Genomic DNA, 112,624 nt, shown 5'->3' on the forward strand with positions numbered 1-112,624 from the left:
GGATTAAGCCTTATAATGATGTCCTATTAAAAGGCCCTAATATACAGCAAGAATTAGTTTGCATACTAGCTAGATTTCGTATTCATAATTACGCATTATCAGCTGACATAACAAAAATGTATATGTAGACAAATATGGATCGAGCCGAAGCATAGGCGTTATCAAATGATAATCTGGCGTGAAGAAGTTAACCAGCCAATTAAGATTTATCAGCTTAAGACTGTTACCTATAGTACGACCCCAGCGTCATACTTATCAACTGCATGTTTAACAAAATTAGCAGACCAAGAAATACACACGTATTCAGTAGCGTGCAATGCTATCAATACAGATTTTTGCGTAGATGATTATCTTGGTGGTGCGACAACTTTATCGGATGCCATATTATTACGCGACCAATTAATAAATGTATTAAAACGTGCGGGTTTTGAATTAAGGAAGTGGGCGTCAAATGAACCTAAACTATTATCTAATATACCCAATACCGATAATGTACATATCAAGGCTGGGCATTAACGCGTTAATAAGTTAAAGTTAAGTTAAAAAGTTAACTTTTTAACTTAATAAGTAAATTTTTTATGGTTATTAACTTAATTATTAACTTTATGAGCTTTTGAATTAACTTTGAATGAACTTGAGTTAATTTTACGTTTAAACAAGTTAAGTTAATTTTTATTATTATGTAATATGTTTTCAAATTCGTAAAAATATAAATACTTATATGATAAAATTACAAATATTATCAATGCCCGTTATTTTTCGCCATCGTCGCCAGTTTGCGGGTATATTAACAAATATCCTTTATAGTTTATACTATATATTCCTATATTCCTATTTAATATTTATACATTATTATTATATAATACTTATTAAGAATTAATATCTGTATAGTAGATAACGCTGAGTGGACTAAACTGTTCTTGGTAATACCTAGTTTATTTTTGTATAATTTATTATTAATTCGATGTTTTCAGCGTTTTTGCCGACCGCGGTGTTACGATGAAAAAATTAAAAATAGTTTAATCCCGGTTCGTGTTATTGGTCTGTGGTCAGTCTTAATGATAATCTAACAATGCATACAGCATACAGGCCTACCGCTATAACTATCGCCTATCAGTAATTCAGTAATCAGTAATCACTGTACAAACTACAAGTATAAAAATAAATACGCTATACTAATATTCAGTAGAATCAGTACTCGCCTACTTCGATTTCGATTATAATAGCAAAATGTTAAAACGTGGTTAAATGTAGTTTCTACAATCAGTACAATCTAGTATCTGTCCACATTTTCCGTCTACAGTTTACCTACGAGCTACGAATAGTAAATTTTCTAAGTTGCACTTGACTTCGACTAACCAGTCCATTTTCGATTACGACTTCAACCAGTCTAGTGATGTTTATATATTTTGTCATTTTCTGTCAACACTCGAATATTTCCTTTCCTACACTCGAATTTTGTTGATCAAGTAAGTGGTTACATTTCTAAATTACTAAAATATGTTTAATATTATATTTAATTAGAATAATTGATTTCTTTTTTCAGGTTTAACATCATGAATGAGAATATTTTGCTGAAATGGCCCAGCATCAATAAATACTTTGAACAGCTTGAGAATGACTGTCAAAATAATTTATTATTTAAATGTTTGTTGTGTACGCCAAAAATAAAAAAAAATATCAACGTCAAAATCTTCAAATTCCAATCTAAGAACACATATTAAAGTAAACTCAACAAATTTGTTTTTATTAGAACCAATCTTAACTTACTAGCTTAAGTAGGTATAGTAATTAGAGTAGGTAACAGTGTAACACTAGTACCTATAGATTAAATAGTAGGTCAACCTATTATCAAACTCTAAATTAAGAACATTATTTCTGTACTTTTAATTTATCTGATATTTTGTAACTGGTAAGTCGTAGGTACCTACCTATTATTTATTTTTTATTATAATGATGTATACAATATAAAATAACCTTCTTGTTGTTAATGAAGTCTTATAATTTGTAAATTACATTAAAATGGTTGAATGGTTGAATAATAGTGGCCGAAGTTGTAGGTACTAAAAATGTAAACCGTAATTTACAGAAATGTATGCAGGATTAGAATGATTGATATTAATGAATCGCTTTAAATTTTAAATATTGTAAAAAGGCCATCATACTAATACAGATAATATTCTTAGCTTTATGTCTGATTTTAATAGATAAATTTACCTTAATACTAGAACTAACAACATAAGGTGCGTTTTAGTAAATGCAAACCTGCTATGTTGCGAATGGGTCAAAGAAAGAGAAAACAAATAGCAAACATTACACTGACATCCTCCAAATATTTAATGTTTTTACTTTTTATATAGCTTGTTCATCCAAATGACTTGGATAATTTTAATAACAGTGCAAAGAAGAGGTCAAACATAAATTTAAATCAATGCAGTAAACAATTAAAGATAGAAGAAGTTGGAAAAATATCTGTGAAAAAGTTAACTCAAGCTGAATTTGATGCTGCAAATTTGCAGCTTATAGTTAGTACCGTGTCTCCTTTTTCTTTTATAGAACACCCTGCATTTTTAAGATACTGTAAAATGACCAGTAATAAAGTTCCTGTTTCAAGAAGAACATTAATGCGCAATGTGTAATGCATTTATGAACAAATGATTTCTCAACTAAAAAATGACTTGGAAAAAATAAAATATGTGTGCTTAACAGCTGATTGTTGGAGTATATTTCACAGGTTAGTCTATTAAAAATAATAGTTTTTTTTTCATATATTACATTGACTAATTATTTTTGTTATTGTAGATCATACATAGGCTTCACTGTACATTGGATTGATCCTGAAACATTGCAACGAAATTCTAAAGGACTTGCTTGTAGAAGAATGATTGGTAGACATACATATGATAATATTGCAGAAGCTATTGATAAAATCCTTAGTGAATTTAAAATTCATAAAAAAACTACTCTCATAGTTACGGACAATGCTGCGAACTTTGTTAAAGCTTTAAGGTATTATTTAATTATATAGTATTTGTTAGAACTTAATAGTGAATAGGACGCTACATCCGCATGTGTTGTCTCTGCCTTACTAATGTAAAACATGGCAAATGTGTGTTCAGCATAAACTGTGTAATGTAGTTAGTTTTCAATGTTTTCATATATCATATTACAGTAAATTGACCTAAGCGAGTAATGACCATTTTTAAAAGCTTATAATTAAAATATAAAAAAACCGACGAGAAGTAATAAATAACTACTAATTACTATATTATGGTATATTTTAATAAATATTATCCTTTTTAGAGTGTTCAATAATGATAATGGTGATAGTGATAGTATACAGGAAGATTGTGAATCTGATGAACTAGAAACCCCAAGATCAATCGAAATTTCTGATGTACTAAATAATGTAAATATAGAGAAAACATTTAATTTCTCATTACCTCCACATCAGCGCTGTGCAGCCCACACATTAAACTTAATAGCAACAGGAGATATTCTAGAAGCTGAGAAGGATGCCGCATACAAGACGATTAGTAGACGGGTTTTTAGCAAATGTCAATCAATATTTAATAAACAAAACCAATCAACATTAAGTGCAGACAAAATTAAAGAAATACTTGGTCGTTATCTTATAACACCTAATGCCACAAGGTAAATGATATTTAATAATTATTATACCTAAATATTTTTTAAAATTATTGAAACAACTTATTTATTTTGATTACTTATACATCTAGATGGAATTCTTATTATGATGCAATCAATTGTTTAGTAGAAAATATTGATAAAATTGATGATATTTGTATAAAATTAGAATTGGTTTCCTTTTCAAGATCTCGGGAAGTTGGTTTTTTAAAAGAGTATTGCAAAGTAGTTATTATTTGTATATATAAAATATAGGTATACATTTCTGTAGACTAGTTAACTTTATAACTTACAAATTTTACTATTTTAGGTTATGAAACCTTTATCTAAAGCATTAGACGTTTTACAAGGAGATAAGTCTGTATGCTTGCGATTTCGTCTCCCAACAATTAATGCTGTTCACAAATCTTTAAACGGATTAAACAATAATATTGTCTTCTGCAAACCTCTTATTCTTGCATTGAAACGAGGGTTAAATAAAAGGTAAAACATTGTATGCATATTTAATATTAATTCATATCATGAATATACAAATATTGAAATATTTTAATTTTTTTTTATTATGATTAATGATTTATTTAAATTTTAAATAATTTCCTTATGTCATAAAACTGAAAAAAGTATAGGAGTTAATTTTAATTTTTTATTAAATAACATTTTTAACATTGTAATTAATGTCATTATAATTGTCAGTGTGTACTGCTTGTGATGTAATTCAACTCTTCCTTTATTTGCTCAATAAATTATTCTAGTTTATACCCTAAATTATAGGTACTACTGTACTATTTTCTAGTGGTTAGTGTTAAAGCTAACCAAGATAAAGAGAAAATATCAGCCCTACTAAAAGCATATTAATTTTTTTAAATAAAATAAAGTATTTTTTTTTATTTTATAGGTTTAATAATTATTTCATGTCAAAATCATGTCAGGTAGCTGCTACTTTAGTTCCTAAATTTAAACTCAATTGGACAGCTAATGAAAATAGAGATGAAATAAAACAACATCTACATCTTATAGAAATTGTAACTGACAATACTACCTACTACAAATATATCGAGTTCTCAAGAATCAAATCAATCATCCATATCTGCTACTGAACAGTTTGAAAATAGTGATTCAGAAGATGAATTTCTCAGCTTTAGAGAAAATGAAATTATCAGTGAAAACAGTAGCACAGAATTACTTATTAATAATTATTTGTCAAATTCAAATTTAATACAGCCTTGCGATTTACCATTAGCATTAAAAGAAGCATATATTAAATACAATACAGCAGTTCCATCATCGGCACATGTTGAACGCCTATTTAGTGCTAGAGGGCAACTATATATATGATAAAAGAAGGGGATCTATGTGTGATAAAAATGTTGAGATGTCTCTTCTACTGAAGTTCAATAAGTATTTTGATGATTAATTATGTATCTATATCTATCTATTTTAATTTCTATTTACTATTAAGTGTTAATACATGATATATAATTATTATAATATACACCTCTTATGCAGATTGTATATTTACCATTATATATACAATTATTAACAAGCAGATCATATAAATATATCATCATCATAATTTTATTTTCTGTGAAACTTTTAAATAATATATTTTTATTTGATTTGTTACTATCTTTTTTTTTTCTTTTAAATATTTAATACCTATCTATATTTTGTCTACAAGATAGTTTTAGACTTTAGCTATGTAAAATATATTTTATTATATGTATACAGTTTAAATGTATAATTTAAAATAAAGTTTGTAATATTACCTATTTTGTTATTATAATTATTAATTTTAAAAATAATGAACAATTAATACTTATTAATTTATTATACTATACTATACTAATATTATGACGTGAACTATTGTAGGAATATAAATTGCTGGTACAGATTTTATTTTATACGTTATAACTTATTAGTATGCTAACAAACTTTGTGATGTTACCTTTTGGAACACATATAACAATAAAAGTTCTTTGTTCAATAAAAGTTCAATAGTGACATGAACAATTTTAGGTACCAATTTTAATTTTACCTTTATGAAAACAAGAAATATTTTTTAACTAACTTAACTTGAGTTAAAAAGTTAATATTAAATGTTGGTTAACTCTTAACTTAATTCAATTGATAGAACATTTTGGATTAACTTTTAACTATTAACTTGATTTAGATTTTAATTTAACTTAACTTAACTGAGTTAAAAAATATCGTTAACTTGCCCAGCCTTGGTACATATGCAGGTACTCGATAATGAATACGATTCCGTATTAAAAATATTGGGTTTATATTGGAACACCTCATTAGATATCTTTCAATATAAGGTCAATGAACTTCCGGACGATAATACACTTATTACCAAACGAAGTGTATTATCAACAATAGCAACTATATTTGACCCACTAGGTCTTATCGGTCCGGTAGTTATACATGCAAAATTAATTATGCAATCATTATGGCAATTACACTTAGATTGGGATGAATTATTACCGGAAATGTATGCGAATGATTGGATTAATTTCAAATCAAATTTGCAACACGTAAATCAATTAAAAATACCTCGTAAGATAATTAAGTACAAAGACGTTGTTAGTATCCAAGTACATGGTTTTGCTGATGCGTCAATTGAAGCTTACGGAGCATGTATTTATATAAGATCAGTTTCGAAAAATCACGACATTACCGTCAGTAACACATTACGATCATTTTATAATAAATTGATTTTCGTCGCTATCGAAATTAATCAGGGTCGTTGCACTCATCTATCGATTTATCCATAACGTAAAAGTACATATATATGATAAAAACACGTCTATTAAAAGAAAACTATAACTGGCGTAATATCAGAAGAAGAATATGCAAAGGCTCGCATTGTCTTAATTAAAATAGTGCAATTATAATGCTGGTCACACGAAATACAATGTATACGAGATAAAACACCGATACCGCGTAAAAGTAATCTTTGTCAGTTACGGCCATATATAGATGAAACCGGTATTCTACCGGTAGGCGGTCGATTATGAAATGCTATCGCATTAAATATATTTCAACATAATCCTATATTATTACCACATCGTAGTGTATTTACCAAATTAATATTTGAAAATGAACATCGTAAGATTATGCATGGCGGACCTCAAGCTCTATTAGTTCATTCAACATATTGGCCTATAAACGGCAGACATATCGCTCGGAGCATTGTACACAAATGCATAACATGTTTTAAGTTAAACCCCGTCGTATTTCAGCCTATTATGAGTGATATTATGTGGTATAGATTAAAACTAGTCTACGACGTAATTCTCCGCTTGTTAAAGGCTACATATGTGTTTTTGTTTGTTTTGCAACAAAGGCTATACACATTGAATTAGCCGGCGATCTTACAACAGAGTCATTTTTAAACGCATTGCGTAGATTCAGGGGCGTCATTTGGGGGGGGGGCAGGGTGTGCGGTTGCACCCCTTACTTTTAGAATGTTACAATTGGCCTGCGTCTTGCTGAAGCCTAAAATAATGCACGAGCCACGAATGCACAATTATTTATATGATTAAAATTAAATTGTAATAACCGGTCTATAATGTATGGAAATAATTAAATGCAGGATAATATACATATACGTATGTATATCTATTTTTATTTGGCCTGGTGAAATTTCAAAATGGCCTGCTTGAAACTTCGCACACCCGAAAAAAAACCTGAAATGACGCCCCTGCGTAGATTTGTAAGTCGTTGCGGAATTGTCTCCGATATTTATTCCGATAATGCTACGAATTTTGTTGGCGCTAATCGTCGTTTACGTGAAATTTATGATCTACTTTATTCTGAGAAAAACCTATCAATATTCAATAGTGCCACAGCTGACATCGGAATAATACCGCATTTGGTGCACATGGTGGCATTTTATACCACCGCATTCCCCTAATTTCGGTGGTTTATGGGAGGCTGCCATTAAATCAATCAAACATCATCTTTATCGAACGTTAGGCAATGCATCGTTAACTTACGAAGAATTAAACACAATCTTTTTACGAAATAAAGCTTGCTTAAATTCTAGGCCAATAACACCTCTTTCAACAGATCCGTCAGATTTATCATATCTTACACCGAGACATTTTTTAATCGGTGAATCGCTTATCGCTATTCCTGAGCCTGACTTAAATAGTACACCTACAAACCGCTTAAATAGATGGCAACGCATGTCGCGTTTGACACAACAAATATGGTCACATTGGTCAAAACAAAACTTGAATCAACTGCAGGAGGCGAAGAAATGGAAGCAGAACAAAGGCAAGTCAATCAAGTTGGGCACAGTAGTTATGATACGTGAAGACAACTTACCCCCACTTCAATGGCGTATGGCTAAAGTCAAAGAAGTACACCAAGGAAGTGATGGTGAAGTTAGAGTAGCTACAGTAGCAGGTCAAGGTTGGGAATGTAAAAGAAGTATCCGCAAACTATGTCCTTTACCCTTTGACGATAACTAATAAAATATGTTATAAAATCAATTTATTTGTAAAATATTATATCTATATGTATTTATTTACTAAATTATTTGAACTATATTTTTATTTCATTTTTTTGTTGATGACTCAATGTTTAATTTTTTTTTTCTTTTTTATAATGTTTATATTTTATTCCATTCATATTTATTGTATATCATTTATATCAGTTGTATTATTTACAATTTATTTGAAACTTAGCGTTCCAAGGCGGCCGGTATGTTAAGGCTCCAATCGCAATGATATTATTTTCTTTGGTGTCATATCATTTATATTATTGTAAAATTATTGTGCGCTCAACTATGAGCTTATCGCCTATCGGACACCTTTGTAATTCGTTTTTAGTCGCGATTGTAACTCCGTATAAAGTACACCGCGCCAATGCGAGCGACTCCGAAATACTACATTTATAATACAAACAGTTATTATACTTAAAAGTGCGTTAACTCATTTATTTAAAATACAGTCCACATCAATTCGAAACAGATCCATTTTTATTTACACTAACTCTTCCTTTTTACTTTTCTTATTTTGCGATCCTGATATTTATTACAATGTTTAACTTAAATACTTAATACAAAATTTTATTTTATTTTTTTCATTTTTACAAGAAATAAACAATCTGTATCATTAATTATACTTGAAACTTGACACAATAAGAATATTAGATAAAAGTTGACAGGTCATGAGATTTTGATGAAAGAAACCCCTTGATGACACTTTCTGTTAGCTTAATAATAAATAAATACATTTAATAAATTTAATTTAATTTAATTTAAGAGATCATCGTCTCGGAGGATTCCCAGGTATTGTGGGAGTGGCCAATTTTTTTATAAGTTGATTTGGGAGGTTATTTGGGCAGCAATGGAATATTTTATAAAAGATTTTTGCTTCGTCATTTATTGTTTTGAGTTTTATGTCAGTGTGTGGTGTATGATTTGAGACGTAGGGTGGAGCATTCATCAGTTTTCTAAGAGCAATATTTTGAAAGTTTTGGACTTTTTAGATATTTCTCTTTTTCACATTGCCTTAAAGTTGAAGGCCATAGGTCCATAGTGGTTTTAATAGCGTTTTGTATAACTATAAGAAGCTTAGATTTGGTGGAGGTGCATTTATTATTGCATAGTAAAGGTTTAAGCAAGCGGAGACAATGATTCAATGCTAATCTTTTAGTTCTGATGAGCCCATGTTAATCTTTGATCAAAAGATGGCCGAGGTATTTGATTCCTGGAGATTAGGGAATCGGAAGGTCGTATAGAGCTACACCAAGACAAGATGGCGCCAAGTCTGAGGGTAAAGGTTATGTGAACTGATTTATTCTGGTTAGGTTTTTTTTTACTACAAAATAAAAAATAAAAAAAATAATGCATATTATATATTGTCATATTATATTTATAATGATTTATTATAAATGCATTTAGATAATTCTTTAAAATTAGGTGTGTAACAATAAAATTTACCAACTTATTTATATGACGTATTTATATAAACACAATTGAATTAAAACAAAATTCAGATGAGGTTAAAGTTTATCCGAAAATCAAATGAAATAACAATTTGAAATAATTTACTTTTTTTTAATGTATTGTAGTACAAATTAATAGTTTAATTGCGTATAATATACTATATTATGTAAGAGTTGTAGGGTGAGAATTTTTAATTATATATACATATTTTTTTAGAATTTTAGAAATTTAGTAACTTTATTTAATTTTTTATTTTATTAGATATTCTATTAATTGGTCTAAGCCTTACAATTCTGATTTTTTTACACAATATGACAATAAATATTACCTTGAGATATACATTTTACATATATGTTGTGTAATAATGTAGTATTATTATGATTTACGTAGGTATATAGTATGTATCCTATGCCTTGTACTGGTGTTTTTATCTATTATGATCAATGGTATCCATCTAATACAAAAATACAGAATTAACAATTGTGATAAATGAATAAATGGTAGTTTTATAATATAACTTACTCGGCAAAGAAGTCCCATGCCTATATTCCTCACAAAAATTCTGTACAGATTTATAACGATACACACCTAAAAAATAAAACAAATTACAGTTTAATCGAATCAAATATATTTATTTTAAGAAGAATAATTTAATTTTTGTACATATTTATAATTTTAGAGCATAGATTGTAATTAGGGCTCGGATGTTGTTTATGCACTTAAAACTACTGTAATATGCATGTATTTATACACTTAAAAAATTACAAACAATGCGCTAAAAATTTTAAAATATGTATTCTTAGCCAATTTATTATTTTGTTTTAATACAATCCAAAATACATTTTTTAAATATACATATAATACACGTTTCAACCGACACGACAATAATTTAAGTCGTACTAATACTTTGTACAGTCGTTGCCGTATATACAATTCTATTATTACTACCTATAATACATTAGATATGTAATAAAGTACCGAACCTAGTCCCGAACAAACACGAAAATGAAACATTTATATTTTACGTCAATGCGTAGTAGATTGTAGTCACCACCTATCAAGCTTATATATAGATATACAAATTTCGGAATAAATTGTATTGCTTGTTAACTTAAATTGTTTTTTTTTAATGAATTGAAATATGCATTTTTTTCTTAAAATCTCTAAGTAGACAATTAAAATACAAAACCATTAAATATGCAAAAATATGCAAAATAAAAATAGTATTATTTGATTCAGTTGAACATGAATTAAATTTGTACCTAGGTTAACATTAAATTGGATAAGTAGAAAAAATATGCAATTTCATTAACAACCGATCACTAATATTATAATATACTAAAAAAATAATTAGAACGAGAGAAATTTAGGCAACATTATTTTGTATCCTGTTAGTTATTTTTACATACGTGATTGTGAGTTATAGTATTCGACAAAGTTTCTTAATGGTTCTGAAATTTTTTTAATTATTAGTTCCAAATAGGCTTAAAAAGTGTTTATTGGTGATTTTTAAATGATACATTTTATATTTACACAGTAATAAATAACAAACATGAATAGTAAAGGATTTGCAATTTAAGCATGTAATTATGATCATAAAAATAACTTACCAGTTAATCTCTGCTTGTTTTGAGGTAATTCTAATATAACGTATACATAAGATATTATTCATTGCTGCATTACCTTATAAATATCACCGACAAATAATATTATGAATGGTTATGTATATTATGATGAGACAAAAGGAAGGAAGATGAATGAATTGTGGCGCTTGTAATATTATTACGATTAAGTATAATCTTTTAATAGCAATAGAGAACGATGTACAATGTACATGATATATATATTCTGTATTTTACAATGCATATTACGTAGAAACTATGCATTAACATTTACTAGGCAGTAAGCACAGCCTACTATTTTTACAACTACCTTCGAACTACATAATTTCCCCTTTCAAGATCGATAGATTGTCTGATCGTTATATTTATAGCAGAATAGCTCAATTTAACGATAGAATAAATTATTATTATTAGGTACTTAGAAAAAAATACAACTACAGGTATGAATTTAAATTTTTAATCTGAGTTGTTATCTATTAAACAATATTTATTGTTATCTTTTAAACAATATGTGCATCGAAAACCTATTGTTAATTTTTTCAAATTTAGTATGGAAAAATGATTCAGCTATACTAGCAAGATATGAAACTATTCCGTTAGAACTAAAACAATACTTTTATACTTTGGACCCATGTCAACCAATGCCAGAAGATTTTTAGCAGTTAAATCATTCCCTCGTGATTCGGTCTTCGATTTACTAATTTGTGGTAAAGTGCAACTGTCCAGGATGGAAGTAAAGTTCATCATGATTGGTAGACTTATTCTCCTAGTATGAATAGAGCAAACTGTTTACATTATATGATGTATAGTAAAAAGTTAACTGTATTCTTTGTTTAATGTTATTTAATGTTATTCCCAATAACATAAGGCATTTGGTAAATACTAAATGGACTTAATTTTTAAATAAAACTATGTAAATGAATACCTAAGTGATGGACAACTATATTAGTACTAAAATCACTATTTTTAGTTTGTTTGTGTTTTAAAATAATATAATATATATGAAAAATCAAGTCAAACATTATAAGTATTATTTTGTAATTGTGACAGCTATAAATAGGCGTGTGGGTATATCATCGCCCCCACGGGTCTATTTGGGATAAAATGGTGGTGGTTCCTACCAATCACAGATTTTATCGTTATGCATTACCATCAATTTGAAATTGACATCGGCGCCACTGAGAATAATTAAATTTATCATATGTGCTTGATGTAAGTAGAATTATTTCTCTCTTCTCCGATGCAGAAATAAATTTAATGTTGAATTCAAATATTCAAATATAATAATATATACCCAAGTTATAGCCAATTGCTATGAATTTACATTGTAATAATCTATATATCGCTCAACGTGTTGTTGTTGTCACTAATTCCTACGCCATATTTGATTTCATGATGAATATGTACGTATTTGTATTTGGAAGACTTATTGACTTATTGTAATAAATGTATAAGCAACGGTATACCAAACAAATTATTTAAATTTAACAATATGAATAACTTGTTAAGTATACTTACTTAAGTTATCCATTACGTCTTCAAAATTATCCACTGGCTGAAAACTAAGAACTGCAAAAAAAGTTTCGTGTATTATTCGTAAATCACAACACTATCAACTACACGTAATTTTTGTACCGAGTACTTAATTACAACACAAGAATAGAAAATAATATTTCATTTATTAATTTAGCCTGGTGCAATGAAGTATGATGCTCAATTTTCAGTGATGAACTTAAACAATTCACTTTATAAGTAGTACGTGCAAAAATAAAAAATACATCATTGAGATTTTCTATAATCATATACCTTATACTAATAGACGGGCAATAGTAGCAGTTCGAACGATTGGACGAGAGGACGCTGCTGGCGGTACACCGTGCACTGCGCACATGCACATTAATTAGTACAATATTTTTGAAACCGTACCAGACCCAGACGAAAAGTACGATAAAGTACTATTTACTATGTATTCTATATTTATATGTATAATATTTGTAAGATAAAATATTATAAATAATAATTAACAATTCATTTGTACCTACTACTTTGTACTTTGTATTTTAACTTAAAATCTATTGTCTATGCATATACCACATTAGTACATACTTCAGTCACAAAATATACGAAAATATAAGAAAATGTTGTGTTTAATTGTTTTATAATGCCCAGGAAATGTGTAGTAAGTTTGGTTGAATTTGATGAAACGAATGAAAAAAAATTCTTTAAGTTAGTATATAGTATCATTTTAATGTTTAGTAATACCTAAATATTTTTAAAATTTGTTGGTTTTTCTAATGATAAATGCAAAAAGAATAAATGGATGGCTGCATATGTACCTAATAAAGTAATAAATAACTATTAGGAACACGGAAAGTATTCTGCCGGTTGTATGGGAATGTGCGCGGCGCGGTGGGTCACATGTTTGATAACATTATGGTGTTAAATAATTCCCAATTTTTCTTGAAACTATAAAAATACTAAACATCAGGAAATTAATGAAAACACAATTTTGAAATGTCAATATTTTCAGAAAAATAAACTCTATAAAATGGCTTTATATAAAATCTTTAACTTTTAGATTCTGAATGTTTCAATTAGTGATGAATGTATTGATTTTACAATGATGATGTGTGTTTTTTTTTGTGTCTGTGTACAGCATAACTAGTCGAAATAATGCTTCGATTTCAAACTTTGGGGATGGTTTCCGATATAAAATTGAAGATCCTTGGTGCATTATAGAGGTCAAAAGTAAACATTTTCAAAAAAATCGAGAAAAACAAAAAAAAAATGACAGAAAAACGGGAATTTTTACGCAAAATCAGTTTTCGACCAAATCGATTTTTTTATATGGTTGTAATTCAAAAAATAATCACTTTAAATACTTGAAATTTTCACCAAATGTTTATGTTAGTGTTCTCTATATACAGTTTAATTTTCAAAAATTTTTGACTTTTTTTGAGTTATTTATAGACCACTGAAATTTACACTTTTTTTGAGAATTTTTTTTTGAAGTGTCGGTAAAAAAATGTTGGACGACCAAAAAAACTTGAAAATTTAATACAAGGTTCCTTATGAGTTTTTCTTATTGTAGCTAAAAAAAATTAAAAATCGTAAGTCACAATTTTTTTTAATAAGCTTTTATAGTTCAAAATTTTACGAAAACGCGAAAATTTGCAAGTAATTTTGAAGTTGAAAAATCATAAAATTTTTTGCGTTTATAACTAAGGATTAAAAATACAACACTAAGTTCTCTATAAGTTTTCCTTCAAGTAGCTATAGAGAAAACTCGAAGTATCTTTATAGAAAAAATTTTAAGTGCGTTTGAATTTTAAATTTTTACGAAATAGCGTAACGATAACGATTTATCCTGAAACGATTTTAAATATTTGTTATTATTCAAAAAGTATAAGTCCTAGATACTTGAAAATTTTACCAGTTATTAGGATTGGTATTTTCTTTACATGATTAAATTTTCAAAATATTTTGACTTTTTTTGAGATATTTATAGACGACTGAAATTTTCAATTTGTCTGAAAAATTTTTTTTGAAGTGTCGATAAAATTTTTTTGGCCCTATCAAAATACTTGAAAATTTAATACAAAGTTCCTCATAAGTTATTCTTAAAGTGATTAAAAAATTATAAGAATACATAGGCACTATTTTTTTTTATAAGCGTTTATAGTTCAAATTTTTACGAAATCTGTCGAAAATGTGAAAATTTGCAAGTAATTTTGAAGCTGAAAAATCATAAAATTTTTTGTGTTTATAACTAAAGATTAAGAATACATCACTAAGTTTTCCATAAGTTTTACTTCAAGTAGCTATAGAGAAAACTCGAAGCGTCATTAAAGGAAAAATTTTAATTGCGTTTGAATTTTAAATTTTTACGAAATAGCGTAACGATAACGATTTATCCTGAAACGATTTTAAATATTTGTTATTATTCAAAAAGTATGAGTCCTAGATACTTGAAAATTTTACCAGTTATTAAGATTGGCATTTTCTTTACATGATTTAATTTTCAAAATATTTTGACTTTTTTTTGAGATATTTATAGACAACTGAAATTTTCAATATTTCTGAAAATTTTTTTTTGAAGGGTTGATAAAATTTTTTTGGCCCTATCAAAATACTTGAAAATTGAATACAAAGTTCCTCATAAGTTATTCTTATAGTAATCAAAAAATTATAAAAATACATAGGCACAATTTTTTTTATTAGCAGTTGAAGTTCAAATATTGACTTAATACGTAAAAATTACGGCAATGTTCAAATTATCTTAGATAGAAATTCATAAAAATTTTTCTTTTTTGATCTAAGATTTGAAAATTTAATACAAGGATCCTATCATATTTTTACAATAGCAGTTGAATAATAAAAGAAATGCGTAGTCACAAATTTTTTTTATAAGCATTTAAAATTCAAATTTTGACTAAATACGTAAAAATTACGGCAATGTTCAAATTATCTTAGATAGAAATTCATAAAAGTTTTCCTTTTTAATTCTAAGATTTGAAAATTTAATACAAAGCTCCTAACATATTTTTACAATAGAAGTTGAAAAATAAAAGAAATATATAGCAACATTTTTTTTTTACATGCATTCAAATTTTAATTTTGACAACTTACATAAAAATCACTAAAATTCGTAAATTATTTTATTTTAGAAATTCATAAAAAATTTCCCCTTTAAACCTAAGATTTGAAAATTGAATACAAAGCTCCCAAAAATATTTTTACCATAGCAGTTGAAAAATCAAGAAATGTATAGTCACATTTTTTTTTTTATAAGCATTTAAAGTTCAAATTTTGTGTAAATACGTAAAAATTACGAAAATTCGCAAATTATTATAAGCTAGAAATTCATAAAAAATTTTCTTTTTAAATCTAAGATTTCAAAATTTAATACAAGATTCTTTACAAGTTTTTCAATCTTTATCACAAAAAAAATGTCCACTGGAAATTCAAATTAAATTTTCATTAGCATTTGAATTTCAAATATTGACAAAAATTCGTCAAAACCATGACTATTTGCAAATTATTTTGTAGTTCAAAATTCATAATATTGTTTGTATTTATATCTAAGGTTATAAAATTTAACACCAAGTTTTCCATAAGTTTTGCTTCAAATAGCTATAGAGAAAATTTGAAGCGTCATTATAGGAAAAATGTTTTGAGCGTTTGAGTTTTAAATTTTTATGAAATCGCGTAATGATAACGATTTATCCTCAAACCAGATATTCGTATATCTATGATAATATAAGGTATTATGAATTATGATAACTACATGCAATGTTTTTGGAAAAAATTATTAACCATGCCTTATGCAAAATGCGTAGGTACTAATTGAAAAATAAAATATTTGTTTCAAAATAGAATATAATATTATAACAATATTTAAATATAATATATCCTAGACTGACAAATCATCTCCGTTCAGAATCGTTTTTCGTATACAATGATACCTATCATTGCATTCAAATTTAACCCCATCCATTACAGTAGCCTACTGTACAGCAGAGCGACATCCACGACTTACCCGCTTTTTTAACTTTTTTACCAAAACAATAAAATAAATAAAAATATGAAATAATTGTAGTTCTTATACCTGTGAGTCTTATTACAAAACCAGAATTTCGATATTACAATTATTTCGGGAGATATCGCAATTGGTAAATCCTCACGGGACACCTGTATATATAATAATATAGTATGGTGTAATCAGTATTCTAATGATATGAATTCATGTAGACATTGCTTGCTTTGTAAAATTGTAAATGGCGGCTGAATTCAATATTGACTACAATTATTATTGTAGTATAAATTCGGCTAGGTATCTAGTTGTTGCACATATCTATAGCATGATCTTATCGTTCCATCCACTCCTTTTCAAACTTCTGCCTCCCGTCACTGTGTATTACTATTGTTATTATTGCACAGATTTCTATATTAACTAAATAAGTAACTCTGGGCATTAGTTGAAGCCGGGTTCCACCATTTTCTTATTTTTCTTGTGTGGCAAATAGTATGTTATATGATATAATATGTATTTATGGTAAATATTAATTTATGTTGTATTGTATTTTACTATTTCTAGAATTGTTGTTTGTAACAAAACAAAAATATTTTTTATAGATCATGTTGTCATCATTATTTTACCTTAAAAAAAATATTTCATTTCATTTATTCTTTATACATTTCATGTATGCTTACCAATGTTTTGCCAACCAACAAAATGGCGGTCATCCCCGTACGAGCTTCACTGATAACTATGTAAATAATATAAGAGTACCTTATCTAGTTAGTATAGAAGTCTGTGTATTATTGTTGTATACACAGTACACACTATCAGAGGCGTATTTAGGCACAGGCCCTATAGGCCCGGGCCTAGAGCGGCAACATTGGAGGGCGGCAAATTTCAACAATTTTTTTTTACAAAATTAGAAAAATTATTTTTCATTTGATGAAATCAAACTCAACTAATTTTTGTTCGCTCAAAATTAATCATACATCTACATATATCTCAATGTATCTTTTTAATATAATAAATTGTATATTTAAATACGTTTTAGAAATAATTGTAGGAATGATGAAGGGGGAGGAAGGCGGCGAATTGGAAAGTGCCTAGAGGCGGAAAAACCTTAAATGCGCCACTGCACACTATACAGTAATACAGTATACACCCATATTTATTGTCTTTGGTTTTTTGTAAACAATATTTAATAATATCATATGTGTGTTATCATTGCGACAAGAACCATCATTGTAACAAAATCTCGGCATTAATGTAACGGAATAAATATTACTATTCAAATAATTACTAGTTATTGCCAACAGTTACACGTGACTTTTTATATTATATAATTCGGCTTCATTAAAAAACACTGAAATATATCCTAAATATATGACTAGAACTATTAGATTCGATATCAGCCCATACAAAAATAAATAAAAACCTAAAATGAATATAAACCGTGGCTTATGAGGACCCTACACTTGCATGACGTGTTTTTTCCGTCTTACTAATGTAAAACATTGCAAAAACTGTTTTGCGCGGTAAAGAACGCTCGAGCTGTAATCCAAGCTAAGCAGCCAAATTTTCACACAATAAAAAAGAAAATTTACAATATTTTTTCGATATCGGAACAAAAAAAAAATAGTTATTTAAAATTGAAAAACTCAAAAATCATGCCTTCTTAATAATAAGAACTTTTTTCTTATTTGTGATATCGAAAAATTAAAAACAACGTTGCACAGTAAATATTCTCTTTATTGTGTGAAAATTTGTTTGTTTAACTTGTATTACAGCTTGAGTGGTTCTTTACCGCGCAAAACTATTTTCACAATGTTTTACATTTGTAAGACGGAGACAACACATGCAGGTGTAGCGTCCTCTTATAGCCAAAATAACACATAATATTATAACAGGGTAGGTTATAATATATAATATATATATAAATAACATATATATATATATATATATATATATATATATACCTACAACTAGTAATGTATACTTACCAAAATCCAACACACAATCCACTCCAGGATGATTTAGTAATAATGTATCTATAAAATGTTATTAATTTTACTTTTCATTTATCTCAGATTATTACTGTTTTTATGTTGCATTCTAATCAGCTACACATACAGTGGAACCTCTATTATCCGAACGTTATTTCATTGCAGTTCAAGTATCCAAACGTCATTACTCAAAATGTCCGATTGCAGTTTATTATTAGTCAGACTTGGGTAGTATTGCGAATACATTTTTCGGAATACTTTTTAAATAGGTACTTATTTCTAAGTATTCAATACAGAATTTTGTATTAACAATATTTGTCATACGTTTAATTAGTATTGTTGTCGCCAACATAGTTTTTGAATCGTATTCGTTTGGCGGGTTTTTTCGTTTTGTGAATTTCGTGTTGAGGTGTCGGTTCGTATCGTGCGTCACCGCGGTGCGGTTGACAACAGCTGTTGTGTGATAACTGCCCGGTGCGTGCGTGCAGCCGTTATCTAATTTTTTGGTTTTAAACACAGATATATAAAAATACTAGATAGCCAACTTCGATATTATTATTGTCGCCAGTAAAATGGCCGCCATCCTTATCTAAGAGGTGAATGTTTATGTTTTATATTATTGATGATAAGTAATTGAAGAACAGTGTTATAAAATATACTGTTATAGGTACTTATAATTATAATATTATAATGTTTAAACTTAACAATCTTTAAAAATAATGATTATTTTATACAGATTTTGAGTGGAGTTAAGTTTTTATATATGGTTTATGCAAGAAAAATTGTTAGTTTATTAATAATTTATTCTAATACAAATACCAGTATACCGAGGGATATAATTTATTTGAACAGCCCCAAGCACAGCAATAATAAACCATAGTAATAAGTAGGTTTATACTTAAAAAATATTAATAACAACTGTACTTACTGTAAGTTATAAAATAAAAAACAGTATGCTTAATATGTAATATTAAATATTACATATTAAGCATACTGTTTTTGCAAATTTTGCTCGTATATAATTACAAAATAATAACATAATACAAGTATTTTATTATTATTATTATTAAGATTCATCAAGTTGTTTATGCATTTGAGATTCTAAATAGTTATAAATAGCTCGCGATTAACATATTGTTCTATGTAATTACATGCAAATGCAATACCTAAAAAAATATAATATTAAAATATAAAATTATTTTTACAAATAATAAAATGTTCCAAATTTTAGCTCCAACCAAATAGTTCCAGATAAATATAATTCGGAAAAAAATTTTCTTAAGACCCAACAAAATTTAAAATATTATATAGCCCTCCAAAATAGTATCTTATCACTTATCATATCAGTTAAATTTGTAAACAGTCACCTCTTAGATAACGATTGGCGGCCATTTTGTTGGAGACATTATTTTATACGTATTTACTATAGAAGTCGGCTATCTAGTATTTTTATATATCTGTGGTTTTAAATGTTTTCGTTATTTCGTATCGTGTGTGTGCGTTCGAAATAAATTCGGTTATGTTTCAATGTTTCATGTATTCTTTAAAGTCATTCTCCTCAGTGTTTCCGACAATTCCATAAGTTCGCGTGTTTTCATTTGTGTAGGTGGCACTGAGCTTTCGTTTCGTACTTCATGTTGTCTTCGGGACCGGTTCGTTAAAACCGTTTGACGGAGCGGCTCGCTCTCTTGTTTTTTTTTTTGTCGTGCTGGTGAGGTGTAGAGCTCCGTGTCATCAATTTTTTGGTCCACCATTGTCTGCTGTCGAAAACCACGTTGATTGTGACTTCGTGAATTGATTGTTGGTAAATATCGTTCGAACAATTTATATTGTCAACATATTCATATTTATTTCCCCAGTCTAGGGTGGTCTTATTGTTACCAGCAATCATTGTGAGTCGTGGTTTGCATGTTCGCCCATTCCTGCTGTGTGCACATCTGTGATTTTGTGTGATTGAATTCTTCGTTGGTGGCTGTGGCCAGCTAATCGCGCACGCGGCTGCCATTTTTTTATTGTATTAAGTTAATTATTACGTTACCGGTGCGCGCATTACTTGACATAGCCACATTGTGAGTATTGGTCGACCATAATTGTGTTTTCTAATATATACTATATAGTTATAATTTTTGGTATAGCCGACGGACTTCTACTTAGTTATATTATTTTAATTGAAAAATATTATTATTGTATTATTTACTTGAGCCATTGTGAGGCCTAATATTATTGTATTATTTACCTGAGCCATTGTGAGGCCTAATATTGTTATTATACTATTTGCATTTATTTAATTACACACTACCGTTTTGAAAACTCAATTATTAATGTTATACATACTATATTAGTTATATTATTTTTTACTATTTCTTATCATTTTTCTGGTTGGTAGTGCAACATTTTGGGTGGCCTGCCTTCCTGCCGTAAAGGTGTTTTAATATACACAAGTATTATTTATTTATTTTTTGTCACGTCTTTCTGTTATACCCTGTATACATATTTATTTTTATTTTTATTATCCGAACTAGGTGTGGTCCCAATTAGTTCGGATAATCGAGGTTCAACTGTACTTGTATTCGTAATTACAATATACATATTTATAGTTACATTTAAATTATTACTTTAGCATGATACAAATAAGTATGAAATTCAATATTTGACAATAGATCGAATATCTAACCAAAATATATGTTTGTTATTTTATTTGTGCATGGAACTCCTTGGAGATCCGTAACAATATTGTCTCATTACTTTATTGGTCATTATTTTGTTTTGTATAACTATATACAATGACTCGGAAAGGATTTTGTGTCATTATTTTGACAGTGTCAAAGTTTTACCATTTATATCATCGTAGTTCCGAGGCTTAGTTAGAAAATACACAACAAGGACAATTTTTCAGAGGCCGGGTTGTTAGACAGACGTTCAATCCTCAAAACCGGAGAAGAAAGTATGAACCAACTAATTAAACTCAGTTCATGGCTTGGAATCCCAGGTTTGCCGTAACAATATAATATAGGTTGTAGCTAACAAAGCTACAAAAATGGGGCAATAATCGGAAGATTGAAAAAAAAGCTGATACTATGATACCAAGTTTTATTTAAATCTATTCAATTTAAGTTTAAACATAAGATATTTAATTTTAACAAAACAAATTGTAATATTACATATCTTACAAAGAGAGTGAGAGCCTTAAAAGTTATTTTGTTATTTTACCTATTGTTGATACATTTTAAAATTTTAAAATAAAACCATAATAATATTATAATATTATAATATTCTGTGTTTTAGGAAACTATTTTTATTTTACTGTATCCTTATCATGGCCTACCTAAAGTATAAATATTACGATATTAAGGCCAATCTCACGAAATTTTAGTAAAAATAAACTGTTGGTAAATATAATTATTCATAAAGATGAAATACACGTTTTAGAGTTAATTTATGTCAAAAGATATACTAACATTCAAAATTCCTAACAACAAAACAGATTTTTGTTCATCCTGAAAAGTTGAGAAAACTAAGATTGGCCGTGATGGTTCTTAGGCGACGATATAGTGATTCTCCAGGAGAAAGAATGACAAACTATTCTGGTTACCATAAGGTATGTAATATATAATTTACTGTTGTCTACCAAAGTAATGTATACTTACCTAAATGTAATATTCCACCATTTATATAACGTCTGTAATCCTGCTCTATAAATTAATAAAAAACATTAATATTTCACATAAATCCTAGTTTGTTATTATTTTAGATTCTTAGCGGAGCGAGGAATGTATATTGATTTTACTATGATGTGTGTGTTTTTTTTTGTGTGTCTGTCATCACGTTTTGGTGCAGTAAAAGTGATTCGATTTTCGACTTCAGTACCTCTTTCGATCAGAAAATGAATCTAAGGTTGGGGAGGGGGGGGGTAAAAAATAACTCAGTATACTCAATATTTTTCTAAATAATCGGGATAAACAAACTAAAAATTAAGGGGAAAACGGGAAATTTTACGCACTATCAGTTTTCGACAAAATCTATTTTAGTTTTTGATGTAATTTAAAAAAAAAAATGACTATAGATACACAAAATTTTCGGTAAATGTTTATATAAGTATATTCTATCCACCATGCAATTTTCAAAAATGTTCGACTTAAGTTGAACTATTTATAGGCATATGCAATTTTCGATCATTATTATTTTTTTTTTAAATTAAGATCGATAAAAATTTATTTGTTGGGTACAAAAGCTTGAAAATTTAATACAAGGTTCCTAACATATTGTTACAATAGCAGTTTTTTTTTTCAAACATTCAAAGTTTGAATTTTGACAACATACGTAAAAATCACGAAAATTCGCAAATTATTAAAGGCTAGAAATTCATAAAAAATTTTATTTTTAAATCTAAGATTTGAAAATTTTGAATAATCTATAATATATCCTAGACAGATAAAAAACCGTCTCCGCTCAGAATCGTTTTTCGCATACAATGATATAATATCATTGAATTCAAATTTAATTCCATTCATTACAGTAACCCACTTGAAACCTACTGTACAGCAGAGTGATATCCACTTTCCCCTTATTTTATTTCAGTCTAGTCGACTTAAAGTACATTTGTGCACGTAATACACAACATACAATGCAAAATGAAATTTAAAATATTAATGATACCTAATGCATTGAAGTATGACACTCAGTTTCCAGTAAAAAATTAAATATCTAATCAGTGCCGTGATATGATATAAACATATGCCAGTGTAACAAAAACCCGATTATTTGAACTTATAACTGATATTAAATGGACTTAATATAATTTAAAGACATGGTTAGAACAATAAGATTCAACAAAATAGATATCGAATAGTAAATGCAGAACTGCACGAACAACTAAAAGTATTTAGCAATTAGGATCTTAATATAACATATCAATACAATAAGTTACATATATCATATATGTATATAACTTAACTGAACAACTGGAACGAGTGTAGAAGACTTGTAGAACTTTAAATATTATTACTATAATGTAGAATCCTTTGATAATAATATGGAATTATCTAATCAATATTTGTATTTTACGTTTTATAATACTACTTAGGAACATAATTACAAATTAATATTAATTAAATAATATAGGAACAGTCGTACATAATAGCAGTCCAAAAATATTTTTATAACTATTTAATAACTACATATTTTCACATTCACAATCATGTGATCGTTAATTAAATACAACACTATAAATAACTGATAAAATATACTTACCAAAATGACTCCTAAAAGCATCAAAAGTTCCTTGATAAACTTGGTTCTCATTGGATCCAGAAACTAAACAATTATAAATTATATTATATATTCAGCATTTATATTATATTATATCACATTTATTTAGTTAAGGAGATAGTTTAGGAGATAGATATAATAAGGAACTCGTCACAAGACAATATTATATTATAAAACGTGAAAATTGTGGCGCTGCCCCGTGTCCCTTTTTCGTCCCTTAGGGATTCGCCAATCAGAAAATCCGGTCGCTTATCACTCACTCGACTAGACGTATCGCGATACGTATATAGATAACAGATGTGCGATTTTTGCCGAAATTTTGGTTTTTCGCACCGCGTTCTCCCCTTTTCGGCCTCTCTTCGGCCCGTTCGCGTTCCCAACGGATTTTTACCGTCGTCAGAGTCCGTCTCTCTTTCGCGCGCCTTCCGCCGTGGCCGAGATGTCGATCGCCAAAAAGTGCAGCCGCCTAGATTTCTAGACGTTTTAGTTTTTTCTCGATCCGTTTCGTCTCTTCAAAGGCCGACCGTCCAACATAAGGTTGACTTTTGATGCCCGACTCTTAAATGAATTGTTAACACGCTCGAATACGATTTTCAAATATTCCCGCCTTCGATGGATTACCACAACACCACTAGGCCTTATCAAAAACCTTTTATCATTAATCTACATACCACCACGTCAATCGTATTACCAACTCATATTATCTACCATTATGGTAGAGCGATATAACATGCGTTATATACATATAATTCTAACCATATAGTCTCTACTCTCCGAAATCGGTATTCACTTGACGTGACTGACTTGCTAGACATTTAAATACGGCTTTCGGCTTTACGCTTTTCGTTTCGACATTCATAACAGCACAAGACTGGACCGTATCGACTATTAATTAGTTAGTTACTAAATTGTTGTGAGTTTTCTCTATCATTTCTCATTAAAATCATCACTTACACAACACTAAGTGTCTAATTGATACACGGCATTCTGTCCAATACTTTGTTAGTTATTGATTTTTAGCTGGTTTTAATAAGTTAAACATTTAATTTTGTGACAAAGTTAGTCACAAAATATTAGCGCGTTTTTAAATGACAAAAAATGAACTTACAATCAATTACTTTTACAAGTCCATTATAATGCATTTGTTCTGTAAAAGAGTATATAATTGAAAACATCGAATATTTATGTTTAATGTATAATATATATATGTTACGCCGAATTTATGAAATTGCCGATTACATGAAATCTGCAACATGAAATTGGCAATTTTTCTACCGATTTCATGTAATCGGCAATTTCATAAATTCGGCGTAACATATTATATATATATACAATTCTTCTGAACGTCTGTTGTTATAATATACACTTCACTTAGATAGCTGGACCGATTTCGATAAAATCTTTTGGGTAGGTTTCAGGATGGATTGGATTCACAATTGGATAAGTTTGAATTTTGTGTTTATTAATGTTTTCTATTGGTAAGATACTATGATAATATTATAACTAGCAGAAAATATTTGAATACTCGAATATAATATAGTAATAGGCATATAAATAATAATCATATTGAGAGTTCTACACTGTGTAGGTAAAATATACTTTCATATTTAATAAAAAGTTAAACAAATCATACATAAAATTAAAAATTAAATAAAACAACGTTCGGTTGGGGGGTAGCTAGGGGGCATACTCCCAGTCCCAGGGCGCATGATTTAAAGGGGCATCAAAAATTTTTTTATAATATTTTAAACTTTACATAAGTAAAATATATGAGAAACATTATTGTTTTACAATTATTTTAGACCATTACACATTTTTATATTGGACCAAATTATATCGTGTAAATAAAATACGAGTATTACAAAGCTCAAATATTTCAATAGATCAGGCTTCAAAAATTATAAATTAATTAAATGTTTTTTTTTCAAGAAATGCGTGATAGATAGTGGAAATGCACAAATTAAAACTAAAGATATTAGTATTTGTGATAAAGTTGGAATAAAATCTAAATTAAATATTAAAAGGAAAATAAAATGTAAAGTTATGAGCAGAGAAAAATCATCGGGTGAAGATATTTCTGCAGATCAATTTTTAACATTGGAATACTACAAAGTTCTTGATAATATGATGGCTCAACTGTAATGTAGGTTTGAACAATAATCAAATAATTTTTATGATTTTCAATTCCTTTATGGTCATTCGCCATCTATAACACTAGTTGAAACATTGAAAAAATGTGTATCTGATTTAGCTATCAAATACAACGAAGATATTGGACCAGGAAATAATTAACGAAATCGAATTTTTTACATATCGAGTAAAAGCAATTCTACCAGAGTGAGAATGAAATAACGAAGAAAATCGATTTTGAAGATGTCTTTGAAGTAGGTTAGGGATTAGCAACATTTTGGCTCGGGAAAATTATTAGGACCCACCCTCTATATTACAATAATATATAATATTATACATAAAAAAAATATTACTCGTGTATTTAAGGCAATATGTGGTTTAACCCCCCTCCCCCCATCCACATTAAATACAATTTTAAAAATTACAAATTTGTATACAGACATTTAAATTTTATTAAAATAAAGTTTGCTCAAAACTTATAACAAATTGTTACAACAATTTAATATGAAGGTTCTTTATTAAGTAATACACTTTTAGATTCCGAGCGGAGCGATGAATGTATTGATTTTACAGTGATGTGTGTGTGTGTGTTTTTTTTTGTGTCTGTGTACACGATAAGTTGTCGAAATAATGCTTCGATTTTCGACTTCAGTAGCTTTCTTGGTTGGAAAGGAAATCTAGTTGGTGAATTGAGGAGGTCAAATTTTGAAATTCTCGGTAGTTTTCAAAAGAACCGAGAAAAATTAAAAAAAAATTAACGGAAAACGGGTATTTTTACGCAAAATCAGTTTTTGAGTAAATCAATTTTAGATATTTGTGTAACTCTAATACAAATTACTATAAACACATCAAATTTTCACTAAATGTTTATACTGACATTTTCTATACTTGATAAAAGTTTAAAATCTATAAAATCTTTTTAAGTTATTTATAGACATTTGAAATTTTCGATTTTTTTTTTTTGATAAAAAAAGCTTCAGAATTTAATACAAGACTCCTAATATATTGTGACAATGAAAGTTGAAAAATATTCAAAATACATAGTCACAATTTTTTTAATAAACATTTAAAGTTCGAATTTTGACAATACGTAAAAAACACGAAAATTTCCTTAAAAAAACTTATACAAATTTGTCTTTTTAAATTTAAGGTTTAAAAATTTAATGCATGATTCTTAATGAGTTTGTCTACTTTATCAAATAAAAAATTTCTACCGGAAAGTCAAATTAAATTTTTATGAGCATTTGAATTACAACATTGGATATTCACTCAGTTTCTATTGTACCGATATTCTTAATGTGTTCAAATTTAATTCAAATGTTTATTTCATCAATAAATTCCTATACTTGCTAAAATTTTCAAAAATTTTAAACTATCTTAAAATTACTTAGACATTTGAAATTTTCCGTTTTTTATTCTATAAATTTCAATAAAATTTTAGCCATTGGGTCAAAATTCTTAAAAAGTTTGATACAAGGTTCTCCATGATGAGTTTATAAAATAACAGTTGGAAAATTTTAAAAATACATAGGCATAAATTTTTTTTTTATAACTATTTAAAAATCAAATTTTGACAAAATGTATTAATTGAAAATTTACAAATTCTTTGGTTGTTAAAAATGTATAAAACGTTTAACTTTTATAGCTAAGGATCGAAAATTAAATACAAAGGTCCGTGTAAGTCGTTAATTCTGTGCCAAAAAAAATTTTAAAACTTTAGTTTTTTTTTTTTTTAGTTATTTTAAGTTCAAATTTGGATGAAATTACCTATTAAATAACCAAAAATAACAATTTTAGGTGTACTATTGTAATTTAAAAATATTATTCGTGGGTTCTTTAAATTATTGTATAAACCTACTATGAATGACTGAGTGAGTCGTGTTCATAATGATTCTGATTGATTAATTTGGAATTTATTTTATAGAAACCTACATTTTTTTTTTTTTTTTTTTTTGAAATTATAGCAATATAATAAATACAATATAAAACTAGAAAATACCATAGAATGACAAACCGTCTCCGCTCAGAATCGTTTTTCGTATATACAATGATATTATATCATTGAATTCAAATTTAACACCGTGCACCATTATACATTAACCCATTTGAAAACTACTTAACAACAGAGCGATATCTACTCACTCGCTTTTTTTTAACTTATCAATGATTTCTTCTGTGTCAATATAATTTAAATTTTTTTTCTCTACAGCCATAAGCATGAAATAGGCAGCCATAGCAGCGCTCAAGGATACCGGTTAGGTTCCCGATGGGCCAATCCAGCCCTGCATTGAAGATTTTGATTCAATTAAGTCCAGGAAAATTAAGTTTTAAACTAATATAGGCTATTTGATACGTTAGTAATTAATGTAATATGTATAATGTAATATAATTTGTGATTTGTATTATTTTTTAATTATTTAATACGGTATAAATTAATAAATTATAATTAACTATTTTGTTTAATAATTACTATTACAATCAGCTTTAGTTTTTTGTCAAATCAATGTTCAAAATATGTTGTAAAAAAAAAAAAAATAATTAAATAGGAATGGAATGCATTATTATTAATGATAATTAATATAGGGGTCGAATATTTTAATTTTGCCCTGGGCGCCAAATCTTAACGACTCGGCTCTGCATGTAATGACCAAAAAGTTCACGGATGTAAGTTAATAAATACGGCTTACTAAGATTATGTACTCGCAAATGTCGTCACAATCTTTCAAATACATAATATAGGTATCAAAATATAAGTCCAATAGTTTCAAACTTTTGTTATTTCTTAAGCGAGATATAAGTGTGTAAAATTTTAATATTTTTAAATGTTAATAAATCACTTAAAAATTGAAAAAAAAATCAACAAGAGAATACAGATAATGTTTTTTCACTTAAATTCCATTATATAAATAGTAATTCACTCATATTTTTAAGCTAAAATCAAAAAATTAACAATTTTTTTGTTATTTAAGTGAAGCTTCTACAGTCATGGTACCGTCGAATTCATGGACTCAGCCATTGCAATAAAAAAATGTATAGATATCACTTACTTGGGCACTAGGGATCGAATCAGGTGATATTCGATTGCCAATAGAACGATTGCGAAGTTTTGACCTGCCTTTTCCGTACAGCATTGTCAGATTCGTTGATAGTAAATTATCTTTATATTATATTAAATGGATTTTATATTACATATTATTTTAGGTCAGTTTTATAACTCCCACCCTCCAACCCACACACAATGTATTCAGTTTTAAAACAAACACAGGCACAAACTTTTACAATAATAAATCCTATTAAAAACAAAGTACATAGTAATCTTATGGTATTATTTATAGTAATATATTATAAATCTAGAATTTAATCAACATTATAAAAATGTAATGATTATACAATCCATTAGAATCTAATTTTATATTTACAAAAAACTGATAATTCAAGGATAACCAAGGAAAATAAAAAAATACAGAAAAAAAATTTTAAAAACTATTTAAATTTTTTTAAATTTATTCGTGTGTTTATTTGTTTGTAACTTATTAAACATTATTGAACAGTATTTTATTAGTATTAAATCAAATTTTTTTTTTAATCAATCAACATTTTAAACATTACCTACCTATTATTTTGTATCATTTTATTTCAGTTTGTAATGTAGGTATAATATCACATTGTATTATTTGTGTATAGTATATATATTTTAAAATATACACTTGGTAACGTAGCCTAAAAAACCGTTCGCAATCGTTCGGTTTTCGGCTAAAAAAACAAATTTATTGATAAACGACATTCGTTCGCAATAGTCTTACACCCACTCTAACAGACTTCCGGCATCTATGATCAATTTTTTTTTTATTATTAAGCTATATGGTGTTAGACAGACAGTTTCATATTATTAATAATTAGGGCAGAGGACTTGTAGCTTTAAAAAGTCACCAAATATGCATTTAAATTTACAAAATATGCACTTTAAAGTGGATATTTTTGAATAAAAATTAAGAATTTTTCTGTTGGTACTTATTATTTTTATGATAAAATGTTATTTACAACTTTATTTAACAACTTACATTAATTATTTGAATTATTTGGGTTAGGAGAAAATTAAAGAAAATTAATAACCCGACAAATTGCGGCATTAGTTCGGCAAATCTCGAGAAATATGGTCGATAATTTTAACGTTATTTTGGATGAATAAATAAATAAATAAAAACGTCGAAGAAAAAATATTGGTAAACCTATAAATTATTTAAAATATGCATCTAAAAGTATAAAATGGAAAAAATTTGCCCTAAAAACCAAAAAAAAAGGAAAATATGCCATAAGAACGATATAAAAAAGGAAAATATGGCCTAAAAACCAAAAAAACGCAAAATTTGCATTTATATGCACAATAAAATTTTAAAACTAGTTTTGTGGTAGCATGAAACGCATTTGTTTCGCACTCAGCTATTTTTGTGACTGTGCAAAAAAAATATGCAAATGCTACAAGTCCTCTGCCCTATTAATAATACTGCAATAAATTAATTTTATTTGAAAATTATATTATTTTTATTTTTAAATTTCATTCTTAATGTTCGACTGAAATGAACACTTTTTCATTTTCACTGTAAAGAAGTTTCACATTATCCATGCGTTCTATGCAACGTGCACGATTTTTAATTTTTTTCTTTTTTTCATGTACTCATGACTCATGACAAATGTAGAACCAATAACGATGTTAAATACTTGATTTTAGGTCTTATAAATTAAAAATATAATTATAAGTTATAATTAACTGCTCAAGAAGCGTAACTGCGTACGGGTGTGCTAGATTCAAAACTGTAAATATTGCTAAATATACTAACAATAATTATAGGTACCAACATTTAAAATCAGCAGTTCTAAAATTGTGTTATTATCTTAAATATAAAAGTGATTTGATCTATTATCGAATATAAATGACTAATGTCATTTTTGCGATAATTGAATGTTTAAGTGAGTTAAGATTCCCATATAAGATATCAATACCTATTAGAAAATTCTCATAATTCACTTAAAACTTGAGATATCGTAAAAAAATTATGATAGATCAAAGATAATACTATTATTTCACTCATCCTTTTATATATTAATCACAAAAATTAGAAACTGGTAGACAGAAATATACACATACGAGTAAGACATCTTCTTAACTAACATAGAATCAATAACCATATTATAATATACAGAATAATTGAGAATGATTTAATTATTTTTTTCGTACATGCCTACGATTTAGTAAATTAGTAACAAAATTTACACAAATTGAATTATTATACAGTAGATAAGCGATTATGTTGAGCAAAACTCAATTTATTTATATGAACAATATAATATTGTAAATTAAAATCAAATTACTTACCACAGCATATGACTGCAAGATTGAACTCTATATAATTGCAGAGTTAGTTAGACATGTGTTTGGTTATTGTTAAACGGTTAAAAAGGTATTTAACAAAAAAAAAAAAAAATGAGAGCATGTAAGAGAACGTCACAACCACTGACAAAGTACCTAAAATTTACATATGTAAAATAAACCTAATACATGTTCAGCAAAAAACTTAATTTATAATTAACATTGTTATTAATTAGATAAATCATAATAGCGTTAAAATACTCTATAAATATAAATAAGAGATTTGTCGTAATGCACAATAAAAATTAAAAATACTAACGTTCTTGTGGATTCAATGCAATTATATTTCCAATCATATAAAACATAAAACATATAACAGACATACTAATATATTTAGCCATGATTTTAGATACCAACGATAAATAATTATAACGGCGTTGAATAAGTGAAAAATATAAAAAATTGAATAGTATTAAAAGGTTTTCTGCAACGGTATTTAAAAGGTCTTTATGCAAATACGAAGCGAATTGCGTGTATCCAGTGCAACTGAGTAAACCATTTGAGGAAGTAGGTTAGGTAAACTAGACAATGTTTTCTTGTATACATAATATGTATAGTCTGTGGAGTAAAAATCTAACAACGATTATTTTCCGAACTAAAACTTATAATTTAATTCACCACCAGCTACATATAAAATTTATTATAATGTGCATTTATAAATTTGAACGGTACTCACAAGTGGTAAATCGCCACCCCGCCCCGTAATCATTTAGTTTTCAGATTTATAGGTAATCAATTGGTTTATTTCTATTTAAAACATATATCACTCAAATATGCGGAACGTAGTATCGTGCATCCGATGACTCGATGACTTTGATCTTCACTTACATTATATGGAATGTTTTTTTTATAATTAGGGGTGGTGTCTGAGAACGGGGTCCTGACGACGTATCATCCCATTTCACCGAATCCTATTTCGCCAAATCCCACTTAGCTAACAAAAAAACCAGTTTTATATGGATTGATAATAAATCCAATTTGGCCGAATCCTATTTTTCCAAATCCTATTTTGCCGAAAATCGCGGGTTTTCACTCATCAGAGCTTTTTTAGGAAATATGCACTACAATCCCTAAAGTGGACAATTTTAGAATAATAGAACTTTATTTTCTTTACATGTGTTATCTAATAATCTAAATAATATCAGCACTCAACAGGACTATTAGTCGACCACATCCAAACATTTTTATTTTGATCAAAGAACTAAAAACCCAGCAGCAAAATTTTTAGCTTGATATTCTTTCCCAAAAAAAAAAATGTAATCAAGCCCCAAAAATTAGGAATAAGTACAAAACGATGGAAGAAAGACTAAAAATTGCAAAAGAGTGGTAAATAATAATAAATTTATTATACAATTATAATATATTAATTGTTACAATTATGTTTTAAATTTTAATTCAGACTTGGGAATGGACAAATAACAATTATGGAATATTATATAGACCACGGTTATCTACAGTGTACAGAGTAAATACAGAGTAGATAACTGTGATCTGTGAACAAAAATTTACTAAATATGTAAAATTATATATATTTTTAGAGTTTTTAGCTTTTATGTCTTATATGACTTTATATGATTTTATTTGACTTTATGTGAATTTTTAACCTGACAATATAAATAAAATAAATATTTTTTTTTTTAACTTACAACGAAACAAAATTGTATTTAATTATGATTTGGAGAGATGGGTTTCGGCGAAATGGGATTCGGCGAAACGGGCCTAAATCCCTGACGAGGGAGTACTAAGATTTGGAAGCCCTAAAAAGTGCTATTTTATAGCTTCCGTGGTCACTGTAAGAACGGGTATAGTCATAAACAGGAAAAATGGGATTGCTTTTTATTATTTATCAAACATTCATTAATTTATATCAAATACAAATTACAGTAGTCGCCGCTTATTGGACTCACTTGGGGACCCGACAATTTGAGTCAATTAACCGAATGAGTCAATAAGGCGAATGACTCAAAAAAATGTTAAGAATGCCTAAATTTAAAAAATTAAAAATTAAAAAAATATGTATTGAAATTCAAGGTATAAAAAATGTAAAAATCTAGCTATATAAAATAAAATAAAATAAATGAAATACATGCATACATAATTAATAAAATTAATTAATTTTTTAATAAAAATATGTCTAATGTTGATTGGATTTTCGCTTCTTCGGCCAACTTCATAATCATATCTTCATAAGATTTATGTTTCTCGAATACGTCAAAATCGCCTCTTTGCTGAATCCCTCTACGTAAAATTTGAAGCGCTTCTAGCATTTCTTTAGTTGATGGTGGTTTCTTATCAGGCTCCTCTTCGTCGCTATAACCAACCATATTCTCTTTAAACCGTTTTGACTGTATTTCCCAACATATATCTTCCTCGGTAACGAGTTCGGTAGTTTGGACTTCTTCGTCAATATTTATCCATTCATTATAAAGTTCAGATAATAGGTCAGTGGGTCTTTCGACAGCAGCTTCAACTTCTTTTGGACAGAGAATGAAACCACCGTGTCGGAAACAATTACGTTTTGTGATTTTACTGACCATATTCCACGCTTCGTAGGCTAAATGCAAACCTTCAAGTACAGTTATTTTTTTGGCGATTTCATGAGCACGTATGGTACAAAATTCTTGTTCCAGGTTAGCATCAATCATTTTCGGGAGCTCGTCATATTTTTTAAAAACATCTAATTTTTCTTCCACACTCAAATCACGTCGTTTGTTCATTGTACCACGAAAAATAAAAATTTTTACACAGAATATACACGTACATATAAACGCAGACAACACACTGAACACGACGACGCAACGTCTATTTATACACTACCAGTCGTACTAATTGACATTGACGACTGCTTGGTTTATCGTGAAAAATTTATTTATTTTATCTCCGCGATAAAAGGTACCGACTTATTTATAACACGTTTGTTCAATGTATGTACATATCTTCTTTATTTATCTACGTATTTATCAACGTGTGAGTCGAATAGACGAATTTTTTGCTGTGTGTTAGTATATGTGCGAATCGGGAACAACCGTTTTGAGTCTAATAGGCGAATGAGTCAATTAACCATTTGTCCAATAAGCGGCGACAACTGTATATTATAATTTAGGTCCCCTACTACTTTATAGGAATAAATGTATGACTAAAAAAGGCTCCAAAAATTACTCTTTCATTAAAAAAAAAAAATCAAGAAGATCTAATAAGTAATTACAGAGTTAACCCTATACAAAGATTTTTATATTTAATTAATAATTTTTGCAATCTCAGTAAACAGGCACTTAATACACCGATTAGGAAATCTATTGTATTGTCATTTGTGGACGGTGGTTGGTGGTATTTTTAAAAAATGAAAACGAGTACTTTGAACCAATATGTCAGTAAATGATTCGAACTAATTTATTCTATACCAGTACTTTTTTATCGATATGAGTAAATAATCAAAACAATGATAGCGAGACATAAAGTATTTGTATCGGTTCCTAACTGATATTGTATTTAATGTGCTTGACGCTTGTGGTTTACATAGACGATATCGTACGGCAATATTGAGAATATCTGAAAAACAAAACTTTTAAAATTTTAAATAATTACTCCCATCGTAACCACTTTGATTATATTATATTCATAACCATATTCACAAATGGTTTTCACATGAGTTCAGAGTTATAATGCTAGAACATCGAATTGTAATATAAAACAATGAATTGCGTATTTGTTTAGGTGTATTCGTGGCTTTGCTACGGTTTGCAGTTTTTTCATGTATTGTATCTAATATACGATTTACAAAAAATATTAAATTTAAAAATCCGAATCACGAAAATATTGTATTGAAATTAATTTTAAATACGATTACACGTGAATAGAAAATGATCATAAATAGTATCCAGGCACTTGTTATAGATTGGCAAAATCATTATTAGCAATAATCAACCCAACCCAACCATATAGATAATCAGTGATGTTATGTGGGCTCCGACACGATTCGTATGGCAGGTATATTTGTCCGATTTAGAAAATTGTTGTACTTGACTGTATCAACAACCACAGAAAGCACTATGTAAAATAAAAACGCAATACAATCTATTGGAAAATTAAATGGAGACCATTTACATTTTATGTTCTGAACGGAGCCATGATTGTTCCGGTTCAAAGACGACGTAATGTCATTATATTTTAGTTTTCGTACTGCATACGATTATACAAGACTATAGTGGCTACATGTTATAATTGTACGCAGATTTTCAAGATCAGCATCATTTCTGTTCGTTTATGCGTGAGACTCGAGTATTTACTCGTAAGTGATGTGTCAATTTTGTTATCAATATCATTATGATATACCAATATGTAAAGGAATAATTTCGGTAGTGATGAAAAACGGTCCGTCTACAGTTGATAAAATTAGATTCTATAGCTATAACGATGCCATAAGTCTATTTATTTACCAATCGATGTAAATAATACTAAGGTATGTTATTTTAAGTCTAGGAATGGGCCGATATTAGAGCCGATACCAGATATCGGCCAATATCGGTGATATCGGTTTTATCGGTATCGGTTTTATCGGTATCGATTTTTTTTCGAAACCGATACATGAATCGATACCGAAAAAAAAACTTGTCGAAATGTATATGATTTATTACAATTTACAAATGCATAGATTAGGCTATCAATATTAAATATAATCATTTATTAACATTTACCATAAATCATCAACTGTTTCACTTCTCTAGGTAATATTTTTGGTGTTATCGGTTATCGGTTTTATACTTTTATCACAATATATCGGTTGATGGTATCGGTTTAAGGCGTTTAAGCTTTTCTACCGAAAATGTAGCTTTAATATTTCCATATTTTATTGGGGATGGGTATTATATCGGAGTGTCAGATATCTGTAAAAATTGGTATCGGCCCATCTCTAGTGTCAAATTTATTCGAAAACAAGGAATTTTTTATTTCATATTTTTTTGTTTTTAATAATTATTGTTGTAATATACACATAATATCATATATTCGTCATTAACTATGGAATCAATATCGCCGAATTTAATGTGCTTGTGGTTTACATAGACGATATCGTCCGGCAATATTGAGAATATCTGAAAAACCAAACTTTTAAAATTTTAAATAATTACTCCCATCGTATCCGCTTTGATTATATTATATTCATAACCATATTCACAAATAGTTTTCACATGAGTTCAGAGTTATAATGCTAGAACATCGAATTGTAATATAAAACAATGAATTGCGTATTTGTTTAGGTGTATTCGTGGCTTTGCTACGGTTTGCAGTTTTTTCATGTATTGTATCTAATGTACGATTTAAAAATCCGAATCACGAAAATATTGTATTGAAATCATTTTTAAATACGATTGCACGTGAATAGAAAATGATCATAAAAAGTATCCAGGCACTTGTTATAGATTGGCAAAATCATTATTAGCAATAATCAACCCAACCCAACCATATAGATAATCAGTGATGTTATGTGGGCTCCGACACGATTCGTATGGCAGATATATTTGTCCGATTTAGAAAATTTTTGTACTTGACTGTGTGCACAACCACAGGAAAAAAACAATAAAATAAACACTTATAATATTGTTTGACACCATCGATGCACCAAAAAGGATCACTTTTCTACCGGAAATGCTAATTTGGATTGATACCTACTAGAATATCATTTTTTTTTTGACTACTTATCGACTACAAACACAGAAAATACACACATTATTTAAAAACGATAAAATATTGGATCCGCTCAGATTTTAAACTACAATTTTCTGTTATGTATTTATAAAAAAGTGTTGATTTGTGTGACGATGATAAAAAAAAGCGACTAAATGTTTCTATAGTCTGCAGTTCACGTGATTATAAAATCATAATTATTTTGTTCTATTGTTGCGCAATGAGGGACTATCAGCAAAGATATGGAGCGAATATAGGGTATTAAACTATTAGAACTCCACAAAAACCATTCAGATTACAATTATCAACATACACGTAAGATTAAAAATTCGATTCATATGGCAGATATATTTGTCCGATTTGGAAAATTGTTGTACTTGACTGTATCAACAACCACAGAAAACACTATGTAAAATAAAAACGCATTACAATCTATTGGAAAATTAAATGGAGTCCATTTACATTTTATGTTCTGAACGGAGCCATGATTTTTCCGGTTCAACGACGACGTCTTGTTATGATATTTTATTTTTCACGACTATAGTGGCTACATGTTATAATATATTGTTTGCAGATTTTCAAGATCAGCATCATTTCTGTTCGTTTATGCGTGAGACTCGATTATTCACTCGTAAATGATGTGTCAATTTTGCTATCAATATCATTATGATATAACAATAGTAGTATGTTTTGGTATGTTCTGGGTTCCCCGCAAATCCCACAGATCCCATTACCCCACCCGCCCTATGGTTCGAGCTATCGCGTACACGCTCGACCATGCCCGTTACACGCGCGGCCATGCCCCTCCCCCTCTCATCCATATCCATCATGTATATCCCTCCCCTCCGAAAAAAAAAAAATATATTTTGAATAATTTTGAAATAAGTAAATTAAATAATATACCATCGTTTAATTCATATGATCTGAATATTACATAAGAATGAATAATATTCTTAACCTTAAGTTATACTGTGAGTGAAAGTGTACAACTTTTAATTACTATTTAATGATCTAGTAGTAAACAAAACTATTAACCCTATTTCATCACAATATTTTAGGTATAAATAAAGTAGAGCCGAGCGTATAATATCGTTAGTAGTGATACGAACACTTAACCGTCAAGTCGTTATTCTATCTCTATACTTAAAATAATTTTTACACTGTTTAAAAATTAAATTTTTCAAGTGTTTCTGAACATGGCTGGTTCAATCACGGATAATGCGGGTATATACAAGAAAACCTTTACATATATCCCACCAACACCACCTTCAGAACTCGTTGATTCTACTAACTATACGTTAAACTTCGTGAAACGTAAGTTTATACATATCGGGATTGATCCTAGTGATATGTTCAGAGTTGTAGTAGTGCATATAATAACTCCATCAGGTTATGTTCACATTTCAACCGAGTTTCTAAAGCGGATATTTTCACTGATGAGTAATATCCTATCGTTTATTCTGGAGCAACCGGGGAAATATAAATGAACTATATTTCTCGAGACAGAGAATTTCAAATTATCTAGCATGATGTATAACGGTGAGAACAACTTAGTAATAGAGTTAAGATACATGATGGATGTCGAATTCTTTTAAATCGTACAGAACTCATACGACTACAATATCTAGAATGGTGTATTTTCGAAACAATTATAAGAAAATCGACTATCACGCAGCCAATCGTCTTAAAACAATTTGAAATATTTACCGAGTATCTTGATAGAGAACTTAGTAAAATGGAATCATCACCAAAAACGAGTGAAGAAATGATTATATTTATTAAAAATATACGTGACGATCATATCATCGCAAACAGTTCTAAACATGATGTTAATTTCATCAGTCAACTCAAAATGTTTGCATATACACAATTAGCAGAACATTCATTACAACGATGGAATAGGGAAATGTCACCAGAGGTATGCTAAAATATATATTTATAACACTTTCTTAAATAATTAATATTATCATTATTTTAGTTATTTAATGAAAATATCACTTCTCCGACCTCACCAACAAACATCATGGTATACAATACATTCGATGCAGAAAATGAGGAGGGAGATGTTTTCAAGGCAGAGGTAATTTATAAAATAATAAGAAAATATACAATTGTTTAACATATTATATACTTTTTCAGACATACGATTCAATTCACGATCTACTACAGTCATTCGATGTTAACGATGGTCCTGATTTTTTCAACATGCAACACCCACCCCATCCACATCAATCAACGTACGCTACGTTCCCGAGACCATTACACGGGAGAAAAAGAGCAAACACTTTTCAATAGTTGTAATGAATTAACAATTTATGTGAAATAAAAAGATATGATATATAATACATGCTTTTATTTATTAAAATAATATTAAGTTTTACAATCGATATTTACAATGTTCTTACTTCTCCATTAAATGGATTATAAGTTAGAATTTGATCATGTAATATTAAACAATATGCTGAAGTAGATGCGGGAAACGCTTCTTCGGTTTCCATCTCAATTCTTAGATCGACAGTCGAAGTTTTTACGTTATCATTTTGTCTGCTCATATCAACAACTATAATCGGTGATAGTTTTTTTTAAATCTGACCGAGTTAATAGTGGAGTGACATTATCACGACCGTAGTAGGATTTCTGGAACTCTGCATATGCACGGTATAATGTAGCCATCCTGTTCTTAGTGAAATCACTTTGGAAATCTTCGTATGGGAATACTTCAGAATTCAAAAAAACCTTTAAATTTTTTATTTTACAGTGGTCAAAACATGACATTGCTTTACTCATACTGTTTTTCCTATCAGTCTGAAATCCAATTATAGCATATCGCGGTTTTTCCAATTTATTAGATGTTTTTACTTTCCATGAATGCGAAGTGTTTTGAGGTAGAAATGGGTATTCACACAACTCCCACGATCTAAATGCACATTTAAGAGGCTTCTGATGGTTCACTACTTTCAACAACTGTATTTTTTCTTTATCACTAACCTTCACTATAGGCATTCTCCACAATATTTTAGTGATATTTATTTTAACGTCTTTTAGCTTAGGTGCGTCAGCGACAACCTCATTATTTTTATACTGCTTTACCGCATTTATATCTAACGACGCTCTATATAAGTTGTTGATTACAGTTTATTAAAATACGTTTATAGTCTTCACAAAACCCAAACAGATCTTTAAGATTAATGCAACCGTTAAACACGCCGCTCTCGATAAAATCTTTATTAACATTTTAAATATCGTCATCCCAAGCAGCGTTATGTGAAACAATATCTGATTTATTATACGAGCAATATCCTTTCAATGTTGAAGTTAGACCAGGGTTGGCGAGTTTCTGAATTTGAATCCCATTCAGTTCGTATTTCATTTCAGAGAAAAGAAATGCTAGTCCATTGTTTATAAATCGAATTTCATCTATCAAATCAATAGGTTTGGTTACTGTCCCCTCTATGTAGATGTAACTTTCAGACGGTAGAGTATACGACTCTGTATTATGTAAAGCAATACGCACTTCGTCATTATTAGAGAGGGCAGATGTTGAATAAGGTAGGAAAGAATGATAATCAATTTGAGTTATCCTACAATCATCAACTACAATTATCCACCTGATACGTCTAAATACATATCATCCATATTAAACGGCGTTTAGAGATTGTAGAAAAGCTAAATTTTCAGCTGTTAGGACACCTCCCACTTTAGAGTATTTCAATTTATTTCTATATCTTTTCTTCAGAGTTGTTAACTTGATAATGTCACTAACACGACTAGCAGATTTTTCGTATACTCTAGTATTTATATTATAAAACTGTAAACCCATTTTATCATAAGTCCTTGATTAATAATCGTATTGATACTGATTCTCCACGTAGATCGATTAACTCGTTATCCTGATTTTTTAAAGTTATCTCTGCATGCGTTATAGATGAACAACAATTGATAGAATAAAAAACCAAATGTGTTGGAATCTCTATCACTTTATAGCCCGGAGGTACATTTGGATAGAACTCATGTATTGTATGACACTGCTTCCCATTCTTAAATGAGCCTGCAACCAGGTTTGATTCGATATATATACAGTTTGTTTTGGTTATATTAACCAACTTATCCGATTGATGTACATTAGCATTATATATGTGTTTTTCAAAACCTAACAGCTCACCTATATTATTAGGTATGGATAAATCTATAGATACGTTACATAACATTTCACATTTTAACGTGTTATTATTCCCCTTTAGCTCAAACGATATCTCGGTATCAGTTAGCATATGCATTATTACCGCCTCGATTTCGCTCAACTCATAAGAGCCTGTAGGTAATGAGTAAACGACATGTGTTGTTTTCTCACTCTTTCCCTCGTAATATATGAAGCCAATTTGATTACACTTCTCGTTTATATTAGGAATAGAATTATTTGTCTGAAAGCCCAACAGACAAATCTTAGCATTTTTACTGACTTCTATGGGTGGAAAAAAGTCGCAAGACAATTCACTAGAGTTACCGTTTAACGTTATAGTGTACATGATAAAAACTTTAGACACAGATGACCACAGTTTGTTGTATTGTATTTCTGATGTCTGTCGTAATTATATTCGATATTACAATCGTTGGAATATTTCTGAAATTCTAGTGGTGGAGGTAAATTTCCAAAGCTATCGTAATATTTAACTTGTTTTCCGATTTTTCTATACGCTACCCAATGAGTTCCACCACCCTTCTCATCATCCAGATTAACTATAGCCGACTCTCGATGTTTATAGTGTAAAGGCAACTTGTCTCTGGAAAATACTCCAGTGAAATGAGGTATTTTCAATAAGTTAATATATTTATAATCTCATAATCATACAAAGCTCTATCGGGTAACGTATCAATTATTTTTTTGCTGCTTTCTTGGATTTTCTCACCACTGATCCACCTTTATACGGTGTGAGGTATAAGCCTTTACCTTTCACGATTTTATAAGAACTCCCCTTGTACGGTGTGAGATATAAGCCCTTACCTAAATGAATAGGGGTTTTTTATTATCAGATTTTAAATCATTAACGACTTTTACTATATTCCCAATACCACCAGTAAGCGCACCCAATGCGCTTAAACCAGCAAATATAGGTATTAATGGTAAAACACCTCCCTTTTTAGGAATCGGTATAATCCTAGGAATTTTAGTTTTCTTAGTTTTCGAGTTTTTAGCCGCTGTCAGACAAGCTCTTATTAATTTAGTTATATTCTTTTCTTTCATTTTATTTTTGATTAAGTTTTTAGCAGCCATAACCATTTGTTTAAATCCACAGCCTGCCCCCATTTTACGTTTGACTTTCATAGCTGTAGTAACCAACCAGGATGCAGCTTTCTCCTTAAGACCACTGTTTTTAGATTTAAACACCTCCCAAGCTTGATTTTCTAATATTTCATCGGCCTTGTGTCTATCAGCTAGTGAATTACTTCTATCATAAGCGATATCATGAGCTCTAGCCAACTCGTCTAGACTGTTTACACCTCGATCACCGCGAGCTAACCTTTCTTTTAATTTAGTTCCAGGAAAGATATAGAATAAGAAAATCTAAATCTGGAAATAATAATTATATATGAGATTAGGATTGATTTAATAATTTAGTGTAGTGACTTACCTATAACCTGGTAAATGTAATTCTACAGGTAAATGGTTTATTAGTGAGTTAACAAGGCCGGAATCCTTATTGTTCTTTCGTTTACGAACGCGAGACATCGTGTGACGTTATCATAGACAGTACATCTGTATTTAAAGAGAACAATATTGTAATTGAAAATGCGTTTTATCGAGCAAGAGAAAAAACTTCGAATTTATAATATTGATACCCCTGATGCAACACAATTTAGACATGGTGATCTATTCCCAAATACGATACGCTCTCTAGTATTGAGGAGTTCAGGCTGCGGTAAGACGAATTTGATATACTTTCTACTAGTCGATGAAAACGGACTTCGATTTGAAAACATTTACATATACTCTAAAACCTTGGAACAACCGAAATATAAATTACTGAAACGTATAATTGACGGTATAGATGGGGTTGACATTTTCACATTTTTCGAGAATGATAAAGTCATCACACCTGAAAAAGTATTACCAAACTCTATATTTATCATGGATGATGTTATCGGAGAACAGCAGGGTGTTATAAGGGAATATTTTTCCAGAGGGAGACACAATAAAGTAGATATATTCTATCTAGCTCAGAGTTATTCAAAAGTACCTAAACAGTTGATACGTGATAATGCTAATTTAATAGTATTGTTCAAACAAGACGAAACTAATTTAAAACATGTATATAACGAACACTGTTCCGGTGATATGTCGTATATTCAATTCAAACAGTTTTGCACTATGTGCTGGAACCGTGATAGGTTTGCGTTTATAGTTATTTGCAAAGATAGTGAACGTGATAGTGGACGTTATCGATTTGGTTTTGACACTTATGTAGTTATATAAGTTAATGTTTATAATAAAAAATAACATTTAAAACGGAGTCATGAAGGAGCACAGTAATATATTAGAGGAGTTGGTACGGGCTAAGGAAAGTATAAAACGTAAATATACTACGTTGAAAACTGGTGAAGCTAATGTTCAACAATTAATGACACAAACGTTCAAACCTATTATAGATCCTTTAACTAAGATTTCGAATACACATGATTTATACAATAATCAAACTAGGAAAGAAGATGTTAGAATAGATTCAGAAATTATTAATACCAATGAGGGCGATAATTACGATAACTATCAACTGGAGATTGAAAATTGGTTTCAATCAAAGGATATAGATAAAACATTTGGTCCGAAAAAAATTGCAAACGACGATATCATCTTGGGTGATAAAGAAGTGAAATTCACTCAAAACGTAATAATCATTGACGGGACTACTTATCCAACAACCTCGGGTCTTATTCAGTTATTATTTCTGAAAAATCCACTTGTTTACACTGATAACGATTTGAAGATATATAAATCGATATTAATTCAAACGTCAGTGCATTTAACTGCAGGTGGTTTAAAAATTAGGAATACTACTTGTAAAAAATATAAAAATATTATAAGTAAATTATTCCCCACTACTGGTGGTGGTGGTGGTGGACTGTCTATGAAAGTACAGAAAAATAACTTAGTGTATTGGGACAACCCGAACGAGTTGGTCGATAGACTCCGATTACTTCTAGCGTCGAAATCAGCTGGCAATACAGGTGTTTCCAACGAAATAATATCTATTTTCGAGGAATTACACGAGGTCGGGTTAATTAAACGAATTCCAAATGTCTAAACGTGAAATTGCTATTGAATTCCACAAACCATCACGGAGAAATTTCACGAGGCGTAGAGTAAACATATATGGAAAAAATTATTTATGGCAAGCTGACTTGGTTGAAATGATACCATATTTGAGGAAAAACAAAGGTTATAAATATATTTTATGTGTAATCGATTGTTTTACTAAATTCGCATGGGCTCTACCATTGAGGACAAAATCCGGTAAGGAAGTTACTAGTGCTATGTCTAAAATATTACGCAATCGATCGCCAAAACTCTTGCAATTGGACAACGGAAAAGAATTTTATAACAAGACATTCGATGAGTTGATGGGTGAATATAACATACACAAATATTCTACGTACAGTATAATGAAAGCATGTATTGTCGAACGCTTCAATCGTACGCTGAAAGAAAAAATGTTTAGAGAGTTTACCGCGCGAGGTTCTCACGAATGGATTACTATTTTACCGAGATTGTTGTTAGAATATAATAATTCCAGACACAGAACTATTGGAATGACACCAGTGCAAGCAGATGCCAATCCACTTATAGTAGAGATAAAACAGCGTGAAATAAATAATGTAAAAACTAAATTTAAAGTGGGTGATAACGTGCAGATTAGCACTCAAAAAGGGGTTTTTACAAAAGGTTATCTACCAAACTGGTCTACGGAAATATTTGAGATTATTAAAATAAATAAAACGTTACCCGTTACTTATCAGTTGAAAGATTATACGGGGAAACCGATTGCCGGATGTTTTTATTCCGAAGAAATACATAAAACTAATCACCGAAATGAATATTTAATCGAGAAAATTATACGTAGAAAGGGTGATCGAGTGTTTGTCAAGTGGTTAGGCTTTGACGCGACACATAATAGCTGGTTAAAAGCTAGTGACCTTAAACTGTGAAAACTCATTTCAGTAGTTTAATACATTTCATATGGATAAGATGTATATTGATTATGGATATTTTCAATAACTCGGTGGACGGACGTAGAAAAAATACCGTTTCCCACCTCCAGTCGAATTACGATGCCATAAGTCAATTTATTTAACAATCGATGTAAATAATACTAAGGTATGTAATTTTAAGTCTATGGATGGGCCGATATTAGAGCTGATACCAGATATCGGCCAATATCGGTGATATCAGTTTTATCGGTATCGATTTTTGTTCGAAACCGATACATGGACCTATACCGAAAAAATAAAACTGGTCGAAATGTATATGATTTATCACAATTTACAAATGCATGGATTAGGCTATCAATATTAAATAATCATTTATTAACATTTACCATATAACATCAACTGTTTCACTTTAACTTTATCCGAAAACAATGAATTTTTTATTTCATATTTTATTGTTTTTAATAATTATTGTTGTAATATACACATAATATCTTATATTCGTCATTATCTATGGAATCAATATCGCCGAATTTAATGTGCTTGTGGTTTACATAGACGATATCGTACGGCAATATTGAGAATATCTGAAAAACAAAAATTTTAAATAGTTACTCCCAACGTAACCGCTTTGATTATAATATATTCACAACCATATTCACATATGGTTTTCACATGAGTTCAGAGTTATAACGCTAGAATATCGAATTGTAATAAAAAACAACGAATTACGTATTTGTTTAGGTGTATTCGTGGCTTTGCTACGGTTTGCAGTTTTTTCATGTATTGTATCTAATGTACGATTTAAAAATCCGAATCACAAGAATATTGTATTGAAATCATTTTTAAATACGATTACACGTCAATAGAAAATGATCATAAAAAGTATCCAGGTACTTGTTATAGATTGTCAAAATCATTATTAGCAATAAGCGACCCGACCCAACCATATAGATAATCAGCGATGTTATGTGGGCTCCGACATGATTCGTATGGCAGATATATTTGTCCGATTTAGAAAATTTTTGTACTTGACTGTGTGCACAACCACAGAAAAAAACAATAAAATAAACACTTATGATATTGTTTGACACCATCGATGCACCAAAAAATATCACTTTTCTACCGGAAATGCTAATTTGGATTGATACCTACTAGAATATCATTTTTTATTTGACTACTTATCGACTTCAAACACAGAAAATACACACATTATTTAAAATCGATAAAATCATGGATCCGCTCAGATTTTAAACTACAATTTTCTGTGACGTATTTATAAAAGAGTGTTGATTAGTGTGACGATGATAAAAAAAAGCGACTACATGTTTTTTATAGTCTGCAGTTCACGTGATTATAAAATTATAATTGTTTTGTTCTATTGTTGCGCAATGAGGGACTATCAGCAAATATATGGAGTGAATAGAGTATTAAACTATTATAACTCCACAAAAACCATTCAGATTACAATTATCAACACACACGTAAGATTCAAAATTCGATTCGTATGGCAGATATATTTGCCCGATTTAGAAAATTGTTGTACTTGATTGTATCGACAACCACAGAAAAAACTATGTGAAATTAAAATGCATCACAATCTATTGGAAAATTAAATGGACACCATTTACATTTTTTATGTTCTGAACGGAGCCATGATTTTTCCGGTTCAACGACGACGTCTTGTTATTATATTTTATTTTTCGTACTGCATACGTAAATAATACTATGGTATGTTATTTTAACTATCGGGATGGAACATTATCAGAATTGATACAGTTTTAATAGTGATTTGCACGTGCGTGTGCTTCATACGTTTAACAATAATTTCATTTAAATATTATTTAAAAAAAAACAATGTGGTATATATTTTTAATACGATTTATGAATTACATGGTTGGTTAGGTTGCTACAAAAGATTGTACATTGTGAACGGTTGACGTGATCAGCATTTCCACGAACATATGATTATTAAACATCCATGCTACCTAAACTCCTAAATATTTTAACGTACAGTCTAGTATTCTACGATGGTTGTCCATTAAAATAATTTTAAAATTTTAACGGTTTTCATGAATTTTATCGTTTTCATGGTGATATTATTCCCGAGTGTAGCCATGACAATTTCATTTGTTAATGATACTCACTATCCAATAAGTATACCGCACGATTTAAAAAGCACTTTCAATTATTATAATGCTAAAACATAGGAAACGTCTACTCGATATCTTTTATCGATACTTATTTTCAGGATACGTTATCAGCAATGGACGTAAGATCTATTAATTATGGTTTGGACAGGTTGGTAAATTTTGAGTACCTCGTGAATCCTCAAATCAATACAAATCAATCTTGTTAGAATACCAATAGACGGTAAAGATGTTTACGTTTTTGTATCTTCTTAACATCGTATACTTTTTTGAGATACAAGTTGTTACCCGTCCAACGGCGTGGCTAGTATAATACAAATTTAAAATCTAGTTTTTTATATTCAAAATGAATTCTTATATATTCTTATATATATATATATATATATATATACTATATATATTCTTATATATATATTCTTATATTAATTTGTAATTAATTGCAATAATTTTGCAAAATATTTAAAAAAAAATAATTTGAATTATTTCTGTATGTGAATTATTTTAAAATAAACATATTTTAGCAGTTATATAGAATTTTCAGCATCGTTTTATGTGTCGAAGTTGATTTTTTTGACATCCTATCCCAAGTAAAATTAATTCCAAATTAAATTTCGTAAAAATTAAAAATATTAAGCATTAATTGATGACAGATCAATAATGTTCGATTTAAAACTCAAACGCTCAAAACATTTTTCCTATAATGACGCTTCAAATTTTCTCTATAGCTATTTGAAGCAAAACTTATGGAAAACTTGGTGTTAAATTTTATAACCTTAGATATAAATACAAACAATATTATGAATTTTGAACTACAAAATAATTTGCAAATATTCATGGTTTTGACGAATTTTTGTCAATATTTGAAATTCAAATGCTAATAAAAATTTAATTTGAATTTCCGGTGGACATTTTTTTTGTGATAAAGATTGAAAAATTTGTAAGGAATCTTGTATTAAATTTTCAAATCTTAGATTTAAAAAGAAAATTTTTTATGAATTTCTAGAATAAAATAATTTACGAATTTTCGTGATTTTTACGTATGTTGTCAAAATTAAAATTTGAATGCATGTAAAAAAAAAATGTGGCTATATTTGTTTCTTTTATTTTTCAACTGCTATTGCAAAACTATATTATGAGCCTTGTATTAAATTCTCAAATCTTAGAATTAAAAAGAAAAACTTTTATGAATTTCGATCTAAGATAATTTGAACATTCCCGTAATTTTTATGTATTTAGTCAAAATTTGAACTGTAAATGCTTATAAAAAAAAAATTGTGACTATATATTTCTTTTATTTTTCAAATGCTATTGTAAAAATATTTTAGAAGCCTTGTATTAAATTTTCAAATCTTAGGTATAAAAGGAAAACTTTTTATGAATTTCTAGGATAAAATAATTTACGAATTTTTGTGATTTTTACGTATGTTGTCAAAATTAAAATTTGTTTTATCAAAAACACAAATTTACAAATCAAAATATTTTGAAAATTTTATCAAATATAGAAAAATATCTGTATCAAGTATCTGCGGTCATTTGTTTTAGAGTTACGCCAAAATAAGAAAATCGCTAAATGAGAAATCTAGTGAAAATCCAATGTTTTAAAAATTTAAATTTAATATGCTCGTAAAAATCTAATTTGAATTTCTGGTGGACATTTTTTTTGTGATAAATATTGAAAAACTTGTAAGGAATCTTGTATTAAATTTTCAAATCTTAGATTTAAAGATAAAATTTTTATGAATTTCTAGCTTAAAATTTCTAAAAAAACTAAGTATGGTCGAAAATTGCATAATATACCTATAAATAGTTCAACTTCAACTTAAGTCGAAATTTTTTGAAAATTGCATGGTGGATAGAATATACTTATACAAACATTTGGTGAAAATTTCATGTAATGGTCATTTGTTTTAATGATACTATTGATACACCAAAAACTAAAATCGATTTTGTCGAAAACTGATTGTGCGTAAAATTTCCCGTTTTTCCCATTAATTTTTAGTTTGTTTATCCCAATTACTAAGAAAAATATTGAGAATTTTTCATTTTTGACCCCCCCCCCCTTAGATTCACTTTCTGATCGAACGAGGTACTGAAGTCAAAAATCGAAGCACTTTTACTGCCGCAAAACGTGATGACAGACACAAAAAAAAAAAATTAAAAAATTAAAAATAAAACACACAAAATGGTAAAATTAATACGTTCCTCGCTCTAATCAGAATCTAAAATTGTTTTTTTTATTCAAATCAATTGAACCGTGCTGTTGACAAACCTTAAAGATATAAAACTAAACGTTTTACTTTCATACCATTACACGTTGTTCTATAAAACCGTTTATCTTTCCGTATATTATATATTTCGAAAATTCGCATCAAATATGTAAGTACTAGACAGTTATTGTATGCCATCAATGTAGAATCGATTATTTTATTATTCGTTATACTCAGTAGTTCTACTGATATTGAACTTGGTACTGTTATATATGTTAATATTATCAAGGTAGTAGTTCGAAGTTTACAGTTAATTGTAATTGTATTTATTTATTTATTTTTTTTTTTTTAATGTCTTTGTTTTCGTCATTTCGATAATAAATAAATACGATTTCTAAAAATGTTTTTGTTTTTAAATCAACAGTTCAATCGTTAAGTCTATAAACGTCTTCGTCTATATCGTTTCAGCTTTACAAATTTTGCTCTGTTATCTGTACTTATGTGGGTACCCACTTAAAATACAATCACTATAATTAAAAATTAATTAATTATTGAGTTGAATTATCGAAAAACATAATGAGTATATTTTTTCACACATAATTTATTGATTTGACTTTTGAATTCTATTTGATTTTTTCCAGATCGATCCAATAAATTGTCCAAACAGCTTTGATATAATTTCTTCCTTAAATATTGTAGTTACGTACACAGAAAGTGTATAATATCCTGTACTACCCAAATACTGTCTTTTATTAGTTTTTTTCCATTTTAAACCAATAATGACGCCGCATGAATGCTTTCTTAGTTATACTTCCAAGATACTATACCTATGTAATATTGCCTACGCTACTTATAAACTAACTATTATACTACCTCACAATCGTTTCCATTTCAAAAGTTAAATTTCTATGAAAAAAAATTATCAGAAAAGTAACGAAAAAAATACGTTTTTGTTTTTATCTTAATGCCATGTATTACAGAACGCAATAATAATAAAAAAAATCCATGCGGAATGCATTTCGCAAAACTCGTTGCTCGTTCGTTTACTGTGTGCACACCGCACACGCATATAATAATATATACGACGACAATATATTATTTTGTTTACACGCATAATATCATAATAATAATAATAATATGCGCACTAGTATTTTTTTCCCCCGTATCGAGACGAATTAAATTTTTCTTAAAGTTTGTTCACGTAGCGCGAGAGGGAATCAACCAAGAGTAAAACTGAGATTAAAGTCTACTATACCCCGCGAGATCGAGAACAATATTCCGGACACAGCTTCACCATTTGCATAATCAGACATGGTACACTAGTTTGTAATTTTCATTTTTTTTTCTCATTCAACCCAGACCTAACCGCAAACACACCATAATATTCGCTGCAGCCGTTCGGACCGATGCACTTTTATTACACCCGTAACCAAAAACACAATAATTTGTGTGTGGTTTTTTTTTCATCACTTTATAATAATATTACGTACGTACCTATAGGTACCTACACTCGCAAGCGATACGCATACAACAATATAATAGAACATCAAAATATGACAATTACAAAATAAAAAAAAAAATCCATAACACCGTACCTGCCATAAATATATGTTATTTAACATTTAACGACATTAAACACTGCGTGTAAAACTATTTAAAGTATATTATACTCACTAATGGGCGTAGTAGATAGGTACTTATTGAATTTCTAAAAGCCGTGGTATCATTTATGAAATATTTAAAATAGCGCAGTGACGCATATTCCATGCAAGTGCCAATATTATTTCCTTTCGGCCACATTGTTTTAAATTTTCCACCGTGTACCTAATAAAAACATTTCAAGGCAGATAAATATATAAGATCGACATAGATGGTAGAAAATATACCGAGTTGCCTATTATATTAAACCATTTTTTGTATACAGCACACCTATTTATAAATTTCTTCATATTTATTTTAATAGGTAGGTAGTGCTATCACTGCAGGATGGCTTCTTCCCTCATGTGAGATGGTTTTATGCTTTTGTAAATTCTCACTGATCACATATTCTTATTGTGCCCCAAAGCACTTATTGTATATTTCTCTTAAATTAAAAAATATATTTATATTTTACTATAATAAGGAATTAAATTTAAATATATTTTGTCGTTACGTCAGCATACATATTATAACCGTAAAGTTACAAATTAGTAACTAAATATATATATATTGTAAAGCTCTGGGGGATCTATCTTTCTCATCATTACTTAATTACGCTCCTGCTTGTGCTTAATCGAACATCATCTAGACCATCGTTTCTCAACCTTTTTAGTGTTGCGACCCCCAAAATAGGTATAAAATATGGTGAACCACTTCGCGACCCCCCCCCCCCCCCCCCCGTCCCGCCTATCCATCTATATTAGGTAGAAATTTGAACAGTAAAAATATCCTATCATTATCAATATAAATTTTAAATAAGCGTTTTATTATTTTTGACCTACCCGACCCTAAGTCAAGGTGTTCGAGACCTCTTTGGGGGTCGCGACCCCCGGGTTGAGATTCTAGACGGTATCCCGACAAAATATCGCCGGTAAAATATCGCAACTAAAAATATCGCGAAACAATTATATCGTAAAGAAAATAGTACCGCCGTACACTATTATCGCGTCTGTATATTGCATTAACTTGATCTTATCTAATCGTATTAAAAGTATAGTAGGGAATCCAAATACGTCGAATAAAAATAACAAGACATTTAGTTGGGCTGATTGAGTAAAGAAAGTAGTGGCAGATTATCATAATCGAGAGTTTGAAGATTATCTTCAAGGTATTTCATTGAATATATACTTCCATTTATTAATATACATAGGTATTTAATTTGTTTACTATATACTAACACTTATATCAATTTTATTAAATTATGCATATTTTTATGATTTTTATCAATTCGACCATATATTAATAAAACAATATTATATGCTTGAAATATATTATAATTAAATTACTGCTATATTTCATGCTGGCAATATGTATATACTGTAGATATATTTTATTCCATGCGATATAATGATTTCGCGATATTTTAGTTGCGATAATTTGGTCACGCGATATTTTGTTGGTGATTCTCATCTATACATTAACTCAACATTTAAGCACCTCCATTACTCGATTTACACAAAACTCAAATTTTTCATAATAATATATATCATTTCTTTCGTCTGAATGATAATATCATTGCAACATACAATTTTTTTATTATTATTTTTATGATCACATATAATTTGACAATGTTTTAAACATTTGCGTTTAAAGCAAATTTTGTGGAGAAAACTTCATGTTAACAATTCTAATCCAAACATATACATTACGGTACTTATCGCATATAGACTATGACGTGCATGTACTATGAATTTAGTACAATAGTAATAGTAGGTACTTATATATATTTCGTAATAGTTAACATAGATCGATAACAAAACGGGTATATTGTAAATTGGATATTTGTACGATTTTGTATATTCAAATGATGTTGTGATTAGTCATAATGTAGCTACTTGATTTTAATAATTATAATAATTATAATTTACCTAATTTATTTAACCACTTTTATTTATTGCAATTCAACTTTTAATTTATTATAAACCGATCTTTTCTATACCTAAACAAAAAACTATTTTTTTCAATCCTCGTCACATAATTTTCTTTAACAACAATGGAAAATAAAAATAATATTCCTTTGTTATATGTCGATGGCTTAGTGCACACTTGTTATAAGTCACAAAATTGAAATTGTGCAGCAGATCTATTTTAAATTTTAACTTTTTTGACACCCACTTAACTTAATTAATATTTAATCATTTCGTTTTTCTAAATTGAAATTAACTTAAAAATATATGTAGTTTCTTTTTAATATGTATAATATATAAGTTGAATTCATATAATATGTATTTATTTATTTTAATGATATTTTTTAAAAAAATGATATGGACTTATAACTATGTGACAAAATAAATTTGGATAGACATGGACTTATAACAATTACTTTTTGCAAACAAATTATATTATATTATTTTCTTTTACAAAACTTTAAAAATATACGAAAGGAAACAATATTGATTGATAAAATCTCTTCAACGAATAAAAATAGTATTTTTCTATACTCGAAAAGTTGAAACATAAACATTTATTTATAAAAATTAATAATTCTCAGTTTTTATAAAATAACATAAATTAATAAGATAAAATGTATCATTATAGGTAAGTATCTTACTTTAAAACAACATTAAATTAAAACTCTTATTATAACTCCACTTCTTTAAAGTTAATGTTTTTGCTCAAATATAAATACTAAATACTAAATACTCCTACGTCTGAAATATTTTTACTGCACTGATATAATAAGTCCAGACTTATAACATTTGGACAGTTAATAAATTCAAGAATACAAACCAAATGTATGTTAAGTCCGGACATACGAGAAGTGTGCAATAAAATAACTGTACAAGTTCAAAAATTAAGGACTTATCACTAAAAGTTTAGGACTTAATACATTAAGGCAAAAATAAACACGGCTAACTGCCATTTATGATAAGTGAAAATAGTAAATATCACGTAAAATAATGGTTATAGAGTACAAAGACCTTGTATAAAAAATAAATAGAATTTAATTTTCTATCAATTGGTATCAAAAAGTGAATTTTTAAAAAAATGGACTTATAACAAGTGTACACTAAGCCATCGATGTATTGTGTCTGAAGTAAAGTTTAAAAAAACAAATTTAATTAATTTTAGACATGATCATTATTTAAAAAAAAAAATATTTATATTTCTATTTAGCTCTTAGTATAAAACTATAATAGCTCGACAATTATATGACAAAAACAAATTATATAAACGCATATTTTAATGGTGAAATATAACATGTATAAAATTGTATGAGTTATATGAGTTTAATTCTCTATTATATAGAAATTGAACAAACGAAACTACCTACGACGAAATCAAATAAGTAAAACACCTATATTGTCGTGACCCAAATCTAGCAGACGGTATAAAACTATAAAAATTAAAAATAAATATTTGCCTTTAGTATAATTTATTTCTTACTGTTATTATGATAGCTATTTAACCGTCCTCTTTAGAAAACTTGACAATAAACCCAATACGTGTACTGAAATTTATTGCTCACATTTACGCGTCGCGTTAACAAATAAATAATAATAATAATAATAAAACCTACCAATGGGTGGTATACACATCGACCTGCACATTTTCGTTTCATAAAAAATCTAAACGACTATATATTATACGTACATTGTTTTAAATATTTAGCCAAAATCGCCGAAGTAGATTCCATTGCCTTTCGGTATAATTTAAATATTATATTTTATTTGGAAACTTCAATTTACGATCCCGTGAGAGAGGACGTGTATTATATATGAATAGGTAGCGAGGCGTTTGCAAGCGATTCGGAACTTGCACTTTCATTTCATAACAAGTAACAACATTCAACTCGCGGGACTTGTATATTATAATATATATATAATATGTGCACGTGAATACCTATATGTTTGAGATTATAAAGTATTTAAAAAGATTACTTTTAAAAAGCACGTGTGGACTGCGAAGTGTATATTATGAACTATATAGGTACCTACCTTATTATCATATTATACTCGCCGCGGTTAAAAAAAAATAAAAATGTTACTAATCAACAACGACAACCAAATAAATTATCATTATTATAACGATAATTATATATTGTTGGATAGTAATTATAGTTATAATATCATCCTACGAAATGTAGTTGCATTAATTTATGTTAAATATTTTATGAATAGGTTCATATTATATTAATGGCTGTACCTATCCTGTATAGGTATTATTATATTCTGTATACTTACAGCCATTCTCGGCGTATATCTTATTAAATAAATAAATAATTTTAAAGAGTATGAGATGAAATGCCATAATAAGCTGCAAGTTATTACTGAACTCATATACATACTTCGATCAGTATTTACATTATACAAAATGATTTCGTTTCGAGGAAATATTATTGTAAAAGTCTCGTAATATAGAGTCTTTCAGTTTAAAATTTAAACACAATTTCCTCTAACGTCAAGACTTATAATTACTCGTCGTACATATTAATACATCATATACGCATAATCTGTATAAATATTATGTACATATTATTGCATCATCATTTATACACGAAATTCCTACTCGTAGTGATATTATATCGACGAATTTACATGTTTGAAGTCTCTATACCTGCAGGACGAAGTATATTATTATTATCGCGTAGAGAGTCAATGTCAATATTATATGTTAATTTCGACAAGTATAATGAGTAAAGTTTGATGTTACCAGCCGGAGATGCAACAGTGCTATATAGGTTAGGTATTCGAAACTGTTCATCGCGTCGTATAGCTGCATTAGATATATAATATTCTATTATTGACTTATTGCATTAGCAGCATTGGTCGTATTTAGTAATATTCTCTGTTTATTTTGAACCCTATAGTAATGTATTTTATAAAAACTTCTCACATGTGTGGAATTATCACGGTGGTTTGGAATCGAGTGCAAGGATATAAGTCACAACGATTAAAATTACAACAGATTTTCACGACTAAATATTGTACCTGTCATAGTGCCGATGACCCGTTGCAATGATTTAACAAAAATTAACATAATATTTTATATATTTTCACATCGAATAATATGTTTGTAGATTTGTCATGTTTGCGTATCGCGTATGTAATTAATGTTTTAACGTTTGTTTTTTCTTTTTCAATAAACCTGATATATAATAAATCCATTCGTTTTTAATAACTGTGCAATTTTAAATATAAGTAAATTAATAATACGTCGTATTTCAATAATTTGTATCGTTATCGCCCATTGTAATGAAATAATTAACAAATTAAATTTTTTAAGTATAATATTATACCATTTGGGATAGGTATCTGTTTTGTAAAAGTTGGCGTTTGATAAAAATTTCAATTCTAAAATGTAAAATCAAAAAGACGATTTGTGTGCTTTGGCTTCTGATAGCGCGTGAAGTTCCATCGTTCCCTCGGGTACTCAAGAACTATCGCTGTCGTATATATTGTGTGCGATTGCCGTCCGAAATATTTTTTTTTCTTTCGCGTCGACAAAGTTTCACGACTGAAAAAGAAAAAGCAATCTATACAAATGTTTATAAGTTTATGAAAAAATTAAGTGCGTTTTTTTCGTGATTCGTTTTGTAAACGTATTTTATTATAATATAAGTAGAAAATTGGAAATACGAAGGTATAAAAATGTATTGCGCCAGAATATCTGTGCTGAGATCAAAAAATATGTCTGGATATAGATATAACTCAATATAAGTAATTTCATATAGATACCTACTTAGTAGTGTATTGTGAAGAGTTTAGTTAAGTTACAGTATCGAAGTTTAAAAAAAAATGTATTTTCCATCAAAGGTGTTCTCGATTTTAATGGTTTTGTTAACTGTTTTTGCAGCGCAGTTGTGTGCAGACGTCTGTTTTTGCCAACAACAGCATAACACATATTTATTATTTTTTACTTACCTATTTACATTGTTTTGTGGATTTTAAAGTACTTGTATTGTATATAATTCAAAATAATAATAATAATTTCAATAGTTTTTACTAGGTAAGTTTTATTTTCAATAATTTTGAATACTTTAATTTTAAATTTTCGTGCCTGTAAAAATAAAATATCATAGTTCTGTAAAGCTATGGTAGGATATTATTAAATACTCAGTGATTAGGAGAGGTACCTATGCTATATATTGATTGATATTTATTAGCATACTTATACTTACCCCTAATGTTTTTCAAATTAGGACACATAGGTATTTAAATAGGACATACTTTATCCAGAATATTTTATAAAATTATAAAATTTTACTTTAAAAAAAAATACTACAAAATACTGTTACCTATGTACTGATATGACTGATATAGTGTTTCATGATAAAGGTGTTATATATTTTTAGTATTTAGGTGAAATTTCTAGGTATTATTAACCATATTCTAGGTGATTGGTATTCGTGAAAAAAGTAAAGTGGTAGTAGATAGATCCACAAATCTGTATCAACAAGTGATATTTACACCAGAAAATTATAAGAATATTTGTCTCTAAAGACAGGTAGACAATTAATTAAAATTAATTAAAAAGTTTGTTTAAAATGTTAATTGTATTATGTTAATCCCGTTGACATCTCATCCTGCGGTGTGGGCTAATTTCTTACATATTTCTTGTTATAATTAAAATTTGGAACGGATTTTAAAAACTTTAGATAGCAAATAGATAAATTCTATATATGGTTAATATAGGCACAGAGAATGTATTATTCTAAATACCTAAATTACTACATAATTAAAATATTTAAAACTATTTCCTTACTTAAAATCATAAATACTTATAACCTTTTATTAATTTTCAAAAGGTGAAATAAAACCGAAATAAAATAACACTTTATTTTAAATGAAAGATAAGGTGTTTGGCAGACGTATCGAGTTCAAAGTTTTACTAACCGAAATTCATTTTACTGATTAAATAAACTTTTTCCTTTGCTGGTACCTAGTAATATAGTAGTTCGACCAACAAAGTTGGACGTTATCGTCGAATAAAAAAAAAATCCTTTGAAATGTATTTTTATTTTTTCTCTTGCAAACAAGACAATTATATAACTACCATCGAATCAGTAACAATCAACCATTGTGGATAAATGCATTTTATTTGCATATCATACAATTCATACAGTTAAACACAATTAATTATATAGGATAATTATTGATTAGCATATCGAAAATAGATAAAATAAACGTAAAAGTGATAGTGTATAACTATTATAATAATATTATTCCCGGAAAAGGTATTTAGTAAGCAGTAACGACAATTAATTCATATATTATTTGTCTACTTTTTATAGCATCATACTAGCTGTTCATCAATAATTATCTGGAAACCTTCTACATGATACATGAACGATAAAAATGTACTTAAAAATATATTTAAACAAAACCAAACATTTTTTTTTGAACAAATAGTTGGACATTAAGTTCAAATGGGATTATGATATAGTATAATATTATAGTCTATTTTATTGAATTAATTTGTGTGTGATTATCACTATTGGTTATTAAGAGACGAATACAATTATACGTTATTTTCACTGTTGAAAATATATGACACTTTTATGAATTCGAGGCCAAATGTAAACTTCACAAAAAATTTAAATAGTAAATTCCCCTATAATATTAAATTCCCATAAAACATCTTACTACCTACCGTATTACAATTTTTGTGAATTTCCCTAAAAACATTTTACAAAAAAAAAAATTAGAACCATTTAGCGTAACCTAGAGGACACCACGTGTAGGCGGTTTTAGTTATCATTCAAAAATGTCTGTATTTTTTATTGAATTTATATTTATTTATTTATTTATTTATGTTTAAAAAAATCATCGTCTTGCTAGTTTTATTATAATTATTATAATTGATTTCGTCTTATCATGTTAGGTTATTTTTGGTTGAATAATAATGTGAAATTTTTTTAGTATAATAAAATGTAAACACTTTTTGTTCTTTATAATTTTGTATTAGTTGGTTTAATAATTGTTGTGGTCTTTTTAACTTATTATTATTATTATGAATTATGACAACTATTCGGTTTATGTATTTTGGTACTTTGTTTATTTATATACATTTCTGTTTGAATATTTTTCAATGTATCAACAAATTTGGATGGCTATGGTTAAAATTTGAGTTAAAGTGAGCATAAAATGATTCACAAGCATTTTTGGAAGAAGCTTCTACTCAGACTTTAGGTGGAAAAATTGCTCGTTCATCAATGTATGTATTTTTAAAATTGGATTAGATATTAATATCATATTATATGACCTTAAATGACCTTAAATTGATATTTCATATAAAAAACTAATATTCGTTAAATTATATCCGTTTTAAATATTTAGTAAACATGTAAAGTTAGAGAGTATGTAGATTGTAGGTACATCACGATAAAAGTTCAATACTTACAGTTGTTTTATTCTGATTTAAGAAATTGTTTGTTAACTGATAAATGCTAACTCCTAATTTACCGATCTTAACTTAATTTAATTATTTTCATGACTTGACTCGCTTTGGGAATGAATCAAAATAATAATAATACATAAAAATATTTTTACGGGAACTTACAAAATATTAGGGGAGTTTACATGCGCCTTTTTACATTTTATCTTTATACTTACTATGATTTCCCGTTTGTGGGATTAACTATAAATTATCATGAGATAAACGGAAACACGTCTGCACATCAATTATCCCATACATGGCGATGTTAAAAATGTAATTTCATTTAATGTGCTAGAATTAAAATATTATTTTAGAAAAAGTGTTTATAACTATTTTTTATTATCAATACATTCCAACGTAAAATAAGTGTTTTATTTAATATTATTTACACAATTTAAGAGCTGAATATAATAGGTTTATAGCTTGATCAAGTGATCGAGATAACATTGTTCAATCATTTTATAAAATGTATGTTATCAGTATATGCAAACATATAGGTACCTAATATCTATGCAAATATTGAAATATAGTAATAACAAAATAGATTAAACATACAACAAAAACATAGTAAGTATTATAAGTTCTAAAAATTATAATTTTAGATTAAATTCATAAAAAATAATTTAAAACTCTTATATAAATCTATAAAAAAAAATGCATTTCAAATAGGTAATAATAAACGTTTAACCATGACAACTTAAAAAAAAGTTAATATGACGTAGACAAATCTAGTCGCAAAGATGAATTCAATTTTTTTAACAAAATTCTCTCTTAGGCCATCTGATATAGAATTGAACGATAAGCGTAATTATTGATAAATTTATTAAAAAAATATAATGACATGAAAATATAAAAGTGAAGAGGTCTCTCGATCGAGGTGCTTCGTCATATAAAAATTAAATATAAATTACTTATAATAATAATGATGATAAATTGATAATTATATAATATTTATAGCTAACGGTGATCCAGATCCAGATCTTTTTTTTAATGTTTAAATTTAAATTTAAAAAAAATAGAGGTTTCATATAATCTTCTAAATACTTAGTTAATAATTTCCATGAAATATCCTTTTCGGGGGCCAATCACATCCCTTAATTACGTTCATATGAGATAAGTTACGGTGCCACGGATATATAAACTGTATACATATATAATATATTTACAGTGAAAAAAAAGTAGATCGTAAAAACCGTTGTAACTTGTAATAAAATAATATTAAGCAGCCCATGTCGAACGATAATAATATGTTGTCATCTTGATTTACGCGTAAAACTCTCTAGTAAGTACCTATACTGAAGTCCTTGGTTTAATGAATAAAAACATAATTTCACTAACAAGCTAAGGGCGAGGCGATCACCGACGCGAAACCACTTTTGTTACTTTTCATTTTCAAATTTGGAACATTTTTACTGCGTCGCGATACGATTTTATCGCAATACGTTCACGGACAATAATTATCCGGATACCAGTGATGGATTTAAGGCTAAGGGGGGAGGCTATCGTCCTAAACAATACATTTTAGGTGGGTGCATAATTTTGTTAGGTCGTAAAAACAAGTTTGTATTCAACTATTATTATTGAAAAAGTTCGATTAAAGAAATCCCTAAAAGATATCGCGGTATATACTGGTACTAATGGTACTAACATATTATTATTTATTTGTATTCAGTGTAATAGTGATTGGTAAATTTGCATTATATATTTATATGTAATAGTACGATTATGGACATTGCAGGTGTGGTTTACCTGGATACAATTTTTTTTTTAATTCTATTTTTACAATTTTTTTAATATTTAATATAATATAGCCATATATAGGTATATATCAAGTTTATATTTTATGATTGAGTGTGTAGGTATAACTGCAATGTTTGCTCCTATGAAGAAAATGTTTGTGATGCCAATGTGTGTGTCACACATGGTAATAATAGTGTTATTTTATTGTAGGTATACCAACCCAGTCTATATCATCTATATCATGTATGCACCTACACGTGCTAACTTATTGCAGAGTAGATTCTAGAATTACAAAAAAAATCCATAACACCGTACCTGCCATAAATATATGTTATTTAACATTTAACGACATTAAACACTGCGTGTAAAACTATTTAAAGTATATTATACTCACTAATGGGCGTAGTAGATAGGTACTTATTGAATTTCTAAAAGCCGTGGTATCATTTATGAAATATTTAAAATAGCGCAGTGACGCATATTCCATGCAAGTGCCAATATTATTTCCTTTCGGCCACATTGTTTTAAATTTTCCACCGTGTACCTAATAAAAACATTTCAAGGCAGATAAATATATAAGATCGACATAGATGGTAGAAAATATACCGAGTTGCCTATTATATTAAACCATTTTTTGTATACAGCACACCTATTTATAAATTTCTTCATATTTATTTTAATAGGTAGGTAGTGCTATCACTGCAGGATGGCTTCTTCCCTCATGTGAGATGGTTTTATGCTTTTGTAAATTCTCACTGATCACATATTCTTATTGTGCCCCAAAGCACTTATTGTATATTTCTCTTAAATTAAAAAATATATTTATATTTTACTATAATAAGGAATTAAATTTAAATATATTTTGTCGTTACGTCAGCATACATATTATAACCGTAAAGTTACAAATTAGTAACTAAATATATATATATTGTAAAGCTCTGGGGGATCTATCTTTCTCATCATTACTTAATTACGCTCCTGCTTGTGCTTAATCGAACATCATCTAGACCATCGTTTCTCAACCTTTTTAGTGTTGCGACCCCCAAAATAGGTATAAAATATGGTGAACCACTTCGCGACCCCCCCCCCCCGTCCCGCCTATCCATCTATATTAGGTAGAAATTTGAACAGTAAAAATATCCTATCATTATCAATATAAATTTTAAATAAGCGTTTTATTATTTTTGACCTACCCGACCCTAAGTCAAGGTGTTCGAGACCTCTTTGGGGGTCGCGACCCCCGGGTTGAGATTCTAGACGGTATCCCGACAAAATATCGCCGGTAAAATATCGCAACTAAAAATATCGCGAAACAATTATATCGTAAAGAAAATAGTACCGCCGTACACTATTATCGCGTCTGTATATTGCATTAACTTGATCTTATCTAATCGTATTAAAAGTATAGTAGGGAATCCAAATACGTCGAATAAAAATAACAAGACATTTAGTTGGGCTGATTGAGTAAAGAAAGTAGTGGCAGATTATCATAATCGAGAGTTTGAAGATTATCTTCAAGGTATTTCATTGAATATATACTTCCATTTATTAATATACATAGGTATTTAATTTGTTTACTATATACTAACACTTATATCAATTTTATTAAATTATGCATATTTTTATGATTTTTATCAATTCGACCATATATTAATAAAACAATATTATATGCTTGAAATATATTATAATTAAATTACTGCTATATTTCATGCTGGCAATATGTATATACTGTAGATATATTTTATTCCATGCGATATAATGATTTCGCGATATTTTAGTTGCGATAATTTGGTCACGCGATATTTTGTTGGTGATTCTCATCTATACATTAACTCAACATTTAAGCACCTCCATTACTCGATTTACACAAAACTCAAATTTTTCATAATAATATATATCATTTCTTTCGTCTGAATGATAATATCATTGCAACATACAATTTTTTTATTATTATTTTTATGATCACATATAATTTGACAATGTTTTAAACATTTGCGTTTAAAGCAAATTTTGTGGAGAAAACTTCATGTTAACAATTCTAATCCAAACATATACATTACGGTACTTATCGCATATAGACTATGACGTGCATGTACTATGAATTTAGTACAATAGTAATAGTAGGTACTTATATATATTTCGTAATAGTTAACATAGATCGATAACAAAACGGGTATATTGTAAATTGGATATTTGTACGATTTTGTATATTCAAATGATGTTGTGATTAGTCATAATGTAGCTACTTGATTTTAATAATTATAATAATTATAATTTACCTAATTTATTTAACCACTTTTATTTATTGCAATTCAACTTTTAATTTATTATAAACCGATCTTTTCTATACCTAAACAAAAAACTATTTTTTTCAATCCTCGTCACATAATTTTCTTTAACAACAATGGAAAATAAAAATAATATTCCTTTGTTATATGTCGATGGCTTAGTGCACACTTGTTATAAGTCACAAAATTGAAATTGTGCAGCAGATCTATTTTAAATTTTAACTTTTTTGACACCCACTTAACTTAATTAATATTTAATCATTTCGTTTTTCTAAATTGAAATTAACTTAAAAATATATGTAGTTTCTTTTTAATATGTATAATATATAAGTTGAATTCATATAATATGTATTTATTTATTTTAATGATATTTTTTAAAAAAATGATATGGACTTATAACTATGTGACAAAATAAATTTGGATAGACATGGACTTATAACAATTACTTTTTGCAAACAAATTATATTATATTATTTTCTTTTACAAAACTTTAAAAATATACGAAAGGAAACAATATTGATTGATAAAATCTCTTCAACGAATAAAAATAGTATTTTTCTATACTCGAAAAGTTGAAACATAAACATTTATTTATAAAAATTAATAATTCTCAGTTTTTATAAAATAACATAAATTAATAAGATAAAATGTATCATTATAGGTAAGTATCTTACTTTAAAACAACATTAAATTAAAACTCTTATTATAACTCCACTTCTTTAAAGTTAATGTTTTTGCTCAAATATAAATACTAAATACTAAATACTCCTACACTGAAATATTTTTACTGCACTGATATAATAAGTCCAGACTTATAACATTTGGACAGTTAATAAATTCAAGAATACAAACCAAATGTATGTTAAGTCCGGACATACGAGAAGTGTGCAATAAAATAACTGTACAAGTTCAAAAATTAAGGACTTATCACTAAAAGTTTAGGACTTAATACATTAAGGCAAAAATAAACACGGCTAACTGCCATTTATGATAAGTGAAAATAGTAAATATCACGTAAAATAATGGTTATAGAGTACAAAGACCTTGTATAAAAAATAAATAGAATTTAATTTTCTATCAATTGGTATCAAAAAGTGAATTTTTAAAAAAATGGACTTATAACAAGTGTACACTAAGCCATCGATGTATTGTGTCTGAAGTAAAGTTTAAAAAAACAAATTTAATTAATTTTAGACATGATCATTATTTAAAAAAAAAAATATTTATATTTCTATTTAGCTCTTAGTATAAAACTATAATAGCTCGACAATTATATGACAAAAACAAATTATATAAACGCATATTTTAATGGTGAAATATAACATGTATAAAATTGTATGAGTTATATGAGTTTAATTCTCTATTATATAGAAATTGAACAAACGAAACTACCTACGACGAAATCAAATAAGTAAAACACCTATATTGTCGTGACCCAAATCTAGCAGGCGGTATAAAACTATAAAAATTAAAAATAAATATTTGCCTTTAGTATAATTTATTTCTTACTGTTATTATGATAGCTATTTAACCGTCCTCTTTAGAAAACTTGACAATAAACCCAATACGTGTACTGAAATTTATTGCTCACATTTACGCGTCGCGTTAACAAATAAATAATAATAATAATAATAAAACCTACCAATGGGTGGTATACACATCGACCTGCACATTTTCGTTTCATAAAAAATCTAAACGACTATATATTATACGTACATTGTTTTAAATATTTAGCCAAAATCGCCGAAGTAGATTCCATTGCCTTTCGGTATAATTTAAATATTATATTTTATTTGGAAACTTCAATTTACGATCCCGTGAGAGAGGACGTGTATTATATATGAATAGGTAGCGAGGCGTTTGCAAGCGATTCGGAACTTGCACTTTCATTTCATAACAAGTAACAACATTCAAATCGCGGGACTTGTATATTATAATATATATATAATATGTGCACGTGAATACCTATATGTTTGAGATTATAAAGTATTTAAAAAGATTACTTTTAAAAAGCACGTGTGGACTGCGAAGTGTATATTATGAACTATATAGGTACCTACCTTATTATCATATTATACTCGCCGCGGTTAAAAAAAAATAAAAATGTTACTAATCAACAACGACAACCAAATAAATTATCATTATTATAACGATAATTATATATTGTTGGATAGTAATTATAGTTATAATATCATCCTACGAAATGTAGTTGCATTAATTTATGTTAAATATTTTATGAATAGGTTCATATTATATTAATGGCTGTACCTATCCTGTATAGGTATTATTATATTCTGTATACTTACAGCCATTCTCGGCGTATATCTTATTAAATAAATAAATAATTTTAAAGAGTATGAGATGAAATGCCATAATAAGCTGCAAGTTATTACTGAACTCATATACATACTTCGATCAGTATTTACATTATACAAAATGATTTCGTTTCGAGGAAATATTATTGTAAAAGTCTCGTAATATAGAGTCTTTCAGTTTAAAATTTAAACACAATTTCCTCTAACGTCAAGACTTATAATTACTCGTCGTACATATTAATACATCATATACGCATAATCTGTATAAATATTATGTACATATTATTGCATCATCATTTATACACGAAATTCCTACTCGTAGTGATATTATATCGACGAATTTACATGTTTGAAGTCTCTATACCTGCAGGACGAAGTATATTATTATTATCGCGTAGAGAGTCAATGTCAATATTATATGTTAATTTCGACAAGTATAATGAGTAAAGTTTGATGTTACCAGCCGGAGATGCAACAGTGCTATATAGGTTAGGTATTCGAAACTGTTCATCGCGTCGTATAGCTGCATTAGATATATAATATTCTATTATTGACTTATTGCATTAGCAGCATTGGTCGTATTTAGTAATATTCTCTGTTTATTTTGAACCCTAAGTAATGTATTTTATAAAAACTTCTCACATGTGTGGAATTATCACGGTGGTTTGGAATCGAGTGCAAGGATATAAGTCACAACGATTAAAATTACAACAGATTTTCACGACTAAATATTGTACCTGTCATAGTGCCGATGACCCGTTGCAATGATTTAACAAAAATTAACATAATATTTTATATATTTTCACATCGAATAATATGTTTGTAGATTTGTCATGTTTGCGTATCGCGTATGTAATTACTATTTTAACGTTTGTTTTTTCTTTTTCAATAAACCTGATATATAATAAATCCATTCGTTTTGATACAACTGTGCAATTTTAAAAATAAGCAAATTAATAATACGTCGTATTTCAATAATTTGTATAGTTATCGCCCATTGTAATGAAATAATTAACAAATTAAATTTTTTAAGTATAATATTATACCATTTGGGATAGGTATCTGTTTTGTAAAAGTTGGCGTTTGATAAAAATTTCAATTATAAAATGTGAAATCAAAAAGACGATTTGTGTGCTTTGGCTTCTGATAGCGCGTGAAGTTCCATCGTTCCCTCGGGTACTCAAGAACTATCGCTGTCGTATATATTGTGTGCGATTGCCGTCCGAAATATTTTTTTTTCTTTCGCGTCGACAAAGTTTCACGACTGAAAAAGAAAAAGCAAACTATACAAATGTTTATAAGTTTATGAAAAAATTAAGTGCGTTTTTTTCGTGATTCGTTTTGTAAACGTATTTTATTATAATATAAGTAGAAAATTGGAAATACGAAGGTATAAAAATGTATTGCGCCAGAATATCTGTGCTGAGATCAAAAAATATGTCTGGATATAGATATAACTCAATATAAGTAATTTCATATAGATACCTACTTAGTAGTGTATTGTGAAGAGTTTAGTTAAGTTACAGTATCGAAGTTTAAAAAAAAATGTATTTTCCATCAAAGGTGTTCCTCGATTTTAATGGTTTTGTTAACTGTTTTTGCAGCGCAGTTGTGTGCAGACGTCTGTTTTTGCCAACAACAGCATAACACATATTTATTATTTTTTACTTACCTATTTACATTGTTTTGTGGATTTTAAAGTACTTGTATTGTATATAATTCAAAATAATAATAATAATTTCAATAGTTTTTACTAGGTAAGTTTTATTTTCAATAATTTTGAATACTTTAATTTTAAATTTTCGTGCCTGTAAAAATAAAATATCATAGTTCTGTAAAGCTATGGTAGGATATTATTAAATACTCAGTGATTAGGAGAGGTACCTATGCTATATATTGATTGATATTTATTAGCATACTTATACTTACCCCTAATGTTTTTCAAATTAGGACACATAGGTATTTAAATAGGACATACTTTATCCAGAATATTTTATAAAATTATAAAATTTTACTTTAAAAAAAAATACTACAAAATACTGTTACCTATGTACTGATATGACTGATATAGTGTTTCATGATAAAGGTGTTATATATTTTTAGTATTTAGGTGAAATTTCTAGGTATTATTAACCATATTCTAGGTGATTGGTATTCGTGAAAAAAGTAAAGTGGTAGTAGATAGATCCACAAATCTGTATCAACAACTGATATTTACACCAGAAAATTATAAGAATATTTGTCTCTAAAGACAGGTAGACAATTAATTAAAATTAATTAAAAAGTTTGTTTAAAATGTTAATTGTATTATGTTAATCCCGTTGACATCTCATCCTGCTGTGTGGGCTAATTTCTTACATATTTCTTGTTATAATTAAAATTTGGAACGGATTTTAAAAACTTTAGATAGCAAATAGATAAATTCTATATATGGTTAATATAGGCACAGAGAATGTATTATTCTAAATACCTAAATTACTACATAATTAAAATATTTAAAACTATTTCCTTACTTAAAATCATAAATACTTATAACCTTTTTTGTATTTTTTATTGAATTTATATTTATTTATTTATTTATTTATGTTTAAAAAAATCATCGTCTTGCTAGTTTTATTATAATTATTATAATTGATTTCGTCTTATCATGTTAGGTTATTTTTGGTTGAATAATAATGTGAAATTTTTTTAGTATAATAAAATGTAAACACTTTTTGTTCTTTATAATTTTGTATTAGTTGGTTTAATAATTGTTGTGGTCTTTTTAACTTATTATTATTATTATGAATTATGACAACTATTCGGTTTATGTATTTTGGTACTTTGTTTATTTATATACATTTCTGTTTGAATATTTTTCAATGTATCAACAAATTTGGATGGCTATGGTTAAAATTTGAGTTAAAGTGAGCATAAAATGATTCACAAGCATTTGTGGAAGAAGCTTCTACTCAGACTTTAGGTGGAAAAATTGCTCGTTCATCAATGTATGTGTTTTTAAAATTGGATTAGATATTAATATCATATTATATGACCTTAAATGACCTTAAATTTATATTTCATATAAAAAACTAATATTCGTTAAATTATATCCGTTTTAAATATTTAGTAAACATGTAAAGTTAGAGAGTATGTAGATTGTAGGTACATCACGATAAAAGTTCAATACTTACAGTTGTTTTATTCTGATTTAAGAAATTGTTTGTTAACTGATAAATGCTAACTCCTAATTTACCGATCTTAACTTAATTTAATTATTTTCATGACTTGACTCGCTTTGGGAATGAATCAAAATAAGAATAATACATAAAAATATTTTTACGGGAACTTACAAAATATTAGGGGAGTTTACATGCGCCTTTTTACATTTTATCTTTATACTTACTATGATTTCCCGTTTGTGGGATTAACTATAAATTATCATGAGATAAACGGAAACACGTCTGCACATCAATTATCCCATACATGGCAATGTTAAAAATGTAATTTCATTTAATGTGCTAGAATTAAAATATTATTTTAGAAAAAGTGTTTATAACTATTTTTTATTATCAATACATTCCAACGTAAAATAAGTGTTTTATTTAATATTATTTACACAATTTAAGAGCTGAATATAATAGGTTTATAGCTTGATCAAGTGATCGAGATAACATTGTTCAATCATTTTATAAAATGTATGTTATCAGTATATGCAAACATATAGGTACCTAATATCTATGCAAATATTGAAATATAGTAATAACAAAATAGATTAAACATACAACAAAAACATAGTAAGTATTATAAGTTCTAAAAATTATAATTTTAGATTAAATTCATAAAAAATAATTTAAAACTCTTATATAAATCTATAAAAAAAAAATGCATTTCAAATAGGTAATAATAAACGTTTAACCATGACAACTTAAAAAAAAGTTAATATGACGTAGACAAATCCAGTCGCAAAGATGAATTCAATTTTTTAAACAAAATTCTCTCTTAGACCATCTGTCATAGAATTGAACGATAAGCGTAATTATTGATAAATTTATTAAAAAAATATAATAATATGAAAATATAAAAGTGAAGGGGTCTCTCGATAGAGGTGCTTCGTCATATAAAAATTAAATATGAATTACTTATAATAATGATGATGATAAATTGATAATTATATAATATTTATAGCTAACAGTGATCCAGATCCAGATCTTTTTTTTTAATGTTTAAATTTAAATTTAAAAAAATAGAGGTTTCATATAATCTTCTAAATACCTAGTTAATAATTTCCATGAAATATCCTTTTCGGGGGCCAATCACATCCCTTAATTACGTTCATATGAGATAAGTTACGGTGCCACGGATATATAAACTGTATACATATATAATATATTTACAGTGAAAAACAAGTAGATCGTAAAAACCGTTGTAACTTGTAATAAAATAATATTAAGCAGCCCATGTCGAACGATAATAATATGTTGTCATCTTGATTTACGCGTAAAACTCTCTAGTAAGTACCTATACTGAAGTCCTTGGTTTAATGAATAAAAACATAATTTCACTAACAAGCTAAGGGCGAGGCGATCACCGACGCGAAACCACTTTTGTTACTTTTCATTTTCAAATTTGGAACATTTTTACTGCGTCGCGATACGATTTTATCGCAATACGTTCACGGACAATAATTATCCGGATACCAGTGATGGATTTAAGGCTAAGGGGGGAGGCTATCGTCCTAAACAATAAATTTTAGGTGGGTGCATAATTTTGTTAGGTCGTAAAAACAAGTTTGTATTCAACTATTATTATTGAAAAAGTTCGATTAAAGAAATCCCTAAAAGATATCGCGGTATATACTGGTACTAATGGTACTAACATATTATTATTTATTTGTATTCAGTGTAATAGTGATTGGTAAATTTGCATTATATATTTATATGTAATAGTACGATTATGGACATTGCAGGTGTGGTTTACCTGGATACAATTTTTTTTTAATTCTATTTTTACAATTTTTTTAATATTTAATATAATATAGCCATATATAGGTATATATCAAGTTTATATTTTATGATTGAGTGTGTAGGTATAACTGCAATGTTTGCTCCTATGAAGAAAATGTTTGTGATGCCAATGTGTGTGTCACACATGGTAATAATAGTGTTATTTTATTGTAGGTATACCAACCCAGTCTATATCATCTATATCATGTATGCACCTACACGTGCTAACTTATTGCAGATTAGATTCTAGAATTACATACACACTTACACGTATTAGTAGGTAGGTATTATAATATATATATATATTAATTATATTATACGATATTATATGGCTGTGATCTAGTGAACGGATGAAAAAATATATTATGTCATTTCGTCCGCCTTCGAAACTTATAACCATACACACATACACACGTACGTACGTGCATAAGTAATAACCTAACCATGCACAAGCAATTCAATATTATATTATTATTTTTCATACTAGTTAAAACGTGCACTTGACTAATTATCAGTCTCCACCACCAACCCCATCGCTACCACCCATATATACCTATAATACGTACACGTATAATTATAGCCCATCCGCTCACTCGTCTTATAACGTACACACGACGTGCACTAACGATTTTAGTTTCAGATAACAATTAGTATATTATTATTATTGTTGTTGTCGTTGTCGTTGTCGTTGTTGTTGTTGTAGTCGTTGTATAACATGGTTGCCGTCCACCGCCACTGGCGATATAATAATATTAACTTACCGTCTAACGAGTCTCAAAACGTTTTCTGCTCGGTAATCATAATCATAGTTGTTATAATTAATAACCGAGTTTTAGAACACCTATGCCACTATAAATGTATGAAATATAGGTACGTGCTAAAATATGGCATACAGTTTTCTTGTGTTCGACAAACAAAACATTAATCTAATATTTTACACAACAGTTAGGTCGTATATAATATAATATGATATCCGATTCGTTTTATCTACCAATTATTTTGAACGATTGAACTGATTTTTGTACCTTTTTTGTCTGTATTCAGTACAACGTTGACAAGAAGGTCTAAATGTTTGAAAAACATTTTCCCCGTAATTGACAATAATTATATTGTATATAACATATTAATGTATTGTATAGGGTTTCGGATAGCTCGAAATGGTATTTTAACACAAACCTTCTAGTAAAGATATTTTAGAGGCCTTACTATAATATGACCGTCGTGGTTTATTATTATAATTTTAAGAAACCTTTAGATTGGCTCACCAGAAAACTAAAATGTTTTTCAAAAAAAACGTTTCGAATCGATATCATAAAATATACATATACTATGGACTGGCGTCCCGCATTGTGTAGTTCACGGTCAACTAGGTACCAACCGAACCAAGTTAGGGTAGGATGCGACCGACTTTGTAATTATAGGAAAGAAAGCATTTCGTGGAAATCATTAACGTTAGGGCAACACGAAATCATGTGGTTAGACGACCATAAAAGATCATTGAAAGGTGGCACAGGATGTGGGGTTATGCATCAATACAAAAAGTTCCAAGAACCGATGTTATAATGTCATATCATAATATATAATTTTTACATAATAATAATATAAATTATCGAGGTCTGTAGCTGCATGGGATGCGCATTTAGCTCGTACGTAGGCGAGTGGCATTTCCGTCAGTTTAGATGATTATACCACATCAGTGAGAACAGCGACAAGAGCAAGTAGACTATGGGAGTAGAGGGTAGCACTATATAAGGGACCCCAAAACGGCCTGTATTCAGACGCGACTCAACCAGACTAGCCAGAGCACCTTCACGCCAGTCTGTTCTTTAAATTAATTAATTGGACTTAGAAAAATTCTTATAAAATAATATTCTGAATTTGGAAAATATTCGAGTCAAACCGAATTCATTCTAGTCACTCAGAATATTTAACTTGTTAATTAAATTCAAATTTAATGTTTATAAATAATATATGTTTTTGTCAAAATAAATAACCAAATAATCTAAATAAGAAGAAATCTACTCTGTATAAATTAACTCAAGAGTCACCTTCCAACATCATCCTTGGCTACTGATACCTGTAGGCGACGTGATCACTACACATATTATTATCTATTGATTATTTAATTTTTTATATTTAAATCAAAATTCAAAATTAACATTGATTTAATTAGACCTAAGTATATATTATTATAAGTGATGAGGTGACTTTTATATTATTTAAGTTAGTTGGGTTAATAGTCAAAGTTATAAGACTTAGCCCCCCGAGAAGATAAATAATTTCAAAACCTGCCCATAAAATTGTTTATTTGAATACATAGAATAATTTGTTATTATTAAACAATTGTTTAGAAATCTGATTCTATTTTAATATTATTTTGGAGTACCCATGGTGCCCACCTTTTACCTAGTTTTCATCTTTGGGCCAATCTATCTTCTTTTCTAGTAATGAATACTTTTTTTTTACTAATGGTACATAAGCAGTTATCATTTATCAATAACAAATTAAGCACATTTTTGTTTTATTGCCGTTATTAAAATATTACATTTAACTGTCATTTACATTATTTAAGTACACAACAGGTAATATTTATGAAAAATATAGAAATTAATAAATATTTTAAGCTTTTTTTGGAAAAAAATCCTATAACTGAAGATTGACTAAAAATGCGATCAGTTAGGTTAAAGGTATCAATATTTTATTATAGTGTTATTGTTATAGTGTCTAATTGTTATATTATATACATACCTATAGCTGGGTAAAGTACAGTGACCAATTAAGATGACACCGAGTGAAGCAGCTGGGAATAGTGTTGAGGCACTTCATGAGTAGTGTAGCGGGAACGTTACCATTGTCCATTGCCATAACAAACGTTAAGCCTAGTGTTGAAAATTATAAAATAGTAAATTTCACAACAGTCCTTCTTGAAACAACAAATAAATTATAGTATAACAGTGATACCCTTTTCGTTATTTTAGATTTAAAAATTAAGAAACGTTAAGATGATTTTAACTCAATAACTATTATGTGATTGACGTAGGTTATAACGATATACGATATGCGCATGTTAGAAAATGACTTGAATGTTTTTATTTTTTTTTTTTTCTGTTATAAAATGTTGAATAATAAGCTGAATTTATAATTTTTAAATACACACAGGAAACACAGAGTGAAGAGACCTCCTAGTGGAGGTACTACATCAATAGATAATTAATATTATATATGCACTTACAATTACAATTTTTTTAAATATTTATTTACATCATTTTTCGTTTTTCAAAAGCTAATGAATTATATACTCATGTGAGCAAGTCACAACACCACTGTATTTATTTTGAAGATTACCAGGTATGGATATGGATGTTAGTTGAGAAATAAGTAGATTGGGTTGATGATATAATCGGTAAATGAAGCGTTTGTAATGTAGTTTGGTTAGTTCCGTGACTGTAGATCAGAGTGGTGGGATTTATTTGAAACATAGAATGGAGTTTTTGAAATGATACGAAGGATTTTAGACTGGACTCTTTGGATACGTTTAGTATTTGAAATTTGACTTGAATATCCTGTCCATAGAACAATAACTACCCATAAAATAAGTGTTTTGTCAACAACTATAATAATCGGTGAATAACGTTTTATTTTCTTCATTATTTTACCACATAACATACTTAAAACCTGTTATACAATATTTTAAATTAAACATTCCAAATTGTCGAGTACTTAATCGTTTGTGTTAACATCGCTTTTGAACGTCTCACCTCCGGCATACGAGCTGTTCCCCAGCTACTCGTTTTTTCCCCTGTTGCAAACGTTTGACTAAATGGTAGGTGGTATAAAAAATAAAAATGAAAATGTTTGTTTGTTTTTATTTTTTTATATACCAGCACTCGAGTATTTATTATTTTATTGTTATGACCATCACCGCTTTTCCGTTGTTATAAGAATGCCAACATTGCCTTTTTATTATTTTTTGGTTTGTCTTTTACACATACGTATCATGTTATAATATTAATATAATTATATATTATAAGCCTTCAATGATTTTGTAACTGTTTAAATATATTATTTAAATTTAATACCTATCTATTTATTAAATTGTCTAAAACAATACAAAATGTAACGATTTAATCATATAGAAGGATGACAAATAATAAACAAATCAAAAATGTCAACAGAATAACAAAATTTCAAACGATAAATAATATGAAATAATAATAATAATAATATAGTTTTTTTTTTATTTAAAATACAACAACGACAAAAATATGTCCCATCTTTAATGCTAAAAGTATAACGTTCGATACACAGAAAAAAAGAAGCAAAACTAATGGTAAATTACGTTTAATATTGTTCTTCAAAAATTATCATTTATGGTTCTACTAAAATTAATTAGTTTTATGATTTAAGATTCGTTCTTTTTTTTTAATAACAAAAAAATTTATATCATCTTATATTTTTGTACAGAAAAAATATTATTAATTATGCATAAATTTTAAATAAAGTGTTTTTTATTTTTATTATTATATATTTAAGAGCGTAACATTGTATAACAGGCTCATATAAATGAATACAAAAGTATATGTTTGTATCAATTTAAAAATGGGCGTATGCGGCTTCATTATTAATCGTTCGTATTTTCTAATACACCACAGTTATATATCTATAAATATGTGGTCATTCGAAAATGTTTTAAATCATTGTTGAAACACATAATAATAATTAATTGAATATATAATAAGTTACATGTACTTAGTTTTAGAAGAATTTAAAATGATTATATTTTACGTTAATAATAATATATTACATAATTTATGGTTTCTATAACCGTAGTATATAAATGTTTAATAATAATATAGGTACCTATGATAATATATTGTGTACTCACGATAATAATATTTGTTCCACGATTAAATTTGATGTTTTAAAAAGAGAGTTGAATATCGAAAACACACTGATATATATGATTAATATGATATAGATAAATGTGCCTACCATAGTAATTATATATTAATGCAGTCTATCTGAGTAAACGTGATGGAAGAATTAAAATATAATACAAAAAAAAAATTGTTTCAAATTGTAGTTGTATTGTGTATGTATTTTTTGTGATTACTAACGTGTACATTACATTACTATTGTTACCTACATGATTAATGACAGTATAGTCAGTGTTACAATTTAACAATGCATTTTGCAAGCCTCTGAGTGTGCCATGATCAACGCACAGACGAATGAGACGACACGGTCACTACTGACCGGCGTCCGTGGAATGATAAACCGTTTTATAAATATCACGTTTGGTTTATTTTTACAAATATATATTGATTGCGCCAACGGGCCTTACTAAGGCGTACGTCAGTCGCTTAGTCCTCCAGACTATTGTGAGAGGGTTAATTTAAATAATAAGCTACATTGATATAAATTACATGAACAAACTATATTATAACAACGCATATGCCTAACAGTGTAACAAATGCAATGTGCACATATAAATGTGCATATAAATATATTGAAGGGAGAGACAGGGACCACCGCTCTGGACACCGGAACTGATGATGAACGTAGACTATTCTGCTGGGCTGAACGTACTATACTGCAATGTATTATTCACGATTACCGGAACGGGGGGTGGTAACTGAGCCACGTGAATATACGTTATAAGAACTCGAAAATGAATGTGAGCAATATAACAGACGTTAAGAAGAGCGATATTAACATTGAGCACCAAGGCACATAAAAATGGCGATCACCACACGAGCTAGCATAAACAATGATTAATTAACAAGTCAAAACGGTTGAGAGCACGTCGAGCATGACAAAAAGCGAGTGACGATCGAACGAAAAACACGGTAATGGCGTCGTACGTCGTAGTGATGCGATAAGAGAATATTCTTTATCAAATTATTACCGGGTAATTATTACTATAGTGTAACTACTGTACTAGATAATATTTAGTATTATACCATCGACAGTTGTACCCTATAGTGGTTACTGATGTCTGATAATAACGGCGAGGTTGACGTACGTATTTTTCGTCTATAAATACACTCAAAGGTCATAAACTCATAACAATCAACATTATTATTGGTAGCACGATAGAAGTAGAAGTGGTAAAACCAAACTGTCATTGCAATACGTATCACTTATAAAATTATATGTATACTATAATTTAATGAATATCGAGATTATAACGTTACGAATGTTACGATATGACTATCAAATTAAAATTATTAAAGAAAAAGAAAATTACCCAATATTCTCTCAAAAGATAATTACGGTAATTTTACATCACTACGGTACGTGTCGTTGGCCGGAACAGGGTATAGACACTGTGTGTAATGGCAAAATCTGGTGACTATGGCCTTGAACACTGTCTTTAGGAGGGCGTGACATGCATTATCACTTAAATAAATTATATCATTATTATCACACAAAAAGAGACAGAACTGATATAGTGTTTTGTGATGCCCATTGGCCATCGCGTTGTTTCATGTTGTTTGGTTGTTTCCGTTTTTATAATTCCATAACTAAGAGGGATACTCGTTGCTAATATTCTATCAGATTACGGATACAGTACAATTTCCAATACTTCAACCGTAGGAATACAGTAACCCGATCAGCTGATCGAGTGTCTATTTTATATTGTTCTGTGGCCGGAACAGGGCGGCCGGCTAGTCAGTGTCGCCACCATTGCAAATGAACGGTTGCGGTCACTGAACAAACATCCAAAACTCGGGGGCGATTTGGACGTGCAAAAAGGTCGAACATACTCCCCATTGCAAGTTATCGTTTACTTGTAACAGAACAGTTCGATTAATCTTACTGAAGGAGATGTAGCAGTCTAGCAGACAACCGGAGCAATTGGCCATTTGGACGAAGTAGTTGAATGAGGCTGTTGAGCCGATGAATAAGCAGTTGAACAGATGGATGAAACTGTTGAGCTGAGTACTTGAACGAAGTAGCTGAGCGGAAGAGCAGATATGTTGAACGGAACAGTTGAGTGGTTGAGCAGAGCGATGGTCGGGGTTTTTCAATGGGATAACATTGCAAGTCGGTGACCATTACAATATCGACGGAGCAATTAATAAAAATACAACATTAATAAAACATAACCAAATAAATATGTTTGAGCATGAGCATGATAGAAACTATCATTAAAACATTTTTTTTTTTTTTTTTTAATGGTAATACATAATAATATTTTTTGAAAACATTCATATTAAAAGAACAAAGTAAAATTATCACATACAATCAGTCTCATTATTTATAAATAGAAAAACAGCAAAATATTTAATATTAACAATTAAAAATACTCACAGCTTGAACTTGTAAAAAAGCTATTCTGAACATGTGTTATTCATCACACGCCGGTTCCAGAGGCAGATCAGCTGACCAAAACAGTGGTAGCAGGCGATGTGGATAATATAACTAATAACTAAATAATGATCATATAAACGTACATAAATAAAAAGTGTGTACAGAGGAGGGAGCACTATATGTATTTTATAATAAAAAAAACTATGGGTTGGTAGGTAAGGAAACCAACTTGACCACAGTTCTGGTGAGCACCCCCTGTTTAGTGAGTACCTTTGCAACTCGGACCACTCGATCTAGACCTCAATGATTCTACCTAACGGCAACGATAGCGGAGAGATATCATTTACTTTAATGATAATCATGGTATACATGACACAAGACTGTTGTAAATTCTTCCAACGTCCAAACTTGGGAAGACATGGCGTGTAAATGCGAGGATTTGGTGGATTTGACGGCCGCTTCCCAGATTCCTTCAAAATGGGAAGCACCCGCAGGATTAAATAGTACCATTCACACGCGATATAACCTGGCTGGCTACTGATCTTTACTATCTGGGTGGTTGACCAAGTGTCTTAGCTGACAGCCGCACTAACAAATTTGGTATAACTAGATACTAAAATATTAAATAAACATTATGGACGAGTTTGATTGATTAGCTAATTAATTTTGAAAAAGTCTAAATAATACACAATATATATATATATATATATATATATATATATATCTTACACCTATTTAGATTTTTCAAAAAAAAAAAAATACATATTAGTTTTTTTCAGTTATCGACATCTAGTCGACCGGATGAGTGATAGTACCTATCATTTTAACTTTAATTATAGACACCACTGTAGATTTATGAAGTAATCGACGAAAAGTGATTGAAATATATTATATCAGATGGACACGTGCGATTACGTAAATTAGAGTTTAGACGCTTAGACGCATAGTCATGGTATATGGTAGTCAGCACTCAGTGGCCATAATAGTTATCCTTTATATATATAATACCGATATTGAATTTTTATGTTGGGAAAACTAGTTGAGCGTCAAGATGTTAGTTCATTTAAAGGTTTAGATAAGCCATTTTACACACTTTATTTAAAATTAATATTATTCCTTGGAATTTGTGCGTTTGTGATAGGTGATGGCTAAAACAAAAACCATGTACCTATACGAAATTCATTAGCAAAAACAAAAAATAAAAAATGTATGAATTAAAAATATTTTCTTGTCAGATTGTAAGTAATATATGTCAAGGTTTCAATTAAAATTTTACTTCCCTGCTCTTCACGACAGTGTTATGGATCAAAACAAACACTCGTGTATCTTCCGAACGACTTTGTTCAATTTGGGATTTAATTAAATTATTTATAATACTAAAATCATATCGTTTATTTTTCTGATAACGTCCACATACAATAAAATCCGATAAATAATTATTTGAGCATAGAATATTATAGGTATATGAAATATGACATTGACACATGCAATTTTCTCGTATTATTAAACCAATTATTAGGATACCAAACTCAAACGATACACGAATTGTATTCTTGAGAATGTTATCGGAAAAACTAGATTTCTATATAATATATATCAACTAATATTGAAATCGTAGAATACGGATCTCTACTATTGTGTTTATGCCAAATTGAAAACAGATACAAAGGTATTTCAATTTAATTTATTATTATTATCAATTTGAAACTATCAAGTATTTGTTTTATTTTTATTTTTATATGATATTTACAATATATTCTTGATTAAAACAATACGCAAAAATGAGATAGAGTTATAAAATATGATTTTTTTAAGGAAGAAGCCCCACCCATTAATATCTATCTATTTAGAGTTTCTATATTGTTCTGTTCATAAAGGTAAACTAGTTTAAAATTAAAAAATGAATTAAAAATAAACTCAGTTATTGATAAAATAATAAGAAATACTCGGCTTTTAGTCTAAACCATAGCAAACCACGAATATGCTAACACTCGGTGTTAAGAGTACGTAACAGTGTGGTATTTGTTATCTCCGTCTTACCAGTGCGTAATATAGCAAATTTACGCTCAGCAGAACACTTGTAGCTCCTTTAGTTTAAAAATTACAGTGAATCGACCTATTATGAAACTTGATGGTAAGAATATTATCTGTGTTTGTTTGTTGGTTTTTTACGATAATTCAATTTTTAAGTGAGTAATGAGTAGAGATGTGAGTTTGTATTATACAGTGGTATAATACTGTATTATACGATGTATAATACACATGGTATAAAATAATTTTATACAGACGGTATAAAAAAAGCGTTATTTTTAGTTATTACCACGAAAAGATAAAAACTATTATCATTTATTATTGTTATTATTATTATTATTATCATCATTTACATGTTTACCCGTTGGCCGTCGCGTACTAATTCTAAAAATATCCATAGCTGCGTAATTTTATCCGGTTGCGTTAAGAAACCTTTGAATTAGGCCGCCTGTCTCTCTCTGTTCGTCATGTCTATGTAATATTTTCAATCAGTACATGTGCACTAGCCACGACATTTAAATTCGTATATTCAAGTATTACTTTGAGTAATAATTACGTATGTCCCATTATACTGCTTCAGCATAGACCATACTGAGCTGCGAGTCAGGTAAGGCATTTAATATAATATGTTATATTAATTGCAATTATTTAATCGTAGATATATTTTACATGTAACTATATTGTACAGCAACAGCATAGGTCCTCAACCTTAACGATTGTTTTTGATGTCAGGAATCGCATTTATATTTAACCGTACCATTCATTTTTATTATCAGTGGCGCCGAACCCTATGTTTAGGTGGGGCAACCGCCCGACCTTTGAAAGTGGGCGGGTGGGTCATACGTGATTAGGGTGGTTGTGGATGGGGTAGAATATGATTGTGATGTATAATAATAATTCATATAAGGAGAAATCAAATATAAATATTTCCGAATATCAAAAACCAATGCGAATACCCGAATTAATTAGGTGTCTGTGTGGGATGGGTATTAACTTTTGTACTTTGCCCTACTTATAAAAATTGAGTTTGACGCCACTGTACAGCATACGTCCTTAACCTCAACGACTGTTTTTAATGCAGGAGTCTCATTAATATTTAACCTATACCATTCATTTTTATTTACACTAACTCTTCCTTTTTTCTTTTCTTATTTTGCGATTAAGATATTTTTAACAATGTTTAACTTACTACAAAATTTTATTTTATTTTTATTTTAACAAGAAATAAACAATCTGTATCATTAATTATACTTAACACAATAAGAATATTAGATAAAAGTTTACAGGTCATGAGATTTTGTTGAAAGGAGCCATTTGATGACACTTTCTGTTAGCTTGATGATAAATTTATACATTTAATTTAATTTAAGAGATCACAACACCTGCACTTACGCTTCAAATTTCTCGGTGGATTCCCAGGTATGATTTCCGGTGAGTGCCCAAATTTTTTATAAGTTGATTTGGGAGATTATTTAGGCGGCAATGGAATCTTTTACAAAAGATTTTTGCTTCGTTATTTATTGTTTTGAGTTTTAGTTCAAGTGTGTAATGTATGATTTGAGACGTAGGGTGGATCATTTATCAGTTTTCTAAGAGCAATATTTTGAAAGGTTTGAATTTTTGAGGTATTTGTCTTTTTCGCGTTGCCCCAAAGTTGAAGGCCGTAGATCTATAGTGGTTTTAATAGCGTTTTGTATATAAGAAGCTTAGTTTTAGTAGAGGTGTATTGATTATTGCATAGTAAAGGTTTAAGCAAGTGAAGACGATGATTCAATGCTAATCTTTTAGTTCTGATGTGATGAGCCCACGTTAATCTTTGATCAAGAGTAAGGCCGAGGTATTTGATTTTTGGAGATTAGGGAATCGGATGGCCGTCTACGCCAAAATTAAACTACTACAAAATTAAAAAAAATAATAATAATGCATATTATATATTATCATATTATATTTATAATTATGTATTATAGGTAAATGCATTTAGATATTCTTTAAAGTTAAGGTGTGTAAAAATATAATTTACCAACTTATTTATATGAACGTATTATATTAATACAATTAAATTAAAACAAAATTACGATGAGGTTGAACTTTATCTGAAAATCTAAATGAAATAAAAATTTGAAATAATTTAGTTTTTTTTAATGTATTGTAGTACAAATTAATAGTTTAATTGCGTATATACTATACATATATAAGATACTCTATTATGCATGAGTTGTAGGATGAGAATTTTTAATTATATATTTATTTATTTTTAGAATTTTAGAAATTTAGTAACTTTATTGAATTTAATTATTTTATTAGATATTCTATTAATTGGTATAAGCCTTACAATTCTGATATTTTTACATAATATGACCATAAATATTACCTTTAGATATACATTTTACATGTATGTTGTGTAATAATAAGTATACATTAGCTATACAGCTATACATTTATTAACTTGTTGGTTAAACATTTAATAGTATTATTAGTAGTATATAGTATATATACCTATGCCTTGTACTGGTATTTTTTACCTTTTATGATCTACCCTTCATCACCTACAAAAATACAGAATTACGTGTTGTGATAAATATCAATGGTAGTTTTATAATATAACTTACTACTTGTCAGAAAATTCCAAGTTTTCCACTGTCTATAACAGTCACAATAGTACAGAGCTTGGCTACCATGTCGTATTTCTTAAAAAAAAAAAACAAATATCAGTGTAATCGAATCAAATATATTTATTTTAAGATGAATAATTTAATTTTTGTACAGATTCATAATTTTAGAGCATAGATTGTAATTAGGGCTCGGATGTTGTTTATGCACTTAAAACTACTGTAATATGCATGTATTTATGCATTAAAAAACTACAAACTATGCGCTAAAAATTTGAAAATATGTATTCTTAGGCAATTTATTATTTGGTATTAATACAATCCAAAATAAATTTTTAGATTCTGAGTAGAGCGATGAATGTATTGATTTTACAATTTTGTGTTTTATTTTTAATTTTTTAATTTTTTTTTTTGTGTCTGTCATCACGTTTTGCGGCAGTAAAAGTGCTTCGATTTTTGACTTCAGTACCTCGTCCGATCAGAAAGTGAATCTAGGGGGGGGGGTCAAAAGTAAAAAATATTCAATATTTTTCTTAATAATTGGGATAAACAAACTAAAAATTAAGGAAAAAACGGGAATTTTTACACACAATCAATTTTCGACAAAATCGTTTTTGGTTTTTAATTTAACTTTATAAAAAAATTACCATAGATGCACGAAATTATCACCAAATGTTTATATAAGTATATTCTATCCATTTTATGTAGCAATTTTCAAAAAATTTCGACTTAAGTTGAACTATTCATAGGTATATGCAATTTTCGATCATTATTAGTTTTTTTTAAATTAATATCGATAAAAAATTTAATACAAGTTTCCTAACATATTGTTACAATAGCAGTTGAAAAATAAAATAAATTCATAGTCACAATTTTTTTTTTTATAAGCATTCAAAGTTTGAATTTTGATAAAATACGTAAAAATCACAAAAATTCACAAATTATTTTAAGCTAGAAATTCATAAAAAATGTTCTTTTCAAATATAAGATTTGAAAATTTAATACAAGATTCCTTACAAGTATGTCAATCATTATCACCAAAAAAAATGTCCACCAGATATTCAAATTACATTTTTATGAACGTTTGAAATTTAAATTTTGACAACATTGGATTTTCACTGGATTTCACATTTAGCGATTTTCTTATTTTGATGTAACTCTAAAACAAATGACCGCAGGTACTTGAAATTTTCACTGAATGATTATATAGGCATTTTATATATTTTGATTTTTTTTGAGCTGTTTACTGACATTTTAATTTTTCAACTTTTTAGTTTTTTTTTCCTATAAATATCGATAAAAATTTGGTAGAATAGCTTGAAAATTTAATACAAGGCTTCTATCATGTTATAACAATAGCAAATGATTTTTTTTTATAACCATTTAAAGTTCAAATTTTGACTAAATATGTAAAAACTAAAAATTACGGCAATGTTCAAATTATCTTAGGTAGAAATTCATAAAAGTTTTTCTTTTTAGATCTAAGATTTTAAAATTAAATACAAGGCTTTTAACATATTTTTACAATAGCAGTTGAAAAATAAAAGAAATACACAGTCACAATTTTTTTTTTTTTTTACAAGCATTCAAATTTTAATTTTGACAACATACGTAAAAATCACGAAAATTCAAAAATTATTTTAAGCTTGAAATTCATAATAATTTTTCTTTTTAAATCTAAGATTTGAAAATGTTTAATAATCTATAATATATCCTAGACAGATAAACCGTCTCCGCTCAGAATCGTTTTTCGTATAAAATGATACAATTTTTCAAATTGATACAATGATTCAAATTTAATTCCATCCATTACTGTAACCCACTTGTAACCTACTGTACAGCAGAGTGACATCCACGATTTACCTGCTTTTTAAAAATATATATAATACACGTTTCGACCGACATTACAATAATTTAAGTCGTACTAATACTTTGTCCAGTCATACAAAATTATATTATTACTATAATACGTTAGGTATGTAATAAATAAAGTACCGAACCTAGTCCCGAACAAACACGATAATGAAACATTTATATTTTACGTCAATGCGTGGTAGATTGTAGTTACCACCTATTAAGCTTATATATAGATATACAAATTTTGGAATAAATCGTATTGCTTGTTAATTTTAATTGTTTTTTTTTTTTTTAATGAATTGAAATATGCATTTTTATTCTTAAAATCTCAAAATAGACAATTAAAATACAAAACCATTAAATATGCAAAATAAAAATAATATTATTTGATTCAGTGTTGAACATGAATTAAATTTGTACCTAGATTAACATTAAATTGGATAAATAGAAAAAATACGCAATTTCATTAACATCCGATCCCTAATATTATAATATACTAAAAAAATTATTAGAGAAATTTTTAGGCAACATTATTTTGTATCTTGTTAGTTATTTTTACATACTATTTGTATATATATATATTTATACATGCTACATAATATTTACATACCATTTTCCTCAGACCGATATGTATTGATAAAAGTTGTTAATGGTTCTGAAATTTTTTTAATTATTAGTTCCAAATATGCTTAAAAAGTATTTATTGTTAATTTTTAAATGATACATTTTATATTTACACAGTAATAAATAACAAACATGAATAGTAAATGATTTGCAATTTTAGCATGTAATTATGATCATAAAAATAACTTACCACCGGATGTATTAACGTCTAATATAACATAACATAAGATATTATTCACTGCTGCATTACCTTATAAATATCAACAAATAATATTATGAATGGTTAAGACTAAAAAGGAAGGAAGATGAATGAATTGTGGCGCTTGTAATATTTTTACGATGAAGTTTAATCTTTTAATAGTAATAGGGAACGATGTACATGATGTACATGATTTATATATTCTGTATTTTACAAATGCGTTATACTACGTAGATATACATAACTATGCATTACCATTTACTAAGCAGTAAGCACAGCCTACTATTTTTACAACTACCTTCGAACTACATAATTTCCCCTTTCAAGATCGATAGATTGTCTGATCGTTATATTTATAGTAGAATAGCTCAAAATAATGATAGAATAAATTATTATTATTAGGTTCTTAGAAAAAAATACAACTACAGGTATGAATTTAAATTTTTAATTTGAGTTGTTATTTATTAAACAATATTTTAATTTGCATCGAAAACATATTGTTAATTTTTTCAAATTTAGTATCGAAAAATGATTTAGCTATACTAGCAAGATATGAAACTATTCCGTTAGAACTAAAATAATACTTTTATACTTTGGACCCATGCCAACCAATGCCAGAAGATTTAGCAGTTAAATCATTCCCTCGAGATTCGGTCTTCGATTTACTAATTTGTGGTAAAGTGCAACTGTCCAAGATGGAAGTAAAGTTCATCATGATTGGTAGTCTTATTCTCCGAGTATGAATAGAGAAAACTGTTTACATTGTATGATGTATAGTAAAAAGTTAACTGTATTCTTTGTTTAATGTTATTTAATGTTATTCCCAATAACATAAGGCATTTGGTAAATACTAAATGGACTTAATTTTTAAATAAAATTATGTAAATGAATACCTAAGTGATGGACAACTATATTAGTACTATAATCACTATTTTTAGTTTGTTTGTGTTTTAAAATAATATATATGAAAAATCAAGTCAAACATTGTAATTATTATTTTGTGATCGTGACAGCTATAAATAAGCGTGTCGCGTGTGGGTATATCATCGCCCCCACGGGTCTATTTGGGGGAAAATGGTGGTGGTTACTACCAATCACAGATTTTATCGTTATGCATAACCATCAATTTGAAATTGACATCGGCGCCACTGAGAATAATGCAATTTATAATATGTGCTTGATGTAAGTAGGATTATCATTATTTCCCTTTTCTCCGACGCAGAAATAAATATAATGTTTTATTCAAATATTCAAATATAATAATATACCTATGTTATAGCCAATTGCTATGAAGTTACATTGTAATAATCTAGATATCGCTCAACGTGTTGGTGTTGTCACTAATACGCCATATTTGATTTCATGATGAATATGTACGTATTTGTATTTGGAAGATTTATTGTAATAAATGTATAAGCACAGTATACATTACAAAATATTTAAATATAACAATATATGAATAACTAGTTAAGTATACTTACGTACCTAAGGCATTTATTATCACATCAAAAGTATTCGTAGGCTGAAAACTATAAACTGCAAAAAAGTTTCGTATATTATTCGTAAATCACAGCACTATCAACTACACGTAATTTTTGTACCGAGTACTTAATTACAACACAAAAATAGAAAATAATATTTTATTTGTTAATTTAGCCTGATGCAATGAAGTATGATGCTCAATTTTCAGTGATGAACAGATCACTTAAGCAATTCACTTTATAAGTAGTTCGTGCAAAAAGAAAAAACACACCATTGAGATTTTCTATAATCATATACCTTATACTAATAGACGGGCAATAGTAGCAGTTCGAACGATTGGACGAGAGCCAGGGCGCTGTATAAATAATAATTAACAATTAATTTTTACCCACTACTTTGTACTTTGTACTTTAACTTAAAATCTATTGTCTATGCTTATACTACATTAGTACTTACTTAAGTCACAAAATATACGAAAATAGAAGAAAATTATGTGTTTAATTGTTATATAATGCCCAGGAAATGTTTAGTAAGTTTGGTTGAATTTGATAAAACGAATGAAAGAAAATTCTATAAGTTAGTACATAGTATCATTTTAATGTTTAGTAATACCTATTTTTAAACTTTATTAGGTTTTCTAATGACGAAAGCAAAAGCAAAAAGAATAAATGAATGGCTGCATATGTACCTAATATATAACTAGTACTTCCTTCTTACACTGTTTTGTTCAGATCATTTTTTATCACATGGTTATAATTTAAAAGGAATTTTAAAAAAATATGCTATTCCCAAGTAAGAGATTTTTTTTGTCTTGATGGTGGGTTAAAAAGTATGAAGTATTTTATTTTAAACTCTAGTCAAAATGGATAAATGTTCAAACAGTTTATAACTGATGATGATGAAACAATACAGTATAGTAGTGACGTCGGTACACCCAGAAGGTTAAAGACAACCTTTTCTCTGCCAAGCACTTTTAAATTATTAACCGCTGACAGGCCAAGCTTTTTTTTATTAGAATTTTCACTTTTTTTATTCTATTGAATGATTTCCCTGAATTAATAATCATCAGCAAAAAAAAAAAAATTAATTAATTAATTAATTGAATTATTTTTGTGATTTTTATTTTTATAGTTATAGTCGGCTGATAGGTCAATTGAAGTAACCCTCAATGATGAAATTTTTTCTGGAGGCTGTTATCTGAAACGTTTTATTTTTGTTTTTTATATACTAAAATAGTATATTTATAAAGCAATGTCATACTTAACAAAGTAAATACAATCTGTTATATTGTTATGTTACTCCAAAGTGAAATACAAGTACCTATAGTTGGGTACACTATTTAGCCGATAATAGTATGAATTATAATTGTGGTTTGATGATTTAGAGTACCTATACAATATTAATTTATACAATAGAGATCGTACAGAGTGGTAAACCTGGCATAAAATTTTGCTGCATCAATGTGTTATGTCTCACCGCGCCACATAGCGCTTATGGTATACGGAAGTCTCGTTAGGTTGGCTATAATGAGCGCGTCGACGCGCATGATCCCTGTATATGTTACGGGCAATGTGGAATACCAATGTGTAAATATTGCCCGGTCAATGTGGTCCTGCCCGGGCAATGTGAACCACGATGTTTTCTTTTTTTTTGTAATAGTGTATAGTATTTTAAAGTTTAATACTATTATTAATTTTATTGAATCTTATCATATAATGAATATTTTAAAACAATTATATTAATAATCATAATTGTTAAATAATTTAAGTAATTTATAATAAATTCAATCACAATAAACTACGTAATTTTTGAAACACGCTGTAAAAACTTGTTTTTGTTTGGTATCGTAACCTATTAATTTTAAGAATCATAAATTTTCTTTACGGATATGGTCATATCGGAATGATAAAATGAATAGCTGTCTTGATAAAATCAGTCAACGATATATTATGAGCAATCATTTATATTTTCGACTAACCTAAATAAAATGATAATATTTGATATTTTTTTTGTTATTTCATCAAAATATTTGTAATAGTAATATTAATATGATACATGAATATAATTAATTATTGTTTATTCGGTCAATATCATTAGTTGGTAAAAAAAAACATCGTGGTTCACATTGACCGAGCAGGAACACATTGACCGGGCAGGACCATATTGACCGGGCAATATACAGTATACACATTGCCCGGTATTCCACATTGCCCGTAACATATATATATATATAATATACAACACCTTGATAGCCGTCTCCTTCTTATTATTGAAGTCGGCCACCATTTACAAAGCGGCACGGACTACTACAGTAGTACGTGCAAAGCAGACGATGTTTACAAGATAATATTATCAGTTATCGCAGTAACTGAAAATTTACTAACCAAATTATGTCGACTAAAATCTGAATTCGAAATAGTTCATAATATTATATTATTTTTTACATACCTAACCTATGTAAAATACTAACATTCAATTACTGTATTGATTTATAGCGGAAACATTTATATGGATATTATGTTTAGATAGTGCTGTTTATTATGTATAGGTGTCAAAATGAAAAAAAATATTTATTTAGGGTACTAGCATGATGGAATATAATAACTTTTACAACCGTAAATTTGAAAACAAATTAAAAATAAATAAGTTTTTAAAATGTAGTATGTATACGTAAGTACGGAACTTTACTCAGTCAAGTCGGAAACGATTGAGTAGATATATCATAATGTATATAATAGTATTTAATAGTTAGTATATAATTGTACATAATACTATAAAGTGCAAAGTTTTGAAAAAAGCACAATTCATAATAATTTATTATACAGGGTTTCCCGCGAGGATTTACCCATTGCGATATCTCACGAAATAATGGAGATATCAAAATTCTGGTTTTATAATAAGATTCATAGGGATAAGAACTACAATTATTTTATTTTTTAATTTATTTTAATGTTTTTGTAAAAAATTTAAATACCTAATATATTTTTTTATTTAATTATTTCCAAAAAAATTAATGATAGTCATACTATAGAGTTTATTTTTCTGAAAATATTGACATTTCAACATTTTATTTTCATTAATTTCCTGATTTTTAATACTTTTTCTAGTTTTGAAGAAATAAAATATGATTATAAATGTATAACTATTAGGAACACGGAAAGTATTCTGCCGGCCGAATGGGAATGCGCGCGGCGCGGTGGGTCAGATGTTTGATAACATTATGGTGTTAAATAATTCGCAATTTTTCTCGAAACTAAAAAAAATATTAAAAATCAGAAAATTAATGAAAACACAATTTTGAAACGTCAATATTTTCAGAAAAATAAACTCTACAAAATAGCTATCTTTAACTGTTTTGGAAATAATTAAATATAAAAATATATTTTTTAATTTTTTTTACCAAAACATTAAAATAAATTAAAATATGAAATAATTGTAGTTCTTATCCCTGTGAGTCTTATTACAAAACCAGAATTTCGATATCACCATTATTTCGGGAGATATTGTATTGGTCAATCCTCACGGGACACTGTATATATAATAGTATATAGTAGGTATGGTGTAATCAGTATTCTAATGATATGAATTCTTGTAAACATTGCTTGCTTTGTAAATGGCGGCCGAATTCAATATCAACTACAATTATTGTAGTATAAATTCGGCTAAACATCCACTCCTCGTCAAACTTCTGCCTCCCATCACTGTGTATTAATATTGTTATTATTACACAGATTTCTATATTAACTAGATAAGTAACTCTGGGCATTAGTTGAAACCGGGTTCCGTCATTTTCTTGGTTGGCAAATAGTAGGCTATGTGATACATGTATTTATGGTAAATATTAATTGATGTTGTACTGTATTTTATTATTTCTAGAATTGTTGTTTGTAATAAAACAAAAATATTTTTTATAGATCATTTTGTCATCATTATTTTATTTCACCTTTAAAAAAATATTTCATTTCATTAATTATCCTTTATACATTTTATGTATGCCTACCAATGTTTTGCCAACCAACAAAATGGCGGTCATCCCCGTGTGAGCTTCACTGATAACTATGTAAATAATATAAGAGTACCTTATCTAGTTTGTATAGAAGTCTGTGTATTATTGTTGTATCTAGACACGCGGTAGCGTGTCAAGCCAAGTTCTAGCTAACAGAACTGGCGAGCAGCACCGTGTGTAATATTACACGAACCATTTGGAGCCACTTTTGACCCCCTCATAACTCATAAACTATCCCACATAAACATGTCAAATTTGGCTCATATATTGAGACTAACGAGATATATATGTGCTCTAAATTTCATAAACACACTTCAAACCGTTATTTAGATATTAACGTCCGAAAATCGTCATTTGTATCACTGACTGACCTATAGATCAAAATTCTAACCCAGTTCCAGATGACCTAGAAAGTTCAAATTTGGCATACAGATAGGTAGTTAGGTTAATACAAAGGAAACAATCAGAAACTTGAAAATTTTTTAATTTTTAATTTTTTAATCAATTGATTTTATTATAATTTTGCAATTATTTTATCTATTATGTTTAATTTTTCAATTAATTAATTAATTGCCTCTAATTTAATGTAATGTAATGTAATGTTGACTTAAATAACCTTTCCCATATCGCCGCTCCAAAAATATGTCTAGCCGAATATGTGTCGATATTGTCGACCCGCGCGCAGCAACATACTTTTTTTTCTATCTATGTATGTAATTAATATTATTTTCTTTAAATATAAAATTATAATAATTAAATAATTATTCTTACAAATTATGAATTATCCACCCACCAGTAGAAATTATATTCAATAAAATTATGATAATTAAAAATATACTCAAAAAGAGATAAAATAATTGTATATTAATTTTACATATATTTTATACTCTGTATATACAACAGAAAATATTTTATAATAAATATTATTAATGTTATACGTTAGTAACTGAATTATAGTATATTATACAGTCGACTCTCGGTTACTCGAACCTCGATAACTCGAATTCTTGATATCTCGAATAAATAAAATTCCCCTTCAAATAACAATAACACTTAATGTTTAAATAATCTTGTTAACTCGAAAATTAATTTGACAAGTTTTTGATATCTCGAATTTTCTTATCCAAATTTAGTACTAAAAATAGTTTATCAAGGCGATTATTTTTCGTAAAACCCGACCGTAATTTAACTCTTGATAACTTTGATACAATCAGTTTTAGTTCTGCCGTCTGTTCGTTCGTTTAATCGTTTATAGTGTGAGTGTGACAGTGTTAATCAGTGGTTATTATGGTTCAAAAAAGAAAATTAACAACATTATCACTTGCAGAAAAAGTGAACTTGCTTAAAATTATTGAAAAAGGCGAAAAAAAAATCAAGACATAGCCAAAGATTTTGGAATTCCGGCGAGTACATTATCTACAATAATAAAAAATAAAGATGTAATTTTAAAAAACTTTAACGAAAACTCGGCAACTAGAAAAAAAATTAAACTAGGAGAATACTCTGACATAGAATCATGTTTATTGAAATGGTTTAAACAATGTCTTGACAGAAAAATTCCAATTAATGGACCTATTCTACGAGAAAAAGCTGAAGAGTTTGGACATAAGTTAGGGCATGAACATTTTAAAGCTAGCAGTGGATGGTTAACAAATTGGAAAATCAGAAATAGCGTTGTATTTAAACAAGTTTGTGGTGAAAGTGGCGCTGTAGATGTACAAAAATGTTCCGTATGGATAAATAATTTACCGAAACTCTAAAATAATTAAACGAAAATAAACATACTTTTTAAAAGTTTTTGATAACTCGAAATTTTTAGTAAGTCGAATTTTTTTTTTCCCCCTTGAACTTCGAGTTACCGAGAGTCGACTGTAGTAATAAACTTTATTTATAGAATACGTCATGGTAAATTATTGTTATCGACGATCGAAATGAAGTCGTTTCGGGGGAAAAATCAGTATTAAGAATAAACAGAAATAAAAACCAATAACAATGTTTGGTAATATATTATACATATATATAAATATTATTTATATTTCAAAACATAGATAACGTTCTCATCGTCGGTAATTCTAGTTCAGGAAAATATAAATAATAACACAAAAAATAAAAAATTATAACCCGTAAACGTAGGAAAATACAATAGTTTAATAAAATCCATTTGGAAATAATTTTGTTATGAATAAATAGCTATTAAAAATTTACATACAAAAAGTAATGATATCCCAACAAAACATATATGTAAAATGATAGCCAAGTTCAATTATGTAATATATGCTTTGGTTGTTGACTTCAACGACAAACGAAGTGAGATCTAAATGGATGCCAAGTTCAATGGTCAGTCCTGACATTTATTTATAACAACATGAAATATAATTTCTTCTTATCACTTAGGATAATGTTTTGAAGCCAAGGTCTGACTTGGCTAGTTTCTATAATTCTATATACGAATTATGTTATAGCCTTCGCAAGTTCTAAAAAGTTGGGAGTTCTTTTTTATTCTTCTAAAAATTTGGCTTGCTATTAGAAACTAGCTATCAAACATAGTGCTCTTCCATGACTGTTTTAGTAGGTACTTGATGATAATTCGTAAAATATGGAAACTAGCCAAGTCAGACCTTAGGCTTCAAAACATTATCCTAAGTGATAAGAAGAAATTATATTTCATGTATTGTGACAAAATCTCGGTATTAATTAACGGAATATATATTATTATTCAAATAAATACTAGTTATTACCAACAGTTACACGTGACTTTTTATATTATATAATTCGAATTCAATAAAACACTGAAATATATTCTAAATATATGACTAGAACTATTAGATTCGATATCAGCCCATACAAAAATGCACAAAAACCTAAAATGAATATAAACCGTGGCTTATGAGGATCCTACACTTGCATGACGTGTATATTCCGTCTTACTAATGTAAAACATTGCAAAAACTGTTTTGTGCGGTAAAGAATCGCTCGAGCTGTAATCCAAGCTAAGCATCCAAATTTTCACACAATTAAGAGGAAAATTTAAAATATTTTTTTTGATATCGGAACTAAAAAAAAAGTTATTTAAAATTGAAAAACTCGAAAATAATGACCTCTTAATAATAAGAACTTTTTTCTTATTTGTGGTATCTACAAATTAAAAAAAAACGTCGCACAGTAGATATTCTCTTCATTGTGTGAACATTTGGTTGCTTAACTTGTATTGCAGCTTGAGTGGTTCTTTACCACGCAAAACTGTTTTCCAATGTTTTACATTTGTAAGACGGATACAACCAGGGATGTATTGGAGGGTATGCGTGAGTATGCGGCGCATACCTACTTTTCAAATTTTTAAAAGAGAGCATACTAAAGAAAAAAACTTGAGACCGGAAGTATGTGCTGAAAAACATGCGTATATACCCACTTCACAAAAATTGTTTTAAACTAGCTGGCAGAAGTATTATTATATTATGTATTAGGTAAATAAATATACTTTATACTTAATAATATTAATTACATTGTTAAAGTTATTATAATTTAAAATCAACTTAATAAAATAATAACTAGGTAATTATATATTATTAATTTATATAATTGAAAGGAGGTGGTGGTGGAGGGGTTGATGCAGGCCGTAGCCATACCAAATTTTCTGGTGGGGCAAAGCAAACTTTAGGGGGGGGGGGGCGTTATATATAAAATAATGTCTGTCTAATATTTTTAAGAGGGCAACGCCCTTTCCCACCGTGGCTACGGGCCTGGATTGATGACAAAAGCTGCCACATGTGTAGCATACTCACAAATAACTTTAGGACTACATGCCTGGATACAACACATGCAAGTGTATCGTCCTCTTAAAGCCAAATGTAATATTATAGCAGGGTAGGTAATATATTATAACATATAAAAATAACATATATATACATATATATATATAACTAGTAATGTATACTTACCGTAATCACTCAAAAAATTCTCATTAGGAAAACCAGGTAAATTTTTTAATTGATCTATAAATTATAATTAATTTTACTTTTCATTTATCTCAGATTATTACTGTTTTTATGATGCACTATAATCAGCTCCATATACAGTGGAACCTCTATTATCCGAACCTCTGTTATACAAACCCTCTATTATCCGAATGTTATTTCATTTCAGTTCATGTATCCAAACGTCAATACTGAAAATATCTGGTTGCAGTTTATTATTAGTCAGATTTGGGTAGTATTGCGAATACATTATTCGGAATACTTTTTTAAATACTTATTTCTAAGTATTCAATACAGAATTTTTTATTAACAATATTTGTCATACGTTTAATTAGTATAATTTATTTATTTTTTGTCACGTCTTTCTGTTATACCCTGTATAAATATTTATTTTTATTTTTATTATCCGAACTCAGTGTGGTCCCAATTAGTTCGGATAGTCGAGGTTCTACTGTACTTGTATTCGTAATTACAATATACATATTTATAGTTACATTTAAAGTATAACTTTAGCGTGATACAAATAAGTATGAAACTCAATATTTGACAATAGATCGAATATCTAACCAAAATATTTGTTTGTTATTTTATTTGTGCACGGACCTCCTTGGAGATCCGTAACAATATTGTCTCATTACTTTAGTGGTCATTATTTTATTTTGTATAACTATCTACAATGACTCGGAAAGGCTTTTGTGTCATTATTTTGACAGTGTCAGAGTTTTACCATTTATATCATCGTGTTCCAAGCCTTAGTTAGAAAATACACAACAAGGACAATTTTTCAGAGGCCGGGTTGTTAGACAGACGTTAAATCCTCAAAACCGGAGAAGAAAGTATGAACCAACTAATTAAACTCAGTTCATGGCTTGGAATCTCGGGTTTGCCGTAACACTATATAGTGATTCTCCAGGAGAAAGAAAGACAAACTACTTACTATAATTTTTCGTACTACCATTTTCTTCACGTTTGTACAGATTCACTATAAATTAACAAAAAAACATTAATATTTCACATAAATCCTAGTTTGTTAATATTTTAGATTCTTAGCGGAGCGAGGAATGTATTGATTTTACTATGATGTGTGTTTTTTTTTTTTGTGTATCTGTCATTACGTTTTGGGGCAGTAAAGTGCTTCGATTTTCGACTTCAGTGCCTCGTTCGATCAGAAAGTGAATCTAGGGGGAGGGGGGTCAAAAGTAAAAATACTCAATATTTTTCTAAATAATCGGGATAACCAAACTAAAAATTAAGAGGAAAACGGGAAATTTTACGCACTATCAGTTTTCGACAAAATTATTTTAGTTTTTGATAAACATAATTTAAAAAAAGTGGGTAAGTGAGTATCGCTCTGCTGTACATTAGGAGGTGGGGTGGACCTCTGACTAGGGTAGGTTAAATTTGAATGCAATGATAGGTATCATTGTATATGAAAAACGATTCTGAACGGAGACAGTTTATCTGTCTAGGATATATTATAGATTATTAAAAATTTTCAAATCTTAGATATAAAAGGAAAATTTTTTATGAATTTCTAGGATAAAATAATTTACGAATTTTCGTGATTTTTACATATGTTGTCAAAATTAAAATTTGAATGCATGTAAAAAAAATTGTGGCTATATATTTCTTTTATTTTTCAACTGCTATTGTAAAAATATATTATGAGCCTTGTATTAAATTCTCAAATCTTAGAATTAAAAATAAAAACTTTTATGAATTTCTATCTAAGATAATTTGAACATTGCCGTAATTTTTATGTATTTAGTCAAAATTTGAACTTTAAATGCTTATAAAAGAATGTGTGACTATATATTTCTTTTATTTTTCAACTTTTATTGTTACAATGTGTTACGAGCCTTGTATTTAATTTTCCAATATTTGATCTAAAAAGAAAAACTTTTGTGAATTTCTATCTAAAATAATTTGATCATAATCACCCGTAATTTTTACGTTTACGTCAATATTTGAACTTCAAATGATAATAAAAAAAATTGTGCCTTTGTATTTTTATAGTTTTTTAATCACTATAAAGATAACTTATGAGGAACTTTGTAAAAAAATTTCAAATATTTTGATTAGGCCAAAACAATTTTATCGATATTTCAAAAAAAAAATTTTCAGAAAAATTGAAAATTTCAGTTGTCTATAAATATCTCAAAAAAAGTCAAAATATTTTGAAAATTAAATCATGTAAACAAAATGCCAATCTTAATAACTGGTAAAATTTTCAAGTATCTACGACTTATACTTTTTGAATAATAACAAATATTTAAAATTGTTTAAGAATAAATCGTTATCGTTACACTATTTCGTAAACATTTAAAATCAAACGCATTTAAAATTTTTCCTTTAATGATGCTTCGAGTTTGCTCTATAGCTACTTGAAGGAAAATGTATGGAAAACTTAGTGTTATATTTTTAATCCTTAGTTATAAAACCTAATAATTTTATTATTTTTCAACTTCAAAATTACTTGCAAATTTTCGCGTTTTCGACATATTTCGTAAAAATTTGAACTATAAACGCTTATAAAAAAAAAATTGTGACTAACGATTTTTAATTTTTTTTAGCTACAATAAGAACAACTCATAAGGAACCTTGTATTAAATTTTCAAGTTTTTTTGGTAATCCAAAATTTTTTTACCGACGCTTCATAAAAAATTTTTCATAAAAATCGAAAATTTCAGTGGTCTATAAATAATTCAAAAATTTTTTTTAATTAATCTGTATATATATATCACTAGCATAAACATTTGGTGAAAATTTCAAGTATTTTCAGTGGTTAGTTTTTGAATTACAACCATATAAAAAAATTGATTAGGTCGAAAACTGGTTTTGCGTAAAAATTCCCGTTTTTCTGTCATTTTTTTTTTTGTTTTTCTCGATTTTTTTTGAAAACTGTTGGAAAATGTTTACTTTTGACCTCTATAATGCACCAAGGATATTCACTTTTACATCGGAAACCACCCCCAAATTTTGAAATCGAAGCATTATTTCGACTAGTGTACACAGACACACAAAAAAAAACCCATCATTGTAAAATCAATACATTCATCACTTCGTTCAGAATCTAAAAAAATGACCATAGAAACACGAAATTTTCGACCAATGTTTATATAAGTATATTCTATCCACCATGCAATTTTCAAAAATTTTCGACTTAAGTTGATCTATTTATAGGCATATGCAATTTTCGTTCATTATTAGTTTTTTTTTAAATTAATATCGATAAAAATTTATTTGTTGGGTAGAAAAGCTTGAAAATTTAATACAAGGTTCCTAACATATTGTTACAATAGCAGTTGAAATATAAAATAAATTTACACAATTTTTTTTTCAAGCATTCTAAGTTTGAATTTTGATAACATACGTAAAAATCACGATAATTCGCAAATTATTTTAAGCTAGAAATTCATAAAAAATTTTCTTTTTAAATCTAAGATTTGAAAATTTTGAATAATCTATAATAATATAACCTAGACAGATAAACCGTCTCCGCTCAGAATCGTTTTTCGTTTACAATGATGTAATATCACTGAATTCAAATTTAATTCCATTCATTACAGTAACCCACTTGTAACCTACTGTACAGCAGAGTGATATCCACTTCCCCCTTTTTTATTTCAGTCTAGTCGACTTTAGGTACATTTGTGCACGTAATACCACAACAGACAATGCAAAATTAAATTTAAAATATTAATGATACCTAATGCATTGAAGTATAACACTCAGTTTTCAGTAAAGGATTAAATAAACCTAACCAATATGACTTTCACTCGATGAATGGAGTGGATATTTCAAAATCGTTGCTACTTGTCTCGATAATTCAATGATATCCAACTACGATTCCAATTAAATTTATAATCAAATTAAAAGGGAAATGTCGTTCGGTATGTAACATAACTCAATAGCGCTATTGAGTGCCGTGATATGATATCAACTAAACATATATGCCAGAGTAACAAAAATCCGATTATTTGAACTTATAACTGATATTAAATGTACTTAAATACCTTTTAAGGACATGATTAGAACAATAAGATTCAACAACAACAGATACCCAAAAGCAAATATAGAACTGCACGAAAAACTAAAAGTATTTAGAAATTAGGATCTTAATATCACATATCAATATATCATAACAAGTTACCTATATATGTATAACTTAACTGAGCAACTGGAACGAGTGTAGAAGACTTGTAGAACTTTAAATATTACTACGATAGTGTAGAATCCTTTGATAATAATATGGAAATATATAATAAGTATTTGTACTTTACGATTTATAATACTACGTAAGAACATAATTATAAATTAAAATTAATCAAATAATAGGAACAGTCGTACATAATAGCAGTCCAAAAATATTTTTATAACTACTTAATAACTACATATTTTCACCCTCACAATCATGTGATCGTTAATTAAATACAACACTATAAATAACTGATAACATATACTTACAATATCTTGTCTTTACGGTATCAAAAGTTTGGGTATCAACGGATTGTATTTCTAAACAATTATAAATTATATTATATATTCAGCATTTATTTAGTTAAGGAGATAGTTTAGGAGATAAATATAATAAGAAACTCGTCATAAGACAATATAATATAAAACATGAGTATATTAGTAATTTATTATAATGAAACTGAATCCCACGTGACCATATTAAATAATAGATTTATTATCCTGGCCCAAGGAAGACCACGTACCACATTCCTCGTGGTCGGGAGCGTACCTCATGGTATCTTTTAACGATATTTTTTGTTATAAATAAAATGCCAAAGCGTGAGATGCTTGTGACAGCTCGGGGACAAAGGAGAAGAAAAGGACCCGCATCTTGAGACGCCTATAATTGTGCTTTTAAATGGGGGGGGGGGGGACAAGGAAAATTCAAATTATGACTTTGACGATGCTAGACTGAACGGCGTGTCTGAATTGGTGGCTTCGCCCCCAATGGGCCCTTCGTTATTGACCTAGCCCATCATGGTGTGAGGTTTGACAAATCGACAAACAAATATAACGTTGAGTATGATGATGTTGGATGCGTGGGTTGACCACGAGGTTTGGATCGAAGTGCCGAAGACGTGACAATTGCACACATTCAGCAATTTTAGAGGTCGCAAAAAGAGTGTGGAGTCGTCGCCTCGTCGGAGGACGGAGACGTAACTTGGCAGATGACTGGTGTCGGCGCTTTGTACATGTGCAAAGTGGGGAAGGTCAGTGTGTTGCTATTGTGGATTTTCATACAATCATATAATTTCGAAAACAAGTTGACCTGTCAGATCGTGCCGAACGGTAACGGACGGCCTCACGGCCTGACGTAGCGGCGTGTCAACGTCGAAGACTTCATAGAGAGGGGTCTGGGGGACAATAATTATATAATACTACGATCATTACTGCATTAGTGCGCGATATAAGTTGTTCAATTATCTTTTCTATTTTTTTAATACAAAAATTAAGAATTTCAAGTTTTTCATCATGATAAGTGTTTTTTCCCGATCTTTCTGCAGATGATATAACATGTAGTCTGTCAATTAATTGTTTAATATTATATTCTAACTTATTTGTTGTTTCTTTTGGTAAATTTAACAAAGCTTGTAGTAAATATTCAACACCTTTTTTGGGAGTATCAATCAGTGTTTCCATGTTTCGTTTAAACAAATGAACAATACCAAGATTTTCATTATGAAAACCATAATTTCCCGCTATTTCTTCAGGTAATATAAAATATAGTCTGTCAATTATTTTTATTATATTATCGATATAAATAAATTCAATAGGATTATTTGTATATTTTATTAAACCTTCTCCTTAAGGTAAACTTTGTGATTCTTTCAGTGTTGGTGATTTATCTTTTTTTGATGTTTTTGGTTTATTTTCTTTAGTTGTTAGTTTAATTTTTTCCCAAATAGGTTTAATCATTTCATTATATTTAGCACTTACACTTGATTTAGGTTTTCCTGTGTTAATATCATTATTTTGGTATATTGAATCTATTTCAATTAATATTTTTTCATAATTTTCAAAATCTTCTTTTGTATAATATTCTGGTTTTGTAACATCTGTATTAGTTAATAATCTCCTCATACCTGAGGTTAGTATATGTTTTTTTCCATTTAAAATTATATCATCAATGTCAAATATTATAGGGTATTTTCCGATCATGAATTCATCAGTTTTACTAATATGATATATTCCAAATGGATTAATACCTTTAGCTTCATTTGGTAAAGTTGGTAAATATTTTTGCGCATTTTCACCTAATATTATTATATTTTTAGGCATAGGAGATTCATTTGTTGTTATTCGTGGAGAACTTTTAGGTGTTTTCATAATATCTTGATCTTCTTTTAGTCGTAATAATTCTGGATTACGAGGTTTATAAGGAGTAGGTATTATCATTTTTTGAATATCATTATCAGTTTTAATAGCAACCTCTTTAACATCATTAACAGATGATTCAACATTTGATAAGGCTTTTAATATTGGTTCATAATGTTTTACTTTTTCTTCTGATGTATATTTATCGTTTAAAACTGTTTTTCTATAGTTATTTTATAAATTTTTTTTAAGATTAATTATTTTTTGGATTTCTTTTGGTGTATATTCAACGTGTCCCTGAATAGGGCACGCGTTAGTATTGTCACCTTCATCTTCATCTTTTTTTATAAAATTTAACTTTTTTTCGGATTGTTCTAAATCTGATTTTTTAAAAGTTTTTTGTAAATTTTGTCTAAGACGAATAATATGTTTCATTTTCTCTGTTTCGTTTTCTATGTTATTTCCTACCTTGGAATTGTTTTGGTCTTCAAATGCTATTATTTTTTTAATTTTATTTTTTAATTCATTTTGAATTTGTTTGATATCCATTTATTACGTAAAAAATAAAAAATAATTTTCATCTTTCATCAATACTTAAAATATCATTACCTTTATTGTCATAGATAAAAATTTTTATTATATCTATTGTTATGAAACCATATGTTTTTATTTTATTTTTTTTTATCATATGTTTTACAATAAGTTCTAAAAATGTCTTTAAATTTGTCTAATGGTATAATTTTGCTAATAAAATCGGACCATATTTTTTCAATATAATAATTTGACTGATTAAAAACAATTATAACAGTTAAATTTTTTCTTATTGTTTTTATATCTACTGAAGTATAAGTTTGTGTTAAATAAATAACACTAATATTATTTGATCTCGATCTTATAAAATATTCCATTATCAACTTTTGATCTTCTAAAAGAAAATCATCAATAACCACTACACTATTAGGTTCACAATCATCAACAGATATTATATCACCATCAGAAAAATGAATGTTAATAGAAGATATTCCATCAAATATTTTTTTTAATTTTTATAAACCGGCTGATCAATATTTTTTGTAAAAACATATAGATTTTTATATGGAATCCAATAACTTATAATCATATTATACAACAAAGTTGTTTTACCACAGCCAGATGCTCCTACCACTAAAACTCGTGAAGGTATTTCAAATAAAGATTTTTCTTTACTATCATCTTCAATATCTTTTTTTACCATTAATTTATCCATTTATATAAAAAAATATATATTTATATATTTGCTATTATAAATAATAATGTATAATATTTTTAAAAAATACGATCAATATATTGAAAAATCTCAATATAAAACTTTTTTACCTGTGAATAATTCACAACTTAATACACCTAATAAAACTACAATTTTAGAATAGATAATATGGATGATTTTCTGAGCATTAAAGATGCAAAGTTTTATATTTATGGTAGATATTTGCAAAAAGATGGAAAAGATTATCCTAAAGAATCAAAAATACAACTAATTGATAATTTTCCTGCATTTTTATTTACTAGAATTGAAGTTAAAAAACATGGTAAAGTCTTGGATGAAATCGAAAATCCAGGAGTTGCTAGTACAATTAAAGGTGTGTTAGATTTTTCTGTGGATCCAAACGGACCAATTATAAACTCAGGATTTTTAAGCAAATATAAAGGTGAAGGTCGTTTTAATGTTATGGGTAAATTATCACAATTCGGATTAGGATGGTTTAAAGACCAAATACATCCTGTTTTCCAAGGTGATATGGAAATAATTTTTACGAGAAATACAGATGATGATGCATTGTTAAAAAAAGTTGTTATAGGAACAGAAGATGGAAAAATTATTATTGATGAATTTACACTTAGAATTCCAATTTTAGAATTCAATCCTATGTATAAAGTTTTATTGTTAAATGATTTAAAAACAATTTCTCAAGAAAAAAAATATATTTTTAATTTTAAATCATGGCAATGTATTGAAGAAAGAAATATATCAGAAAAAACCATAAAACTCGATTTAACAACTCAATATCGAAGTCTTAATAGTCCTTTGTTTGCGGGTGTGGTATTTCAAACAAACAAGTTATATACTCAAGAACATGATCCTTGTGAATTTGATCATTGTAATGTGAAAAATTTTAGGTTTGAAATAAATGGAAGACGTTATCCTGAAGAAACTCAAGATCTAGATTTTAAGAATGAAAAATATCGTGAGGCTTATGATAGCTTGATGGATTATAAAGAAACTTTTCATAAAACTCATCAAGAACTTCCTTTGATGTATAATGATCCAAACGATTTTAAAACATTTAGAACAATATATCTTGTAAACATGACTAGACAACCAACAAATATTTCTGCAACTAAACAAAATATTATTTTACATGTGGATTTCAATGAAGATTTACCTAAAAGTACAATTTGCTATGTATTTTTCGTTAGAAATGATGAATTTTTATTTGATATTGAAAAAGGAACAATTGAAGAATCTTTTACTAATTAAATTAGATAATAGATTTACACTTCTTTTAAGAGAATTATTCTCATGTCTTTCTGACAACAATAATAGTACTCCACCTCTTTCTGGAATACATTTTTGTGTTTTCAATAGAAATATTTCTATTGAAAAATAATTTTAATATTTATTTTGTTTTTCTTCAATTAGATCAAGATAAACAATAAAATCATCACCAAAATTAACAATATCACCATTCTGATCAAGAATATATATATTTATCTTTTGAATTGTTCTTACATTTACTTGTCTGTACATTATTGGATTACATCTTATAAAAAGATTATTTGATTCATAATAAAAAACAAACAAAAGTTCCTCTTCGATAACTTTTTCATCAATAGATGAAACAGAATTTTCAATTATGTTGGAATGTACTTCTAATAATTGATTATTTATATTATTATCTAATTTTTCAGAATCTCCTACATGTTTATATAAAAAATTATTATCAATCCCTAAACTTAATTTTAAATTTTCGTCTATCAAACAAGTATTTTTTGAAGTTAATTTAATAAAATTATTATCATTTTGTAATTTGATATTTGAAGGTAATAAACTATTCAATTGATTCAATTGATCAATTGAATAGTTACCTTCAATTTCAGTTTTATATATTTTATCAGATTTTTTTGTTTGGCTAAATATAACACCGTTTATATTTTTTAAAAAACATTGTGTATAAAAAATTGGTTTGTTTGATCCTGTTATTTTATATTCAATATCAGGAGCTAGTTTCCATGAATCAGGCCATACCTTATTTATAGGGATTAAATATCCCATATAATCAAAACCTAAACAATTTGATAAATATTCATCAAAACTTAGACCGATTGAGGCTGTAATATTTAAAAAACCATCAATTAATTCAAGATTTATTTTAGGAAAATCATAACAATTCATAAAATTTTCAATTTCATTTATTGTGTATATTCCTATTGGAATTTCACTCTTTGGTATTTCACCATTTCTACCTAATCTAAATGTACATTTTTGATCTATATTTATATATTTTTCTTCTGAAGTAGGACAATACATTAAAGTATTAACAACTAATGAAAAATCAAATTCTGTATTTTCAAATCCTAAATTTTTTTTTAATTTTTCATCTAATTTATAATAACAAGGAGATTCAATTTGATTTTTTTTATTATTATAAGATAAAAATACCAGTTCAATTAATTTATTTAAATATGGAATGCTATATATACCTTTTTTTATATGTATTTCTCTATGTTCAACTTCTATTTTACAATCTGATTCAATATTAATCAAATTTAATCTTTTTAAATACAATGATTCGAGACCTATTTTAAATTTATTATTATCATTGAATTCTGGTTGTGGTAAATGAATATAACCATTTTTTTTTTACTTTTATAAATACCATTTATAAAAGTTTATATTTTTTTTTCCAATTTATTCAAAATCAATCAAATGCATTGATTTTCCTTTATTTAATTTTTTCATTCCTTTATAAATAAGATTAAATTTTGTTTTCGAATTTTTATATAACGATATATTTTCATCTGTCATTTCATCATTATCAAAATATCTTTTTGGTAAAAATACTCTTATTTTATTATCTAATACAACAGTTATTGTTTTACCATCCTCTTTATCAAAATATTCGAAAAAAGTCACCTCATATTTTTTTCCTTGTTCTAATGTATCTAATTTTACAAAATCATATTGTGTGTTACCGCATTTATTTAAAGATGCTTTAAAATTTTCCATTTCTATTATTTATTATAATAGAAATATATTTTTTTTTTTATCGCGTATTTAAAACATATATTTAAGCATAACAACATAACTACGTAAATCAATTAATTATCTTTACGTCGATGTTTAGCATTTTTACGTTGACGTTCGTCGTTAGATGTTATGTGTTAGATGTTAAGTGTTAGGTGTTGATATTTTTATTAATTATAATATATATATATATTTATCATCATTTGTGTAGCTAGACTGATTATTTTTTTTTAACATCCGTTATTGCAGTGTTATCTAATATATAGGGTGACAATAATACTTATTGTATACATTTACAGAATGTTATCATTTGTCGAATACCAATTTTATTATTTAAATAGTGTGTTTTATACTATTACACATGCCTGAGTAGTGTGGCTCAGTGGGTAAGGCGTTAGGCTTTGAATGCATTCATAGTAGGTTCGATACTGGCTGGGGGGAATTTAGTCCTGGTAATTACAGCGCTACAGACAATGTGTGGTTTGTTCGTTAAGTAGCGATACTTGGCGGATTGAAATCGCTGTGGTGTCGCCTGTGATATCATTACTAATGTTCTCCTCACTAGTCCCTGGAGTCTACAAATAACACCTTCCTCACTGTGTTGTGCTACGATGAAGGCTCTTTATATACAACAAGTAGCCCCCTAGTTGTACAGATGATTGAAAAAAAAATATTAAAAATAAAAAAATGAAAAAGTGTGAGGAAAGCTGGCCAGCTTAAATGTCTGTACAACTGGGGGGCTACTTTTGCAAATTTTTTGCATTTTTTTCAATTTAAAATATTTTATTACTATTATTATTATAAAGTCTGATAATTCATTTAATATTTGATATTATCAAGTCGGAACAGCACATACATGTTCTATATACTTATCTACACTACATATTAAAAGTTTACCCTCCACTTCATGTTTTTGATTTAATTATAACACCGATGCTATTTATGTTAGAATGTTCATGTTTTGATTAAACATTTTTAATTTTAATTCTCTATAAGTCCCCCTCATGTCTGATAGTCTAAAACCATTTCCAAAGATTTTTGGAAAAATCAAAAAAAAAAAAAATTTTTTTGCAATATAAAATGAGCGATGAATTATTACAAACTATACATTGCCTTAAATGTAAAAAAATTTAAATCCTATTAAAATTCAAACAGTGAATGGTCGATGGAGAATTTCCAAAAAATGTTTGGATTGTAAAACAAATAAAAGTAAATTTACAACATCACTTGAAATTGAACAACCCGTCACCAATAAATCTATAAATCAAAATATTTCAAATAATACAGACAAATTTTTATTAGGTAAAGAACTTCATAAACCAGCCAGATTAAGATTTCCTAAAAGAAGGATTATCACTAAAGGTATTGATGATCTATGGGCTGCTGATTTAGTTATAATGAGAAATTATTCAAATGAAAATGAAGGTTATTGTTATATAATTACTGTTATAGATACTTTTTCAAAATTTGCATGGGCATTACCACTCAAAAATAAAGATGGTATTAGTGTTTCAAAAACATTTGAAAAAATAATAAAACAAGCTAAATCACAAAAACATCAACCGCCAAAATTACTACACGTTGATAAAGGCTTGGAGTTTGTAAATAAACATTTTAAACAAACTTTGGAAAAATATAATATTCATATGTATCATACTCAAAACGAAGAAAAATCTGCAATTATTGAGCGATTTAATAGAACATTAAACGGAAAAATGAGAATATATTTTAAAGTTCAAAAATCTAAAAAATGGATTAAAATTTTACAATCTTTAATAGATTAATATAATTTCGATGATATACATAGATCTATTAGTATGAAACCTTGTGAAGTAAATAAATCTAACGAAGACCTTGTTCTACACAAATTATTTTCTACAAAAAACAAACCTAAATCAAAAATAAAATTTAGCGTGGGTGATAGGGTAAGAATAAAAGCTTATAAAAAAACATTTGGTAATAAATACAGTAATAATTGGACAAGAGAAATATTTATAGTTAATGAAATTTTAAACACAAATCCTATAACCTATAAAATTATAGATTTAAATAATGAAGAGGTTGAAGGGAGTTTTTATAACGAAGAGATCCAAAAAACAAAATTTTAATTGTTATTTAAAAATTCTATAAACTTATGTAATTTTTTCTATATTTAATGCGTGCCCCGTTCGGTCACGCGTTATTGTTTCCAAATGTATTTACATTTATTTATGATTTTAAAATCATAAATAAAAACATAAACAATTTCGTTTAATTGTAACCGTATGGTATTGTATCATAATCTGGTAATATTATTCTTTTATCATAACCAAACGAGAATTTTTTTGTAACTTTTTTATTAACTATAGTTTTAGTAAGTGTATCACGTGTTATTTGATTATATTCTAGTTCTATATTATTATCTTTTTTTTTGTTCAATTAATTTTATCATTGATTCACCGTTAAGTTTTAACAAATTTTGATAATTCAAAGTAAAACCCTTTATAACCGTTTTAAATTTATTATTGTTTGTTTTATAATAATAACTTTTAGGACCTGTCGATGCCCAATCTGTTATATATACATTTTCACCTAAATCATCAGTCCATTCTCCCAACATTGTTCCTGTTTTAACTTTATTATAACCGTTATCAATATAGAAAATAGAATCTGTATCAAAATAAACTACAGCTCTACCTAATTTATCTAACATTTCATATAATCTTAATCTCGCACTAGAGGTTGTAAATAAAGCTATTAAAATATTTGTATTATGAACATTTTCAACGTAATAATCTTTATAACTATAACACATTTGTATCATATTGTCGTTTAATAATTTTATATTTATATTTTCTAATCTATCGTCTAATAATATCTTATAGAATTGTTGTGGGTCTGTAACAAACTCAGTTTTTTTCATATTTTGTCTTTGTCCAAATTTTCCCCATAAACTATTTAAACACAATTTCGCTACAGCTCGTCTACCAGGATTATCACCTAACTTATCTTTATCTAATAAAATACCCATTTTATCGAAAATTGCTTTTATATACTCATCATTAGAACTATAATTACATTTTGAACTTTCTAATTTCATTTTCATAAAATTATCAACATACTCTTTAAATAAATCTGTTGTTTTTTCTTCAAAATTCCATACTTCATAAATTTTTGTTATAATGTAACCTTTTTCCAAAGCTTTATTAACTTCGTCTATTGTCCATGTTCCTATAAATTGTCTTTCATTTTGAGAATGATTACATTTTTGATTTTGATCTACAGAACATTTATAACACAATGGAAATAATAATTTTTCATTTTTTTCCATTTTTATTTTTACTGGAAGTACAGGGTGGTAAAGATTTTTTGGAGGTAAAATTTTACATTTAATTAATCCAAACCAATTTGTATCATATACTTTTGGTTTCAATATTTTTTCAGGATGTCCAACAGGATAATAATCATAATAATTCACAGTTGGATATAAACTACACACATCAATATAACGCATTTTTGTATTTTTTACTCTTAATTTTGTAGCATTTGTTCTACCTCCAAAGAAAGCGTCTCTTGGATTAATAGGTTCAGCTATATCAGCTTTTTCCATTTTTTTGTATGTATTACTATTTATCCAATCACATTCCCATTGTTCAACATGATTATAACCTGCTTTTTTTATTGATGTACTTCTTTCAATTGTTTTTTAATACAAATCTTCCATTGTTGCATGATTTATATTATTTATAGTTTCTCCATCTTTATAACATTTAGTACAACCGTGCCAAAAACATCCATGATATTGATAAACTGTTTTTGATTTATTATCAAATCCGTCTACTTTAGCTCCTGCCATTTTTTTTCACCGCCGTTTAACGCATGTAAGATATTTTTATTATTAAAATGTTTTATCCACGTTATCGATTGTTTTGAATATTTTTCATTTTTTCCTTTATCAAAAACAGCTATAGTATCTTGTAACAAATATTTTGATTTAGAAATAGACATACAAACACCTGCTATAGTCGTATATCGAAAAGGATCTATATTAGCTATTTCCAAAAACTGTTTTCTGAATTCTAAACCACTTCTTCGTAAAATATTTACATCTGAATTACAGTAAGACTCTAATTCTTCTTTAAAATTAAATATATAATTTTCATTAATTTTACTATCATACCATTTTTCAAATTCTTGTTTATTCTCTGTTTTCATTGTCTTGTATCCGTAATATTCTTTATCAGGTAATACGCCTATATAATCTTTATTTTCCCCTGTATTAAAGAAATGTGGGAAGTAACCTTTTTTCAACTCTTTAAGACCAAAAGTTTTGGGAAAACTACTAAGTGGAGCTTGAATAAAATTACTTCTATCTTTTATTTTTATATTTAAACATTTAATTTCTGATAACATTAGTTTTGTACCACTATAAATTGTAAATGGTTTTAGAGTGTTATAACCAAGTATTTTAATATAAATTGTGAATCGTATCCTTTTGCGTAATGAGCTATGAATGTATAACCCTTATATTTAGATGATATTATATGCTTACAAAATTCTTCGTTTGTATCAAACATAATTTTATTTCTATCAAAATCATGTGCAATTATTTTATTTGCGATATGAATTCCTGTTTCTTGTTGAGCTTCATAATCAAAAAACATATATTTTTCTGTGTAAGTACAATCTTGATATATTTTATTACCTTTATAACATTTATAACAATCATCACGATCAATACATTTACCTCCTTTTGATATTCTAGGTTGCATATAACATTGGTGTTCATTTATTTTCACTTCTTGTTTACAATTTCTACATTCACTATATCCACATAAATGTTCCTTATTTCTTAATGCTATTTTATTACATTCAATACATTTGTAAACATATTCACATATATAGGTAATTATGATTATCTAAACATTCTTGATTAAAACAATATCTATTACATTTTTCACAATATATTCTATTTTTCGTACTACTTAAATGTTCAAATCTCGTACCAAAATCTGTACATAATTTACATACATTGTATTCTTTAACACATTTATGTTTATCTTTATTTTTATATGGTTTATCACACTTTTCACAATAATAAGACGATCCGTAGAATCCTTTAGCTGATGTAATAACATCAAAATGATTACCATTTTTATACAAATAAATTTTAGTTTCTTTATAATCGCCCTTATAAATTAAAGTATTTAAATTTACAGCACAAATAACATTTATTTGTATATCTAGTGCAAGTTCCACATTCTTAATATCATTCAATGTAAAACCTTTTTCGTTATATTCTGTTAACATATTACATAATTCTAATGCTAAATCTTTTTGAATTTTTCTACCTTTTCTCAAGTATATAATATCATTGGGTTTTAATTCATGTCCTAAAATATTATTTGTTTGAGTAGATAATGCAACAACAATAGCTCTGGGACAACATAAATTATCATTGTTCTTAATCTGAATAATACTATTTTTCGTTTTTATATTTTCTGATAAATTTATTATTTTAGTTCGATTTGAACCTCTTGGTATTTTTACTAATTGAACTTGAAAAGTAGTTTCTGTAATATCAATTGTTTCAGCTGAAGTTAATATGTTACCAATTATTTTTTTTAAGTTTGATAAAAAATTGTCAGATTTCATTCCAGTAGATATAGTATTATTTAAATTTGGATTCATTACTATAATATTTATTTGATCACCTTTTTCGTAATTTGAATTTTTTTGGACAAGGTTTAACATCTCCTCTAGAGCTTTATGTGTATAATCAATTTTGTATTTTGTATTACTTAGTTTAAGATCTTTTATTAAAGTTTCTCTAAAACAAATTTTATATTCAGCTTCGTGTATCTTAAATTTCTTTTACACTTGTTTATTCAATTGAATTACATCTATCAACTCAAAAACCTCTGGTGTTTTTTCTAATGAACTATTAAAATAATTTTCTTCGGTGAAAAATGTTTTTTCTAACTTCTGAAACGGATTATTGTTTAATGAACTATTATCAGTCTTGAAAATATCTCCTTTAAATTTACGAAAAGGTTGTTGCTTTCTTTTATTTATGATACTTGTTATTAAATTTTCTTTATTAAGTTTGTAAATTGATCTTATATCATAATCTCTTGCTAATGACTTAAGCTCAGAGATTTTTAAATCACGAATTGTATGACCTTTCCTAATTTTTGATATAAGATCAATTTTTTTAAGGGTACTATATCCCTTAAGTTTATTCTCTTTTGCTATTGACTTAAGCTCAGAGACTTTCATATTTTCTAATATTCTTATAGAATTTATGTTTGCGATTGTTTATTATAATTTTTATTTTTTTTAACTAACATATTCAATTTCTTTTGAAAGATTTTGCATTTGAGGATTTTATTTCATTTTGTGTTCTTTTACTGATATTTTTATGTTTAATTACATTTTACTGATCTTTTTATGATTAATCACACTTTACTGATCTTTTTATGTTTAATTACAGTTTACTGATCTTTTTATGATTAATCACAGTTTACTGATATTTTTATGTTTAATCAATTTTACTGATCTTTTTATGTTTAATTACCGTTTACTGATATTTTTATGTTTTATTACAGTGTATTGTTCTTTTTATGTTTAATTACATTTTACTGATCTTTTACTGATATTTTTAGCAAAAGTGTCCTCAAGTGCCCCACTTACTACTTATATA

General features: G+C 28.0%; 1 protein-coding gene, 2 long non-coding RNA genes and 2 pseudogenes across 5 annotated transcripts; 2 read left to right on the forward strand and 3 right to left on the reverse strand.

Moving 5' to 3' along the window:
* Nucleotides 1–2,249: 2,249 nt before the first annotated feature.
* LOC107172846 (uncharacterized) lies at nucleotides 2,250–5,203 on the forward strand (annotated as a pseudogene). Its single transcript, XR_016190884.1, has 6 exons — nucleotides 2,250–2,734; nucleotides 2,803–3,009; nucleotides 3,304–3,654; nucleotides 3,741–3,873; nucleotides 3,959–4,131; nucleotides 4,544–5,203. The product of XR_016190884.1 is annotated as an uncharacterized LOC107172846 (transcript).
* A 4,312-nt stretch (nucleotides 5,204–9,515) lies between these two features.
* Nucleotides 9,516–31,995, reverse strand: LOC149056634 (uncharacterized). The gene is made up of 11 exons (XM_089223644.1): nucleotides 31,842–31,995; nucleotides 31,529–31,555; nucleotides 25,133–25,171; nucleotides 24,007–24,069; nucleotides 22,404–22,448; nucleotides 18,754–18,801; nucleotides 12,751–12,801; nucleotides 11,221–11,250; nucleotides 11,020–11,061; nucleotides 10,133–10,198; nucleotides 9,516–10,064 (listed from the first exon to the last, which is right to left on the reverse strand). Exons 1-11 carry the CDS (start codon nucleotides 31,921–31,923, stop codon nucleotides 10,051–10,053), a joined length of 507 nt encoding a protein of 168 aa, XP_089079770.1. The 5' UTR covers nucleotides 31,924–31,995; the 3' UTR covers nucleotides 9,516–10,050.
* Nucleotides 31,996–38,460: 6,465 nt separating this feature from the next.
* Nucleotides 38,461–39,607, forward strand: LOC107172729 (uncharacterized; annotated as a pseudogene).
* Nucleotides 39,608–56,455: 16,848 nt separating this feature from the next.
* On the reverse strand, nucleotides 56,456–65,790 carry LOC149056635 (uncharacterized). 2 transcript variants are annotated; one of them, XR_016191238.1, is made up of 3 exons: nucleotides 65,642–65,790; nucleotides 62,032–62,181; nucleotides 56,456–56,975 (listed from the first exon to the last, which is right to left on the reverse strand). It is a non-coding gene; the product is annotated as an uncharacterized LOC149056635 (long non-coding RNA). The 2 variants fall into 2 exon arrangements; XR_016191239.1 differs by lacking the exon at nucleotides 56,456–56,975 and adding an exon at nucleotides 57,394–57,518.
* Nucleotides 65,791–66,983: 1,193 nt separating this feature from the next.
* On the reverse strand, nucleotides 66,984–79,043 carry LOC149056636 (uncharacterized). Its single transcript, XR_016190942.1, has 3 exons — nucleotides 76,111–79,043; nucleotides 73,974–74,104; nucleotides 66,984–67,504 (listed from the first exon to the last, which is right to left on the reverse strand). It is a non-coding gene; the product is annotated as an uncharacterized LOC149056636 (long non-coding RNA).
* Between the last annotated feature and the right edge of the window lie 33,581 nt (nucleotides 79,044–112,624).

Source organism: Diuraphis noxia, unplaced genomic scaffold (genome assembly GCF_037042655.1).
Source record: "Diuraphis noxia isolate RWA-SAM2 unplaced genomic scaffold, SU_Dnox_SAM2 contig0003, whole genome shotgun sequence".
Classification (NCBI taxonomy): domain Eukaryota; kingdom Metazoa; phylum Arthropoda; class Insecta; order Hemiptera; family Aphididae; genus Diuraphis; species Diuraphis noxia.

Excerpts from the sequence above, each read along its gene's own strand:
- LOC149056634 (XM_089223644.1), bottom strand. The coding sequence starts at position 31,923 with ATGGCTAAATATATTAGTATGTCTGTTATATGTTTTATGTTTTATATG. Across the intron at positions 11,062-11,220 it reads AAACAAGCAGAGATTAACTG|AACCATTAAGAAACTTTGTC; the intron begins GTAAGTTATTTT and ends AAAAAATTTCAG. Across the intron at positions 10,199-11,019 it reads ATACTATAACTCACAATCAC|GTGTGTATCGTTATAAATCT; the intron begins GTATGTAAAAAT and ends TTTATTTTTTAG.